Raw genomic sequence first — 144,179 nt, forward strand, 5'->3', positions numbered from 1 at the left:
AAGTAGAAATGTTTCACCTAGAGATGTTGGCAGTTTATTACAAATAGAGGCAAGGGTTAACATTAAAGTAATTAGCAGCACCCAGTATGATCTTCTAATTACTTATTTAATACCTGTCTTAAGTCCCAACTTTCACCGGGTGCTGGCAATTACTTTGATGTTAATAACTGACGATATCTATAGGTGAGAAGTTTCTACCTTTGCTAATTGTCTGACAGAGTTGTCTATAGCATAGGTTGTCTGTGTTGTAATTAAGCTGTCCACATAGAGTAAAATGTTGTTTTGTACATTTGTTCAATGCACCAATCTCATTGGAATTGATCCAGCCGGATGGAAAATCACTTTGGCATAAGAACATGTGTATGGTCATTGTTTGACCCTTAAATAACAGGATAACGTGTGCTGCCTATTTCCTTTGCCTTGTGATTGTATTGCAGCATTATAATTTAGTCTAAAAATTGTTCCCTCCATGTTTGTGATCTCATTTTTACATGCCCAATTGGATTGGAATGACTTAATCTGATCAGATTGTAATATGTGAGCAGTATAATTAAGTGAATAGAGCAAGATATATAATTCACCATATTAGACCTGACTTCTGTGCAAGACTGATGGTGAAGCAAAGTAGATATGAACACAGTGGTTCCAAATAAACAAAACAAAAACAAAACAGAAAATTTTAATAATGTAATAATGCTAGCGGTTGTCTATTTTTCATTATGCAGCGAGAGTTCCTGCATAGAAGAACTAGTCTGTGTCGTTTCAATCTGGTTTTTTATTTTAGCAAGTATTTTCCAGAGGATTATTTGGATTTGTCAAGCTGCAAGAAAAGATGTTTTTTTTTGTTATTACACTTGGAATAAGTTTAATGATTTTTGTTATGGACAGCAAAGGACCTTTGGATTATTTTTTGGTGTTGAAAGCTTATACAATTTGGGTCCCTTAAAACTTACAAGATTTCGATCGTTTACAGATGAAGAACACAGATGTTGGTAAGTGTTACTGGGCTATTTTTAATTTTTCATTAAATTTAGTGGTCAAAACGATTAGTCTGGTTTATTTAAATTTTGGGTTGGTGTACTACAGTACACAGCGGGCCCTTGGCACCAAAACATGCTTGCACTTGTGATTCCCAAGTGACAGCATCCCCTGCCATGGGTATGCTGGTGCTTGTAGTACTAGCATTCCCAGTCTGTTAATGGCAGCCTAGACTTGCTGAGAGCTGTAGTGCACCAACACAAAATGTTGTCTGTATTAAAAAGTGACTTTTATTACCCTATACCCACTGACCAGGGATGTGGATAGCCCTGGGGGATGGGGGGCACTCTTTTTTGCATGCCCCAGCTCCCTAAGGAATCCAGCTGATATGTCATTATGGCAGGGGGACCCCATGTTGCAAGTTCCCCTGTAATAGTGCCAACAACCCTGACTGGCACAGCCTAGTGCTGGTTGTAGTAAAATTGGGGGGACCCTACGCTTTTGTCCCCCCACTTTTGCTACTAGCCAAGGTTGGTAGCACTAGGGTTTATCTGTTTGGAAGGCCACACTTGTTTTATATTTATTTATTTTAACACTCTATTGTGCTGGTGGGTTACCGGACACCGCACAAGCACTTAAATTAGATCCCTAACTGGAGCAGGAGAAATGGCAGAAATCCAGCGTAATTTTTATGGCGCTGAAAGCTGAATTGGACATGCCTACTCAGGAATGCTCTTACTGTACATTGCCTATGTGAATCTGGCCATTCCCCACCATGTTTACCCCCCTAAATCGTAGTCTGTAGTGTGTTTTTTTCACTCCTAAATCATCCAGTTCTGTGCACGAGTGGACTGATTTTGCAGAGAATACGCAAAAAAACTGCACTTAGGTCCCTAATGACTCCGGCCCAATATCTTTCAAAAGATAATACACACATTTGGGTGTCCAGATGTGGACATTTTCATGAACCCTTCCAATGCTCAAACCCATCACTTTGTTTCCAAGTGTGGAAGAATGAAGTGTGGAAGATGGATGCAGTGTTTTTTTCATGGCAGATCTAAGATATCTGTCACGGGCACCCAGAATTTACCAGGTGTAGCTACACTTACCAGAAGTGCGGACCTCTGTGTAGTGTGGTGAATCAGTGGAACCATACAGTAGAATAGAGGAAAGGAATGTCAATAGTATAAATGCTGAGTCTTGGCACCGTGGAACTGTGATGGTACAGCAGTTTAGTAAACAAGATAAAATGAGGAAAGAGTCCAAGTGCCTTAGCATGCAGGTAGCATATAGCAGGCCAGTACTTGATAACTGGATAACGTTAGGCAAAGACCAATCAACAATATAGTAGAAGAGTCAGCGACTTGCAGCTACAATACAGAGGCACTTGTAGACTTTAGTCCAGCTAATAGGTACCATACAGAGTAGTAGCTATATCACAAGGAAACATGAATGGTCTACAGCTGGTAAGTTTCACCACGGATATGTAGAGAAGACTTGTCCAGCGCAGGTGTGTAACAGAATAGCGTGAGTGGTCTGCAATTGGCAAGTTGTACCACTGATGTGAAGGGAAGACTTGTCCAGGCGCAGGCATGGAATGGAGTAACGTGAGTGGTCTGCAATAGGCAAGTTGTACCACTGATGTGAAGGGAAGACTTGTCCAGGTGCAGGCGTGGAACGGAGTAACGTGAGTGGTCTGCAATAGGCAAGTTGTACCACTGATGTATAGAGGAGACTTGTCCAGGAGCAGGCAGGTAACGGAGGTAGCGAGAGTATTCTGCAGCGGGTAAGTTCTACTACCGATGTGGAGAGAAGACTTGTCCAGGAGCAGGCAGGTAACGGAGGTAGCGAGAGTATTCTGCAGCGGGTAAGTTCTACTACCGATGTGGAGAGGAGACTTTTCCAGAAGCAGGCAGGTAACAGAGGTAGCGAGAGTAGTCTGCAGCGGGTAAGTTCTACTACCGATGTGGAGAGAATACTTGTCCAGAAGCAGGCAGGTAACGGAGGTAGCGAGAGTAGTCTGCAGCGGGTAAGTTCTACTACCGATGTGGAGAGAATACTTGTCCAGAAGCAGGCAGGTAACGGAGGTAGCGAGAGTAGTCTGCAGCGGGTAAGTTCTACTACCGATGTGGAGAGGAGACTTGTCCAGAAGCAGGCAGGTAACGGATGTAGCGAGAGTAGTTTGCAGCGGGTAAGTTCTACTACCGATGTGGAGAGGAGACTTGTCCAGAGCAAACGGATAACACGAGCAGAAACAGGAAACACCTCAGAGTCTCAAGGAATGAGAACCAAGAACAGGCAAAGGTAATAGGGCAACAGGTGCCTTAACTACTGAGAGGTGATTAATTAACCAATGAGACTAGAGGCGAGGTATAAACAGTTCAGGGTTTCTGCAAATGCGCAATCTTAGTCAAGATGGCGGACGGCTGCGGCTTAGGAGAGGCGCCGGCAGGAGCGAGAGAGACCCACGTCCCAACCTAGAGGCACTAACAGTCCGGTGAGTGACAATATCCTTTTGCTTTTCAACCACCAGCCCTATTGTTGAATTTCCTACACAAGAATAGGAAGGAACAGATAACCCAAATAATTATAGTATTCCCAGCTTTTGTTTTCCCCCAATCAGTCAGCTGTGCAAGGGACCCCAGAATTCCTCTGTGGTTCTCCAAGGACTGCTTCCAGGATTCTCAGGATTTTTTAGAATGACTGACTTGCTACATGCAGATGGCAAAATTACTAGATTAGCATTAGCAAAATCCACTAAGGCTTTAAGTAAGACTTTGTTGAGGCCCTATACTAGGGCTATGTATTGCACTATAATGAGATAATTTGGCCTTGGCAGTCTCAGGTGAACTTTGGTTTACATCTTGTCCCTTCTGCATTCAGCCCTAGACTTCTTATCTAGTAAATGAGCCAAGGTTGGCATCTTTTACAATCAAATCATATGGATCTACTGTTTCTCTGGTAGTTTCGACTTAACATAGAATAATAATATTTTCTCCTGCTGCATGGTATCTAACTCTCAAATCCTAATTTACCTAACTACTACAACACATGGGACATCGATCTTTTCTTGGCTTTTTGGACTCAGTGGATACAGGTTCTAATATATATCAGCAATCACATAAATTAGCCTGTTACAATTGGCCTTTGCTACTAAAGGTGCAAAACTGATTTTCATTCATATTACAGATCCCTGGTTAAAGCAGACGTCACTGTATTCCAGCCCACTTCAACCACTGATCACGCTACCATCCCCAGTTAAACACTCCTTTGCTGAAGATAACTTCATATGAGTCTACTCTAATTAAAATTGTATCTCTTATTCTCACAAGATGAGAGGGGCAGGCGAGTGAAAACAAACATAGCCAAGTACCTCCTGTCATTCAAAGCACAGTCATAGTATGCACAGCTTTCCTTCCATTTCTTACAGCAGAAGTAATATAAACACTACATTTTGGTTACAAATAAGCATAAAGCAGAGGAGCAGTGCACTCTGTCAAACCAATGTAAGTAAGCAGCCAGCGCACTGTCAAGAATTCAGCAAATGTTTGTCCTTAAACCAATGTTTCGGAACATATTATGTCACATATATTTATGGTTGATTTTTTATTTTTTTTTCCTTTGGAGCCAGCACATGTTCACATTGAGCTGGTTCTTAATATAGAGCCAAATAAGCTCCAAAGTTGTAACATAATTTGTTTGGCTTTATACAAAATCCAATATCTGTTATATATGAACTGAATTATCAAGGATGTACTTTGACTGTAGAAGCCTATCTTAGAAAATGTTCACTCACATGTTTATGATGCATTCCCTATATCTGGCTCAATTATCTGGATTAATCAGTGGCTGACAAAGCAGAGTCCCCACCAAATGAATATATCATGAAAAAACACTTTAAATTCACTTTTTTGAGCCATATAAAACTAGGTAGATTTCTTCATGTGCTGCCAAATGTGCTTTCCTTAACTTCTTCTATTGGCCTCTCTCAGTGGACTGACTCTTCTACTCATGATGGCCACTGTCTTGATATTGTTTTCTTTAAACTTTGCTCAGTATCTGCATTATCGAACACTCCTTTCCCTCTCTCTGACCATCACCTGCCCTCTACCACCTTAAACTCTCTGAAATCTAACTCCACACGCCTGGATAACTCTACCAAGCATCCACATACCTGCAGAAATGTGTTCATTTCTAAGAACTCTCCACCTCTCTGCAACATTGTTTCTCCCCATTTTCTTCATGCTGCTATGCTGATTTGGCTACATGGTAATCAAACCCTAGCAACAGTCCCTGATTATGTGGTTCCAGCTATTCTTTCTTCTCTGTATTCTCTCTAAGGAAATATGGTGTTTTTAAATATTCTCCCACTGGGTAGAATGTCACTGGCATAAATCTCATGCTAGTGACAGCGGGGGTCTTCTTCACCTAGTAACCTGTGTTCTGATCTCCTACTGGGCCAGTAGTCCTGGATGAGGAGCTGTCATTGATCCTTTGTTCCTAGAGACAGGCAGTCTTCCAAAATGTACTCACCCTACCAGGAGCTGGGGAGAGATGTTAGAAGGAGGTGAGGTGGTAAGGATCAAGAAGGGGGGACAGAACATAGGTTACTAGGTGAAGGAGACCCCTGCTGTTATTTTCTCATCTCTTGCTATATCTTTGTTTCCCTGGTTTAATTTCCCTGGAATCTGGAAATGGCACAATATATTTGGCTTTTTGGGACCATAATTGAGTGTGCAAGGTGATTACGGCACACAGCGATGACATACTATATTTGAACATACTACATCATTATTATTCTTTTTGGGAGGACTTTGGATTCATATGCTCAGACATCTTCCAAGTAGAGGACACCCAATCTTTTTTTTTTGTTGGCTATTGTTTCAGGTTGAATGAGGTTCTTTTGGCTTCAAAGAAGTAATGGCTCAATGCAAGATTTATTGTGACATTTACCTTTATTTTTACGATAAACATAACATAAACGAAAATGTAAATCAAATACTTAGCTTCCAATATGTTCAAGTATCAGTCAATTTCCAGGACCCCTCTTTTACACGAAAGCTGGAAAAACAATAGGCACCTTTCTTCATCAAGGTCCAGTCATGAGGCAAGGGTCTCTCTGGCTGCATTCCAGTTTTATACTCAGAGAATAAAGGGTCTTAGAATCAACTTACATATAAGGGTATAAAGATATTTTCAGACTTTCTGTTGGTACATTACTGATAAAAAAGAATATATTCTCGCTCATGTGCAAAAGCATCTGAAACAACGCCCTGGCATAATATGTGGAGATGTCTCGGCCCAGCCTTTGATCAGATAAGCATTTTCCAATAGACACAGAAGAGTCTGAATACAACAAAATGGAGCTCAGTAGCCATTTTGACAGGCTGGTCACAGCTATGTTATGAACTGTCGACTTTAGTAAGCCCTATAAGTTCTATTTGTGATATTTGTTATCTAGATGCTATAGTGGTTATCTATGTTTGAGAAGTATCCTGTTGACATTAAAGTAGTGCTATAAGTCTAGAAATTAAGAATATTTTATGTGCAAAGAACCAGAGGCTTATGTCTGTATTTTTTTCATTTGTTTTTAAGGTTTAACATACAAAGACATTAACAAAACTGCATAAACCTACATCTCCTTGTCTCATTTATCAAGCGAGAAGATCACTGCACCACCCCACCACCAATATACAGTCCTGCTACTTAATATAGATACTATAAAGTTGTTTTTTTACATCACACAACTTGTGCTTAACTGTTATAAACTAAGCTCTCGCCTTCTGAACATCCAAAGCGAAATCCGGGAATACAGAAAATATATTATTATTGCATTTTAAAGGTCCCTTCTGGCGTGCCAGTTTAAGGACCATATCCCTATCCTTAACATGGAGAGCTTAGCATTAAATGTTTGTGAGGGTGCTCCAGGTGGATGTTCTTGAGATGGAAGATGATGTGCTTTATCCACCGCAAATTAAAGAGAAAAGGTGTCCTTCCCGATCCAATTTTCCAAGAAATAATTCAGGGTTAGACCCTTATACCTGTTCCAGGAACAGCAAATCTAAGATTGTTACGCCAAAGGCCCTACAGCTTTAGATAGAGAAAGATTTAAGAGAATCCTTTAAGCTTTACACACACTTGCACAAAACGGTTCGGCATTTCCTTTGAATACTGCGGTTTATTACAACAGTTGACCTTTGAGATTTTGTACTGCACAAATGGCGCTAGGTACACACTACAGGTTTTTCAGCCAATTATCGGGCCAAACAGCCGATAAATGACCGTTTGACCCAATATCACATTAGTGTGTATAAATGCACGATGAACGACAAACGGTCCAAAGTACTGATCATCGTTTCATTTGCTTGTTCAGCAGAACCATAAATTTAGTTCCAACAACCTTCCGATCCTGCAGTATGTATGCACTCACACGACTGTCTGCCTAGAAGAACCTGTCCCTCTGTCTATGTTAAATGTAGAGTGCTGTAGGTGGAATAATTCTTCCGTTCGTTCTTAGACTGAATATTTCGTTTCAGAGTCACAGAAGCTAATGAAAGTTATAATGACATTGTGAAAAACTCAAAGTTTATTTTTGTGTGTTAATCAGTGTGACAGGAATGACCGACTACACTGCTCTTGGAGCAGATGAAGAGCACAAATCTGAGGGTAAATCGTGTATAGTCTGTACGCATGAATTTGCAGACGGATTGGAACTTTAGTTGTTTGTAAAATCGTCAGTGATGACAGATTGGCCAAAACGTTTTGTAGTGTGTACCCAGCCTTCGATGGCCTTCTAGAGCTGACATTTTAAGTTTGCACTGGGAAATTTGCCTGGTCAAATTCTGTAGTTTCCCTTTGATGGGGACTATAGTATCCTCCTGGGTAGATATCCAATTCTCCACCTCTTCAATGCTCTTGTGTATTTTTTTTGCATATCGCACCTTATCAGAGTAAGGTCAGCCTGGAACCCACTGATTTTATCAGTAACACATATTTCAGAGGCAGTAATAGCAGACAACACCTGCTGGAGGGATGGTGAATCTTTTTCCCTGTTTGTCAGAATCAGAAATGGGCTTGGAGACAAGAGGTGGTACAAGGCCATCTTTAGCAGCGGTGATGGGAGGTTGGTGAGCATAATGTTTAAGTTTGGCCGTAGCCACCTGGACACTTTTTTCCATGATGACTGAATATGAAGTAAGGGATATTGTGGTGCCATCTACCGCAGCCTAGCCCTGTTTCAAGCCTCTACAATAAAATATTAATACATAAAGTCTCACACGAACCCCTCCAGCCAGCCCAACATTCCCAGATATAGGAGGGGGGCACCTCAATTTTGACTATGACTGTGCCTGTCCCTAGACACCACCAGAACACTCAAGCATCTGGGCCAATATTATAGATTACAGGAAAGAAAATTCGCAACTATAGATTTGTTCACACACATATATATATACAAGTTAACCCGTGCATGATACTCATGCATTCTAGTCAAATCAAGCTACTTAAGGTGTTAAAAAGGTTCTTGTCATGCATTTGGGCCTAGCCCAGGCCTCCTCAGGGGAAGAGCGTTACTTCCCGACGCAAGCGCCCCTTTTTTAACGTGGTTTTGTCCACATGTCACCACCTCATCATTTTTCTCCATCACCTCATCCTTCATCTTCATCGCCACATCCTTCATCAAGCTACTTAAGGTGTTAAAAACTCCCCACTGTCACCCCCGGCAACCACCAACCACTCCCAACTGTCACTTCTGCTTCAAGAAATATATAGGTCAGTGTATAACTCTGCCCAGCAGGTGGCGCTGCAGCTTGTTGTTTTTTTTTCACACACGCCACTAGGCATTTATATAGGTGATTATATATATATATATATATATATATATATATATATATATATATATATATATATATTGGACTAATGAAAAAGTCCACAGAAAGAGTCCAGCTTAAAGAAACCCAGCAAGCCCAATGATCAAAACGAATCAAATACCACAGTACAATCAGTCAGTGTTTACACAGTGTATGTGCCGTACTCATTAAGTTTCCTCTATAGACTAGAGAATACTTTATAATTTATAAATTCTTCACTGCCAGTCGACAAACAGGACTGCAGCTATCCTTCCAGGCACAGCATACAGCAGCTGGTAGAGAGGATGTCATCTGCATGTCTCCAGGAGCCCAACAGAGGGAAACCCTATCCCATAACACCACCATATAGTGCATCCAACAAAGGATGCAAATGGGCGCTGATTAAAGACAGTAATATCTGACAGGAATATCAAGAATATAATAACTTCTCAACGTCAAAGCACATAGATTATTCTTTAACCAATTTATAAACATGTTGAGTACAATATAGAAATGAGCATAAGTTATTGCCACTAAAATATATGAACCCGGCATATTAATCAAAACACATTACAATCACAACCCAATATTAAAACTTAATTTAACTAATAATCAAAAACATATTTTAATTATAAAACAATAAATTAAATCCCTCATGGGATTTGAACTGGTCACTTCGTATTTCTAGACGTTTACTAGTCATTGAGACTATAAGCCTACACTTTCAATTATAAATCTCAAACAGGATTAATATATATTATCCAAAATTGCAGCATTAGAGTATTATTAATTGCTTGGAGGGGGTGATTGCTGCTTCTAGCAGGGATTGTTGCATGTCAATCCCCAGCCTCCACTTTCCAAGACAAACACAATACCACTGTAATACACTAGTAGAATAAAAAATATGTAACATTTATGTAAAATTAAAACATTTTTACAAAACACATAATACGAACAAATTACTCAAGCTAATAATAATTAAGAGAAACTTATAAGTTCAATATTGTTTGGTAGGGAATTCAACTAAAAGTGCACATATAGGGAATGAGCAAAGTCAGTTGTATACAGTCTCTGTTCTAGTCAGATATCAAATACTTTGTTAACAGAATTTCTCTGCACCGTATTTAAAGAACCATTTCCCTTAAAAATGGAGATCCAATCCACAGTAGAGGAATTAAAGCACAGTTCATTTGCAGGAAGCACTAAGGGTTGAGACAGGGCAGTCTGTCGATCCCATGACAACACAGCTAGCCGGAGAGATCCACTGAAACATCCTAACTCCCAGAGATACAGCCATCACGGACCAAGACTAATCTGTCAGGGGTAATAAGCACACACTACTGCATCCATAGGTCACCTGCTAATTGAAATTATCCACTGCGTTTCCTTCCTGTACCATTGGGCTGGCGCGCACCCACAAAGCAGAAGCACAAGGGGGTGTGAGATGACAAGGGGCACACAGTGACTATCCACCACTGAAGGATAAAAAGCTGGGGACAACCACTTCTCAGCATCTGCATAACCAGATGTCCATTCCAAGCAAGCTCACGGTCTAGGTGCAGGAGCAGGCCCAGAACTAGCAGAAAATCAGGACCAATAGTTAGATAGTAGTTGGTAAACTAATATCCCCACAACAGGAGCACCGAAGGGTGTAATATGCCTGTATATGTCACATGGTTTAGATTTGGCAGCAAAGGTCCGGCAGAACCATCAAAACCAGGGTTTTTTTCCCCAAAACATTTTGTTTGCATTTTCCAAACACAAAACACATAGTAGATATTCAATATATATGATTTTCAAATAGCAATATAAATCATAACTGATGAATGTATGCATCAGATAATCAAGTAACAATACAAAAAGGAGATAATAGGAGATGCAAATTTGAATTGTGGTGGAGCTGTTTCCATTAAGGGAACATCTACTTGTTATCAAAAATAACTTGGCATAACCAGAATCAAAATCAATGCATTAGGGAATCTTCATATGACTTTTCTACAATACTTGTACAATGTAAATTGTAATTATACTGTGTAGTAGGTATTGACGGAGGGGGTGGAGGTGGAGGAGAAAGGGTGGGTATATAATATCACATATTTAGTGTTGCCCAAGATAACACATTACGTCAAGTTGTACATGAGGGACCAAAGAAAATAGCCATTAAGCTTTATTAATTATCTGAGCCCAAGCGTCTATACAAGGACCATTTGGTAGATTGAGATATTTTGAGAATATTATCATGTTGGGATTTTGGCAATGACACCACATAGGGACCCTATTTAGAATAGAACTTAAGTACCCCTCCCCCCAACATCTGGGAAGGCTGCACGTCTATCAAAGAAGAGGAGTTCTAGTAACTCCAATCATCATCATCATCATTTTATTTATATAGCGCCAACATATTCTGTAGCGCTTCACAATTGGGGACAAACATAGTAAACTAATAAACAAACTGGGTAAAACAGACAAAGAGGTGAGAAGTCACATCTCCAATTGCACCTCTCTTAGGAATGGAGGCGCACGGGAAGTCCAGTTGCGTAGAATTGCTTTTTTGCCACTGTCAATACCACTGTAAGAATTGGTATAATATTACCAGAAGGCAAACTTCAAAATAACAGTGAAATGGGGTCTCCACGCAATGTAACCTTAAAAACAGAGTTTAGGAAGGCTAATATTTTGTTCCAGAAGCGATATTTTTGTCTGCATTCCCAAAAATTATGATAAAATGTGGCTGGACTTTGTTTGCATTTTGGGCAAGAACCATCAAAACCAGGGTTTTTTTCCCCAAAACATTTTGTTTGCATTTTCCAAACACAAAACACATAGTAGATATTCAATATATATGATTTTCAAATAGCAATATAAATCATAACTGATGAATGTATGCATCAGATAATCAAGTAACAATACAAAAAGGAGATAATAGGAGATGCAAATTTGAATTGTGGTGGAGCTGTTTCCATTAAGGGAACATCTACTTGTTATCAAAAATAACTTGGCATAACCAGAATCAAAATCAATGCATTAGGGAATCTTCATATGACTTTTCTACAATACTTGTACAATGTAAATTGTAATTATACTGTGTAGTAGGTATTGACGGAGGGGGTGGAGGTGGAGGAGAAAGGGTGGGTAGATAATATCACATATTTAGTGTTGCCCAAGATAACACATTACGTCAAGTTGTACATGAGGGACCAAAGAAAATAGCCATTAAGCTTTATTAATTATCCGAGCCCAAGCGTCTATACAAGGACCATTTGGTAGATTGAGATATTTTGAGAATATTATCATGTTGGGATTTTGGCAATGACACCACATAGGGACCCTATTTAGAATAGAACTTAAGTACCCCTCCCCCCAACATCTGGGAAGGCTGCACGTCTATCAAAGAAGAGGAGTTCTAGTAACTCCAATCATCATCATCATCATTTTATTTATATAGCGCCAACATATTCCGTAGCGCTTCACAATTGGGGACAAACATAGTAAACTAATAAACAAACTGGGTAAAACAGACAAAGAGGTGAGAAGTCACATCTCCAATTGCACCTCTCTTAGGAATGGAGGCGCACGGGAAGTCCAGTTGCGTAGAATTGCTTTTTTGCCACTGTCAATACCACTGTAAGAATTGGTATAATATTACCAGAAGGCAAACTTCAAAATAACAGTGAAATGGGGTCTCCACGCAATGTAACCTTAAAAACAGAGTTTAGGAAGGCTAATATTTTGTTCCAGAAGCGAGATTTTTGTCTGCATTCCCAAAAATTATGATAAAATGTGGCTGGACTTTGTTTGCATTTTGGGCAAGAACCTCTCTTCTCCGATATGAAATGCTTTCTCTGTGATTGTGATATATAAGTTCTTTGTAACACATTGATATGAACCTCCTGCAGTTTAGCTGAGGTTAAACATTTTAAAGTTTTGTCTTGATACTTTAATATAATGTCTAGATTTGTTAACAAGGCAATATCTTGACTCCAATTTTGAAGTGTGTGTTTCCAGAGTCTATTATTATTACAAAATAGGAGGTCTTGATATAAATATCATATTCTAAATTTGTTTGTTCTGAGGAAATGCAACAAACTCTCTAATTTGTCTGAATCTGGCCATCTGGTTTTATTAAGTGCCATGATCATGATGAAATGATGAACTTGTAAATACATATAGAATTGTTTGTTATTTAATGAGTGCTTCCGAGACAGTTGCTGAAATGAGTATAGAGATCCTCCATCAACACCGCCCCATTGTCTATCAAGTTATAATTTGGCTTTAGCAATTCTGGGTTTACCACTTTTCCAGAGAAATTTAGAGAACATTTTAGTACAATGTGCGGCATCTAAACCAGGATTTTAAAACGGATTGTGGAGGAGAGTAGGAAACAAACAAACTCCATGCTATCCCAAGCCACGTCCCCCTTAAACCTGTGCTACTCAATGTTCTTCCTGCCAGACTCTGAGAAGAGGTGCAGGGCCATTACCATTTCTTTTCGACACCTCAGGAGGCCATGGATTGGCTGGAGAGATGCCCACGGGTGAGGGCCTCTGATGTTCCTTAATGATGTTTGCAACTTTTTTTTTTATTTGCTTTGTTCAATGCCAATGTTCTTTAAGTCAGTGATGTATAGTGTAAGTTATTTTTTACTCCGTAGAATTGGTTGTAGAAGATCGCCATAACTTTAAGTTAGAGGAGGGTTCCTGGTAGATATAGTTGGGATCATATAGCTCCTTTATTTTGTATCTATTTTAAGGTTTTCTTAGCAATATATGTAGTTTGTTTAGGGATTGAAGTATATCTTAATTTGTCTTTTTTTTCTCTTTGGGTTATATGTGTTAGAAAAGGGATTTGTATGTATTGTTGTTTTTTTTTTATCTCACCAAAGTGATATTGTGTTTATCTTAATTTAAGTGTATTGCTTTTTTGCTCTGTGCACAGGACGGGCTGGCGGACTCCTCTTCCCAGCTTTTTGCTTCTCCATCTAACAGTACCTCAGAGTTTTCCGGTTGTTGTGTAATTCTGCATGACTGTGAGTAGATTATCTGGGTGGGGGCTGCACTTGCTCACATGGAACACTAGAGGTTAAAATGCCAAAGTCAAGTGTTCCTTAGTGTTGTCTCAACTTCGAAAGTATGATTCAGACATTTCCTGCCTGGTTTAGACACATTTATATGGTAGTAAGGTTTTAGCCTTGAAGCGCCAATGGGTGGGGTCATTGTGTTCACTCCCCCCGTGAATTCATATAATTCACGGGGGGAGGCATCAGATTTAGTTAAGGAATCTCTAACTTTTACCCTAGAACATGTGCATATTGATCCATATGGGCAGTATGCGTTTCTTAGGGCGGTTGTTAATTTCTCCCCCCTTGTTATATTGGAGGTTTATGTCCCACCTCCCTATAATGATGAGGTGTAAGAAAAGCTGCTATTTTTATGGCACACTCTCTGGCTGCTCCAGTGGTGTGCCTGGAAGACAACTTCATACGGGGTTGGATAGGTGGCAAGAGGACAACATGCCCCTTGTTCATCACCCTACTCCATTCTCTAATTTGAGGAGATGGGCCTGGTTGATGTGTGGAGACTTAGACACCCATATGCACAACAGTTCTCTTGCTATTCTATTTCTAATCGCACCATGTCACAGATAGACTTGGCTTTGCCTTCTTTGTGGTTAATCCCATGTTTTATTTGGTTGGATATCTTCCCAGAGGCATTTCTGACCATTCTCCGGTGCTTAGTTATATTGACTTGATTAAAGACACGGGTGTAAATTTCTGGAAATTAAACCCAGCTTGGTTGGACTCGATGTGGGCTGGATCTGATCTTACTTGTATGTGGGAGGGTTTTTTGAATTACAATAGGATGAAGTCATCCACTGTTGTCCTCTTGGATGCATTAAAGGCTTTGCTCAGAGGGACACTTATCAAACGAATGTCTGTTGACTCAGTGGAAGGGGATACTTATTGAAGATATTACATCGATTTGGGTTGGGGACTGGCTTTATCAAATGGGTTCAGGTGCTATACTTCACTCCTTCGGCAAGAGTTTCTGTAAATGGATGTAACTCTTCCCCGTTGATTTGGGTCGAGGTACTAGGAAGGGGTGCCCTCTATCTCCTGTTTTGTTTGCTTTAGCTATAGAACCTCTGGCATATTTAAATCAAGCTCATCAGCACATTGTTGATCTTCCGGTGGGAAGAGCACGAGACTCTATAGATCTTTATGCTGACGACATGATTCTCTATCTGTTAGACTGTAATGCCTCTTTGGGTTTTCTGCTCTGCCAGTTAATAGTTTTGGTCACTTTTCTGGCATATTGGTTAACTGGGACAAGTCACATGTTTTTCCGCTGCATGGTGTAATACCCCCTGGTGCTTCTGAGCATTACCCTTTAAAATGGACCCTTTTTTTCAAATATCCTGGGGTCTGGATATCCTGGTTCTCTATGAATTTGTCTCCTTGAATCTTGACCCTGTCACAGATTACTTTAAATCAAATTCACATACTTAGAAAAAACTCCCTTTGACTGTGACGGGCAGGATCACCTTATTTAAAATGGTTGTTTTGCCTAAATACTTATACATTCTTCAACATTCATCTGTGTATCTCCCAGGGTCAGTGTTCCGGAATATCAACAGGCTAATCTCCTCGTTCCTGTGGGGAGATGGAAGAGCTCAGCTTCGCTTGTCTTTTCTTTGTAGGTCCAAGGCTGATGCTGGATCGGCCCTCCCACACCTTAGACTATATTACTATGCTGCATTTATTACTAAAAAAAAGAGAAGGATACTACTTTTGAGAGGCACTCCAAAAGCTCTTAGATAATAATACCATCAAAATTTGGATGCACTAAAAAAGTCTTAACTCTTTATGGAGAAAATAAGATTGTGCAGCTAGTTTGCCCCAAATAGTGAGTCCCCAAAAAGAAATACATTTATTAACACTCATTATAAAAAAATTATTAAATATAATGCAACAGAAAACGGCTAAATATCGATTGTTGATAGAGGATATTTTTGAACAAATTTAAGAACATAGTAAAAACTGATTTATTTCATCCAATATAAAACGAAATATCCCAGAGGCACTGGTATAGAAAAGTACTTCATTGCCACCATATGGAGCAACTAATATAATATTACACAGTAACAAATAGCACACTCAAAGTCTGTAAGCAGCACTGACACATATATTTTGTTTTGATAACTTACATTCTCTTAAATACCTTATCTTGGTAATGGGTTGCACATGAGATTATTAAGTTTGCCAATTGTTATGCAAGCGATGAAGATTTGGCATCTCTCCCAACATATACTTGGAGGTCAGGGACGTGACCCTTCAACCTCTCTGTGGTATAATTCCTCTTTCCCTGAAATTGTCAAATGCAAAGGTATAATATATGGCGTAGATATGGTATTACTACTTTAGGGCAATTGTACGAGTCTGGTTGTTTGAAGACTTTTGCACATGTATCCTTGGAAAGGGAAATTCCTAACTCTGCCTTCTATTGCTATCTTCAACTAAGACACGCCCTTATTTCGAAGTTTCCCTCGTCTCCCCCTTTGATTTCTCCATTCTCCCCTTAAATGTCTTTTATATGCGGTGGGCACTAGGAATACCATATCTACTTTATATTCTAACCTTCATTTCTCTGCTGATTTAGATACACTTAGATCTAAACAGGAGGTGAATTTGGGCCCTCTTCTGGATGAGGAGTGGTTCCATATGCTTAAAAGTCTCTGCAGTGCTGCTTCCTGCCTTCATTATCAACAGGTTCATTTATTTATACTACGTAGGGCCTACCACACACTGATCGTTCTGTTTCGGATGGGTCAAAGAAGTAGTACTGCGTGTCCGAAATGTCACTCTTATGGGTGACTGTTGACATTTACTGTGGGATTGTCAGGTAGTAAAGAGTTTTTGGTCAGAGATTTGAGAGTGTGCTCTGAATACTGTTTCCTTGGCCCCTTTAATGGGTGCTAAATGGTGCCTGCATGGCATTTCTTTAGAAGATAATACTAACAAATATATAGATACATATATTTCTAATCTCATGACCCTGAATAGAGTGATGATTGCTCAGGTTTGGTTTGCTCCTGGGCTACTAGTTAATGCTACCATGTAACATGAAAGATATATGCATACTTGCAAAAGTGAAATATCATAAAATATGGTCCACCTCCAGATAACGAGCCTGTTCGGATGACATGATGACTTTGGAATAATTTTTATTTATTTTTATAAGTTTTTTTTTATCCCTGGGAGGGAGGGGGGGGGGATTCTTTTGGCTGACCTGCTCTGTGCATAATTAATTTCTTCTATACTCAATTAATGGATTAAAAACTATTAAAAACGTGGGGAGCTCTGATGCGCATGTAAGGAACATGTGGGAAGGTCTGATGGGCATATGGGAATATCTGATGGGCATTTCTGGGGTATGTGGAGAAGTCTGATGACATTTGGGAAGGCTGATGTACATGCAAGGGGCATGTGGGGAGTTCTGATCGCATGTGGGGATATCCAATGGCAGGTGGAGAGGTCTGGTGGGCATTTGGAGAGATCTGATGGGCATTTCTGGGGCATGTGGGGAGGTCTGATTACATGTCGGAAGGCTGATGTGTATATAAGAGGCATGTCGGGAGATTTGATTACATTAACAATCAAATATTGCAAATTATGTTATATTTTCAATGTATATGTGTATGGTATGTATATGGGTGTTTATACTGGGTATATATATATGCACGCACATATAAAAGGTAAAGTTGGCTCTTTGCGGTACCTATAGATATTTTTTGGCTCTTGGAGGTATATTTACTAAACTACGTGTTTAGCTATCATCTATTTAGTACATTCTGCAAAATGATAGCTAGAATCTGATTAGTTAGGCAACATCTCCACTTTATCAAATCCACAGTATAGTAAATATACCCCTTAGTCTCTGACTGGTTGGCCTTCCCTGATCTACAGTGTACAACTGATCTGCAGTAACTGGGAATTCCCAGTATAAAGCTTACCACCCACCTGTTACAAGTTCTTTCTCTGCCCACAGTAACTTTAAAGGAAGGAAAATACCCATTTCATCTACAATCAGAGAGTCTGGTGGACAGCACCAAGGGAACTCTTAATCTTTGATATTAACCTTGATCCAAATCTAATAGTCAGAGTACATACCATGAACTTTCACTTGAATTTTTATAATGAAAATTTACTCACCAAAGAGAGGTGGGCCCAGGTTCAAAATTTGTCAGAGGGCTGATAATTTTTATGGGTGGCCCTAGGGGCGTCTGAGACAGGGGTGGGGCAGGTACAAATTACTGGGGCCTGACCAGCCTGGGGGACTTGGGCCCCGCTGTCAGATAATACATTTTTTTTAAAATGATTTAAAAAAAAAAAAAAGGAGGAGAAGATCCATCTCTAACCCAACACAGCTTAGGTGAGTATGCTGTATCTGGGGAAGACTTACGCTATGTCAAGGGGGAGGGGGGGGCATATGCTGTGTCTGGGGGGGGACTTATGTTGTGTCTGGGGGGGGACTTATGCTGTATCTGGGGGGGGCTTAACTTATGCTGTGTCTGGAGGAGTTATGCTGTGCCTGGGGGGTTATGATGCGGCTGTGGGGGTGGCGTGTTGAATGTTTGATCATAATGTATGTATTATATGCTGCACGCTAAAAATTAAGAGGCGTTCAAACATCTTTACATTATATATATATGTATTCCATGTTATCTCCCCCATGTTACTTTGTGAATCAATCAGCTTGGAGTTTAAAATTTTATGTAATTATCTCTCATCATTATTGACTTTGTTTAAGGGGTTTTGAGCGCCTCTTAATTTTTATTGTATATATATGTCTTTGTATGGGGTTGCAGAACCCCTAGAGGCAGCCATTTCTCTTATACAGTTACACTTGTGTTTCATTATCTGACTATTTCCGAACATATAGATATCTATGGGTTTTTTTTATCACACATCTTTTGCTTGTTATATAATTATATACTGCATATATACTGTGTTCACTAATTATTTTTCATATTTCATGTACATTTTCCAAACGGGTCCCAACATTCCAGGATCCATATAGGAATCCAGTACCAGATTGTGAAAGCTGCAATAACAGGTAGGTGAGAGCAACACCATTTTAATACATAATGGGGGCAATTAAATTGCCAGTGATTGGGTGCGTGGATATCATGCCGCACACATTGCCGGCAATTACGGTAGAAACTTCTGTCATAGTGTCTCACGTATGTTCCAGAGAGACTTTGCAGCTAATTGAATTCGCCCCATAATGTCATGTGTAAAGAGGTGCAGCCACAGCCCATGTTAACCACAGCAATGCGCATCCTTTCTCCTGCTGGGTGTGGAGGGGGGCCCAGAAAGTTCCTGTACCAGAGCTCCAAATTCCTCTTAGCAGTCCTGGGTGGCCCTGACCACCATACTGAACAGTTCATGCAAACATTCATTTATTCTCCTTTTACATTCAAAAAACACTTTTTCCCATTGTTATATGGTTGGACCATTATGCAATTAAACCTCTTGTATTATGCACCTAACCTCATATATCAAACTCCTATTTCCCTTTAGATTGTAAGTTTGCGAGCAGGGACCTCTTACTTTTTTGCCTTTCTGTTATTACCCTATCTTGTTTTATTACTGTAAGTTTCCACAGTTGTAAAGTACTATGGAGTATGCTGGCACTATTTAAATAAATGTTAATCATAATAATAATAATAATAATAATAATAGCAGATACAAGCTTTGTAAGTTGTAGGGTTTTTTGTGTTGTAATATGTCATTTTAAATTCAAAACTATTTGTATCCAAAGGGGTCTCAGAACTGACATATTATACATGAACATTAGACATAAAAGAAAAATATATTTTATTGTAAACACTTTGCTTTAAAGAAATCAATTTTTATGTCAAAACAATTACAAAAGCACTGTTAAATTTATCATAAATAAGCTAATGACTCAATACTTTTATCAACACAGATGACTTTGAAATATTGGCTATTAGGAAACTAAAGCAAGATTAGAAAGGTAAAAGTAATAGCACACAAGTGCATCGTATTACAATTTTTTGTCTATTCTATTGATTCAAAAAGTTATAATACATATTGCATATTTAATGTATATTTAATTAGTTGTTTTCTCTTGTAAGTCAGAAATCAGAACAGGTTCATTTAGTGCTTTTACAAGCAACAAGCTTTAACGAAAAACACAACTTACCACTTGCTACCAGTTTTAATAAAGAATGAAATAATAGTGGCAGAAAAAAAAATCTCTCTGTACTTGAGAAGTAAGAGCAATAATTTTATTTCCATACTTGTTTTTCTCTGTTGATTATTAAAATGTACTAGAAATGTTCACTGTTGATGGATATTGAGTTGAAGATGCTGAGCATTAGCACCATACTTTGTACATATATAAGAAACCATACATAGACAAATATTGAAATTAACAGGCCAGTAACAAAGTAACCCCAAATATACAACAATGGAATCATTACACAAGCTGGAGCATGGGATTAATATCTCAATCCAAGTTTTAAACTATAAAAGTATTGTACCAATTTGGGTTTGTTGGTGTATAATATGCTTTAGCCATCATTTACAGTGTTAAATAAGAGTTCCTTATTTGCTGTCCTGCTTTTTAATGGAAAGCTATATATCATAATGCAGATGCTAGAATAGCATAAAAGCTCTTGGTGTTTATGAAGAGGAGTTTAAGCTTCTACATGTTGTCAAGATGTATATTCAGTTACTACAGATCAAACGTGTCACATATTGCTTACATATTTTGACCAGGATTATAGTCCTTTTTGATGTTTTTTGACTCTCAGTGTAACTGAAAAATAAATAATATATCACACTTGCATATGGACACATATACATATTATTCTGCTCTTACAAGTATTTTTGTCCAACCATCATTGTATCCATAGTTATGTAATGTTTTCAGGAGACAGACATACAGTAGCTAATTGTGTATTATATATTTGTCTCTTGGTCTTCCTTTGAGAGTGATTGAATCTAGACTAATTAAAGAAAACATTGTGGCGTGGATACATGTAATGCAGGACATGGAAAGTCTACTCAACCACTGGTAGATTTAAATGTCACACCCTGCTTATTCTCCCCATACATATCATTTTCTATTAGATGTTGACATATAATGTTTTTAGCTTTTTGTATAGAATACAACATTAGATATATGTATGCATACATTAAACCTGCAGCAAACAGAGAGTGAAAAGCAGCTTCAGCCCTAGTTAACACAAACTGAAATGTAATATGATTTCTTTTTCACTATAGTAAACATTTATAACAATTGTAAACCTCTTGTCCTTGCAACAAGGAGTCCATATGATATGTCTTATACTTATGAACTTCATGTCTGTCTTTGGGTTTTAGTATTTACAGTATATTTTTCACTCATCTTAATTATATCTATGTAGCAATATATCCCTAATTTATTTCTCAAAGTAGTTTATCTTTTGAATGAAAATATAATTTATGTATTTCTATATATGGCACTATCATTACTACTCACATTGGGTAGGTGGTTTAATTGGACAAATGACAGACATGTTAAGCCTACATTATACAGCATGAGGTATAAAAAAGTGCAAAAAGTACAAATATTGCTTGTTTGTTACTGAAATAATGCGATACCGTTGATATTGATGCAGTACATAGTCATGTTTGAATAGTCATATTGCATGACTGCGTCTTTAGAAAGTGCTTTGACTTGCGTTGCATGTGCTGATTCCACGGAGATTCAAGCTCATGCAGATTCTCTATGCAACCACAACCTGTTGAAATTCTTGACCACTGGTACTGGAGTTATCAGAACTTGATTGAGACTGGGCAAAGTTGATGAAAACCTGGAGGACAACAAAACAATATATCAACAATATTATGGGGCAGTTTGTAATCCAACTGTGAATTCCTGCAGCAGCCTTAGTGACTGCTTTTGTGGCCATTAGCATTGTTTTCATGTCACTGTGCTTGGTTTAGTGCAGCACAATGTGATGTTCAACTAGAATACTAATTTTTTCTCCAAAACTGATGGTTTAATTAGGTAATGTGGGCAGGCACGGGCTGGTTTAGTATAACCCGGGGGGCACACAGGCGGCCGCATCACATGACACGCGATGCGGCCGCGTCCAATGACACGGGCGCATTGCGTGTCATGTGATGCGGCCGCCTGTGCGCTGACGCGGCCGCATCTCGTGTCATGAGATGCGGCCGCCTGTGCGCTGACGCGGCCGCATCTCGTGTCATGAGATGCGGCCGCGGGACAAAATGAGGTGATTTTTGATCCCAGGAGCGGCCGGCCGGCCCTAAAAGCGCTGAAACCGAGCGGCCCGGGGGACCGATGCCCCCCTGCCACCCGGGCCCCTGAATGTGGGATTGTAGCAAGTTTGTTCCAGTTCAATGCAAAACTGTTTAAACTAGAATATTAAACCTGTGCATTTCGACCACACAAAATACAGTGATTTAAAAAAACCACCAATGCTGTGGCATTTCCATGGTGGAAATAGGAGGCCTAAAATAGTTGGCTAGCACCACCCCCACAGGAAAATCCTCTATAAGCAGAGGGTTCACGGTTCTTGTTTTGCAGCCAGAAGGGAAATGGCGGGTCCCAGAATCCTTCCCACAAGTTGTTCAATATAGCAAAATCCCTGCTGCAGTCAGAACCACAAGAAGAAAGGAAAAGGATATATAATGTGTAATGATTAAAAGGTGAAATAACTTGCAAACTGGGTGAATGAACACTCATCTAATAATGGTAAGATAAAAACTTTATAGTTAGAAGGGATTCCTTCATCTGTCAAACTCCCAGTGAAACATTCTATTTTCTTTTGTTCATACAGAAGGGGATTTCTCACCAGTTTGGGGTGTGGAAAAAGTCACCACAAGTTCTCAACAAGTAGAGACATTGTGGTTCAATGTGCTCACCGGGTACAGCAGAGCACATTCCCTAGTCACAGATTTATTTTATTTTTTTATATACAATATATTGTTTTCCATTTTTTTGTGATTATTACATGGGAGTGTGACACATGAAGAAACACCTAACTTTAAGGAATTCATCTCACCATCATTAGGGGATTGTTTATTTACCCATTTTGTACATTTGTACATCATCTTTAGACCATTTTACACTATGTACATTATATCTCTTTCTTCTCTCCATGTGATTCCGGCAGCTCAGAGGGATTTCTCTTTAACAAGATGCTGCCTGCTTAGTGCATAATAGAAAACTTCCACAGAAATATATGCAAGCAATCCAATGTATTTACACATTTATTTTCAAGTAAAAAGAATGACGTGAAATATAGGCTTACTAATTTGTATAGTACCTAACTTAGAGTGAAATAAGCAGGAGCCCAAAATATGATAAGAAAATGTGCCTTAAACAAAAGTTTTCTCTTTTGCAGATTATGGGGTCTAACTGAGATTCGGCAACAAGGCAAATTTTCTATCGCCGTATTTGGTGGCGATATAAAACCACTCATTAAGGCATTCTATTTAAAAATCTCCAGTTGCCCATAGATGTCGGTAACAAGAAGAATTTTGGTGGTACTTGTACCACCATGATCCTTATTAAATAAGCTCCCTTTGCAAAGCTGCTATGGCTGCCAGTGACCACCTGATGTATAGAGGAAACCCTATTGCCGCTGCAAATATCCGTTTTCACCAGAGATAGGGCTTCTCGCTCTTTAATAAGTAGACAACTATATGCTGTTCAATCTCAACAGTTGCGCAGTCTCAGAAGACGCAACAAGACATTGCTATTTGAAGTGTGAACCAATTTATTTGGGATGTTTAAAAACAAAAGTTAAATACTGTAACTTTATGTAAACAGTGGCGGTTAGTAAGGAAGCACAAAATGGCAGCTCATCAATGTAGAAGCACTTTTGAATTAACTGTGCACCTTTATTTCAGCATGCATTCCTAGATTTCTGACAGGTGAACAGGTTTATAGAGCAGGATAGGAACATTGGCAGAGGAGCAGCAGTTTGCAGAAGGGAGTAGATGGGCAGAGTGAATGTATTCCTAACAAAGTACAGAGTAGGTGCATCTGTGTGCCTTGTTCTGTGATACAGTGCAGAAACGTAGGTGCATCGGTGTGCCTTGTTCTGTGATACAGTGCAGAAACATAGGTGCATCGGTGTGCCTTGTTCTGTGATACAGTGCAGAAACATAGGTGCATCGGTGTGCCTTGTTCTGTGATACAATGCAGAAACATAGGTGCATCGGTGTGCCTTGTTCTGTCATACAGTGCAGAAACATAGGTGCATCGCTGTGCCTTGTTCTGTGATACAGTGCAGAAACGTAGGTGCATCGGTGTGCCTTGTTCTGTCATACAGTGCAGAAACATAGGTGCATCGGTGTGCCTTGTTCTGTGATACAGAAGCAGAAACATAGGTGCATCGGTGTGCCTTGTTCTGTGATACAGTGCAGAAACGTAGGTGCATCGGTGTGCCTTGTTCTGTGATACAATGCAGAAACATAGGTGCATCGGTGTGCCTTGTTCTGTCATACAGTGCAGAAACATAGGTGCATCGCTGTGCCTTGTTCTGTGATACAGTGCAGAAACGTAGGTGCATCGGTGTGCCTTGTTCTGTGATACAGTGCAGAAACATAGGTGCATCGGTGTGCCTTGTTCTGTGATACAGTGCAGAAACGTAGGTGCATCGGTGTGCCTTGTTCTGTGATACAGTGCAGAAACATAGGTGCATCGGTGTGCCTTGTTCTGTGATACAGTGCAGAAACATAGGTGCATCGGTGTGCCTTGTTCTGTGATACAGTGCAGAAACATAGGTGCATCGGTGTGCCTTGTTCTGTGATACAGAAGCAGAAACGTAGGTGCATCGCTGTGCCTTGTTCTGTGATACAATGCAGAAACATAGGTGCATTGGTGTGCCTTGTTCTGTGACACAGTGCAGAAACATAGGTGCATCTGGGTGCCTTGTTCTGTGATACAGTGCAGAAACATAGGTGCATCGGTGTGCCTTGTTCTGTGATACAGTGCAGAAACATAGGTGCATCGGTGTGCCTTGTTCTGTGATACAGAAGCAGAAACGTAGGTGCATCGCTGTGCCTTGTTCTGTGATACAATGCAGAAACGTAGGTGCATCGGTGTGCCTTGTTCTGTGATACAGTGCAGAAACATAGGTGCATCGGTGTGCCTTGTTCTGTGATACAGTGCAGAAACGTAGGTGCATCGGTGTGCCTTGTTCTGTGATACACTGCAGAAAAGTAGGTGCATCGGTGTGCCTTGTTCTGTGATACAGTGCAGAAACAATATTTCCATTTACAGAGAGAGAGTATTGAAATTACAAATGAATTTTTTTTAGGGTTGTTGCATGTACTTTCTGCAAAAGGACATTAATTTTGCGCCATGTCTAATCTGGCAGAGATGGGGTATTGTCCAATACTTTTAATGGGGCCTGATTTGGGCCCAAATGATGAACTTTGATGGAGAAGTGCATTCCACTCTAGGCAATTAAATAAAAACATTCACATACACAAGATTGCCATATCTAAAAAAACCTAAATTACTGTGTTCCTACACATGATTTATGTGTGCTCTATATGAGCCTAAACAAAACATTATTATTAAAGCAAGTTTATTTGATTGGAAGGCCTAAAGGGGTATAAGGTTATATTTTGTTTTTGTGGCTGCTCCTGAGAGTGCTGGACAGAGTACCAAGGTGCAGCGGTGCAAAACCATGGTGATTTGCTGAACTCTTTAGGTGTGTTTTTGTAAAAACCGACACTCCTGGCAATTGATTGAGTGTATACATGATCAGGAATAATTTCCCAGAGTAGGCCATTGTGTCAGTGTTCTAGCAAATCTACCACCACATTGTCATCACTGCAAGTCTGTGCAGCAGAGTAGCCCATAAGTGGATGGTGATGTTTACTATCCAATGACTGCATGACCTACCCTCTGGATTAAATTACGATGAATAGATAGATGAAACAGAGATTTGAGAATTAAGACCAGTGGGTTTCTATAATATAAGCATTACACGATATAGGATTTTTTAATGTAGTACCTCATCCAGAGTCGTCTGACTGACTGAAAAGTGAATGATGTTCAAAGTTATCTTGTTAGACTCAAGAAGTTCAAATATGCTGGCGACCCCTCCAGCGGACATGGGGACATGGTACTCCACCATAGTAAAATGTTGTTCCTGTTAAGAAAGAAAGGAACATTTAACACGACTACTGTAGAATATATTTTCCATAACTACATCCACCTTTTATTTCACTATGGCTTTGCCAAATGTCTAAAAATTAGTTTTGAATGCACTGCTAAATGCTCAATATATTATCCCTCGTAGTATCGGATGGAAAAGACTGGGCATTATTATAGAACAAATTAACCCCAGAAAGTATTAATGACCCTGAATTGCTTTCTTCTTTTTTTCATTCTGATGAAAATAAAAAAAGGTGATAAGTTTACTTTTTTTTGATCCCCAAACCACACATCATCATCATCATCATTTATTTATATAGCGCCAACATATTCCGTAGCGCTTTACAATTGGGGACAAGCATAATAAACAAACTGGGTAAAACAGACAAAGAGGTAAGAAGGCCCTGCTCGCAAGCTTAGAATCTATGGGACAATTGACACATGAGGTTAAGTATACATTTTGCATCTTGGCCCAGCCACACTGCAAAGGTAAAAGTGACTCATAAGCTGAATGATCCTGTCGCACAACAATATTGGTCAGGGGGTAGTTGTCTTGTGTGAAATTGTGTAACAGGCTAAAGGTAGTGAGGTTAAGAGGGTGGTTGAGGAATATTATAAGCTTGTCTGAATAGGTAGGTTTTCAGAGAACGCTTGATAGTTTGTAGACCAGAGGAGAGTCTTATTGTGCGAGGGAGAGAGTTCCATAGAGTGGGTGCAGCCCGAAAAAAGTCCTGTAACCGGGAATGGGAGGATGTAATGAGGGTGGATGAGAGACGCAGATCTTTTGCAGAACGGAGTTGCCGAGTTGGGATATATTTTGAGACAAGACAGGAGATGTATGTTGGTGCAACTTTGCTGATAGCCTTATAGGTTAGTAAAAGTATTTTATATTGGATTCGGTGGAAGACAGGCAGCCAATGTAGAGACATACAGAGTGATTCAACAGAGGAATAACGATTTGCAAGGAAAACCAGTCTTGCCGCAGCGTGCAAAATAGATTGTAGATATAACATTTCTCCCCATTCCAATTGATCATGAATATCACACAGTGATCTGCACACCTTGTACAGTCAAAGAGAGACTAATCTATCTATTGTTTTGTGGTAGTGAACAGGTGATGATAATTTCAGATTGAATACTGCTACACAGCGCCAGTCACACCCATAAAGCTGCAATTGGGATTTATGTGATGTGCAAAAGTGTGGGTTGCACTTGGTGACAGTTTAAGGGGAAAAGGGTGTAAAAGACAGTAAGCATGGTGATATCGGAAGACTACAGGCCACCTTTCAGGCATAAATCTGATACAATTAATTTAGTTCAGACACTGCTCAGTTCTCTACCCTGGTTGTAGTTTTAACCCTGGCACCAGACTTTCTGACTATTTAAAACAGAGTGGGTTCTTAATATATGTGAGCTGCAGCTTGAGGGCTTGCTTCAGATAAATGTAACTGGTCTCTATCTTTCAGCTGTAGATCACATTTACTCTCCTCTCACAGTCCACTGCTTTATACACAATAGAACAGCCTCTGTACAAACATGGTTTTTTTTACAGATCAGAGAATCATTGTGCTTAATGCATACAATAATATTTTATTCTGAATAATCCCTTTGCATTGCCAGGAATCACCAACCCTATACTTTGTTCTTTTTATACTCAGTACAATGAAATGTAGTTTCTAAGTTGTTTAGTTATAGGACTTTTTCCCCAAAAAATTGGGACCTAAATACAGAAAATAATAGGGTCATTCATTCTGAAATGAAGAATAACATTTCAAAGGAATAATAGTGAGGCATTATGCCTAAAATAGTCACAATTCTTATATTTTCTTATTAAGAAGCTTTTTAACCATATGTGGTCCATTATCAAAGAATTTTAGTGAATGTTAACAAGTATTGAAACAAATAATATTGCACCAGGAGTTAATAATTAAATGATCAGCATTGTTTCATTTGATACTTTAAAACATATCCAGAATTATTAAGCTGTGTGCAGCAAAAAACTCTCTGCTGTGATAACCGCTTAGTCTTTGTGGCACCACCATGGCCCTCACAAATGGAAAAGAATAAAACATACTTACCTGAGGCTGTGCCAGATATCTGACAAGGCGGCATCCTCCTCCCTTCGCACTGAATGTTGGGTGTGACGTCATCACACCCGACATTTGCAGTAAGGAGCACACAGGGCTTGATGTAAGTCCAAATGAACAGTGCAAAAAGCACTTTTAGCCAAGGATCCATCTTCGTTTGCTCTCAGACTGAGACAGATCTCCCTCTTGCACCTCTCTGTGCTTAGAGAGGCGGAACAGGGAAGGTAGTGGGCGAGCCCAGCAATATAAAGGCATGTTCACTTTACATGCTGTGCTGTGTTGATACAGCCGTAGATAGGTCTCTAGCGGACTTTTTTTTGCGGGTGCTTTCTGCTGGTGCAACAGACCTCTTCTTTTTTAATTCAGACCTTGCAGTATAAAAAATTATTACATTTTAAAAAAAGGTGTGCACCTCCTTCCAAACAGCATAACCAACCCTTGTGCTGTTTGTGGAGGGAGAAGCACAATTTTTTAACATTTATTTATTTAGTAATCTGCTTCACAGGGCTGTTGTGACTGATACACTTAAGTGTAAGATACACTTAAGATACACTTACTTGTTTAACAGAGCTGCAGTGAAATGCAAGATTACATGGTTGTCAATAACATGGGAATAAATGCAAAGTGCAGTCATTCCCTTATAATGCAAGTGTGACAAAATCCTTGATGTGCTTTGTTTTGTAAAAAGTATGGACTTTAGTAAGAGTGTCTTTTACTCCCTTTATCGCGCAGATCTCTGGGTTCCAGCAGAGTTGGGTACTGTGCATATTCAATAAAGGTTAAGCTTAACGGGACCTTCCAATAGCCCCACTGTTTAACAGTTTGTTTGATATGTATGATGTATGTTTAACTGTGAATCCATATTTGTATTATTATTAAATCTGTAAAAGAGCTGTAGCATCCTTTGGGTGACACTGCTCCTGTAAAGACTGATAAAAGCGCAGTCTGTTCAATGGGTGTGCTAAGATCTAGCTCTTCTAACTACTGCTAGTGGGACTATGCTAATAAGCATAGGAAGTGCTATTAAGTCTGGAGCTGTGGACCTCACTAAAAGACTATGCGGTATATTTACCAAACTGCGGGTTTGAAAAACAGGAAAAGAGGTCAGGGGGTATATTTACTACTGCGGGTTTGAAAAAGTGGAGATGTTGCCCATTGCAGATAGGCAACAGATTCTAGCTGTCCATTTGTAGAATGTACTAAATAAATGACAGCTAGAATCAGATTGGTTGCTATAGGCAACATCTCCACTTTGTCAAACCTGCAGTTTAGTAAATATACCACAGGTGATTTCAGCATAGAGATCATGAAGCTGGATGTCAGAAATGGTGATAGGTTATAGCTCCTACTGAACTGACCAATTAGCAAAGGACTTCAAGGAACATCAATCTTATTCCTTCATCCCAATACCTTGCAGATCTTGCGCCCACCAAGATTGAGGCGATTGTGAAGCAGGACTACTTCCATGCTAGCAGTGAAAAGAAAGGAGCCTCCCTATAAAGGATCAAGACCACAGCAAATACCACAGGTTTGGCTATAAGTAGACTGGTATCTTCAATTGTGTCCCCTTTTGTGTTACATTTCTTATGGTGTGATTGATTTAACCCTTTCGTAATATGATTATAGCTCTGTTGGTTTTTTTACTTTAATATACTTAAGCATTCTTTATTCAGATATTTGCCAGGGTGTGAAAATATGTTCCTATTTCTATGGTACTGGAGGCCAGTGATAGGCTGAAGGTAGCCTTAGAAGAGCTAACTTGTGTGGGAGTCTTTGCCAGTTAACCCTAGGTACATTCTCCTGCTGTAAGTGATGACTAATAGCTTGTGGATGCCCCTGTATCTTGACGGCAAGGCCAATGCTAATTGCTAGTTAATGACAGTGAGTGATTATCTTTATCCCATGCTGTAGCATTTCTTTCCAGATTGTAAGGGTGTCTTTAAGTTCTCCCATCCAAAGCATATGATTGTGCCCAGTGGTTTGATGAGCATACCACTGATGTTATCCAGATAGCATGGCTTTCTCAGACACCAGACCAGATATTTTATCCACCACCTGTTTATTAGCATAAAGGAAACAAAACAATATATCATTTTCTTAGGCTGTACCTTTAAGTATGTATTTGGGAAATGTAACTGCATGAAGTCAGTAATTGTCTCAACGTTGACTGAGGAGTCTTTGATATGCATCTTCACTGTGAATCCACTTCCAAACCTGAAATATAACACAAGATCCTTCATTTGTACCATAGTGAAAGGTGCACCATGCAAGTGTCAACATAGAAGCAGATTTTTGTGGCTTGGAAACATCCAGTTAAAATTTCAGGAACTCATATTATGTGCATAGTACATCACAAAGTAATGTCACAATGTGTAAGTACACATTAGTGCAGTGGTTCCCAAACTGTGCGCCGTGGCTCCCTAGGGTGCCGCGACAATCTCACAGGGGTGTCGTGGCCAGGGCCAGTGGTAAGCAAGGTGGGGGACTACTTGGTAATTATTTTAGCTTAGGGGTGCCTTGAAAAAATTATGGAGACCCTAAGGGTGTCTTGAACTGAGAAAGTTTGGGATCTACTGCATTAGTGGCAAATGTATTAGTTGCACTCTAATACCTCACTGATTGAGGCTGCGCGCCATTATACAAAGTATCTAATGTTTTGCAATTATGTCTGTTTTTTAAATTCGATTTACACACCGATGTGCACACACTTACCCATATGCCCAGATGGATTTGCACGCCAATTTTATCTTATTCACTACTCATGTTGGACATTTAAACTATCAAACAATATGGCTTCAGAGTAAGTCTCCATTTCATGTTCTCCACCATTACATTGATCTTTTCCTGCTAGTTTATCTCTTGTTAAAATAACTTATCTCAGAAAATAATGGGACAACAGTATTTTTTTTCTGGCATCCACCAGCGTGTTCCTTCCTCCATGGATAGGATATAGTGGTTAATTCACATTTAAACTCATGATGTAAGAGGTCCTATTGCACAGTGTGCAAAGTAAGGAACACTTTTGTTTTCCAGTCTCCAGATAATGCGTGCGATTTAAAAATCACAGTCACAAGGATGAAATGTTTTTTGTGCCTACTACTGTTATGCATCTTTATTATGCATACATATCAACTTATTATGTAGTACAGTCAGTGATCAAAGTGGAAAGTTAAAAGTGGTGGTATAGAAAATGTAAGTGAATGGAATTTGATAGTTTTACAATCCAAGCAGTAGGAGAAGTGGCGGTATGACATACCACCGTATACCAGCCCACTTCGAACTCTGAGTACAACTATTGCTGCTTCTACAAAGCCCAATGTCCTGGCTCACAAAGTCCAGCACAAGTCACCAGAATAGAAAAAAAAAAAAAATTATTTTATTTTCCGGAGCATCACTTCATTGTAAATCTCCAATCTGCTGAAACTTAAAAACTAAAACGTAGCAAAAAGTTGCATTTTACTTGATATAATCTCATCACAAACATATTACAATATCAAGATTCAAGTGACACATACTGCATATAAATATACAAGTGGTTCCTAGATAAATATAGAAGAGACTGACCTGTTCTTTATATGCTGCAAGGAGCCGATGCACTGAAACTTTCCCTTCACCATGATTGCCAGCCTGGTGCAGAGAGCCTCACACTCCTCCATGCTGGGAACAAGATATATTTGGAGCATACAACATTAAGAGTAGTATGATGGCACTAATTAATATATTACATATATGTTTTATATGTATTCTTATCTTGTTTCATATACAGGTATGGTGTAATCATATTACCAGTGTGTACATCAGATATACAAATACACACATGCACATTATGGTTCTGTGCAGTTGTACATGGATTTCTATAATACCATTCACTAATCCACATACCTATACCTTTTTATGAATTCATATAAAACTTAAATAATAAGTTCTTCCATCTTCCATTTTTCCCCTTTAAAGTAAGCTTAATAGAAGCAAATGGTCAATTTTCTAAACGGATTCATTTCTTGGTTAGATACACTCTAGCAGAATGTATCTAATGGTACCTAGATCTATAGACTATTGTTTTCAATGGGAAGGGGGGCATATACAGTGCTCTGCATGCAGTATGTCTGACTCCTGTTACCACCTTCCCGATGTCAGTGGTTTTCAAACAGAAACATGTTTTATTTGCTACAAATTGGAGCAGAGTATGCTCAGATTTACCCATTTTGTCTCTATTATAATTCATCCTATTGCTCCATATACTTATTCCTTAAAAAATGATTTAATGCTATGTGTGTGTGTGTGTGTGTGTGTGTGTATATATATATAAATATATATATATATATATATATATATATATATATATATATCTGATTCACATAATGGCCTATATTGTAATCTTAAAACCAATTACCCTGCCTGTTGCCCCGTGTTATGACAGTCCATTCTGTGTGTACTGCTCCATAACCTCACTCCTGCTATTGCTCTAACCTCCTATCAATGTTCTGCTCTTCATCCCATTTCCACACACAAATAATAAAAGGCAAAATTGAAGCAAACATCTTAATTTATTGACACAGCCCAGCAATGCCTCTCTGTCTCACTTTTCAACTTCTATAGTTTGAAACGTGCACCTCAATATGTCATATTATAGTGAGGAGCAGAGGAATTTTATATGGTGCACAAAACACTGCGAAAACGAAGACATGTACAGTCATTATGTGATGGAATCACAGCACTAAATCACACAGGGCTGGTGTTCTGGATCCAGCTGATTTATTATCACTGTACATACTCTCCTATAGCCTCTGAGAAGGCATTGGGTATGCAGTCCCAGATCTTTAATTTCAGATTCTGGAAAGGCTTGTTAGGCGAGAAAACGGAAATCAAGAGATAAGGAGAAGGGAAACACAGCTGAGTCGAAACAGTATAGAAAAGATGAACAAAGAAATATACTTGTTAAATTAAATTTTTACATTTCCCTCCATCCACAATTCTTACGGTGACTATTAATATTAAGATCTGAAACAAAACCACTGATGCACCATTGTACTATAACAATTGTGTGTAAATAGCTGGGTTGCTTGTTTTAAAAATATCCCATTCATTGAGTACTGTTTGTACATTGTGCTTGCACAGCTACTAATCAGATATTTGTCATTTGACATGTATATGTTCAGTATTATATCTGATAAAGAACTTTTCCAGAAATGGAACAAAGTATTATACTTGTAGATTAACCCTAGTGAGATTTAGGCTAAAATACAAACTTTTACTGGAAAATTTATTGCAACTTTCACATATACATTTGTAACGGTTGGAAGATAACTTTTTACTTGTGATAATTTTGTCAGAAGCCAGTTAACCTACTGGTATTTTTTGGGAGTGTGGGAGGGAACCGGAGCGCATGGGGAAACCCACAAAATCACGGGTAGAACATACGAGCTTCACAGATAGGGCCCTGGTCAGAATCAAACCCATGGCCTTAGCGTTGTGAGGTAGCAATGCTAACTACTGTGCCACCATGCTGCCTGCTCCACTGCTACCACAATCCCATTCTTAATATGCTAAATGTGCCTCTGCTCACATTTGCCCAGGGTTGCATCAAATCTAAAAGTATCCCTAGCTCTACTCTTTAGCCTATAGGAAAATTCAAAATTTTGATGATTACCACTGTTACCGGGATTATACTGCAGTGGATGGTAGGGAGAAGAAGATGCACATATATATGTGGAATGACACTTGAAAGGCAGGCCTCTGTGTGTATATACTGTGTGTGTGTGTGTGTGTGTGTGTGTGCGTGTGTTAGGGTATGATCATATGTTTCTCTATGGCTTACCTATGAGATGTTAGCACCACAGAACATTTGTTCTGAACTTCTTCAGTGATGATCTTCCATAGATGCCTTTTTGTTTTTGGGTCCATTCCTGAGCTTGGCTCATCCTAAGAGAAACAAAAAATTAACTAAATATATATGAGCAAAGAAAGGATAACTCACCACACTAGGCATTAGCTAAATCATTGTGTTTTCAGCAGTCAGGTTTACGAAAAGTTGGAAATTCTAAGTGTTCCATGTTGGGGAAGGCAGCAAATGAAACCATAGCTAACCAATCACAACTCCTCTTTCCCAAGATGACTCCTCACAAGCACACTAACTACAGCAATTGTGCAAAGAGTTCCTGTCACCAACATTTCTGTAAAATCCTGACATAGTATTGTTTCTTAATTGATTTATTAAATACACCTATTTTCCTGTGCAACTTGGATCTGCGCTTGTTGAACTTACCAGTATCATTTTTAGCTAAAGTGACCCATTCTCGTATTCTGCTTTGAGCTCCAGTGTGTTCAGAACAGAATAGTATTCAAGCTCACTCACTGTGTTAAAAAGGAGTGTTCCACAAGATTCTAATGACTCAAGCTCTGGGTGGTAAGGATAACAGAGGTACTGGTCAGAATAGCATAAAGCTAAGGTTGTTTATATTAAAGAAAAAGTATTAAGATTAACAAGAGTTAACTTAACATGGAGGGGTTTGGTAATCATTAGCCAATCGGTTTTAGAGCTCAGGGTGGAGCTACGCTAGGGAAGGCTTATAAGCGTGGTAAGTGTGACAGTTAGATTTCTCTTGCCTTGGGAAAGTTCCCTGCCCACTCAGCCCCCTTCTGTTTTGTTTGTTTGTTTGTCTATCTGCTTTGCTTGTTGCATCAGCCTCTTTCCTTTCTGAAAGGTCCAGTTGGCGGAAAGCAGTCCAATCAGCGGCCATAATGACACATTTGAGTGGCGTGTTGGGCACTCTTCCCTAACAGGGATGTTCAATTAGTTTACTACCCGCGGGGCGGGGGGGGGGGGGGGGTACCGCTTGGTTGGGCAGGCCTCAGTTAATGACCCAAATATGGTAGAGTTGGGCTCCACCGTCTAGAAGCGTCTCAATGTTTGGTTCAATAAGTTTATGGATATGGCTGAAGGCTGATTGGTCTTGCTCTTTACTGGCCACCATTCTGATTAAAGTTTATTCTTCAATAAATTTTGTGACCTTTCATACGCCAAACAAGTGCCTTGTGTCTTTATTTCATGGTGAAATGGTAACTCTTGGCAAGCAAAATAATGTAAAGGTAAATTTATCAACCGCTAGGTGGATTATGATTATCCATGCACCCACCGCTTAGCTCTGTGTAATGCAGTAACTGGAGGAGTGGAGGCAATCATTAGTTTAGTAAGAGATGCATTGTTGAAATGAAAAAAAAAAAAAAAAATGTCCCCTCTCACAAAAATACATTAGGTTATTAGTGAGTATTTATGATAATGCGTAGACACTTTTGAAAATATTGGACTTGACAGGGACACTTTAGTGCCAAATATGGGAAGATATCATTTAAACAATTTTATTGTCTCGTTTCAAATGACCAGAAATTCCAATAACTCAATTTTGGTATTACTTGGGTTTACGTAATCAGTTTATTAAGTGCATTTCTTATGACGGCACCCAAACAGTATCGTCATCTTTTTTTTTATATATAATTTTTCATTCTTGCAACTAGTTCCGGAAACAGGAAGATCCAAATTGTACGAATACATGTGATTCAGCGTATGTGACACAATCTAAGTTAAATCAGTAAAAAATTCCACAACAAGATCATCTCTGCTGTACAAACATCTGCTGCACCGATGTTTATCAAAATCATTGGGCCTCCTCTTACACAGAGCAACCCTACCAAGTATGTAGAGTTATGGCTACTCTGAGGACATTTTGGAGTGGTTACTAACAGCAACTAGTGACCATGAGAAGCTGAAGGTGCAGACTTGACCAGGCTTTGGAATCTACTATAAATCTGGTATAAACTTGTAACATTAGGTGAGTACCAGTACCTTTTTCATAAAAAAAACAAAACACTGATTTTATAAATGTAGGAAATCCATATTTTAGGATTAAACTAAATACTAAAAATCCTGCTTCAGAAGAGACTTTCCCGAATTCTAAAATAAAACTGGATTTTTTTTTAAACAGGTGCAGAGTGTGTTCTGCTTACTAAAATCACAGACAAATCTTAAGCTTTTATCAGCTTTTATATGAACATTGAAAAGCTGTATTTAATTATTTTTTTTTACTACATGTACCAGGATTCATGATACTAATAATATATGCCCTATATCACAATGCAGAATATTACGAATGTATATAGTAAATGGCAGAATAATAAGTCAAAGCTCCGGGGCTTGTTGTGTGTATTCAGCACTATTGATATCCCTAATGACTTACTGGTCCACTTGGATAGCTGACAATCAATTTGCCTTGATACTTGCCCAAATCAGTGCTGACTTGGTTATATGAATAGCTTGTTGAATAACTTTATCGATATACACAGAACATATGGACTCAAAACTTTACAGAAATTAGCCAATTAGGTGGCCGGATTGTGAATTTGCACAAATTGGTCATCTGTAATTTTCACTGCAGGGAAATGCACCCTAATAATTCAGTAGTCACGTGAATATTGTTGTCCATACCAGAAGGAGAATGGAAGGCTTCCCGATCAGGGCCAGAGCTGTTGAAAGTTTCCTCCTTGTGCCACAGCTGTAGTTCGCAGTTATTTTGTCTTTGTATTGCACAAGCTCTAGTTTTTGAAGTAGCTGGTTGGATACCTATGAATACAGACAGAAGATAAAAATATAAATACAAGTTTCAGGATTCATAGCTTATTATTCTGTACTGCAAACATAGACAGCATGTTGGATTGTTTCCTTAGAAACCAGTTCTAATCATATCTGCACTAGATGCATGGAAGATGGTATAACCGGCCACTCATCTTTCCCATTGGGCACGATGGGCAGGTGCCTGGGGGCCCCACAGGCAAGGGGGCCCCATAGACAGGGCTCTTAAATAAAATAAATAATCCTCCCAAAAAAAATAAAAAATCCTGCAAATATATCTATATCTATCTATATCTCTATCTATATCTATCTATCTATATATATATATATATATAGATATATATATATATATATATATAAAAAAATATATATATATATATATATGATACACATATATAGAAGGTAGGGGCCTCGCTGCACTGCTTTGCCCGGGGGCCCATAATGTTGTTAAGGTGGCCCTGGCTTCTAGTCTACATGTTTGAGAGAATTTAATACATAATTATTTTTAAAGACCTTTACTAAAGCCATGGCCAATTTACTTACTGATTTGATCCATTTTTCTGGAATCCCATGTATTCTTGCATAATAATATAAGTGCTCTTCTCCAGTCATTAATTCATCCAATGCATCCTCCTGAGGACAGTACCCAAAAGATGACCAGTCTGCGTTAAATCCTAAAACATTCACCAGCTCCCTGTACGATAGAATAAGAAGCTGTTTGTGGGTTCGACAAGGACAAAATAATAGCGTGTAGTTATTTATTAGCATCTACTACTTACCCAGTATGGTTTCTGAGTTGTATTTTTCCACCAGATGGTGAAATATCCCCTGTCAGCATCTTAAATGTTGTTGTCTTTCCAGCACCGTTTACACCAAGGAGCCCAAAACACTTAAATGATAGAAAGAGCATAGTTCTTTTTAATACTTATATCCTGAATAACTATGTAGTATGTGCATTGCAGAGACAATGAGGAATCAAGAGAATCATAGAGCAAAAGCAACACACACACATAAAATATATAAATATGATAAATAGGTTTGCTGCCTTTCAATAGCAATATATTTAATTCTATAAACTTTCTCATTATTAGATGTTGTGGATTGGGGTCTAGCAATGGTCGTATATTTATTGCCGAGACAAGACCTATATAACTTACTTTTAACAAACATATACAAACAAGCAATCTCTGAAATATTTACAGGCCTTTTATAATACTACTTGCATTCATGTCAAGAGATTTATTCTCATGCAGGAAATAAACTAATGGAACTAACACAGAAGTAATTTAAAGCCGTGAAGCTTATTTCAAACATTACGGGCCTGATTCATTAAGGAAACGAAGGCCAAATAAAGGAGTAAATCTTCTCCTGGACAAACCACGTTACACTGCAAGGGGTGCAAATTACTTTATTATTTTGCACATAAGTTAAATACTGGATGTTTTTTCATGTAGCACACGAATACTAGATAGCTTTATTTTTACACTGAAATTTAAAGTTAATCTAGGACATGCCCTACCCCAACTATAAATCTGCCATCACTTTTAAATTTACCTCCCCCTCCAATGCAACATGGTTTAGCCAAGGTGCAAAGGTAATCTTTTTTTTTTGTTTACTTTCCTTAATGAATCAGGCGTTACATGTTTTGGATCTCCTATGGGCTTTTACGTGATTACTTATTTCTTATTGTTTATGTGTCATAAATCCAGAGACCTTTTATTTCTGATATCAGATAAGCACATTTAAGCACTTTAACATTGGCTATTTGAATATAGTTTTTTTTTTACAATTTAAAGGTATAATACATACATATTTATTTATCATTTAATGGTATTGCCTTAACACACTATATACATGTTTTTTTATTGCTTTGTATATGTTCAGTCAGTCATCAGGTTTATACATTTTCATATTTCCAGATGAAGATCTGGAAAGATCTAAAACATGTACACACCTGATCTAAACATGTTGTATGTTCTTGTGTAGAACACTGTGATAGTTACCTCTCCGGCTGGAATACCCAGGCTCATATTGTTGACAGCAATCGCATTTTTGTTGACCTGGTGGAAAATTTTGGTAAGACCTTTTAACAGCAATAGATCTTCATCCACTTTGTCGGTTTCCACTCGTTCTCTCTCTGCTACAACATCTTCATCCTCTTCAGGGTCTTTCACTATAAGTCTGGGGTTCTTCATACAGGTTTTCTTGATGAATGATCTGGTGCATAAAATAAATCCAATCTATAGTCAGTTGGCTTTTAAAAACTTTTGTTATTAAACGGTTAATCTATGTGAGACCTCTTTGCAGGAGAGCAACCATAGTGTATATTTTATTGATTACATGTTTGTTCTCGTCATCATCATGAAGTTTTATATATAGGGCGCCTCAGATTCCTAAGCACCAGACAATCATCAAACAGATATGACATATATTGAACACAATAAGCATAATAACAGATACGTGAATACAAATAATCATAATGAAAAATACATTAATGCAACACTGCAAGATAGCAGCGTGATGTAGAAATAAAAGAATAGGCAGTGAGCAAACAATTACAGCGAGCATAGGTACAGATATGAATTCAGTGTGTGTGTGCGTAAACACGCAGCATAGCGCTCACACAAAATTCAGCATAAGACATGTCTGGGACACATGGGGTAGACGGAGAGAGGATCCTGCCTGTAAGAGCTCTCACAGCTCTATAATTATAACATACAGTATATGTAGCACACAACTCCGATCTGGAGCATGACGAGACTGGCAGGAGACATTGTATACGGTAAGTAAATAATAAACCATAAATATTAAGTTATGTTATTTCTTTGGGTCTTATCGTTAACATAAAACTTCTTTCTACCATATTTGTGAAATAAATCCAAAGGGCCAGGTTTGGGTTCTACTAGTGGATTTAAGGCTCCTTTAAGAACATTATTCCTGCCGAAACTAAAAGAAGTATTTCATAATTCATCACTAAATAACATTTTGGAATAGCCGTCACCACAGTACAAAAGTGGTGACTTTTAGACCTTATTTCTTTCTAAGTAACAGAAACTCAAACATTGTAAATATTAGCACTCATATTGCTTCTGTGCCAATGATTTTATATTCTTATGACTATAACAAAAGACAAAATATATAATAGTTATTTTTGTTAGTGAAACAAGTACTTGTCAGAGATGAGCACACTTACTTTATACTGTAGATGATCCCATCATTTATCAGCAGTCTCAGTATAAAGCAAAATGTTCCTTGAACAAACATGGCCACAAACATGTAGCCCAAAATGTCCATGCTGAAAACATCCACCTTGGTATCCGTTCCATAGATGGCCAACTGATCATGTATAGCTTGTTGTTGAGACAGCTGAATCAGCCCGTATCCAAAGCAGAACTGAGGGAAGATCTTAAAAAGGTTTACGAGGACATTGTAGGTGCTATTTAGGCGCTGTAAAGGAATAACAGACATGATGTACATAAATATCTTTAATATATGAAATAAAGAATTTCAGTCAATTCAATGTGCACTTTAGATGAAAAAACACATTTACCAACTGTTTTAAAGGGTTTTTTACACTATATAAATTTAAATATATATTTTAATCCTCCCCTGCCTTAAAATAATACTAGTACCACTAATACCATTTATTGTACTGACATGTCCTAGCAGTGACATATAACTGGTACACCGAGTTTGACAATCCATTGGTCTCTTCAGAGCTGGAGAGATCCATTAGCTTTAATAGACAGCTGGCTGTTGGTTGGAATGACAGGACCCTTCTCAATGTATCAGATGGTCCCAAATGTGTCACCCTCCACTAAACTACTTTTATAGGGAATTTTAAAAAATATATATTAGAGTGGAAACCCCTTTAAACCAATGCATTTTGCATGGCTATTGTTCCAGTTGAATGAATAACAAATTAAAAACTGTAAAACATGTTGTGAATGATGTATAATTATGATATAAGGCAGACTTTTCTATCTAGGTATGGTAGTTCTCTCACCAACTCTTCAGTATGTCCACTAGAGAACATGGGAATGTCTAGTCCAGTAACAATGAAAACAATAGTGTAGGGAGAGCAGAAAGGTGTTGGTGGTATGGGATACAGTTATTAGGAGGTAAGGTAGGGTACTTTGTCGTCAGAATAATGAATACTGAACAATTGTCTCCAGGTTGCTCTGGTATGTTGTGGATCAGGTCAATAGATTGTTGGGAGGGGCTGAAGAAGATGCAGTGGTCATGGTGCATATTGGTATCCATGACAGAGTTAGAAGTAGATGAATGATCCTCAAAAAGGATTTCAGAAAATGAAAGTGTAAATTTAAAGCAAGAAATTCCAAGGTGGTATTTTCTGAAATACTACCTATGCCACAAGTGCCAAGTGAAAGACAGAAGGACCTTATGGAGGTGGCTGAAAATTTTAAGTCATTACCGAAAGAGCCGCTGAACTCTCATGAGCTGCTTCTATTCGATGACATAGTCGCAAATGGGTTTGAAGAAACCGCAATGAATGTAAAGTGATAGGATGTTAATTAGCGTGACATGGGTCAAATAATGATAAGAAATTAGGCAGGGAGGGGAACAACAGTTATAGCGGAATGAAGACAGACAAGGGAACGGGCAGTGAAATAAAAGGGCTTACATAAACATGGGAATAGACAAGCTTAAACAAAGAGGTAAGGGGGATCAGACAAGAGACATGGGGGTAGAGGCATACAGACACTGGTATAGAGGATGAAATCAGGGGACAGACAAGAAGCTTGAGGCAGATGAACACACATATGAGACATGGGAACGGACAGGTAAAGGGGCAGGCTAGGAGATTAAGAGTGCCAACTGAGAGATAAATTAGTTTTCTTTTGAGGAACAGAAGAGACAAAGGGGGAAAGAATGAGACAAAGTCAGGAAACCTTTGGAAGGCAAATCAAGGGGACACTGGGTAGAAGAGAAATGGAAGAGGCAAAGAGGCAGGAAAATGGACAGGCAAAAGTCTGTTAATGAAGGGATTGGAATGGTTAAATTAGAAAGAGGGTACAAAAAATGTGCAATGTTTTACCGTCTTCTGAATCAGTGAAGTTACAATTTATAAGTATATTAAGTTGGACTCTATGGACCAGTGTATTTTTCAACTTTACTTATTATGTAATAATATCTGGTTTACGCAATATTAGCTGTAGATGTGCTATTTTTAAATGTACATGTTGAGGATATCTTCAGTTTATACCCACGATATGCAGCTGAACTAGGGCTTTGTGGTTTTAATTTTCTTTCTCCTGAGTACACACTTTTATTCATGGGAACTCCATCCTGTTAATCTGAGCTTGGGAAAGATTTTAGGTACAGGTTTGCTTTTAACATTAGTGCCTTCTTGCAGTCTACAAATACTACTCATTACAGCAGCTGATACACAGCTATACATCATATATGTCTCTTTTGTAATACCATCGGCATAAGATTTATCAAGTACTGGGAACAACTCACCAATTCCTTTAATATTCCACTGGGATCATTTATCAAATGTGTCTAGAAAATCCCACCACCATATAATCTATCTACAGGATGAGAACTTCGGGGAGATGTGCTCATTGGATAATTCTAGGATAGGATACTTGTTTGATATGTTTGAGTTTTGGAGAAGAATAAATAGCAATACATAGTACAAAATACAATTGATGGGTCTACAACATGTAAACATTTGTGAGCAGGATGAGTGAGATGCTGAGTCTGCAGATGGGAAGTGAGAAGAGGATATACAAAGAACGGTCAATATAAGATATGCAAGTTATTAAATATAGTGGAGTGATAGAAGATTTCCACTGCAATACACTAGTGGTAGACAGGCATCGGGAGCTTTTATGGAGAAGACAGAAAATTATAAATATATACATTTTGAAGTCGGGCTGAAGTTGTGTAAGAGACAGCATGCTCTAGATGCAAAGGAAAGGAAAAAATATACCTTGATGTACCCCATCTCTCTTTACTGTCAGGTCAAATATAGAGCTTAATAAAGTGCTACTGGAGGAACTGTGCTTAGGGGACAAGTGACAATAATGACAGAGTGGCTAATGGATTGCACTTCCAAAGCTCATATTGTTTAAATTGCTGTGCTAACAAGACAAGTGATCAAAGAAACTGAGAGAGTCCTACATTATTCTATAAATTCTGTAAAGGTCTTGTAGACTTCTAAAACGACTAACATTTTTGGGGGGGTCCTTCTTCACACCTGAAAAGCTAATGCAGATGATGCAATCTCAAAATTGTTATTCAATGTCATATATTCTTCTATATTGTATACTCAAGAAACATTACAAAACATTGTCTGACAATTCATTTTATTAGCATGGACGTAAATACCTTGTATCCATCGCTGGTTTCGTTATAATTTTGCAAGAGCATATAAACTACTGAAGAAGAGATGATGGTATTGATGCCGATCAACAGATTGATGCATACATAGGTAATAAAAGCCATGCCAGCGTTCTTGAAGGCCCCTGCTATCAGGTACATCCATGTGAATGTTGCATAACTAAAATACAGAAATTCAGATTACAGTATAATGTTCCTTGGAGTTAGAGGTAATTTTATTTATTTGTCCTGTCAACTTACCCAAACAAAATAAATAGTAGGGATACTCCTGCTAAGTTGGGATAATTGTAGAATGCTGGCAATTTAAAGACTGCTATCATTGCTATGGAAAGTGCAACGGGAATGAGGTAGAAGGCCTGGGGAAGAGAATATAGAATTTGTCGGTCATACACATATTAACCTGATCATTATATCATATTGCAGTGGGGTGTTTATAAAAACGGGTGCACAGTAAAAAGGTATTGTAACCTTTAGGAACCTACCAGATTCTGTGATTTTTCTGTTTCATTTTCTAAATGCTACTAAACATCTGGTTGCTGTGGATTCGTCCTGTGCACAAGTTTTCTTAAATGTTCCAGAATTGGTTTATTGTACTGTGCTCCTCAGACATACACATTTTATAGGACAAGCAAAACCACATCACATATCTCTGCAGTCAGTGGTAAACCTTTAGCTCATAAACATGTAGAAGTAATGTCAATATCAAGCAGTAGATTAAGATGATGGGACGTATGTATGTCCCAATGGGTCTTAACAGCATAGATTTTTTTTCCCCCTCAAACAGGAACTTTTTTCAGTGCAAACAGATGCATCTCCGTGCAACAGGTTGTGTGATATCCTTATTTTGTGAGGTTTGTACTTCATTTCTCAATGCTAACATTTACTTCTACACTCAAGACATTAGGATTGTAACTCATGTCAGGTACTTTTTCGAGCAGCTGTGTGTGCTCTGATGATTCCGACCCGGCTGCCTAGCATCTAGTTGCTAAGCAGCTGGGACGTATTTCTTACGGCCACTCTTGCGGTTATGCGATCCTCTTATCATATCCCTGCACAGGGACTATTTTCTGGTAGAGCCCTGTGATTGGCCACCAGTACTATAAATTGCAGGGTCTTAGCCTCCCTGCCGGTGATAGCGTTTGTTCCTGCATTCACGAAGCCTGCTATTTTGTGCTATTTTGCTGCTGTTTTCTACTCCTGACCATCTGTTGTTATACCTTTCCTTGCCTGCTGCCCATCTTGACCTAAATGACTGGGCCTCCTTGCTTGCTGCCATCCCTGTCCTTTGACTAGTCTCTGATTATCCTTGCTCACTGCCTGCCATCCAATGTTTATTTCAATCCACCAGTCTCTACACACCTTTGCTACCTGGCACTTCAAGATATATTACTACTACTCTGAGCTCAAGTCCTGGGGGCATCCGAATACCTGTGAGAATATCGTTCTCTATGGGAAAAGGTGGCTTGCTATAGCTGAAGACGTCTTACAAATCTTGTTCTAGGAATTCATCTGGTGTCCAGCAGTAGCCATTACACATACATGTCACACATTTAGTATTTTTCAGTCAAGAATAAAGGTAATTGTGTACATTTTCTGAAAATTATGCAATCTCAGTGACTAAACAAAACTAATTTGCAATCTGCAAAAAGTGGACCTGAACTATATTATTTACATGAGTGCCCCTATTAGTCCACTTAGCGCATTGCACAGTGAACATCCATTTCACAATCTTTGAAACTGTCCCAGGAAAACTGATTTGTATCGAGCTGTAGCTAACCTACCAAAAATGCCTCACTTCAACTACAACTATAGCTCCTATTCCTATAACTATTACCTTACATAAAAAAAGCAAGTGGTATGTTTTATCGTTAAATGCTGTGTCTGTTTAATGTTTTTTTAAAAAAAATGGGAGACTTCTTTTCATTATATACATTGTACAAATCCAAAAATGTATGTCCATCTGCGGAAGACTCAGTGTGGACTTCCTATGTTCCTCTCAACTTTATTTCATTTTTATTTTTGTGTCCCAATGATGCTCAGTCAGCAGATTATCTTCTCTAGCTCATAAAGTGTAGAGACAGACACATGACAAATGACAGGGACCCTTCCTTCACTGATCTTCTTAGTAATACAACCAGTCACTGACAAATCCAAGGTCAGTCATGGAGTTTTGGCTGTGACTGGGCCTATTAGGGTTAATGAGGTGTAAGAGACAAGTAATGTAGATACAGTAGCACAGACTACGTAGGATGACTGGATACATGCGATTTTGCTCTGAATGCAGCTTCACTTTCTTACAAGTGTATAAGACAGCTGTCTGTGCATGCATGTCAACGTGGGGAACATTACACTGTGTGTAGGGCAGGACTGCAGGCAGAGTCAGGTGACAAAACACTAATCAGGTTACCGATGCTAAATGTAAAAATATAAACATTACTAATTTCCTGATGACAAAAAAAAGCGCACTGCAATTTTTGCAGACTTCCCTCAGTCGGGTATTTTGCACTTTTCTAACACCTATTGTTTTAGACTATATAACCTATGTGGGTTTCCAAAAACAATCATATCACGATTGCTAAAAATCGTGTAACAGGAATTGCTCACGTCATTCATAAATGTGATCCTGGTATCCGTACCACTTCTGAGAATTACTTCATTTGAAGACTGGCTTGGCAATTCATCTCCTGCATTGTGGCTATATACATCCCTTCAGTGGCGGAGCTACCATTGGTGTGGCAGGTGAGGTGTACCGGGGCCCATGGAGATAATAGGCCCTATTGCCCTCCTCCCCGCCTCCCTAAACCGGGGCCCACAGCTAGTTCCGCCTCTGCATCCCATGGTTTATTAATTATTTTGTAAATCAATCTGTACACTTTTAGTAATATGTACAAACACACCCTCAGACACGCACACAAACAAGTGTGGGACCTTTTAATGAGGTTTTATAAAGAATGTTTTTAATTTGGAGTTTTCTGGATGCGGGCGTTTCCTTTAATATGAAGCAGCATACCTAAAATCTACAAAAATACATTTAAAGACCTCTCTGTTTTCTCCTTTCAGCCCTTATCATCTCCCTCCTGCCTATTTTATATATCATATTCTCAATGTAACTATAGGAAGAGGTGCTGGTTATATCGCTAATAGAGTTTGCATCACTGACTAATTAAAAAATAGGGCCATTGAAATTTTAGTGTTTAGCAATGGAATAAAATTCTCCTATTTGAGGATGATATATTTGAGGATGAAAGATCCACTTAAATTTGACTGTAAGTAATAATTTTATATCTGGCAACAATTAATCATTTGTTTAGGTCATTTGACAAAACTAGAAATCAGATATTAAAGTTAATAAGAAGAATCCTTAATTTTACCAATTATTGTCTTGAATTTGGAAACAAAACAAATATTTACCAAGTCATAGAGGAAATTTGTCACCCAGTAGCAGACCTCCCCCACTCCGGCGATGTGCTGTAGCCTCTTTGACCCATTGTCATACTCTTTTACAATGTAGGTAGCAAAACTTGAAGTTGTGATAGAGTAACCGACCAGAACAGAGAGAGCCACCAGCATGTTCACCATGGTATTGGATCTGGAAAGGAAAAATAATGAGTATCAGGGATGGAAGCGTGTCCACAGCAGATGGAAGCTGTACAAATCTTGGGCTCCTTCGTCTCTCGGCTACAACTTATGAATAAAATACAGAGAGCAATGCTACGCAGTTGTTACAGAGATAAATAAGGGAGCCTGGAAAACCAGACAGGTAAATATATCTTCTGCATTACTGCGGCACGGCTTTTAAATTATGAGTGTGACCACAATACCCAGAAACATATTAAAGCTCTAACAGAAAGCAGATTTTCTAGAAATCTGAAATCCCAAAGGAACATGAGACAACATAAAAGACTACAACATATTTTATGTGAAAGTTGATTTGTTTGTGTGCAAGCTTTGCAGCTAGATTCTTTTTTTGTGCCTCTGATTTTCAGTTTCCAGTGATTTGCACATAACAACTCATTTGCTGTTCAATAATTGGCTAACAAGTGATCTGCAATCCCCCAGAGAGTTTATCTAAAGACTTTGCTGCATTTGTCTATCTAGGTCTTGAGGGCACATTTATCATAGGGAAAAAGCCCTATGGTCAGCGAAAACTGTTGTTTCTGTCAGTGACAGGGCTTCACCCTATATTACTGCTATCACCAGCGTAGCTCCCACCGGCAACAAACAAGCCTTGCTGCGGTGCAAATACCACTGCAATCCTTGTCCTGTTATTGCCATCTCAGGATGACTAGAACAGAAAAAAATTATGGAAAATTATTTCATTTATGAAAAAAAGCATTTTTCAATAAGCATTTTTTTTTTAAATATATATTTTTTTATATATTTTATTCTATTTTCTTTTTTTACTAAGTGGAACTGAAAGCACAAGTATGGGCATTCAGCTCTAGCCAGGTCACACATGCTCACATCCCATTAGACTGGCCCGGGGAAGTGTTAAGTTAACTGTTACCGCTCTGGGCCAGTATAACAGAGGTAATTAAGTATCGCTCACCTGCCCTGGCGATCTTTTATTGCTAATAATGCATCGATAGGTGATTTCTTTTTAGACTATTTTTTGAAAGTATTGAGAGCATATAAAACAACTGAATTGGAAACATAGATATAGCCTCAGCGAACAAAAGACTTATTCAAACAATACTTATAGTCATGATAACAATAAAAGCAACAATAAGGTAACCAAGTACTAAAATAGGAATTTTTTATTGTGATTAAATATCGCCCGTATCACTGCATAATAATAAATACACCCCTTGGTCTAAAAAGCTGAACTGTTCTAAAAACTGGTGTTTAGAACATGTCTGGGGGGTTTGATATCCAGTCTGTGATGGACAGAGACTGCTGTGCTAGTCAGTTCAGTAATAGTTAGAGATGCGCATGTTAGCTGAGCCTAATCTAAAAGAAAGAAATGAGAATTGTGTTGTAGGACCTGAGTCATTAAGGAAAGTAAGGCAAAAAAGGAATGTTTTCTCCAGGACAAACCATGTTACACTGCAAGGGGTACAAATTAGTTTATTATTTTGCACATAAGGCAAAAACTGTATTTTTTTCCATCTAGCAAACAAGTACTTGATAGCTTTATTTCTACACCATACTTGCCGACTTATGGCAGCTGCCATGGGGAGGTGTGCGGGGCTCAGAAATTCGCATAATTTTGGCCTCGCCCCGTGACGTAATGACGCAAACGCTTCATTTTACAGCCCAGGGCGGGGCCAAATGCCACGATTCTCAGGGAATCGCGGCATTTTGGCTTTACTTCTCCCCACTTCACTAGGAAGTGGGCAGATGCGGGAGGCTGCCATACTCTCCCGGATGTCCGGGAGACCCACCCGGAATCCGGGAGTCTCCTGTACATTCCGGGAGAGTTGGCAAGTATTTTCTGCACTGAAATTTAAAGTTGATCTAGGACATGCCCCATCCCAAATATAAATCTCTCCCCACATTTTAAATTTACCCCCCCCCCCTATAATGCAACATGATTTTGCCCAGGTGCAAAGTTTGCTCTCCTTAATGACGTGTATTTTATGTATCACTGTTACATTTTTGCCTTAGTATGAACACATCAAAATTTCTGCTGTAAGCCCCCTCAAATAGGTCCTCTGTATGTTGTACGTAAATATATTACTATATTATCCTTTACGATTTGTAAAGCAAAAGTCATAATCAGCAGTGGCTATGTTCTGTTCTGTACTTTTAGTAACAACATTTAGTTATCGTCTTCTCAGGGCTGGATTTGTAATTATTGACACAAGCCATGTGCCTAGAGGCCGCTTGGTTAAGGAAGACTCTTACATGCTGATGTTATATACCAATTACATCTTTTCAAAGCTGACACAGGTGCCTGAACTATGTTTACATCCCTTTTATTATCAATTACTTTTACATGAATTATTTGCTGCAGTCCTTTACACGCAGAAAATCCGTCAAATTCAGTCACACATACAGGAGGACAGATTTGACGAAGATCTAGGGGTAAATGTATTAAGCTAGGGATTTTGCAAGTCGTCAATATTTTCGACGACCTTGCAGGGTAAATTTAAAACGCCAATGTCTTTAAAGTAAAGTTTTACCTGGTCTGTTAGTGCTTAGAACTAATCTAAACTAGAAAACTAGAGTTAACGAATGTGTGCCGGGCACTTTTGTAAATTATTCAAATCTATAATATAAATGCCTAGTGGCGTGTGTTAGTCTGTCTGTGTGTGTGGAAAAAATAAAACCAAGCTGCAGCGCCACCTGCTGGGCGGAGTTATACACTGACCTACTAAATTCTTAGTGTGTGTGGAAAAAAAAAATCAGAAAGGGCTGAAATTTGGTATACTAAGATGTTTTTAATTTGTTAATTTAATTTGTTAATTGTTAAAAGTGTTTATAAAGATTTAAAAAAATATATATATATTTCTTGAAGGAGAAGTGACAGTTGGGAGTGGTTGGTGGTTGCCAGGGGTGACAGTGGGGAGTGGTTGGTGGTTGCCGGGGGTGACAGAGTGAGAGGAGTGTGATACTCAGGACCGCTGAGAGAGATCCCTGTGTCTCGATAGACATCTGGATAGATGTGGCGATAAAAATGAAGAATGAGGTGATGGAGAAGAATGATGAGGTGGTGACATGTGGACAAAACCACGTTAAAAAAGGGCGCTTACGTCGGGAAGTAACGCTCTTTCCCTGAGGAGGCCTGGGCTATGGCCCAAATGCATGACAAGAACCTTTTTAACACCTTAAGTAGCTTGATTTGACTAGAATGCATGAGTATCATGCACGGGTTAACTTGTATCTAATATGTATACATTTACAAAATACAATGTTCTTACATGTTTGGCAGTGTCACAGCTCCAGGGAGGGGCTTGTTGGAGACAGAGATACCTAAAGAAACAAATAATATTTTTTTATTATTATTATTATTATTATTATATTATTATTTTAATGTTTGTTACTTTCATTGATCTAAAAATAAAATTCATTAAATTATATTTCAACTTGAGGCATATAAATACATTCAATAAAGTCCTACAATATGCACTGTTTATAAGTGTTTTATTTATAAGCTGTCAGAGATGTATGCTGATTGCCTATATATATATATAGCTCCCATTGAACCAGCAGTTTGAAAAGCAGCAGGTGCAACAATATATTATAGCATTACATACTGTATACTATAGCATATAAGAATGTCACTGACACCAGGTGAAATTGAATTACCTATGTGTAATATATATCTCTGAATATATTATGAAGTCACTGACATTTACAAAACAGTATGCATTAGGTGAGATGAAATGGGAATCGTTTTACAAAGTGGACCAGTATAGAGAAATTGTTTTACAATCTTTAAAATTAATGTGAGGGGCTTTAGGCTTTTATTCAGAAATGATGTATTATAGTAACCAAGAAACTATATTTTCCACTGAATCAAAATCCCAATGTCCTGGCCAACTCCCGGAATCAGAGTTCTAAAGCTGAGAAGTGACTGGGTGAAAATGCCATTTATTGGACTTTTTATTATTATTTTTTTTATACCGAGCCTAAGTCCAACCTTGAAAATAGGATTTAACTCCATTTCAAATCCCTAAAGCTGCAGCGGTCTTTTATCTGCCCATTTCAATTCCTCTTTTTTCAAGTGTCAAAAGCTCTTCTACTAAGAGGGATTTTGATGCATTGTACTTCTTAGTAGTTTATCTTCATTCATTTTAGTACTGTTTCCCGATAGGAAACTAAAGGAAGAGAAACCATGGAAGCGAGGACAATGAATAGTGCAGTCTGTACGGCAATTTGAGAGAGGCTAGTAGACCCAATGGTTCAAGCATTGAAGACGGAATGTGTAGAATAAAATGTTAGTTAATCAAAACATAGGGGCCAGGGCAAGAGAAAATGTTGGGCTACAAAATTGAGTTTAACTGAAAATACAAATCCATTATTTAGTTAATGAAATATACAAATACTTATAATATAAAAGTAATGTGAATTGTAATTCAGCAATTGTAGAAGGTTGACTACTGTTGAATTCAACTTGCACCTAGTGAGGTCATTGATTACCGGCAGTGCAGCCAGGATGTGTGAAGTCGTTGCACTTACAGTTGTACTCTGAAATTTCAAATAAGCACCCCCCATAAGCCTGTACTTACAAGAATTGTTTAACATTTAAGTAAAGAGGGAAACAAACAGGAAATCTCAAAAGTCACACTGATGTTGATTAAAAAAGAGCTATTGCAATAGGCTATATTAGGCATTGCACCCACTGGAAACACCAAGAAATGTGTGATATCAGATATACAGCGATCATAGACATATTAATGTATATCCCTGATATGCATACAATGTGTGCTTAGCTCAGAATTAGGTGCACCTTAAAGGACAAATTTAGAGTTGTAATTAAGTCCATTCTCACAATGTAAAAATGCGTAAATTTTTTTGCTGCGCATTCACGCCATTTGCAAATTATTTGCAGCACCGTGTGCTTGAAAAAGCGAATTGGGGTAATTCATGTGTAAGTTCAGCATAATAAGGGCCCCTTGAATTGCGTCCAAATTTGACTTACACTTATCTTTAAGATATGCATTTTAGATGTATCTTTGCATGTCCCGTAGGCAAGATTCCAAATTGCTAATGATGACAGGTGCATTTTTTACACTGGATGGATTTATACACTAGATTTAAAGTTGCATGTGACTTTAGATAGAGCCTGAGAAATATAAGTGTACGGGTATGTTTTTTTGTGCATGTAAAAGTTGCATTTTTACATTAATCATTAGTGCAAATAAAGATATGGAATTTTGCACTGCAACCTCCTGTTGTAAATAATCCCAATGAGTTGAACAAGCAAAGCATCCACATTACATTTGAGATAGCAAGTGGTTATTTTTAGCAGAGCAGTGGCACAAGTGCAGGAGTAGTTAGGAAACTCAAGGGAATCTCCCTGGCGATCTGGAGGAGAAGCTAAAAGCTATAATCATGATGGATAGTGGTATAATTAAGCTGTAATGTCAGTGGGATTGAATGCAGGACCTGCATAATGGCCTCTCACTGCAAGATAAATGCAGGCCTAAATCTAACGTGTTTATGGAAAATAAGCGGTGTCTAGAGATCATCAAAATGCTTTATTTTCTCAGTGAAAGAATCACAAGTCCTCCAAAAATCAATTCAGTCAGTGCTATTGTTTGCACTGTTGCTAAGTGACTAAACTTTTATCAATTATTTATCAGCTGCTGTCCATTGCTTGGTGGGAGGTTTCTGTATGTAATTAGAGGTCTATATTTCTGAAAGTGTAAAGTTTTTGTGGCGTAAAAGCCTCCTTTACAGGACAGTAAAATGCTTATTTAAATCTTAATTCAGAGGAGTAAAGGAAAAGAAGCAACAGGCTTTTTACGCACATCAGAGGCAGGATGTTATTTGCTTGGCATGTGAATGGGATTACAGCTGTGTGAGCAGCATGCTACTTGTTCAAATTCTAATGCATATTGAAATGATGAAAGTATACCTTGATACATTCATGTAACTTCAAACACTGCTATCAGGCATCAATTTTACATGAAATGTTGGATACTGAACCCTGATGTACTAGGTGTCCATGTCTGCAATGATAGGTACAGTGTGTGAAGTTAGGATTAGTCTGCTGATGTTGTTTTGTTTAATTGTTTATTATTTTATTTATGTAGTGGTCTGTGACTGTTTACTATCACAGAATGTATTTCTCACACCCTATTTATTTGATTATGGTTTCCATACTATATTGTGCAGACTCGTTGCTTGGCAGATTGCTCCTCAAAAGGAAGTTGTTGAAGCTGTTGAGGAAGGCTGGAAGGCTGTGACGACCCTCATTGTTATACCAAACCTGGACATAAATAGAAAAAAAACCCATGAAACATCATTGTAAAGCAGTTCTGTGACGGAGTAAATGGTAGAACTCTACAAGTCACAACATTCTTGGCAAACATGTTGCTTGTTACCAAATGAGCGTAGTATAGACCATTTACGAAGGGACCTGTGAAACACCTTGGTTTTATATCAGTGCGCTTAGATGGTTCGCCCAGCCTACGTCAAGGTGCATGCCCACTCTCCCCTGTCAGGCACAGCTCCACAAACTAGATATGTGTCTCAGGGGAGCAGAGAGGCAGAAAAATCTCCAGAGGCGTTCTGTGCAAAAGTGAGAATGCTGCATAGCCGTGCAACCTCCCATCAATTAGAACCACTCCTTCCGCTCATCAAAATACACATTTCTACGTGTCTCCAAAAATAATGTTTGGTATAACTTAAATTATGGCTTTAATGAATGAAGAAAGTGAGGGACATCAGATCTGTATTTGTTACATTTGCACTTTGTGAATGATCTCCAATACTTCTACTATATCTTTATTTTTATCTTCACTCTGTTACATTGTAATACAGAATGTATGTTGACTATGGTAAACTTGTAGCCTGTGAAATTGGAGACAGAACAAAAAACATTTACAGATAAAGAAATAAAAACATCAAAGCAGATAGATGTTTTCAAAGCAGATTTGTGAAGACAGCTTGTGATGAAAAGCAAATTATTAGTAAATATGAAACTGCAGGGCAGACCTGTACAGAGGCACTCACTGGACTCTGCAGAACAGTTGTAGCTCTTAAACACATGATGTTGACTTAATGTTACTACCTTATTGAGAGTCATATTGGGAGACACAGGTATTAGCGTACTGATCTGTGAAACAGGAATGCCAAAACTCCATCCTCCATACCTGCACACAAAGAAGTATTTCATGATTATTACAACAGTGAAATTGACATGAATGCTTCAATTAAATATTTATGCTCATCTTCTGTGTTAGTCCACTTATGAGGAAGGACCGTATCATACAGTGCTCCCTGTACGTAAATCATGATGTGAATTTGCTTAATATTGAGTACATGATGCAGCTCCAAAGAAACATTGTAACAGTTGAGCTAAAAATGTACAAATTAAGATGTATATTGACCCTCTTTGTTCCAGTGTGGACACAACATATATCCACTACTTTAAAAACGAAATAGTAATTAATATATCCACATACATATGTTTGCTGTTTATGTTTAAACTTAAAAGAGTAAATAAAATACAAAAAGGGCATGAGAGTGGGAAGACTAAGTTGAAAAGTTGGTTCTTATTTGCCTTTAAATATTATATTCCTATTGAAAATTTACTATAGATAAGGTCATGTCATATTCTGTAGTGCAAAACTTATGTTACATCCATAATAACCTAGACCATTATCTGTAATAAAGAACTCCTACTTTAAAAAATAATCAGGTTATACATGTTGATTGACCTAATAATGCAGGTTAGTTTTCAAGGGTTAGATTGAGCCAGTTTAGCGTTTTGCACAAAGATTGTAAATTACTCTGACCACTCTTACCGCTGCTGGACAAACTGCAAGGTTGTAGCCAGGAGATACTGCTCCATGTCATCTGGTGTGACGTTGTACATCATCTGTCCGGAATAGGTCTTACGATGGGGAGGAGATTCACCAGGAGCAACACATACCTGTACAACACAGTAGACTCATGATACAGATATATATATATATACAGCACCTATAGAAAATCATCATACCATGTAAACTCATTACCTTTTGTCACATTACACCATGGAAATAAAATAAATGACATCAAACTTTTTCCAGCTTTATTTACACATTTCGCCTTACAGAATTCCATTAATGCAAAAATTGGCTACAGTTCTGAAAATTAATAAAAAATTAAAAACTAGAAGAACAAGTTTGTAATAGTGATCAGTTCCATAATTAATTACTTTGTAGAGCCACCCTTTGATGTAATTACAGCCTCCTGTCTGTTTTGATATGTCTCTACCAGCTTTGTGCACTTAGAGTCTTTGGAATATTATGGAATATTTGCCCATTATTCCTTGCAGAATTGTTCAAGTTCAGTCAACTTCACGGTGAGTGGAGATGGACTGCTCTTTTCAAGTCCATCCACAGATTTCCTATCAGATTTAGGTCAGGGTTCTGACTTGGCCAGTCAAGGACATTCATCATACAATCCTTAAGCAACTGTGTTATTTGCTTGCTGCTATGTTTAGGGTCATTGTAGTGCTGGAAGGTGAACCCATCAGCTGTCTAGAAGAGGGCTGGGTTTTCCACAAGAATTTGGGTGTACTTGGCAACATTCATCTTCCCTTCAAACCTGACCAGTCCCTTCTGAAGAGAAACACCCACACAACATAAAGTTGCCACCACCATGCTTCACATTAGGTATGGTGTGTTTTGGATGGTGTGCCTTGTTTGGATTGCACTACAAATAGCGCTTAGTGTTCAGTCCAAAAAGTTCTATCTTGCTCTCATCTGGCCAAACAACCTTTTGCCACATGGTATCAAAATCTTCCAATTTTTTTGTAAACTACAAATGAGAAATTTTTCAGAAGAGGCTTCTTTCTTGCCACCCTGCCATATAGGGCAGCATTGTGTAAAGCTTGTGAGATAGTTGTCACATGCACAAACCGACCAATCTCAGCCATAAAGACTTGTAAGTCCTTCAAAATTGCCATTGGCCTCTTGGTAGCTCCCTGATTATTATCCTCCTGGCTCTGTCATCCAGTTTGGAGGGATGGCCCGATCTAAGCTAGGTGGTGGTACTATACTCTTTCCACTTCTTAATAATGCATTAAATGGCACTCAGAGGGAGAGCAAAAGTCTTTGAAATCTTTTTGAATCCTTCTTCTAACTTGTGCCTTTCCACATTGCTATCCCAGAGTACTTTTGAAAGCACCTTTCTAACCGTGGTGAATGATTTGCTTTACCATGCACCAATAGTAGTGGAATCCTCAAGGAACAGGCAGTTTTATTCTGAATTAAAACCACTACAATTGATGTCAGGTGGAGGCAAATTAGCCATCTGTGTGATCTGGAAGGTCATTGGTTGTACTTGAGCAAGTTTACAATGATTACTCTAATGGTATGATCACTAACCAAAATCAGGTATTTTTGTAATTAAATTATTTTAATTGTTAATAATTTTTGTAAATGTTATTTTCACTGTGATGCTGAGGACTATAATGTGTAAATACAGCTAGAAAAAGACATTTAATTTATTTCAATTTCCATGGTGTAATGTAACAAAAAGGTAATCATTTTGACAGTGTATGATGATTTTCAATAGGCCCTGTGTGTGTGTGTATATATATATATATAGTGGTCGAAGTGGAAATTTAGAAGTGGTATAAAAAATGGAATGTAAGTGAATGAAGTTTTACAATGAAGGCAGTAAGAGAGGTGGCAGAAGGGCATACCACAGATCCCTGAGTAACACACATAGGGGTACAGTTGTCAACAGTGACTTCTTTGCACAGTGCTATTTCATCATAGAAACCATAGAAATAATAGCATTGTGTACAGTTAGGCATTCAGATGAGCCAGAAGTGGGATTTGAACAGTATTTTCCCATAGCCATGCAGTGTACATATTTGATTTGCACCCTTAAATGTGGAGTAACGAGCACTAAAATCTGTCCTTTACCATAATTATTTAAACAGTATAAGAGTTCTCCTTAATATGCAACATTCTAAATCTAAGATAGAAAACCATTAGGTAATTCTAAGTCAATAAGTTTACATCATATCAACAAACAGAAAATGTAGAATATACATATAACAATAGTAGCAGCAGTGTACAATGGTAAAAATAATTTACAGAACCACTATGCACAGTTAGACCTGTAATTTTATTTCACAACTAATGACTAAGTCTATGCGTCATATAAACCCAGTAAGCAGAATAAAGATTGTGTCTGTCTGAATGCAGCTAATTGCTCTATTTACAGCACACAACACAAAGGTAATGTGGAAGAGTCATTTGAAATTGTGCTCAGTAGCCTTGACAGAGAGCAGCAGTAATATCTACATTTACAGAAACTACCAAAGCACATTCCAAAGCCACCGCAAATGTTAATGCGGTATGATTGCTTAAAGTCTACCCTCTTGATGGACCTATATTAGTAATTTTCACCAAGGTCATATAACTTTGTTATAGATTTTGGCACCCAATGTGAAGTTGTCAATTATAGATTGATGATAGTTCTTTATTTCAAAATGATAAGAAGCAAAGCCCAAAATTACACCCATAATGCTTAAGATGATGTAAGAGGGGCCTTGGCTGGGGACACACAGTGAATTTGGCTGTGTAATGAATTCTTGGTGGTCCCTATGTACAACTTGCAAACGTATGTAATAGTGAAGCATTTACAAAGTAACAGTGTCATACACACATGTATGATATTTGAATGAAGTTCATGTATTTAATACCTATTCTGCCACAATCTATAGTATTTCATATTAACAAGCAGTCTAATGTTGGTGATGCATCAGTCAGTTTGGTCTTTTACAACCAAGTGGTCCCAACATCACTGTCTATGCTGTTAAATCTGATTAGCCAATGACTGCATCAGCGTGTGTATGGGCAACCGAAAACTACACCCCATATAGTCCATTATCTTATTTAGATGTTTAACCAATCTATTTAGAGGCTACAATTTTGCCCACCATTCTTGTGACAAAATTAACCACAGATTCAGTTGATTGTTGATTGGTTCACACTAAGAAAACTGCCTGTATGCTACAATATACCTTTCCTACAGAAAAAAAAGTTAATTTAAAAGTAGATTATAATCATGATACAGGAGTTGATGAATGTGAATAAATGATTATAGGCATGGTGTTAATCACTATTAGGGTTACTGTTTTCTGATCACCAATAAAACTACTTTATGATGTGGTCATTGTTGAGCCTACTGCATAATATGCTGAACACAAATATTCTTTATATTCTGTGCTTTATTAAGTTTGGTTTACTGTATCTATTCTGTGCTGGATACTGTTGATGCTGTAAATTATGCATGACACTATTATGGAGTGTAATCTATGATTCATATTTCAGGGTACAGAATAAGGAAAAGAAAGGGTGACGAACAACGGGTAAGAACATTTACCCAAAGACAAATAAGTCAGTAAAACATTTCTAAAAGTGTAACATTTGAAATGTAACCTTTAACACAAGCATTCTAGCTCTTCAGGTAGTGTTAAGGACACACAGGTCTCTTTTTGCTTACCTGAAATCCAGTTGAACAGTTGCAACCGCCATTTATTAACGTCTGATTACCAGCTATGGTCCATGATCCTAAGCTGCTCTCCGGCAAGCATTGTCTACAAGGAAATTAGCAGACTTAGTTCCATTGGTGCATTTCTTAATCTGTTACATACCTCCCACCACGACCCATGATACCTTGCTAGGGTTCAGACAATTGACAATTACATGTATTCTCTTTTACTTGGGCAGAACAGTTAAACTGTAGATAACTATATATATATATATATATATATATATATATATATATATATATTAGTCATCAACAAAATAATCAATATATATATATATATATATATATATATATATATATATATATATATATATTTATCATGGAAACTGATACTGACATACAAAGTACAGTTAATTTTATATATATATATATATATATATATATATATATATATATATATATATATATATAATATTTTTTTGGAGGATGTTCAAATGTATACATAAGGGATGATATTGAAGGAACAACTGTTAATTACAGTAACCAATAGTTGTCAATGTAAAGGAGCCTCAAATGTTTAATTTCCAGTCCTTGGAGGATAGTGTTTGCATCAGTTTTAATACATCAAAATGCATTATCTCTATATATTGTAGTTTAAGTCACAAGGAGACCAAGACCAACAGAAAAAGATCATATGGAGATGGGAAGGGTTTGCAGATATACCCTAGTTTGTAGATATACCCTAGTTTCATACCAAATAGCCTGATGGAAGCATCTCTGTATATGTTCTTTTGTGATAATACATATTAAGATATCATGCAAAAATTAGAAGCAAAAAAAAAATAGAAAATTGGTTAAAAGCAACATATATTATATATATTATATATATATATATATATATATATATATATTTATATGATATTTTTAGGTGTAATATAGTCATTATTGAGGACAATTAGCATATATATAATATATATATACTTTTTTATAAGTTTTGATACTTTTTTAGGGGTTACAGTCTTAGCCCCTGCACAGAGCTTTTACAAACCTAATTCTCTGTTGCAGATGCGTTTCTAAATGTTTTTTAGAATAATAATCATTGTACCAGATGAGACAGCGCATATTTGCATTTTTATGCTTAACTTGTAGTGCAGTGCATTTTTTTAATGCTCCTTGTTCCATTTCACTGCATCTGACAGACGTCAACATACATTCATCTCAACGGGAGTGCATTGTACACATAATGAGATGAAGCCAAGAACTGTTGATGTATACTTGTCCACATGTGTTTGGCTAGAACAAGATACATTTCTGTTTTGCCAAAACACAGGTCATTTAATAAGCATTCGCTTCTACAAATGCGTTCAGCATTTGTAGAAGCGAATGCATATTAAATGCGTAAATAAGTGCAATGCGATTTATGTTACTAGGCCTTATTTGAATTGCAAACACCTTTATGTGCCTAGCCTTAGGCTACCTTTAACTGACCTAAAAAGGTAAAAGCTTCATGATGACAGATAAATCTTTGAGTCACTCGGTCATGTTATACAATCAATCTGTTGTAATATTATGCTGGCCTTTAAAAACTGATATGCTTCATGTGGGTCTGTGCTCTAAAAAATGGTTGAATGGCTTCTGTATTACATACAGTTTGACATCAAATATTATGTTACAATATAATGCTGTTTCCCCCCCCCCCCCCTCTCTCCCTCCCTATCTTATCTCCCCACAGGTCGCGCCACGGAAAAAACAGAGAAACAACCAACAAGAACCGGAACTGGAACATCCGGAACATCCGTCAAGGCAGCACCAACCCTCACTAAAACGAAACAAAGCGCAGACGTCCCAGGTAAGCCCTCCAAAAAGGGTCCCTACCACCCACTCCATGACATCAAATATTATGTTACAATATAATGCTGTTTCCCTTGCTGTGGTGTGGATCCTATATAAATCTAATTTCACAATAATATTACCACAGACAGTAGTGTAGGTAACTAAGCAGACCACTCACAGTACAACCCAGTATCCCAGTCCAACTTCCAAGTGTGGAGATGGTATGGTGCACTGCTCCATTTAGACCTCCTATCTCACTCTTGTATTAACTAATGACATGATAAATGTTATCGGCCAACCCAATTTACTGTACCATTTGGACAGACCATTTCTAACACAACTGGCTAATTCAGGGTTTCCCAGACCCAGTCCTCAGGGCTCCCCAACAGTGCAGGTTTTCCATATCTCCTTGCTGGAGCACAGGTGTATTCATTACTAACTGACACATTGTAACAGATCCACAGGTGGTCCTAATTATGTCACATGTGATCCAGAAAACCTGCACTGTTGGGGAGCCCTGAGGACTGGGTTTGGGAAGCCCTGGGCTAATTTAATAACCAATACCAGTTGGTTTACCAAATCTGTACCAGCTTTATGGACTAAGTATTGTACTTACGAGTTTTGATCCAAACAGGAATTGTCTATGCCAGGAAATGAGGACATTGCATTCATCAGATCTTCACTGCTCTCATTATAACTCCTACAAAATGAATCAACAATGTAATTAAACAATAAATAAAAGATTAACTATAAATGAAAGATTAGCTATCAATATATTTGGGGTGTCATATCAAAATGTTAAATGTTAAAGCGCTACAAAATATGCTGGCGCTATGTAAATAAATGTTGATGATGATGATATCAATATACTAAGTTGTGACAATAATAATGTCAGCCTCGATGTCATCTTATTGTCATGAGTTATTTAAATTAGGGCAAACCAGCAGGATTTTAGGGGGAGAAAAGAAATGTTCCATTTAAGTAAAAGGAACTTGTCCAACATGTTAGCTGGTATTGTAGCAGGTGACATTATTACTTTTACCGGCATGAACATTTCTGTGCACCATATCTACAAAATGTATGCAAAGATGAACATCAAAAAGGGTAGTGGGGGCACGCTTAGATGCCTGGTCACAGAGGGTACATGGGTATAGTTGCATTAGTTGTTACAACAAATGCTTGCAAATATGTTTAGTACCTTGTTACAGAAACATTATGGGCCTGAGTCATTAAGGATAGCAAGGCAAAAAAGCAGTAAATTTGATTATTTTATTATTTTGCACATAAAGAAAACACTGGCTGCTTTTTTGTTATCTAGCACACAAATACTTGATAACTTTATTTTTAAACCGAAATTTAGTTGATCTAGAACATGTCCTACCCCATCTATAAATCTTCCATCACATTTTGAATTTACCCCCCCCCCCTCCAATGCTACATGGTTTTGCCATGGTGCAAAGTTACTCCTTTTTTTTGTTTTGCTCTCCTCAATGACTGAGGCCTCTATGACAGGGGCCTTCTATTTTATTATACTACTAGGTTATTGGAAAATGTGCCTCCACCCTCTCATTTAGGCTGGTAGCGATAGCTGAAAACGGGGGAAACATTAAAATATCACTAAAATGTCTCCAATTCTGAAACAAACAGGTAAAATTATATGGAGACAATATTTCTTTTTTTACATCAAGACTGATCTAAGAATAAACCAAATACAAAATAACCCCCATACACAAAAAAGAGAACAAACTAGATGGACCTTTAGGTTCCTCTCTGCCATTAAATTCTATGTTTCCATGTAAATAAGAAAATGTTCCTAATGGCTGGTATACTTTAATGTTGGTTGAAAAAATTATAATTACCCAAACACCACGGCTTGGTCTGTGGTGCCATACAGATTTGGTGACAGCAAGAGCTCCGGGTATTCCACAGAGGTCATTGAGAGTGATCCCAGCCCCATGGCAGCAATGACAAAACACACAGGAAGCAGGATCTGAGAAATTAGACTCTTCCAGTTCCGTTTGGTATTGTGAAACCTCTTAATCCATATGGCCATAATCCTCTTTAACATGAGCTTGCCACCTTTTAAATTTTCCATCTCGGTCAGTGGTTGATCTGTGTAAGCCAAAAAAAATACAATGCAAGAGTAGATTTATTTTCAGAAGTTTTGTAGTGGAAAACTGTAGGGTGTTGTTAGACCATAGCAATATATAAATATTCAAAAGTGGCCAGTGCAAACTGCTCATAGAGAACCTCTTCAGTGGCAATGCTTTGTCAACAGCTTCTCAATCTCTGTATGCTCATCCAGATAGTTACAGGCCTCAGTTCTCATTATTGTTTCTGGCCATATCGAGGTAATAGTATTATGCCCAGGGGACCCCAACCTCCAGTGGCTACTTGGGATGTTAAGGATCCTGGATATTACTAGGTGGCGCTCTACATGGGTGACATTCTTCTTTCTAAGGCTGACAAATATTGTAAATTCAGAAAAATATTATACATCACCATCTGTTAATGTACAATAGTTACTGCCTATTTGTGATTGGCTGTTGTTGCGCCTGCCTTCATTTGGAATAGGAACCAAGTTCAGATCAACCCTTTACAACCTTTAGATGGTATGTGACCTTACACTCTGATCTATAGAGATTAAATTCAATGTTTGCATTGCTTTTTTCAAGCAGCTTTGAAACACACCTTCTCTGTTGGAAAAAGTGTAAAGGTTTGAAGCGGGACTATCATCCACTGCAAGATGGTCCTGGTTATGGACAGGTAGGTCCGTATTGGGTAATTCCTGGTGACCCTCATCAAGACCATCGATTAGTTTGAGGAACACCTGAAAAACAGCAAAAGCATTAGTACTGTGTAATCTCACATTATTACACTTATTAACAATGGTTTGTGAACGTTATTGCATTAAAGCAAGATAGTAAAATGAAATGGTTTTTCTGTAACTCCTTTAATTTACTTCATGTGTGAACTGTGACATGTTCTTTTTCTAGGATATAATTATGATATAATAGGAAATAGGGATGTTCTTTTTCTGTATATTATACTATTTGTAAGTTATACTACGTACTGATGGGCATTATGTGTACGTATAGTATATATGTTGCCTGGTTCTTCAAGAGACGCAAAGTGAATGCAATTTGCGTTTTTTTTAAACGGACGGAAACTGCACGCCCTTATTCAACCACGGATCTGAAGTACCGTTTCCATTTCAATACAACGTACTGCAGGATATGCAAAATGCATATGTGCAATATAAAGTGCCATCAGAACATACAGAAAAAATAAAAAAGATTAAATACATTAATACCTGTTAATACTATAATCATTAATAAAAACTAAAAAAAATACATTTATCAGGATGTTATTAATGTGTACTGTACATAAAATGCATTTTTACAGTTGTCCTGGCCTACATACGCGACCAGCATCACTATCAGTCGGCGCTTACACCTGCCTTGTAGCTGGTGCAAGTGATACGGCTGAAAATCACGTACCTAAGAGATTCCCAGAGCTTAAATCAGATGCATGCGCTCAATCTTGGCATGCCCTTACTGTACATACGGCCCTGTACTCCTCGTTCCACCCTCCAAATTGTAGGCTGACGGAAGTGTCATTTGTGTTTGGACTTGAACTGCATGCACTTCACAGCCGTAAAGTCCATTTCTGAGCATGCGCAGAGCAATGTCACACAAAACAATAGCACACAACGTGACTTACGTTCCTTAATGAATCAGGCCCATAATGTTTAGTGTACATTATAAACGGAGATGTTTTTACAGGACCACTAAACCCCAATATTGAAATCTGCGGTTATGAACCATGAAGGTAAATACAGTGTTTAATGTCAACCTGACACTGAACTACAGCTCTGTTAAAAAGTAAAGTATTATCTCCCTACTCTATTATAGACAATTGAAACTTCTTTCACATCTATAGGACAGTGTATTAATGGTATGTGATACAGGTCAGAAAGCTGAGACTGCAGTCGTCACTTGAGTTACTTGTCCTTGAAACAACAAATCCATACGGTACAATTCTATAAAGCAAACCAGTCACGCTGTTAGTCTCCTTGTGGCTGCTGTGTTAGAGAAACACCTAACTCCGTCCTAACATGACATCCTATGGCAGATGGGTGGACTCATTTATTAAGTATAAACACTTCCATTATTCCATGTATAACATTCAGCCTTGATGTCACACAGTGGCTTAGCTTTTTCCTTAATTTAAGTTGTTCAGATCGCTCAGTGAAAAAATATACATTTCATTTTCGAAATGTACTCTGAAAAAAGACGTAAAACACATTTGGGAGTGTGCTCATCTAAAAGTGTGGTCACATGCTTGCAATACAGTTTGGATTATTATTTTTATGCATCAAGTACTAACTTATTACACAGTGCTGTTTATTTTATAAGCACCATGACTAAAGTTAAAGCAACAATGCTAATAGGAAATTTCATTTTTAACAGCTGTTGTGTTGTCAAGTTTGTTTGTTTTTAGTTCTGGACGCCCCAATAACACAGTCATTCTTTAGTCATTGGCTAAAGGGGATTTTATACACTTAGGGACTCATTTAGAGTCAGTCGCAAGTCCTTCTGTTGAGTGCAAAAAGCACCTTTGGCCAAAAATCTGTCTCAGTTTGCACTCCAACTGAGACGGATATCTCTGTTGCACCTCTCTGCGCTTAGAGAGGCGGACGAGGGAGGTATTGGGCGAGCCCAGCAATGTAAAGGCCTTCACGTACTTTACATGCTATTTTGAGTTGAAAGCAACCGCAAATAGGTCTCTAGGAGACGTATCTATTGCGGGTGCTTTCACCTGGTGCTAGAGACCTTGATGTATTAAAAAAAAAGAAGTAAAAAATAATGACATTTAAAAAAAAAAAAAAAAAAGGTGTGCACCTTCTCCCAAACAGCATAACCAACCCTTGTGCTGTTTGGGGGGGAAGGGGGAAAGAACATTTTTTTTTTTTACATTTAGTTATCTGCTTTACAGGGCGCTGTGCATGATACACTTGCACACCGGCCCATAAGGCAGATAAAGAGACGTGTTTGTGCAATTTGCACAGTATTCTAAATGGCACGGACTCTAAATACTGTGTAAATTAAGGGATGCAACTTACACTTACAATTTCAGTGTAAATTGCATCCGAATCTAAATGAGGCCCTTACTGTTAAATCCTTTTCATCAAAGCTTATTGGTAACACGGACATCATTGATGAGGATGGAGCTTAACCCCATCGGTAATATCTGTGTCCCCATTAGGCTGAAGGAGAAGTTTGAGCTGCAATGTTAGTGATATGACAAAGTCAACTCAAAAAATGGATTCATCATCTTGAGAAATCGAGCAAACTCCACCAAAGAGCTATAGAATTTTGCAGTCGATTATAAGGGTAAAAACTAATTGAAAAGCATAGTGTACTATTTTGCATTATGTAGCTAGGAGGACTGTGGAACCTTTTACTGACATCTACAAAGTGGACATTCAGACCTTTAGGGTACCTTGGCCATTTATAAAATGTACTGTGTGCTCTCACCTCTTCTATGGTGGTATCTGAGATGCCATAACAACCAATATGAAGGTCATTCATGTTAGTGTCCAGATCTCGGAGGAGAGATAAGTAAGTATTTGATATCTCAGCGCTGAAAGGTGGAAGGACATAGACGAGTTCTCCACCAACGTCCTCTTTAAGTTTTGCTTCTGGGATATGTGCGTGGATAAGAGTGGTCACTTTGTCTGAATCACACAGCTTATAATCCTTCTGATTAGGAAACTGGAACAAAAGAGATATCATTGTAAAAATACAGATATTTTATTTTAGTGTTTAACAACATATTTTAATTTCTCCACTCTCCCAGTATAACGCCCATTCACTGTATTATACACCAATTGGATCAGGAACGAGTTTAAAGAAGGTGTTGTGCAATTTTATGAAGTGGGATTGTCTACCTTCAGTCCAATCACACGTCGCCTTCTGAGATGTCACACCCCCCTTCCAAATCTCCAGTTGCGCAATCAATATTAAATATAGTGATCGAGCTTCACTCTCAGAGGGTGGAGAAACCCGTCATGTATTTTAAATAGATCAATTGTATGATAATTAGAAGATCTAACAAAGCATTATTTGACAAGTGTATAGTACTGGGAACCACTTAAACTGCCAGCTTTGTATAGATGCACAAATGTGCAATGCAATACGTGATTAACAATTATTGTTACTAATATAATGCACCCAAGCTTATAGAAATAGCAGGTGAGTTTCATTAGTGCATAAATTAGGCTGGGATTTTCTGGGGTTTGTGCCCCTTTTCAGTTGAATTTCCTATAGATTGTAAGCTTGCGAGCAGGGCCATGTTTTCACTCTGTACTACATTGATTCCAATTGTAAAGCTCTATAGAATATGCTGACGCCATATAAATAAATATTATTATTAATAATAATACAAATAACTCTAACTCTTCCCATGCATTCTAGGTACAAAGGTGCAATATTATATGTAAGCACTATCATTGTTCCTATTGACCATTCCCTCATTTAACCTAAGTACCGTTTAAGTGCTAGATTCTCTCTGTATTACAAAACAACTTGTATAAGTAAGTTGATACAGGGTCTTTTCATGCATTTACCTAGTATCTTCCATGACCAACTCTATTCTGCCAACTGTTCTGAATTTTATACCTTCCAGTGGAACCTCTGCTTTTACTTAAAGTCGAGAAGCGACCTGCGCTGAGGCTCCCTGTGTCTGTGGATTAAGTCCATTCATAGATCTGCAGTAGAGCTCTATGCAGTCTGTTCTATAGAATTTTATTGAGGAGCTCTGGATGGCCTGCCATAGGCTCAGCTCATGACATCGGTAACATGGAAAGTTCCCGGAAGGAATGGACCACCCTATATGTGATGTAGAGGAGGTGCAAGTGTTATTGATAAGGGGAATGAGGTAAAGTTTACCTGAGGTTGGGTTTGCTATAATAAGTGACTGTATATGCTGTTTAGTGGCAGGAACAACAAAGCTGAGATGCGTAGCTTAGAGCACTACAAGTTGTGCTGCTACTGGCTCCAGTTATGTAAATTTGATCCTCGTGGAAGTTATTTTTAACTATGCTGCATATTGTTGACATTAATGCCAATTTCAATGCCATGTGAAATTTGTAAATACATTTTTCCTATTTCACTTGTGATACCAAAACAGACATTTAAAGTGTTTGATCTGCTCACTCAAGGTCATGCTTATAGCATGGATGTTGGAGAATAGATAAAAATAAGATTATTATTTGCAAAAACCTTGCACTTAACATGCAGTTTTAACTCTCGGTTGTTGAGTTTCCTTGGATAAAGAGTATCGTGTCTGTGTCTAATTGTTTGGCCTTGTATATCTCCAGTGCCTTCATTAATGTATGTTCTCTGCATTCAATCACCAAGTTCTTTTATGTGCAGGATTATGGGGGCTGTATAAGTAAAGTTATAATCTGCTACATGTCCTGGCGCCCACTTATCATAGTTTTAGGCATGCACGTTGCATCTTTATTCCACCTTTGCTTTTATTTCATGGCCTTGTGATTGAGGCATGTCTAGATTGTGAATTAAAACCTCTAGCATCGTTAAGCCAGTTCACATTTGAGGTCAACGCGATAAGGTACAGAGAAGAATTAATTTGGTAACTTTTGTTCTGAGAGTTGTGGTGAGTTGTGGAAGAATGTTGCAGATATATCTGTTAACCTTTTCTTAGACAAAAATGCATTATTTTTGTCCCAATATTTACACAGATCAAAAACTGTCCACTTTATACTAAATTATACAAAGTGCCTCCATGCTCTGACTTGGTCCTAATGAGTTGATAAACTACATTCTTATGACACGTGTTTTCAGACCACTGTGTGCAGGTAACAGATGTATTTTAAAGTTGCCATGTTATCTGGCCTCATCAGAGGGCTCAAACTACCCAAACAACACAACAGCAACAATGTCACCTGCAATAGAAATAGTATTGTGTATAGTAATCAAAGTAATTGTGCATTTCTGTAACAGGACAAGACATCAAAACGCTAAACTTTGAAATGATCACACCTGTTCATATTATGGATTTCTTATCAGGTCTGGTATATGACACCGAACAACTTACCTTTTTAGTAAGGGTGAGACGGTACCCACTCCCAAATTTTTCTTTGAGGAACATTGGTGTCCCGCTGCACCTCAAACCTCCCTGCTCAAGAAAAGCAATGCGATCACTCAGTACTTCCGCCTCGTCTAGGTGATGTGTAGACAGGATTATTGTTTTATCTGAAATAAAATAGAACATTGGACATTCAATGCATTTTAGATGCAGAAGAAAGTTTCTGTGTCTTGTCTTATCATATGTATACACTGTATTTTAATGTTTGCAGAGTTTTATCACATATTACGAAACAGACTCCACAGCATAGTAAAAACAATAAGGGTACATTTGTAAAAGTCGAGTCTGCAAAATAAAGATGACTCAAAACTAAACTGGGTTATAAATGCATAAAACTCTGTGTCAAGATCGTACATTTTATTGGGGGGGGGGGGGGATAAAATAACAAGGATCTTGTCCTATCAGGTATTAGTGTATTCCAACAAACCAGTAGTAACCATAAGGTGGACACCATTTAAAATGGACTAAGAGACCTCTGTAAAAGACTAGTGTAAAGAAAACAGAGTTAACTTAGGTTGGGACCTGGTCACTGGTAATTCAAGGAAAAATAATGAAAAAAAATGTTTTTTTGCACAAGATAAAAGCTGTGTTCCATCCCATGAAGCAGGAAACATCCTTGTGAATGTGTCCTGTCCACCCCTTTGTCTCATTTAAATAATAAAACATTCTCGTTTTTCCATGTTGCCATGGCACAAAAGTAGTTGTGTAACATCACAAAAGAGCATTTACACTGCAAATTTGCACTTTTTCAGAAGATGCATGGATGGAGATAATACTTTCTGCTTGTGGTTAGGTTCACACTGGTGACTGTTGCAGCAACTATAAGTTGCTAAGAATTTCAACGAATGAGAGTGTTGCTTTCATCTAACATGCTCTAAGTGATTAAGAACTGACTGGTTGTTATAGTCTACTGCAAATTTGCATATTAATGTATATTGATACGTAAGATTCACTGTCCTGTTAGTACTGAATATGACAACATTTTAAATACAATATGTTTTCCATATGCAAATATATTGTTTCCCAACACTAGGGGCCTGATTCATTAAGGATCTTAACTTGAGAAACTTCTTATTTCAGTCTCCTGGACAAACATGAAAAAACAGGCAGTATTTAACTTATGTGCCAAACTGAATACTAATTTGCACCCCTTGCATTGTAACATGGTTTTGTCCAGGACACTGAAATAAGAAGTTTCTTAAGTTAAGATCCTTAATGAATCAGGCCCTAGATTACTTAACATAGACAATACCAGGCTCGGTCAAAATTAAAATACTGTCACGTTGTATCAGGACCATGCAAATATTTTATATACATTTCCCACTGAATCACCTAAACACCAAGATTTTCTACAATTTTGTTGTTTGCCTTTCATCTGTAACCTAAACATGTCTTCCATATGAAGTAAATGTGAGTTGTTTCACCCTTCTGCAGAACTTGCAACTGGCAGTTCAGCAAAAGGCACCAGTGTGAACCATTCATATTACTAAATCAATGGTATGATTGGTAATGGTTCTAAAATAATGGCTCTAAATAATGTAGGAGCAATTTCTATTTACAACATTTTAGAGTTAAATGACAGGCCAATGCCATGTTGCCCGTAGTTTGAAACAAATAATGTGCATTATTGAATAATACCAACAACTGTAAATAATATTAGTCATTAAGTGAGAACTCATTTCAGTGTGTCTCTGACAGGGGGGTAATAAACCAATACTATAAGGGAAGGAATGTCTTTTTGCAGATGATATAAAGATGTACAACCAGTCTGATATCCCAGAATATTCCAAGTGTGGAATCTTAAAGTTAACATTGGTCAGTAGAATATTTGACTGTATAGTAGGAGGTATTACTAGAAGATAGAGGAGGTTACTATATACAGTTCTACAGGCCCTAATTACAAAACCCATTAATAAAATAGAAAACACTTAGAGAAGGGCTACTAAAATGGTGCATGGGCTGCATATCAATACTTATCAGGAGGCAATTGAAGTGCTGAACACGAGAGAATGGACATAGGTGATATTATATAAACCTTCAAATATATCAAAAATATTCATGTAATTCAGGAATGGTTTTTAAAATATAGGAAGATTTCTAGGACAAGAGGATACACTTTCAAATTGGAGGAAAGAAGAAAGATAGATCCATAGAATAGTATCCCAGCAGTTGTCATGGGAACTTATACAGTCAAATAATTTACAAATGAATGGGACAAACACAGAGCTATTAATAAAATTTAAATAGAAAAGATTAAAAAAGCCATCCCCCCAAAAATCTCCAAACCCAACCGCCAAATAAAATACACATGCACACACACATAAAACGACAAACTATGGGTGTTTTTTTTGGTTTAAATTCTGTGTATCTGTGTTACTGTCTCCTGCTAGAGTTTGTAGGTTTGTGGAGAGATAAGGTTTTGGGCGGCTCAGAAAATGAGGGTGTACAGTATTATTTTGGTTGTGCTTGTGTCCTACCATTCTTATTTTTGGAAATGACTTCCCAGATACTGCGTCTAGAACATGGATCCACTCCAGTGGTGGGTTCATCTAAAATAACAACTTTGGAGCCACCAATCAGGGCTATGCAAATAGACAGCTTCCTTTTCATCCCACCAGATAAAGTCATAACAGGTTTGTGGCGGTGGCTGTACAATCCAGTTTCTTTTAATGTCCTGAAAGCAAAATAGCAAATAACACATTGAAGCCCAGTATTATTATGCCAAGAACAAAATCAGTATCATTGTCTATGTCTTCATGTAAAACATATGGACATAACTTGTCCTGCAAAGATAATCTAATTTCTCTTTATAATTTTTATTACAGAGTGGGAACTGCTAGCTGTCCTTGCAGCATTACTTGTTTGGCAGATATAGAATGGAATGTTTAAGACTCCAGTAATACAGCCACCCACAGTGAGGAAATCTTTAATAATATTATAAGCAATATATTGTGTAAAGTTCTCATGTGTGTGAGTGGGAGATTAATGAGCTTCCTGCTGTGTGATTGCTGACAGTGCAAGGCAACGAAAGTCCCAGAATGCCATGCGTGTGAGATGGCATCCTAGAGCTCCAAAGGTAAACTCTACTGAGAAGTGACAAAATTTGATGTCCCTATTCTCTCTAAGCAATAAGTGTAGACCAACGTGCAGAGGAGGAAAAGGAGAGGGATGTCTTGCTCAGTAAGGTAAGTGATTGGATGGTAGAGTGTTTCTCCCTAAAAACATTCCTCTGGTACCTTCTTATCCATGACAGTCAGCCTGAACTTTAATTAACTTTAATTATAAAGGTAGGGGCATGTCTACCTCCCCTGTCCACGTGCAGCCAGAAGCCATAGGACCAATCCCCTCTCTGCACTAACACCATCTAGTTTGGGCTGTGAGATCCAACCTTTAAATATCCTGGCCAAACTTAGACCAAAGGCTTTAAAAAATATAGAGTTATGTTATATACATATGAAATTGTTTTGTCAATAATTTCTTCCATTGATTGGTAGAATTAGAAAATTGATACATTTTGCTTATCCTTTTATTTGCTGTATGGTGTAGCCTCCGAGTTTAAAGGTAAGTGTGGGTGGTGCTAGCATTGCCCCTGATGTCTGTATTGTTAATTGAACAACACAATAAACTCATTGTGCTTTTATGGATCAATATATAGATTATATTCTGCCCAGTAAAAATATTCAGCAATAAACAAGATACATTACATACAAACTGCGCTAGGAAGGAGTCCCTTAATAGGAATTTGCATTTTTATTGTGTTTTATGTGTATACAGCGTTTCAGAGTGCTCCACCAATATTTTGCAATCAATACAGGATCATCCAGTACAGAAAACACAATAAGGCATCTCTTTGCCATCTCCTATCATTTTTCTGGACCACTGATCAGAAAGTTCTGAGCTGGAGATATTTAATAGTAAAAAATCAGTACCTAGAGTAGAATGGTTCTTTTTCCCATTAATAACAAATCAGAACTCTTAAATTACATCCTACTGGGCATTTAATTTATATATTTCCTTAATTGTCACTGCTAGCGCTAATAGAATTGTATTTATAATTATGGGTAGGTAAAACAACAGGTGATACAGTATAATGTTAGAAAGAACATAAAAATGTTTAAACATGAGGAATGTTATGCACTCATCGAAAGTTTTTGAAGCATACTACAGATATATTTATAAAAAAAGATTTATTTTAACTTACACAGAAATTAATGCTTTAAAATTTGTATCTATTGCAAGGAAAGGTGACATGAAATATGTGCAGGAAATGTAAAAGTGACTGAATTTATTGATTGACTGCGGTATACTTAGTTGACGCACAATATTCAAAGTAAGTGTTCTGGGCAGGTCAGCAATATTTTTCTAGTTTTACAACATTTGATACAACATTTTGACAATTGCTTTTTACATATGTAATATTCATTGTTGCATATGTAATTATAGTAAGTAATTGTTCAGTACAAAAACTATTCAGCCTACACTTACATAACACTGTCAAGACAGATAAGGAATACTACATATTGCATTCTCCAATTCCACTTGTCTAAATGAGAAAAGAAGGAATTTATAATAGAATTTGTTTTGCAGGATTTTTTCTACATTTTGTAAGATACTATGTAAGAGTGCATTTACATATGTGCAGCTGGGTCTACGTTCTACCTGCACATACATGTCTGTCCATTTAGAAGACTATTTTATTTGTGGGGAGCTATTAACTATTAGGGAATAGGGCATATACATTATTATGTGCATCACCCGGAAATGCAAAAATGTCATCACATAGCACTGTTCACTATGAGACTAGGCCTTCCTCTTAAAATTAACGTTATAATTTTCTCTTGATGTCACCCTATTTTTACTACAGTTTAATTCCTCATTTTATGTTCCCCTATTTATATGTCAAATATATTCACTTTGCATAATTTAATACATAGATGTACTTGGACCTAGTTCTGTGGATTCCAAATTACTTATGCCTTGATGGAAGTTCGGACTTAAAGTCAGGACTTATAAAAGCTTTTGGTGGTTGAGTTTTTCATTTTCATTTGCAGTGCCTTGCAGTGTCCTGTAAAGTCAGACATGCTTTCAACCAGGGGTGGAACCAGTGAGCTGTCGACCCCGGTGCAGGAAAGTGGAGAGGAGGGAGCTGGGGCCCACAGCTCGCTAGCTCTCTGTGCAGCGGGCCCCATTATCTCCATGGGCCCCTGCTGCACCAATGGTAGCTCCGCCACTGCTTTCAACTATACACCTTACATGTACCTTTTCACTTCCGAATGCAGCTGTCTCTTGTTCCACTGTGGAGCTTTTATTGATCCATATAGCAGCAAATGCTCCTTTGTGGTGAGGTGGTCAAATAGTGCATCATACTGCATGCAGACTCCCATACTCTTTCTTGCCTGGTCCAGCCGTGTGCGAATATCCTCACCATAGACGTATATGGTACCTGACGTGGCACTGAAAAGACCCATCAGCATGGAGCTGCAGAAGGAGAAGAATTCATCAGTAGAATTATATCTCTCTGGTACATCTGTCAATTATTTTTATTGACAGAAATATGTTAAACATGTAATCTGCAAATATCAAACATGGAGCTTGTTCCCTGACATTTTTACAATGTATCCCTGTAAATATCCAATTTACAATACATGGGAACACATTATTTACATACATTTTTAAAATGTACTTGTCACCTACACAGACCGTGATTTTGTGTCCTGGACCAACAGTCATGACAATGCAGCCTATAATCTGCTGTGTGTAAAAGATACTATTTTACATCATTTAAGATAAGTGTAAGACATTTGAAATGTCTTTTTGGACTCCAAGAAGAATGCACCAACTAATATTGGTTCTGGCATTTAGATATGTTACTGTATATGTACATAGGTGTTTGTATCTTGGCTATACTTACGTCTTTATATATTAAATTGGGTTACATAAAAACATATGATATAACAAAGTAAGTACATCCAAGAAAAATAATAAAGACAATTCAGAATCTAAAAACATTGATGACCCAATAGCATTAATAAATGAATGGACAGAGTAAATTAATAGAGTTGCTGTCTTTCTTACAGTGTAGTAGTTTTCCCAGCTCCATTGTGTCCCAGCAGTGATGTTATGTGGCCTTCGTAGAAATTTAAATTAAGATTCTGGACAGCCAATTTGTCTTTGAAAGCCTTTGTTAAGCCATGAAGAGAGACGCCTACATTCAGATCAGTAGGTTCCTGCTCATTATGTGGATAAAGATCACCTCCTGTAGAGAGGTTACATGGTCAGGTATTGCTGTATTTGATTTATCTAAGTTAACACTTCACAATCTGAATACATAGAGAACATGCTAAAGAGCAAATACCAATACAAACACTTCTTGTTGAGTATAATATATTTGGATACAGAAGACCATAGCTGCCAAGGTTTTAAAATATGTTTTACAGTGGAATAAAACATTCTACAGGTAGAAATAGAATGAGCCAAAGTAGTTCAAAGAAGTGGAAGCCTGGCAAACAGTTTCTACATCGCACGGAATATTAAACTAGGGATGCAATAGTGCACTTTCAGGTTTACAACTTAGAAGTGAGCACTAAGTTTATATTTTCAATACAGTTTAAGCTGTACTTTTTATCTCCACTAGTTACCTTTTTTTGCAGGAATGCCATGTGACACAATATTAGACATTATCAATCCACTTGGTTTCCTGGAGCAGAGACTTTGGAATCCGCAACATTCCAACCAGAAAGACGGGAGAACAGGAAAGTACCAGACAGAGCCAATGCCATACTTTCCTGAAAGAAGCAGAATAGACGTATAAAAACAATTTATCTCCACATGTAGCACTAATAGGCTTGTTAGAGAAATCAATCTAAAACATCCATTCAGCAAACACTTATTTACTCAGTTCTTACCTGGGAAAACTATCCTTATGTACCAGCCAATAACAAAATAAATCATAGCATCTATCAGCATCATCCAGCACAACCAGCCAAAACTAAATGTGTCATTGAGGGTCGGGGAATCATACATGTTGTGCCACTGAATCCCTGCAATCACAAAGCACCAACAAACATTAGTCTTGTACTACAGAGTTATAGCAGTTATTAACAACACTCTTGATGTGAACATACTGTATAAAAGTAAACCATAAATTTATCAAAATATAGCACTATTTCAAACCATAAATGGAAAGTTTAAAACTACTAGAAAATCCAGTTTTAGCATGTAAACACTTGATATCATCCCCTACTGCTGAAGTACAATAAAGTTAACAAAATGATATCGGATCCATTAGTTTAATAAAAGACTGGGGCTATAAGATTTATTTAAGACTATCACATTTCTTGTGATACTCTTAGCATAGATTATTGAAGGTTTACTTGAGTTTAAAATCAACCCTTGCAAGAGACACTGGGGTTCAATAATGATGTGCTGACATAGTGCAATAATAGTTTAATGTACACTTATTTTTTTGCGCATATGAAAATCAGATCATTAGACAGCAACTCACCTTCATCTTGTTCTTCAAAACGAACAATATACTGTGTGGCATAGCTCAAAGCTGTTGGAGAGAAAATACTCTAGAAATAATGAAAACAGGAACCAGAGATTAATATTTGAATATTTAGAATTTTGTAAGAACACAGCATTGGTCAATAAGGACGGTGCATTGTGAAACTCACCAGCAAGGTCTTTGCAGCAAAGGACAGACTGGATTCCTTAGTGACCACCACAATAAATGGAAAGAAAGAGATGATATAGATCAGACTACCACTGAGAGCAGCCACATTGGTGTTGTGGAAGAAGACACTGATAAGGTAACTCATTGCAATCACTGTCAGGCTGTAATCCAAGAAAAAGATGAACAGGATGAAGCCATTAGTTAGGGGCAGGAGTTTGCCAAATTTAAGAATGAGGACAAGGATGCTGGAGCTGAGAATTAGGAAACATGCACTTTCAATTAACCAAGCAAAAAAATGACTGCATGAGTTGACTCCCATCATCTTCATGTACTGCAAGAGAAGGGAAACAAATCAATAAGTGGATGTCCAAAAAATGAAATGACAATCATTACTTTAGATTACTTAATTCTGCAGTGTGACTAATCTTCCTCACATCTGCCTCCCCTCTCTGTCACGCACTGCACTGGCTCCTCCTCCGTTACAGAATCCTCCTGAAACTCTTTACCCTCACCTACAATGCCCGAACTCCACTGCTCCTTGTGTCTCCAGCCTCATCTCCATTCATTCTTGTTCTCGCCCCCTATGGTCAGCCAACAAAAGCTGCCTCACCTCCCATCTGGTTACCACATCTCGCTACTGCATTCAAGATTTCTCCCGTGCAGCCCCCCTTCTTTAGAACAATCTCCCTCATTCTTCTAGGCTATCATCCCCATGCCTGCAAAACTTCAAACGATCCCTTAAAACCCACCGGTTCAGGAAAGCCTATCCTTCCTCTCTCTAATCTCTCCCCTGCCCTCCATTTCCCCTCTTCATGTGCCTTGCTCACTAATTGTAGTACACCCTCCCATTCTTCCTCCGTTCCTCATACTACCCTCTCTTGTTCATCTGTCCCTTCAGGTTTCTAGTTCCCTCACCCTGACTCCCCACTTTGTGTCTCTTATTAGTCTGCCTGTTCCCTTTAGATTGCAAGTTTTCTGGAGCAGGACCCTCTAATCCTCGTGCCCTCCTCCTCCTGTTAAGTTTGTCTCTGACACCCCACCTCATATTTGCACCTCGACACTAGATCCCTGCCCTTGGTCTCATCTTCTCCCTTACGTTCACAGCTCACAGGCTCTGATCCTGGGCACAGGTTGCTTTTGTTCACTCCCCACCTCTCCTGCTTCCCTTTTCTGGCTCCTTAATGCCCGGTGTACCTGCTCTCAGCTGGGTTGATAATTTAACTGTTTTGTCCTATGCTCTCTGTACGGCGCTGCGGCCCCTTTATGGCGCCATATAAATAAAAGATAATAATAATAATACATTGTAATGTATAGTGTACATCTAAGTTTTATCAATGTAAGAAGTATATTGTGCACCACTAGTCTGTAGGGCTTTGCAAGTCAACTAGCAGAATTGGTTAAGTCAAGAGCTGCTCCTCATCCATGTGTGGCAAAATATTATTTCAGACTATTGCTGAAAAAATGTATTCATAATGTATATCCTCTAAGAATTTGGACACTGGCTTGTTGGGGACGTATAACAACGGCTTAGGGGCATATTCAATTGTTGGCGGTTTTCGCCGCAGAAAAAGTATTACCGCTGAAAAAAAGTGTGAAATATACCGTAATAATGGTATTTACGCGCACTATTACCGTAATGACGGTAATAGTCTGCGGGGCGCGTTACTTTTGGCTGTAACGCCAACAATTGAATATGCCCCTTAGTGTGAAAGGACCATATTAAATAATATATGGCTTATAACTACTGAATTTCAGGTCTAGCTATTTGGTTACAACATGCAAAATTATGAACATCAAAGAATGTTTGGAGTCTAATAGTTTGCTTGGTGATACAGGTTACTACAAGACATATGAGAAATGATGAACATATGAAAATCGCCCATGGATGTTATTATTCCTTATGGAAATTATATTTATTTAGGTGTCTGAAAAATTGAAAGTACTATACCACTAAACCTGTCTCTCACATGTCAGTAATCATGGTCAATATGACATAGTAATGTGAAATGTCTTATTTGGGGACAGGTCTTTAGGTTTGTGTCATACCTCATGTAGCCTCAGTTCTTTCTCATGTACAAGCTTTTTCACAAAGGCTGCGATAAAAAGAACCCAAGTAATCATCAGCGCAATGGGGAGCGCGAAGGACATGCTGGCGAGGAAACTGATAAGAGGAAAGAAAAATCATAGTTAATTGGTCTCCTGTCAGCAGTCACGTTATGGTAGAGTTGTAAGTTAAGTTATTGATGATTTTGCAAGTTTATAGGTGGTGCAACTTTTACTGGGTATGGAGGAAAGCATGCATACTTATCACTCTTGTAGCATGGGAAAGGCGTGGGCTGGTATTGTACAGCAACATCAACCAGGGTCTTATTGGTCTGCATTTTAATGATAGATCTTTCAATATTTTCTTGCAGATAGACAAAGCCTCGGCTGTATTTGTTCACACTAGTGTGCGGTCCAGGAATCCAGTTGGCATCTCTGATGTTATAGGTATTCTCTGAGAGCAGCGAGCGCATGCCAATACTATATTTTATCTGCTTGGGCAGGCCGGATGTTTTAGACACGGAGCGTTTCCGTCTGCTGGTCCCAGAGGGAAGATCAAATGTAACAGCTGTGTGGATAAAAATTTATTTTAGGACTGGAAATAATGTTCACAGAACATGCAAAATCCTTCACAAAGTAAAGTAGCAAGTACAAAAGTATTTTTCTGCAATGGTAATAGTGGTGTGTCATACACTCATAATTAAGAACAGTTTGATTTATAAAAGAAAGAAAAAACATTTTTTTATGGTTATGAGGTTATGATTAACATTTCATTTCCAGTGATACTTAGCATACTATGGGCCTTAGTCATTAAGGACAGCAAAGCAAAAAAAAAAGGATTACATTTATTACTGGAGAAACCATGTTACAATGCAAGGGGTGCAAATTAGTTTATTATTTTGCTCATAATTTAAATTCTGGCTGTTTTTTTCATGTAGCGCACACATACTTGATAGCTTTATTTTTGCACTTAAATTTTAAATTTGATCTTGGACATGCCCTATCCCAACTATATATCTGTCCCAACATTTTAAATTTACACCCCCCTCCAATGCAACATGGTTTTGCCCAGGTGCAAAGTTACTCCAATTGTATGCTTTGTTCTCCTTAATGACTCAGGCCCTATGTTTCAGGCCTCTTTTGCGCCGATGTTGTGATTTGATCATGCCAGTTCAATGGTCTATCAGCAGTGAAGCAACATCAGGGGATAAATGTATCCAGCTGCGAGTTTCCTGTGGGTCTGAAAATTGGAAATGTTACCTATAGCAACCAATCAGGTTCTAGCAATCATTTTGTATAATGTACTAAATAAATGATAACTAGAATCTGATTAATTGCTATAGGCAACATCTCCACTTTTCAAAACCACAGGAAACTCACAGCTTGATACATTCACACCTGGGAGTAGCTGTCCAAGCACCATCATGTGAATTTCATAAATAATCATTAGTTTTCCTCCTGTCTGTACACACATAAAAAATATATAGTGTACATTTTCATTAATTCTATGCAATCTGGACTTTCTTTTTTTGGGTTTTTTGAACAAAAACTGTTTTATTGTGTTTTTCAAAGATAATGGAAAGTGTGTAAAGAATCATACATAAACCAATATAAAAGTTACAGAGGAATAATTAATATTAACAGAGGCAAACATACATAAATCAGATAACGGTATATGGGAAGACAAGTAGGGGGAGAGGGAGTACGGAAGGAGAAGATCAGAATCATTGCTAGTAACAGGAAAAGACAATCCAGGCAATGAGGCTACCAACCTTTCCCTCCATACAATCAGGACTTTTTATGAGGCTACCAACCTTTCCCTCCCTCCCATACAATCAGGACTTTCTATGAGGCTACCAACCTTTCCCTCCCTCCCATACAATCAGGACTTTCTATGAGGCTACCAACCTTTCCCTCCCTCCCATACAATCAGGACTTTCTATGAGGCTACCAACCTTTCCCTCCCTCCCATACAATCTGGACTTTCTATGAGGCTACCAACCTTTCCCTCCCTCCCATACAATCAGGACTTTCTATGAGGCTACCAACCTTTCCCTTCCTCCCATACAATCTGGACTTTCTATGAGGCTACCAACCTTTCCCTCCCTCCCATACAATCAGGACTTTCTATGAGGCTACCAACCTTTCCCTTCCTCCCATACAATCTGGACTTTCTATGAGGCTACCAACCTTTCCCTCCCTCCTTACAATCAGGACTTTCTATTAGGCTACCAACATTTCCCTTCCTCCCATACAATCAGAACTTTAAATGAGGCTACCAACCTTTCCCATCCTCCCATACAATCTGGACCTTCTATGAGGCTACCAACCTTTCCCTCCCTCCATACAATCTGGACCTTCTATGAGGCTACCAACCTTTCCCTCCCTCCATACAATCAGGACTTTCTATGAGGCTACCAACCTTTCCCTCCCTCCCATACAATCAGGACTTTCTATTAGGCTACGACCTTTCCCTTCCTCCCATAAAATCAGGACTTTCTATAAGGCTACCAACCTTTCCCATCCTTCCTGTCTGTCAATCCACTTCTCATATACTGACTGCAAAAGAAGGTGCATGGTAACTGTCATTGTGGTACGAACCACTGTGTACCTACACTGATTGTCAGTAAATGGCAGATACATTGACAGGGAAAGTATACTGATAGGCTGCATAGTGTGTGTTTTATAAGTAAGAAAACTATTAGTGGAAGTGGAGGAGCCAGGGGAGGCCTCACTTGAAATATTGGAAATAATCACCCCAGCACACATCAGTGTAAAGCAGAAAGATTTTAAAGAAAGAACGTTCCACTTGGTTCATACTGTGGAAGCAGCAGATACAACAGTGAATTGGAGATAAAACAAGGAAACATATATATGAAACATACCATCTTAACATATTTCCCATTAAATCACATGATTTTTTAATATCTGCCTACCTAGGTCTGTTCCTGTGGTATACATACTATGGGACAGGAAGTTTCTCACCACACCTACACCATGTTTAACCCCACCCCTTATGTATTTATCCTGGCCTTGAAACAAACTGGGTTTGTAGAGGATGGGTGATCATGTTCCTTTGAAGGGAGAAGGGGAATGGATAGAAAAGAGGAAGAGATAATCATATTCAAATCAATGTTAATATTTGGTTCTTAAATACTAAGAGCTAAGCGAATGAACTCTGGCACATGTGGTAGATCAAATTGGACAGGTCTGGTTACTTGATGGTTATGAGACTGGGCCATTTGGGGGCCAATCATAGCCGTTAGCTATTATAGTCCAGTCATAGGCTAATGTATTTTTCCACCAGGAACAATAAAAATTAAATATCTTTATGTAACGTTTTTTTGCCTGTTGGAAACTCAAGCACACAACGCTCTTGGGTTGACAAAATTGCTTTGTGTGTGGCTAACTTTACAGTTAGATGCTTTTGAGGCAAACTTGATGTATAAACAGCATTTCTCAACTAGAAGCCATCCATCACCTGCAAAGAGTTCATTAGTCTGTTGGAGCTGCTCGGCCTTGGCTGTCATTTCTGCTGTGCTGTTCATAGGCTCAATGCGGTTAGTCGCCATGCAGGACAGTAGTTGTAACAGGACTTTGCAAATCTCTGAAATCAATGCAGTTTCACTATTACCTATATTTTTAATTTTTTTCATCTCCTGGATGAAAGGATCTGTGAAAATACAAATAAAATATATGAATCTATTTAAACCACATTTTGAGCAAAAAATATATTTTACAGGTATACTCCTATGTTATATGAAGACTATACTATCACTAACACATTAACTACATTTATTTTATTGGGTATACCTGTAGTCAGGCAAGAAGTATGAGTTTGGTATACGAGCTACTGCTGGTATGTATAGATTTCTAGATTATGTTATTAAACCTTTGTGATTAAGAATAAAGAAATCGATGAACACTAAAGGTTGCTGTTAGTGAATAGACTGTACTGTGTCGTTGTTTAACAAAATGTAAATTTTATAGTAACTGAAAAAATTGTATAATACCATTATATAAGCTCTGTACAATGCTGTTCCTGCCATTTTATTTCAGAGTCAGTCTTACAGACTGAATATCTCTGCAGAGAATTAATACTGTATGAATTTTCTTGAGAGTACTGAAATGTTGGTGCTTTCTGTGGTAAAGCAGCGACCTCTAGTGCATGAATACAAGACTGCAAAGTGAGTGCACTGCTAATGGGGCTGATGTAGTCCCACATAATTTACGGCAAAAGCATAGATTACTACGTGTGTGGAAAGTATGCAATGTGCGTATTATGGAGAGTCGCTCGTATCTTAAGAATAAACTGCATACATTTGTGTAAGATAAGCTTAAAGCGTATGATATGCTGAAAGCTGGGACCTGTAGTGCGCACTGTTTAAAAACACCTTTATTCATTGACCCTCAGTATTTGTATGAAGGATAACAGCACTGTCATCTTCTTATTGCAATCCAGGTCGTGGCAAAATCAAACACCCTGATTGGACAATGCATTTCTAGCTCAGCTCCACCGCAAATGAGCTCTTAGTGGCAGTGCAGTAATATATATAACCAGGAAACTTCCCCATACAAACAAACTGATATATGGGTCCTGCACGCAATCTTATAATCTATTGTTATATAGATTATTATAAACTCTATAATAAAAAATCTCTAATAAACTCTAATAAAAAAATCTATATTATATAGATTGTACACTGCATCTCACCTGATGTGGCATGTAAAAATAAACAATGTATCAACTATTCATAAACTGCACAGAAAATGGGACTGAATATGTTAGCACTTACCAATAAGTCCTAATTTCTCAGACAGGTCTGTGCTATTAACTTGTAGAAAATCCCATAGAATGCCACTTACAACAGTATTGTTCAAAATGCCCTACAGAAGCAAACAGAAAATAAGTTATAATCAAGTAAAAATTGTAGCAACAACAAAAACATATTTATTTATCAGTTAAACAGTTGCCAATTGTGGTCACAGATTTATGTTCACTCATACCTTAAACTAAATATGCCCCCTATTATATAATGAATAGGCTGTGCCTTCAGTGAAATATAAGGATATTAGAAGTCACCAAGGAGTTCTGTGATTATGTTAGGGTACAAGGCCTAAAATAAGTTATGGAAAATCAAAGTTACTTCCATTATCCCTATATCTCAAAGTAGACAACACATGTTTCCTTATTATACAAAGAAAGCTAACTTTTCAGTTTTATTGTTGGTTTACTGAAATTTATATTTTAGTACACATCTTTTTATCATAAATTTCTTTTTGAATAATGATGTCACAGTGAGACATTGTGTAAGAAGTCCATGGGTCTACTTGACCGCTATGGCATGGGTTGGGTGCAGGCCAGGTGATGGTTATTCTTAAGGACTCTCCTTGGTGTATTGTGGGTAAGGTAATATCTGACTGCAGAAACTAAGATGGAAGAGTGAGAAAATACACAGAGAAGCTGTAGGAATTCAATTGTAAGGTTTTGTATGAGATATCACCACTGCAATATCCAGCATAGCTAAAATTTCCATGTGTCTGGAGACCGGATTCATCATCATCATCTATTTATTTATATAGTGCCACTAATTCTGCAGTGCTGTACAGAGAACTCATTCACATCAGTCCTTGCCCCATTGGAGCTTACTAAATCCCCTAACATACATACACACACAGACCCAGAGAGACTAAGGGCATTTTAATAGCAGCCAATTAACCTATCAGTATGTTTTTGGAGTGTGGCAGGAAACCGGAGCACCTGGAGGAAACTCACGCAAACACGGGGAGAACATACAAACTCCACAAAGATAAGGCCATGGTCAGGAATCGAACTCACGACCCCAGTGCTGTGAGGCAGAAGTGCTAACCACTAAGCCACCTTGTCACATAGACAAATACAAGCATTGTCAAAGTAGCACTTGTAAGTGAAGGAAGCACCTAAGTACAAAAAATCCCTAATTTTACTATGTTTGGGGAGGGCATGTCTGGGGAGATTGGGGGGAGATACCTGGGGTGTAGTTTCCTTTACAAATTTTAAACACTAACAGATAGCCCTTGGAAACTCAGGGTAGGAGCCTACCTTTATTGTGCCTAAGAAATCTGTACCATCATTTAAAAGATCATTTAATAGGGGCAAGTATGTCTGTATTTTCTCCATGACGGTAGGCACATTGTTCAATGTAGTCTTGTAACTCTCCACTTGAGATAGGCTGCTGGACGTCTACCAAGAAATAACAGGAACAAGGTAAACAATTTACATTTTATGATCACACCAGGCACAGGATAAGAAGTGCTACATGTTTACATTTTGCTATATATTAAATTGTAGCTGGGGGATGTCTGGAGCAAAACTATTATGTAAAGACGTAAAATCAAATACAAAAATAGCAAAAAAAAATAAATTGTTTGCATCCTTTCATGCAAAGGCTTTATGTTCCAGTTTTTAACCCAATTTTATTTTATCAAACATATGTAACTTTTAGTTACAAGATGCTAATAGTATAGGAAGATTAGAGGGAACATTTCAACTGTGTATACAGACTCAGAAATATATAAAAACTATTTTATATAAGAAATAATATATGCTAATAAAGAGGACTAGAGACTGGGCCACATTTATCCCTGGATATATTGCAATATAACATAAATATGATATTCTAAACTTAGATTATGTGCACACAAGCAATATTTAAATCCTTCTCTGTTCTGTTTCTGGTATGTACATATGTACAGTAGTTTGTTACCTCTTCCATTATCATCTGTGTTTCATAGGTGTTTGGTGTATAAAGAATTTTCCCATATAATATAGGCTTCAGTAGTAACCATTTACCAGCACCGCTGGACGTCGTAACTAGATTACTGAATAAGTTCAAACAAAAAGGGTCTGAAAAACATTAACATTCAAGATTAATCAGTTGCAGAAAACAACACTGGTGGCACACATGCTGGACACCCCATAGCTCTAGGTGCCCAGTACTTACTGTCAGTAGGTATTGCATACAATTGGCTAAGATTTTGTGCTCTCTCACTGTCCCGGTTTAAAGATGAACTTGATAATGATAAGAGGACCCTTATGAAATCCACGTAATTATTGTTGCAAAGAAAATATAAGATTTTAGTAAATGAATTATTAGTAGCTCTGGTACTTTCTTGAAACGCTGAAAGATCCTAATAATTGACAAGAACATAAGAAAAAACATTATGTTATTAAATACTCAACTTTGGGTTTATAAAGATTTTCAACATCACAAGATGACGGAGGATTCAAAAGCAATTACAATTAAAGTCTTCTTGAAGGGGACTTATCAACATGTATATATCATTACAATTTGTGTCTAAACATAATCTTTAGAAGCATATAATTCATAGATGTTTTGTGTGAATAACATTTTGTACTAAATTCATTTTTACAGTTTGATTGTCTCATCCAATCAAGTGCTAAATCTATCCTCTACAGTGGTGTCTGACAGACTCTTTCTGTGTCCAGATTAGAACTGCTCCTGAAATCCAGTAATTAATATCTCTTTATGTGTGCATACTCTACAAAGGATATGCACTGCAGACACAAGGAGGGGATGAACACTATGTTTGTGGGGGGAGCTATAAGCTCAGCGCAGAAAGTGTCTGCTTGATGCCATTCATAAACTAGCCATACATGCAGTGATCAAAGACCAAAAAATCTCGCCATTTGGAGGTTGAGTCAACTGACTGTATTTCTTCTGGTGTCACTGGAGCCTGTTAGTAAAGATGATCACACACACACAGGCCAATAGGAGTTATCTTCCGACAACAGTTACCAACATGCCCATTAATGATCCTATCAAATTTAGTAGGCTCGTAATCAGTCAATTGCCAGTAATGATAGAAAGGGAATTTGTATATAATGGCGCTTAACGTTTAGGTATGATTATATAAAATCTCCGTCCAACAAAGAATAAACTGTCTTTAAATCCTCCCAAGAAGTGTTAGTGTTTTGAGTTTCTGATAGAAATGGATAGAATGTAGTACATGTTTTTCTCAATTTTAGTGTTAGTACTTCTAATCAACAGCATATCTGTTAATCTCATAGAAATGAGAAATAGAAGAGAAAAGCTGGAATAAAACCCTTTTATTTATTTATAAACACATATATATTACACTCACATGTAGTAAAATATATTGATGCATTTAAACAATCAAACATTTCAAACAATTCCCCTTGCTCTTTCACTCTTTGTAAATTGAATGCTCACACCAAATCCATTAAGCCTTGGGGTTAAAAATTAGTTTGAAAATGGTTCCCTGATTTCATATGTCTGTAAAACAGCATACAATGAGGGTCCAGAGTTCTGTTATGATTTTCAGCTGACACATTTCAACCACTAACAGGTCTTTCTCAAGTTGATGAGAGCTGAGGAGTACCCGCTCTAGGTAAGCCCCTAAATTAGGGGTGATGTATTGTTCCTGTATTAGTCCTGTAGTGAATTAGCTTTTCACAATATCCTGTCCTTTCATTAATCTTGTAGAGCCTGAGGAAGGGAACAAGGAGAGCAAAGTTTGTCCACATAAAGTTTGTGGAGACTGAAATATTCCTTTGACAACCGAATCTTTGTACAATATGTAGTTCTCAAGCTTAGGGAAAATGTCAGCCCCCTCAACTTATAGCATGGATGTCCTTTGTACTTTGTGACCACAGAGGATTTTTGTGCTATGCAAGGCATAAAGATTGTGGGGTATGTCTTTTGAAGACAGTTACTGTAAGTTAGAGTGGGATTCTTCAGTGAATTTAGAAGTAATGGAGATATAAAAAAAACCCACCAAGAATGTTTAATCTAAATAATGTGGAAATGTTACTTAAGCACATACAAGTTTATGGGGATGAATGAAGAAACAACTGACACAGAGGTCCATATATCACTTTTTGAAGATCACAGTGAAAGAGTGTTTCAGGTACATGAAGTTGTGATAGATCTTATCCATAAGCAATGAGTACAGGTGGAAAAGCATCAGTCTAACACAAAGAGATTAGGACATATGTATCCATTCAGTGATGAAGAGGTTAAGGAGTAGAGGTTGGATCCAAAAATAGAAGCAGCTGTACCTGTATGTCAGCCAGAACTACTACTCTGCTCGAAGATGATGGTCCTCTAAGGTACCCCATGGATAGAAAGATAGAGAGTTATTTTAAATAACTCCATATTTCATCAGGGAACACATTGAAGTCAGATATGGCCAAAGCCTCAGTAGCAAGAGTGCTCAGATTATGGTGAGAGACACTTTATACAGATGTCAAAGACAAGGTAAGCAGGCAATGCCTGTTTAAAAGCACTGAGGTTTTTTGTGTGAGGCATCTTTGGATACTATTGCCTTTTCAGGAAAGACAATGTGATTAGCATTGGCGGCTAGGAGAGCTCTCTGGTTGTACCCTTGCACAGCAGACGGTCATTCAAAAATTGTCTTGACAATATCCTGCATGAAAGGTATTTTGGAGACAAATTAGACACCATGATACAGAAAACTCCTGAAGGTAAATTTAACCACTGTCACAGGATCAGAGATCAAAACACTTCACTTATTCCTCTAGTCATAAAGGCTGTACACCAGGCAGAATGTTACTACTGCATCCAATCAGTGCTTTTTAGCATTCAGACTTAAGGAGGGGAAGACAAATCAGATGATTCCACAATGACTATCAACAGGATCAGTCCACATTGACACTAGTAAGGGGCAGAATCGCACCTTATGTAGAAATACGGACTCACTCTATTACAGATCAGTGGGTTTGAACAATCTAAGGAATAGACACAAGATAAAGTTCCACCAGTATCCCAAGGGAAACATTTTCATCCTATCCAAGACTCCATCAACCACAGTGGAGTTGGACACCTTATATAACCATCTTCAGTACCAGGCTCTATCAGATTGTAGTAGTTTAAGCTTTATTCCAGACTCTTCCTTGTCAAAAAATCATCAGAAGTCTTTGCCAGTGTTATGGACTTAAAGCGACTCAACAGGTTTGTCTGTGCCAGACATTTTCGCATGGAGTCTGTTAATTCTATCCTCTCGGCCATCAGAAAAAATAATTTTTTCACATCCCTATAACTTTAGGATGACTATTTCATATCCTGTTTCCAGTATATCACAAGAAATTCCTCAGGTTCTGGGTCATGGGGCAACATTTTCAGCTTACAAGCCGGGCCATCAGCCTGACCGTGCCTCTGAGAACTTTTACCAAAGTGCTGATTACAATGGTAGCAGATTTAAGCAAACAAGCTTTAAGCAAGCCCTATTTGGATGACATCCTTGTAGTGGGGAGTTCAGAGCACATTGTCAAATGCAGGACAGCTCAAGTGATACCTTTCTACAAAAACATGGCTGTATTATGAACAGGACAAAGATGTCCCATCATAAGAAATAACGTTTCTGGGGGTTCAGATAAATACCTCTGTCAGAAGAAAGATACATCAAGATCCAGCCCTTACCCCATCAACTACAGACTTATTACCAAGCAACAATAGGGAAGGACTCCAATTGTTAGGTATGTTTTCCTCCCCCATAGGGATCATTCCCTGGGCAAGGTGGCACATGCCCAATCTTCAGCTGGAACCAGTGCCCCAGTGGGATCACAAACAGATTCCTCTGAATCATACAATAAGATTGTCAAGGACCACCAAGGAGTCTCTCAGCTGGTGGCAGAGTGCAAAATTGAAGGCAAGAGTAGTGTCGCTTCGGGAGCCAGTGTGGGTAATACTCATGATTAACTCCAGTCTTGCAGGCTGGGGAGGCCACAACAAGACAGTTGTGGCCTTCATGAATTGTCAGTTTAGGTTCCAGAAGTAGAACCATGACAGTGAAAGTAGCATAAATCATGTTTTGGGCAGAAAGAAATCTGAAGTCACTCTCAGCATTGCATATAGCAGACAGACATAGCAGATGACCTCAGTCGAAAACAAAATCTGAGGGTTGAAGAACTCCAGGCACTTTGGAACCCTTTAAGGATATCTATGCAGATATAGTAGTACTTGGTGCCCTTCCAATGTTTCTGCTAAAAGTAGTTCTAAATTCCACATTAATCGGGAAGTCATACTGTCATCCATTTGTTCACAACCGGTTGATAAAAAGGAAAGAAAACGGTACTCGTTGGACTTGGTTAGAGCAATTTCTATATTTTTATCCAGGACTTAGGAACACCAGAATTTAGAAACACAGAACAACTTTTCATAATTCCTAAAATACCTCTACAAGAGTATGCCCTTTCCAGATGGATCAGAGGAGAATTTGGTCAAGCATACAAGAGGAATGAGTCTAACGTGCCAGAGACACTGAGAGCCCCTCAAAACATTCGCTAGTCTTTATCATCTGGATGTCTTATCATCTATGAACTCTCTGTTTTTGTAGACCTGTTCCCCACCCAGCCACTGAATAAAGCCTTGATTATGCAGCATATATGGCTGATCTGTTCTTTTGTAGCCCTCCCTACTATTTTGCTTTGATACATCCGATTGTGATGGCTGTCATGGGAGAAGTGAAGAGGAAAAATAGCGAGTATTTTGGAGGAAAAGGAATTAATGGTAATTATAATTTGCTATTTTTCATTTTATTTGAGTGGATTATGTATTATATATGCAAATGTGGACGATATAACTACTGGAGATTTGAGAAAGACCAATTAGCAGTAGAAATGTGTCAGCTGGTAAAGGAGGGAGTGTGCAGTCACAAGAGAACTCTGAATTCTTGTTTTAAGCTGTTTTACAGACCATTGAAACCCAGGAACCGTCTCATTGTGCAACCCAAGGCTACATGGATCTATTCTGAGCATTTGCATTACAAAGAGCGAGGTGATTTGTTTGATATACATGATTATTTATATACTTCAATATATTTTACTACATGTGAGTGCAATATACAGGTTTTTAGGCTAAATTAAATAAAATGGTAGAACACCAGATTTCTTTGTCTTTTATTTCAATTCCTTCCTTCTATGAGGGATAAAGTACACAAATATAGATGGAGAATAGAAGTAGTACAAAATTAAGAAAAACATCTTCTGTTATATACTAAGTGCTAGATTGTATCCATGAGAATTGCTGAAAATGATAACACTTCTTGGATGGAAAACTTTCAAGGAAGTTTGTTTATATGAACAGTGGGCAATATATTGTTATAGAAACAATTGATTCAATGAGAGTTTGCTGTTTGTTGAGATGAGTTTTTATACCATCATACCTATCACTAAATGTGCCATGTTAGAATTTGCTTTTCTGTATGTATATTTAAACATATTTGCTGACTCTTCTAAAATGACTGGGAAATTTTCATACCAGTGGGCCTGAGAGACTCTGGCAATCTCCCTGAAGCAATAGGCAGAACCCAGTGTGATTATATCATACTTGGCAACTTCAGGTAGATGCAGGGGGGAAGTGTGCGGGCCTTGACGAATCGCATCATTTTGACCCTGTGATGTAATGACGCAAACGGGTCATTTTGACAGCGGGGGGGGGGGGGGCGCTGATAATCGCATCATTTCGGCTCTAATTCTGCCCAATTTACTAGGAAGTGGGCAGATACTGGAGGCTGCCCTACTCTCCCAGGAGTCTGGGACACCTACCCAGAATTTGGGAGTCTCCCTGATATCCCTGGAGAGTTGACAGGTATGGATTATATGATGATGTGATTTTGGGTGCTGAGATGCACATCACTTCATTATTTATCAGCCTGAAAAGCTGACAAAGGTGATATTGTCACTTTGAAAAGATCTTTCACTTAAGTTTTGAAATGCATATTCCACTATTTTGAGAAGACACACACAGAACTGCAAGTGTTGTTGTTAAACCAGCAGAACCATAGATGAAGTTATAATATAACAATAATTTTCTGTAGGACAGTATGGTCAAGTTCTTTAGTGACAAAGATGTACATCATCTGGACATGACATAATTATATACTGTAAGCCTGTACGTGATACATACAACACTTCTTCTCCTCCTGGTTGGTATAGATATGAAGTCCATTATAGGGTTTATGATTTTCATCAAATTGTTCATGTCCTGTTCTGAAGGCAATATTTCAAATAAGTTGTATAACTTTTCAATCAGAATTTTTAGGGCACTCAAGATACTGTCAAAGTTTGTTTGCCATGTTGGTGGAACCACAAGCTACAAGAAAAATAACACAACACACCAGAGTGAGCCTTTTGCATCACTAATCAAGGATATAAGGTACAAAGCTTTCTTTCTCTTTCCACTTCTTATTATTATCATCAATATTACATTATTAATTATCCCTGTACAACACTATTAAGTGGGTTCTCACATTTCAATGCAGGTACACGTGAAATAATCATCAAGATTCAACAATGTAAAAAATTTGAAAGTTATAAGCTCCTATTTATAAAGTATGATCTTTATATTGACTGAAATTTAGGCTTCACCTTTTATTGTGTAGTCGTACCTGGTACACTTATAAAATGGAATACATAACAAGCGTGTCAATCTCCATTAACAAGATTTGGCATCTGTGACTAACTTAATGAAAAAAAACTCACCTGCTTTTTGACACATGTACTCGCTAGATCCTACATTTTTAATGCCTGTACCTACTCAGATCACTTCCAGACCTTGCTGTCATTTGTTTTTCTTTCCTAGATCAAGTTGGTGCACCACTCGACATCCCCCTCTTTCCCCATTGGCTATTAGCCCCCTTCCAAATAAATTGCCAATATGCTTTTATTATATTTGTACACCGCCTCTTTGCCACTACCCCCTGTATCCCAACTCGATAGCCCACCCTCCTTCTCAACCTCTTTGCTGCCTTCGATACCATTGACCACTCCCGCCTTTTGCAAACTCTCAATCTATAGTTCTGTGACACTGTTCTCTGCTAGGTTTTATCTTACCTTAACAACCGCTCCTTTTCAGTCTCTACACCCGAATCCACCTCCCCCAATCTTCCCTTACCTGTTGAAGTCCCCCAAGGATCTGTTTTTTACCACCTGCTCTTTAACATCTACACCTCCTCCCTTGGTGACATCATCAGCTCATTTGTCAGTACCACCTGTATGCTGATGACACCCAAATCTATTTTTCCTCCCTCCTATATTTCCTCCCTTTCCCTTGTGTCTCATGTGTCCTGCTTTCTCTCAGCCATCTCATCTTGGATGTCCCAGCACTTTCTTAAATTCAATGGGCCTGAGTCATTAAGGAGAGCAAAGCATAAAAAAAGGAGTAACTTTGCACTTGGGCAAAACCATGTTACATTGGAGGGAGAGGTAAATTTAAAATGTGGAGACAGATTTATAGTTGGGATAGGACATGTCCTAGATCATCTTTAAATTTTAGTGTAGAAATAAAGCTATCAAGTATTTGTGTGCTAGATGAGAAAACAGACAGTATTTAACTTATGTTCAAAATAATAAACTAATTTGCACCCCTTGCATTGTAACATTGTTTGTCCTGGAGAACATTCACTCCTTTTTTGCCTTACTTTCCTCAGTGACTCAGGCCCAATTTTTCCAGGACTGAAATAATAATCTTTCCCATCCAACCTCCTCCCTCTCACTTTATGTTGATAACACAACCCTCATTTCTGTACCTTAAGACTGCTGCCTAGGAGTCATCCTCAACTCCCCCCTTGCCCTCAAACATCACATTCATCCCTCTGCAATACCTGCCGCCTACAGTTCTGGAATATATCCAAGATCCGGCTCTTTCACATCCTGGAAGCCTCCTAAACTCTTGTTCACTGCCTTATAATCACTCCCTTGATTACTACAGCATCCTCCTCCCTGGCCTTCCCAAATTCCCACCCTGCCCCTCTTAAGTTTATCCTGCATGCTGCTGCACATCTTATTTTTTTCTCCCACTGCTCTATCTCGGCAGGCCTGCCAGTCGCTACGTTGGCTCCCTGTGGCCTTCAGATTTAAATTTAAACTGCTTACCGTCACCTAGAAAGTTCTCAACCAATCCACCCCATATCGCAAACATGGAGAGTATTACATACTACCTCCACAACACATCACATAAATTGGACAAGGTGTGGGAAATGTGGTATCTACAAGAAAGCCGTAGCTGCCTATCCACCTCGGTTCTCCCCTCCCGCTATTGGAGCAAAGTCCTTGGGCTGCCTCCGGATCCCCCAGGCTTGGTGTGGTGCACCTTGTCCATGTTCATGTTTGATTTTAAATTGCATGGGTCGATTGTCCCTAGATGTACTGCATATATTTTCATTAACAATATTTTTAGTGCCTTTCCTACTTCCCACCCCCCTTCTCCACTTCTACCTCCTTCTTCCATTCCCGATCCCTCTCCCCTTTCCCGCTCCCCATTGGTGTAACACACAAAACTAAGAGGAGACATCTTGTACACTCATATTCTTTTGATTAATATGTTTGTATCCTTCATGTTGTTTCCTCCTTAAATATTTTTTTTTAAAAATTGTACCCATGGCAATCCACATTTTTCATCTACCCAGCAGCTGACAGGTGATGATGAGAGCAATAGTCCAAATATAGCCAAAAATAATACTGAGCAAAGTTTGCAATATGACAATTAATACTTACTCTGTACACTAACTTCAAAACATCCGTGTTCTGTAGAAATATTAGTGTCATTTGGTATCCTTGCTCTGGAGGCAGGTTACAAAACACCTGGAGTGGTGCAATCACCAGTGAATTATTTGTACTACACTGGTTTAGAGTAGTAAACCAAGTAACAAACTGGAAAAAAAGAGGAAGATAATCCAAGATTAAATATATGTGATCTACAAGGAGAATAATCTCTAAAACCAGAATTACAATGGATTGACATTTAAAAGGACTATATGGCTTAGTAGTAAATATCTAACAGCTGAGTAATACATTTGAGTTCTGTGGTAAATATTCAGATTAAACCTTCCTGAAATGTATATGCAATAGGTATGTATTTCTTGCTGCATTTTGTTTCTCTAAACCTACAGTGTTATCAGGGCCGGATTAACCATAGGGCTAACTGGGCTACAGCCCAGGGGCCTATCGCATCCAGGGGGCCCTTGAAAGTGCTCAGCAGCAGTATTGATCGGTTGGGGCGCGATCAGTGCTGCTGAGCACTTTCACTGCGGTCCTTCTCCAGCACGCTGTATTCTCCTTACTGAGGAGATCTCGTGAGTCTCACTCTCACGAGATCTCCTCAGTAAATAGCGTACAGCGCGCCGGAGAAGGAGGTAAGTGCCAGGGGGGGGGGGGGGGCCCTCACGAGGGAATGGAGGCCCCCTTAGCCCCGGCCTTAAGTGTTATATATGTATTGAAGACTATACAAGGAAATGCACCTATAGTATTTTGGCAGTTTAAAAGCGGGTCAGTTCAGCAATATTCTATAACTACCTTCCTATCCAAGTGATTGAGCTTGTGATCGTCTGCTGTATGCATTATGGTCCTTGGCTCCTCTAGCTTAGTAGACTTTTAATGGTGCCACACATGGTTCAATCTGAGTGTTCTCCCAGCAGATTTGTGCACAATTTTGCCAGTATCTGGGCCAAATGTATAGACCTGGTAGTTTTGACTTCAGGATGAAGGTAAAGGTGGCATTCTGGCTACTGCATGGTCAGGACTTGATATTTCAGATGACCTGATTTTCTACTCTGAGCTATCAGATTTTGATTGTTCAGAATGATCACTTGGCGGGCCATATATTGTACAGTGTCCGCTCAGTTCACAAACTACCAAAATGTCCAACAAGTTCATCACTAGACCTAGCTTAAAGCATCACAGCTGATCTACAGTCCTATGGAGGAGGCAAGATAATAAAACCCACCTGAGTTATGTTATTTGGGATTGGCACTCTCATCAGAGCTGTGATACTTGTCTGATTTAGTTTCACCACTTCACTCAGCTGCTCTGCGACATGACTCTTGTTGTAGAATACGTTTCCTAATATTGCTATAAACAAAATAAATACAGCAATAAAAATGATACATGCTATAATTAATATTAATGCATAGTTCAATTTTCTAGATTGTTGTTAACAATGGGGAGAGTGAATAAGATCTGTACAAGAGTTTTATTTCTGTTTTTAGTGTGGAAACTAATTTAAACCAATTAGCAATTAGTTTTAGTTGTTCTAAATTAGATTTCTGTAGTTTGATGTGGAGAAGGGAAGATTACATGATAGTAAAAATCACTATTGATTCTTACCTTGACATTCCGCTGCATCTTATATAGTAAACATTAATCAAGTATTACTATGTTCTTCTATAAGTAAATAAAATCAAATTTACAAACTCCTGAATAGTGTGTAACTATTGCTAACATAGGACAAAAAGGTGAAATCACAAAGCATAGCATGCAAAATATGCTTGCAGTGTCATCACTGGCCATTCAATGTTTTAAGAAAACATAATACATACAATTCTCTTAATTTCCAGGCCGACACCTCTAAATGTCCACTTCAACTACTGTATGTATGTATGTATATATATATATATATATATATATATACACACACACAAACACACTCACACACACACTACTAGACAAAACTTAAAATTCAATATTTGAAATTGCATGCGCAGCTTTCAGAAGTGAGAGGAAGGTACAGATGCTTGATTTGAGCAGGTAACTTCCAACTGTTTCCACGTCCAAAGAAGTCATATAACAGAAACTTTTGCTAAGTGTTCTCAGGTGAGAGAGAATGAACAATTTGAGCTTTGAAGGGGAAGTGGTAAAAAAACTAATTATAGTGCATAGAACCTATTTCTTTGTGTCCTAAACAGTTCTTATTATTATCTTAGGCAGGGGAGGGCTGGCAAATTTTGGCCTGGGGACCAAGACTCGAGTTAGCAGCCTATTAGTAACATTTTAAAGGAAAAAAAATTCAGGTGGCCCAGTGATTCAGCCCAAGGTAGCCCACTATGAGACCAGCCCGGGGGAGAGATGCCTCCCTGCCCCCCATCCCAGACAGCCCCTGATCTTAGTGCATTGTTTCCTTCTCTCCCGGAATGTCTGTGAGACTCCCAAATTACTAGGAGTTCTCCCCCATTCCCCAGAGAGCAGTGCACCTTCCCGCATCCTGGTGGGGGCGAGGCTTAATTACACTATTCACAGTGATTCGCATCATCCTGGCCCTGCACCCTGCTGTGTTATGCCGTAAATTGTGACATTGAGCACCAGGCACCAGGATCTACCATCCAGGATATCCCGAAGGGGAGATCTAAAATGTTGGCAAGTATGTCTTAGAGCATTACTTCAAGTTGTTCCGAAAATGTGAAATGCCCATAGATTGGAAGTAATTTTCAAAGTAAAATATTATACCAGGGTTGACACATAGGCTGTGTATGCAATTGCATAATGGTGAGTATGGAAGACAGTACTCAAAAAGAAGCTGCCAGATGCAGAATGAGTAATTCGTTAAGGAAAATGGACAGTAAAGCAGTGAAAAGAATGGATTAGCTTGTTCTATGTTTGTTCCTTTATCTGCTTTCAGTAATCTCCATGTATCTCATTTTCGAAGTACACCACAAAACTCCTTGATTTTGCACTGATAGTCCACCCAGTGCACACCAAGTTGCACAAAAATGGAAGAGGGGCGCTGTGCAAAATTGTAAAGTCCATTCTTCCCCATTAGGACCACACTTTCCATTAAATACATTTTTTTTTCCCCAAATACTGTTTGATTAGCTGACGCGTGGGCGTCCCATTAAAAAGCAAAACTCTAAAAATGAAAATTTTAAATCCTTCTTTGGAGGAAATTGGTGTTCCCTTACCCTCTAAACCTCATTTTAATAATGTTACTTTTAAATTTCAACACATTTTTTTGCACTGCTCCGCAAAACTAGGTGCACCTAGTACGTACTTAACAATATATATCCTCACTTTGCCTAATCCCCACCCCTCTGCCTGTGCAAACTGCTCATTTTCCAGCACTGCCTTCTTGCTACACAAGCCTGTGCACTTTGGTGAAAATCTAGAAGTATTTGTGCAAATCAAGGTAATTTAGCTGCGCCTTAGCAAATATGAGTGTGCAGATATCTTATTATCTCATAAACATCCATGACTTGTATTCCACTTTTTGCCACACAACGTATGGAAGAGAAAATGCTGGAGTTACTGAAGCCTGAGTTTGTCAATTCACACGATTAGAAGCTTTGACCTTAGAGTCTGGACTTCTTATTCACACTGCTGAAAATGATTTAATAATTTATAGAAAAAAATCACCTACATGTAAAATAGGATAAGATCAACATATTAGTGTTGCAACTTACCTTGAAAGTCCTCACTTGTTCCGTTAATAAATGAGCTCAATACTTTGGTGACATTTGCAAGATCATTGACTTGAAGACTGCAACAAAATACAGAAAGTAATTTTGTTTATGTTCATTGGAGGAAAACCATGAATTTTAATTATATGAAATGAGCATATTGAGTATGGATAATTGTTTATAAAACAAAATGGCCAGTGTGTAAAAATATTAATTAAAATATGCCAAACATTAGCAGTAATTATAAGTAATTTATTCGTACTACCTATATCCATATTTTTCAGATTTCCTTAGAGATGTTAAGAGGTTTATTATGTTGCATATAGAAACAACACTAAGGAGAAAGTGATTCCACTTTAAGAGGGAATTTATGCTCTGTGCCCAGTGTAAGAGGCATAAAGCAAGCACAGGTTCCAATTAGTGATATAATAATGAGCTGAGATTCTTTCTAAAACACGGTTCATAACCGCTTGAGGCATTCTCAGTGGGTTTTGAGAGGACAGAACCTTTGTTTATAAGGAAACCCACTGAGAACGCCACAGGTGATGGTGAAAAGCATTGGAGAGAAACACAGAGCGGTTTCACTTCAAAGAATTTGTCTCATCTATTTATTCTTTAATTTGATTAATTCCATATTTTTTCTTCCGTTCTTAAATAATTCTATTTCAGTATTTGCACTTTTACTATTATCCTTATATTGTTTAATACCAAGGGCTAGATTTACTAAGCTGCGGGTTTGAAAAAGTGGGGATGTTGCCTATAGCAACCAATCAGATTCTAGCTTTCATTTAGTTAGTACCTTCTACAAAATGATAGCTAGAATCTGATTGGTTGCTATAGGCAACATCCCCACTTTTTCAAACCCGCAGCTTAGTAAATCTAGCCTCAAAAGTTCTCCAAAACCTTTTGTGACAAGATGGGAAAATATTATTTCATTATACACTTTAAATGCTTTGTATATGTAATTAATTCATTTATCACTCTCTATTTTCTCTTTCTTATTACCATTATTGTTTTATTTTCATATCATATAATGTATTATAGTATATATTACTTACTATATATACTTGTTCATTCGTATTAGTTGATGATGTCTCAATAACTTTTTCATCACTATTTGACTATCATATGCATATCTTTATTTATCACCACTTTTTAGGACCAGCTGGGTTACATACCACAGTGTGCCATCACCATTTTGCATCCAATAGTTTGGCATTCAAGTTCCTTTTCATTATATATTATTTATTATATTTTGTGTACTCATTTGTAGCTGATCTATCTTTTTATCGTTTAATATTCTTTAACCACCAACGGCTCCCACAAACGTTTTGGGACACGGCTCTGGACATACAACCGCAACAAGGCCTTAACCAACTAGACTTGGCCTCCACCAGGCCGGGGACGAAAAAGCATCCAGCCCAAGGAAAACACTACATAATTCAACACACAAACGCTTTCCAGCACTCTACAGAAACAAACAGCCAGGGATAACTTTTACTAATCTAACTAGGTGGAGGATCAACATATTGTAAAGCCCAAAACATTTCTGTACTAGCAAAGCATGCAGGTGATTACCATATCTCTATATGACCCAAATGCAATGTTACTATTACCTTACAAATGGTCCTTGATCAGAATCTACATATATGGTCTATAGGGGAATAATAGAAGGCTGTGCATGACGAAAGGAGGGATTCTAGAGGGTTAATGCTGAAATGGGATTTATGAACGTGAGCAAGATGAAAAGGGGTGATAGATAAGGGAGAATAATGAAATATATTTTACAATAACTTTCAGATCCACACAGATCAGTCTGTTGGTGCAAGTGTTACTTAAATATGATCTTTCATCTGTGTGTTTGATATACGAGTGCACAAGGGAAAAAGAGTGAATTAATGCGATAGACCTCAGAGTGTATCGGATGTGAAAGAATAAGGTGTTCAAAAGGGAGTGAGCTGCATGGCTAACTTTATCAAAGAGAAGTGCAAGATATGAATCTGATGTGGGCTAGTACATGAGGATGACAGCCTAGAAATCTGCTCCATGCTAGTAACCTAATAGCTATACATACCTGTACTATGATTTTACAAGTAAATAACCATATTGAGTTAAAGTTGCTTCACTTCAATTGTGTATTTGCAGGGCCACTAAACATTTTCAGATCTGAATCATAAAGAGGATGATAGAATGGGGTTATAATAAAGAGGGGTGATGAGTATAGGGGAGTAACGAAAAATGGGGAAGCCAGCACCTGTGGACCTCAGCTTACTAATATATTGTCAGATTTGTTTGTTACAGCTTGTAACACTTGTTTAAAATACCTATTGATATGTTATTACAGATGTGTCTCCTTCTATGATTAAATATATTGTTTAAACGTATTACTCATGTGGACCCTAAAGTATATCAGGTTGCCAATCACTGTCCCATAATGTACTAGATAACTGGTAGCTAGAATCTGATTGGTTGCTATGGGCAACACCTCCACTTTTCCTTTTTAGAAGTTTTAGTAAATGTACCCCATAGTGTTAAGAGGAATTAGTAATCCGTTAAGATCTCCTTAATTTCAATTACAGAGTTTAGTGCATTTGGGCCATTTATAACAGTCTTTTTTATCTGAGCAGATATGAACTTATATGAACATTTTAAATGGACCACTGATTTCAAGCTGCATTTGTGCTAGATAGCATGGGTTATACACAGCTAGGTGATGCAAAAGGGCTGCAATCCTAAGGCAAAGACCTAGGAAATGTATATATAAAACATGCATGCACATAAGTAGCATAAAATAAGATCGAACAGTGCAGGGGCGCACGCAGGGGGGATTTCTGGGTCTCCAGAAAACCCTCCCCTCCGCTAAAAAAGTGCCCTACATAGCGGCACTGTACTATACAGCAGTCGCAGCGCTGTCAAAGAAGCGTCCGCGGCGGTGCTGTATAGTACAGTGCTTTTTTTTTGGGGGGGGGGGGTAGAGGGGAAACCCCCCCTTAAAGCTCTTCCGTGCGCCCCTGCAGTGTAAACAGAGTTAAATACTGGAGAGACATTGGTTAATAACAGCTATATACTCACTATGAGCTCAGCTTGGCACTAAGTTCATTCTCAATGCTTTGCCATATGCCGTCTAAGAATGATGTTATGATCACTGGTGAATTTATGTTTGTAGCTGTTTGGGCGACTTTAATTGCAGTAGTTACAATATTTGCCACTTCTTGCAGCAGTGTGAGATACTGGCATGGCAAATAACATTGTGACTGCGAGTTGGTGGAGCTCTCCAATCCGCACACTACAGTGGTTAGGATTTGTAGTTGATATATCTGCAAAACAATACAGCTACCATTAGTAAATATTACAACATGTCTAGCATATATCTATGACCTGAGCATTATGTAAAGGTTTGTTTCATTTGCCATATGATCTTTTACTCTATGCTGCCAGAAATACAATGTATTATGGACTTGTAAATTAAAATCATTATTTAAATAGTTGAACTCTATTATCTGTTGGCACAAGTCTGTGTCTGTGAACCTGGAATTAAATCGAATATAATTGAAGGAACTCTATTAACAACTCGATTTTCTAGTAAGTCTTATATTGGATAGTTTTGAGAGCTACGCCTCTTACTCCAATAAACTGAAGAGCAGAATACTATTAAGAGGGAGATCATTAGGAAACTGAAGGGAAATACAGGAACATTTAATAGCTAAATTAGATTGTAAGCACTATGACCTAGACACTTACAGGTCCATATTAGAGCATTGAAGTCACTGTGCGTGCTGCATAAGTACAAATATGTTACATTTACTGATATATAAAATGGTAATCCAAGCCATTTTGAAAACTATACAGAAGAATACACTTCAAAACAAGGGAAAGGCTTGTCCAGAGATACTCCAATGTAGAATAGAGCATTGGTGCTGTTAGTTATAGGTTCTGGGGTTAGGAAAAAGCAGAGAGGCAATAAATACAATCCACAATACTCACCAGACTGGACCTTCTACAGTAGTAAAGCAGATGTGAGAAGGAAACTTTACCTGCTTTTCATGTACTATTCAGTTCATTTCAGCTGCATGGCCTGCACTGCTTCTAATACAGTTCACATATGCAGGGGCTGGCTGGGCTGGGGGGCAGTGGAGCATCTGGCCCCCGGACCAGTCCCTTAGGGGACTACCTTGGGCTGGACCACCTGCATAAAATAGGCTGCTGAGTCGAGTCTTGGCCCCCGGGATAAATTTTGCCAGCCCACCCCTGCACACATGGTAATATCAATTGTTGACAACTTTGCCGTGGATGACAAAACCACCTCACACCAGCATTGGTGAATCTAGAAACTCCTGGGTAACTCATATGCAATTCCCTGTTCCAGCTATATATATATATATATATATATATATATATATATATATTGCAGAGTTCCTCATATGTAAATACAAGAGAAGACTCAAAACTAGATTCATTTTGACCCCTCACTGAAGAGAGCTGCTGAAGGACAGTTCCCCGTTTCTACCTTGCACTGCTGGCAATGATACGCCATTCATGAAGAGAGCCAGGAACTGAAAGTGGGAATAGACAGAATACAATAGATAGTGGAGAAACTGTGCAGAGCAAATATGGTAAGTAGGAACAAAATTAAACTCATGAAGCCAGGACAGGGGCTTGGTGGATATTTGGAGTGAGGACAGCAGTAAAAAAAAGAACATTCAACTGTGTTAGAATGTATATTAAAGTTAAAACTGTATCAGTGATAATCAAATTATAAAAAGCAAGACAAAATATTATTTTTTCTACATGACAAGAAATGTGAATTAGAAACAGAGACATAAAGTAAATGTCACATCTGTCCTGCCCTAAAAGTGTAAGGGAAGGGTACAATAAGCATTACTGATCCAAAAGAAATGATACGCTAAAGATTCACCTTTTCCCCAATGGAAGAGTTATTGTTGTGTAACAAAATGTGAGAGGTTATACACGTGACATGACATTGCTTTGGACAACTTGCCTTTTGCTGGAGTACATCTGGACTCATTGATGCATTTTGTGATTTATTGCTTTGAGTAAACAAATCCTGGGCAAGCTGCATTGCCACTTCAAGGTGCCCTACAGAACATAAGATGATTAATAAGGGACTTAACAACAAGGAAATCTATATTGGAATCCATTCTTCAGGCCAGATTCTCAGATTCTCAGTAAATGCATTAATTGCACAGAAATCTATATTGCATTATGGAAACCTGATTAATTAGTGGTTTGCCTGTCTTAGTTATCAAAGCTATATATTATACTTCAGTGCCAAGCCAATTTAAACTTTGTAAAATGAGTGGCTGAAACTGACAAAATATAGATGTGTTGGCCACAGAAGGACATTCACTATACCTGGTAGATAGTTGAAGACGTCTTGGGTCACATTGCCCACACAGTTCATGATAGTTCTGTAGGGTTCTGTCAATGGCGAAATCTGCACAGTAACATTGAATTCTGTACTAAGATTCATAAATCTGCAGAAACATAAGTAGTATGTCAAACCCAAGTCACACAAACTTGTAAAAAGTAACTATTAGTTTTACAGTCTGTTTTCTAATACACTATAGACATGGCACTGCTGTGTTCATGCATGGATTATTAGACAAAATGTTTGTGTTATCTATGAACAAAATAGCACTTTGCAATGTTGGCAAACACATTCTTATATCTGGAAATTAAGATATATGGAAATAGATGCACTGGAAAAGTATAGGCTGATTTTCTTTGTGCATCTTACTTCCCAACATGTAGGTGACGCTGTAGCTTATTATGTATAAGTTTGTGCACCTGTATTTATGCTTAATGCACAAGACACACATTTTCTGCATGCAGTAAGGTACACTAATACAATACATTTCACTCTGTCTCTTTGAAAGAATGACAGTTTTTTGCAAAAACTACCTTGGTTTCTTTTTCATTTTTTATTTGTAACAGCAAGAAAATAATACAGGTCACATAATCTGTCAGACAAATATAAAACAAAAAATAAAGTGAAAGGGGCAAGCCATATAGAATATGCAGTTTGTAGACTAAAATGCGGACAGTAAAAGTATAAATCTGTATAAAAATACTGACTACCTTGGGTTTTTAACACACAGTCAATTTAATGCATTACTTGAACTTGATGTTACTATGACAGCAGTACAATATAGTTTGTGTGTGTGTGTGTAGGGGGGAAGGGGGGTGATGGGTGAAATGTAAAAAGAAGTACAAGATCAAAATCTGTTTAGTATCTTTGAGAGGTTTTCTACAATGAGGCCTAGTGAGCTAGACATCTCAGGTGGGTTGGGTGTGAAAAGTCAACAGTCAATATGTCAACAGTGTAAATGTCTACACCAAAGTGTCGACAGTCATAATGTCTACGTGTTTATTAAGGTGACACAGTCAAAGTGTCATCATGTAAAATAGGACAGGTTGTAAATTTGACTTTCAAAATGTCGACATAAAAGTAGATTTAAATTTAAAATGGCAATACAGGAAAAAAACGAAATTAGCAAAGTTGGGGAACAAAAACCATGTGGTCCTCCCAATTTTACTATGACCAGCCTGGGCTAGTGGCACTATAGGTAAACCCAAGTGTGGGATTCCCCTGCCATAATGCCAAACCAGCCCCAGGCTGGTCAGCACAGGGCTGGATTCTGTAGGGTGATCGGGTTGGCAAAAAAGTGCGGACCCCTAGGTGAACCCAGCTCTGTGCTGATAGCTATAGGGCTCTTTTCACACCCCTAGACAGTGGATGTGGCGTAATAATAATGATTTTATAGTAAAAAAGCAGGACACACAGTTTGTTTTCATTTTTTTAACATTTTAACATATTTTATTTTCCCCTCTATTGCCGCTTTAAATCTAGTGCTTTATGTCTACATTTTGACTGTCGACTTTACAACCTGTACACATTTTACATAGCAATATTTTAACTGTGTCGATCTAATGAACAGGTAGACATTATGAGTGTTGACCTTTTAACTGTGTAGGTATTTTGACTGTTGAAATTTTGACTGTCAACTATTGAACTTCACCCCATCTCAGGCAGCAGAATATGGGGGCACAAAACTTTGGAAATGTTTTAATAAATTTTAATTTTCTTGTTGCCATATAATAAATTAGTGGTTCCCACTTAGTGATTTATCTCATAATGGTTACAGCAATAATATGTGGCATCTATAATGTATAGAACATATTTTTATGTTTCTTTGTGCATCAGAATATTTGGCCTCCCCTCTGGTAGCCTCTATAAGTAACTTTACTATTAGATTTAAATACATTTGCATTTGTGATTAACAGTGATAAGTCAACTTACTGTTGCTTTATACCGGTGACTGTTGTCAGGTTGCTGCTGATGTCTGGCAAATATGTGATAAGATCCGATAACATGGAAAATCCCTCTAAGTAAGATGTAGCATTGAAGATTCCGGACAGTAAAAACAAAGGACGGCTCTCTAAAATAATGACTTGCTCAGCTGTGACATTGTTAATAAGATCAGACAGGATGGAGATAAAGTTTTGAACAGGGATTCTCTCTATCCAGCCTGTTATAACTGTAGCGTTATTAAAAACCTTCAGTTCTTGGATGAATAGTTCATAAACACCACCCATTATATTTTCCTGGGAGATATTTTGGGAGAGTGGAACGTCAAACAAAAATGAAATGATCTTCTCTAAAGCAGTGAAATACGGTGTTATCTCAGTTGGTATGTAAGGTACCAGGGATGGTAAAATGTGTTTAATGGTTTCCAAATTTGATATCCTGGTATAATTTCCTGACTGAAAATACAAGACTTCACAGGCCAATAAACTGACGTTAGATAGTAATGCTTCATTTATATTTGAGTTTGTTGGATCAAAGGCTGCCCAGAGAGAGTCCGAAAACTTGGCCACTGCATTCAGAACAGCTGTACATTCTTCCACTGATGACAAAGTGGTATTCATTAATGGAGGATTTGTCGGATCAAAGAGAACTGCTAAGTTTGGATTTTTGAACAGTGAAACAATTGCTTGATATATTTGAAGTGTTTTTGCATCCAGACCACTATTTATGAGGACAACTGCTCTTCTCAGTGTGTCCAATACAGAAAGAGAGAGATCAATTTTGACAGAAGTCCGATTCATGGATAGAACGTTGTCCAAGGTCTGCCAAGATTCAAACCAGCTGGCCTGGACTGTCAAATTGATGGCTGCCTCGATCAGTTCATAAACGTGGTTGTCAAATGATCCATTCAACGGGGCCAAAACCTTGATGATCTTTGATATCTCGGTCCAGGTCTGTTGTAAGTCTGAAGTTTGAACAGTGGAATTGTAGTGTTTAATAAGAAACTGAATAAAAAGGTGGACTGGGTCAGATTGGTTTAGAAAAATACCATCCACAATTTGCAAAAGTTGTGTTTCCGACTGAAATGTGAAGCTGTGATTTAGCATGTTGTTATAGATAAAGGCAAGGCTTTGATTCAGTGATTGAATCAGAGGTATTTGTAATCCAGACAAGTTGTTTAAATGTGCCAGAACACCCATGGAGATCCCCATTGCTTGCATTAAGCATGTCATCTCTTCAGCTAGTGGGTGCAAATTGTCTTTATTGCAAACATTGTGGAACATTGGGGAACTTTGCAAAGCAAGATAAATCATATCATCTAGTGTATGGTTACTGCTACTGTCGGAACTGTTATTAACTAACTGCCAGTTACACGTTGCTTTCACCACTGACTCATTGACTGTGGCATTTCTGAATATTGTCTGTAGAAGTATCTGTAGGACATCCTGAGCAGAGCAGTTGCCAGTGTATGCTTGTGATCCATTACCTCCTAGGAAAGGTGTCATGGCCAAGTAGAAAACATCCAGCAGCTCAGCTTCCATTGCAGATATGTTTTGAAATGGGACCCACTTCCACTCACCTTGCACTAAGAGATACGTAAAGTTGTATATTTGATAGATTGCCTCCTTTCCAATTGTTCCTTTACCTTGAATTTCATAAAGGATCTCCATCCCTTCCTTTATTATTTGGAAAACTTGTCCTGCTGTGATATTGTTGTAGTGTGGGTGATCTAAAGCAAGGCCTCCTATTCCCTGTAAAGTCTGACATACTTGACTGATGGACGATAAAATCAATGATATGTTGATACTGTTAATTTCATGTAAGAGAAGCACAACTGCTTCAAAATCATTGTCTATGTTTTCATCCATTAAAAGATTTCCAATTAAAGATACTTTTGTAAAAGTTTCGGCTGCAATCTGATGCATGAGACCTTGGATCTGTTCATTTTGTACAGTGACATTGAATATATAAATCAGATCTGTCAGATTGAAAACATTGTTGAATGAATTTGTCATAAATTCTGAATCCTTTATAATAAGATTTATATGCTGGTAATTATCTATCATCCACTGTGCTATTGTGTTTATTGCATAGGTATCTAGAGTACTGTTGAGTATCCCTTGCTTATTTTCTACTTGAAGCATCAACCAATTTGCGGTGTCCAGCTGTAACTGTATGGTCTCCAGAAGTTCACTGATGTTATATTGTAACACTGTAGAAATGTTGTACAAGCTGCTTTCAGACTCCACTTTTTGTATAATCTTAGACAAAAGATTGATGGAAATGTCTGTTTCATTCAAGTTGGCATTTAATAGTACACCCATGTCCTTTAATATATGCACAATATTTACCAGAGATGTGTTTATTGCTTCAAATGTGGGTTGGTATTGAAAGGCCAGAACTGTAACATTGTAAAGATCAATGAGCTGTTGGTAGACTGAAATATTACTATTAATTTGACTTAACCATTGTCCTGCCACTGAAGAAACAATTGACAATGTGTCATGAGCTGATTGTTCCAATGGTAGTAACTTTAGAAGCTGTGTGAGCTGAAACATCATATTTAATTTGCACAATGATAGTCCTATGTCAGTCTGGCTAGTACAATTAGATGTGTAGAGCAGGTTTTCTATCTGGAGAAGAAAGTGAGTAACGTTGGTGGAAGTTAGCACTGCCACAAGGTTCTCTACAGATGGGGCCGCGGTGATGTTCACATTATCTTCTGTTGTTGTGTTCAAATGCCAGTTTTTTAATGCAAGAACAACTTCATAAACTCTACTTTGATTTGTAGAATAATTATATGGCTGTCCCATTGCATATGAAAGCACCAGAAATATTTCATTTATCAGTGTTATCTGAGATTGGTCATAGGATCCGAACTGCAGGAGAGAGCTGTTTGCCAGGGTTCTGTTCTGTACAACTGACTCAAGCTGTGTGACATCAAACACAAAGTTCTGTATTCCTCCAATAAGATCTGTGCATGTCAGTGGTTTAACACTGCATGTTTGCATGGAGTCAATAAGAAGAAGACTGGCATTTGCTGCTTTTTCAAACCTGTCCCGTTCTGCTGGGGGTATAAACCCAGAGAGGAGACTGACGAGCCAAGAAGTAAGGTTACTGACATCAATACTTCCATTTAGCAGTATATGTGACTGGATAGATGGTAGTAGCTGTACAACAGTGTTACTTAGGTCACTGGACTGTGTATCTGTCAGATTGTTAAGATACTGCCACAAATTAAGAATGGCATTCAAGGAACTTTGTGTCTCATTGTCCATCTCCAAATAAATTGATAAGTAATTATTAAAAATGGCAGAAAGGTCTTGAATATTAATGGTGTTATTTATTTGGACTAATTCATGAAACATCTTTAGTGTATCCATAACCAACTTGCCATATTGTATATTATCAGAAACGTTGAAAACCTGTATGATGTTGGCTATCTCAGTGATCAGACCTGTCTGATTCATGGCAGAGATAAGATTAAACAGAATAGTGGGATAATTAGAGATGTTTGCTTGAATTTTCATGGTGGTTGAACTGTACATTAACATTTCAAGCTGGCTGACCAGATTTATTACATCCATTATAGATTGCAGATCTTCCTTTATCACTAATGTTGTGTTCTTGTTTTGTGGCAATAAAATTTGCAAGAATTCACTCAGAGCCAGCTGCAGTATTTTTATAGTTGTGTCTTTTGTCACATACGATGGGTTGAGAGATGATTCTGCGATTATCAAATCAGTGATATTGACTGCAAGTTGAATGAGACGCTTTAGCGTGTCAGCAGAACTACTGTTCAATACCAACTCACTGGCGGCAGATATGATCACACTCTCCAAGCCATTTTGTTTAAAGGAATCCCAAACTTCTGTTAGAAATCTGTGAAAAAAAATAGTAATAAAGTTTGGTCTACAATATTATGCAGTTATTTAATTTCTTGGAAACTTAATTCTAACAATCTCCATATACATAGCAGATCATATACATACTACTAAGGTTGCGTGATTTCCTAGGGACACTCAGTGATCTGGCCATTTAAAACTGGGTGTTTTTTTAAAGAGTGCCTAATAGCTATAAATATCATTATAATCATTAATACAGACCCAATTTGTCCTTAAAAAACACATATTTTGAGGTGTTTATACACTTGGGCTTTATAAATCTTATTTAGATATTTATTTGTTTAGGATACAAATCTGGGGCCTGATTCATTAAGGATCTTAACTTGAGAAACTCCTTATTTCAGTCTCCTGGACAAAACCATGTTACAATGCAAGGGGTGCAAATTAGTTTTCTGTTTTGCACATAAGTTAAATACTGACTGTTTTTTCATGTAGCACACAAATATCAACTTTAAATTTCAGTGTACAAATGAGCTATCAAGTATTTGTGTGCTACATGAAAAAACAGTCAGTATTTAACTTATGTGCAAAACAGAATACTAATTTGCACCCCTTGCATTGTAACATGGTTTTGTCCAGGAGACTGAAATAAGAAGTTTCTCAAGTTAAGATCCTTAATGAATCAGGCCCCTAGATCTAGCAAAAACTGTATGGTACCTTGCCTTTTGTTCTTCAGAACTTTAATTATATTTTCATATTAAACTAAACATTTTATAGATTAAATCTTTATAAAAATATAAATATAGGGCTAAGGATGTGCAGAAAGTAGTCTGAGTCAATAAATAAAGTATGGGCACCAACTGGATCGTATGTTTACTGTTATTACCAGGTCTCGCTTGTGAAACATATATGTATATTACACAGAAGTAATACACTATTGTCCTGGATACATTTTAACCTGAAGTGGCCATTCATATTAAGAAATGCTATTTCTGTATTGTGAACTTTAAGGTAACTACTAAACGAATGCTGTAATCCTTCATTAAAAAACATTGTGGCTCATTTATGAATGGATAACACTTTTATGAGTGTATAACACTTATGGGCTCTACAGCCAATGTCTCTCTATTTGTGTGAGTAGACATACAAGGTAGACAAATGCAGACATGAAAATACATCTAAATTACAAGGAAAATGGGCACAGATGAGACATCAGAAGCAAGTATGGTTCAGAGGGGAGACTGGGACAGGTACAGTTGTTCATATTTACCAGTGTGAGCAGTAAAGTTGTGAGTAGGCTAAGTAATAATAAAGGGATGGGTTTTCAGAGAGCATTTAAATATTTGAAGTCTTGTGTGAGAGACTGATTGGGTGTAGTAGGAATTTCCATAAGTGGGCATCGGCACAGAGAAGTCCAGGTGGGAGTGAGCAGTGTTTATCAGAGAAGAGGTGAGGCACAAGTCAAAGGTACATCTCAGAGGGCATGAGGGAGAGTATTTCTACAGATTTGATATGTATGAAGGGGTGGTGTTGAGGGCTTTGTAGGGGACAATGAGTAATTTGAATTAGATTCTGGAGAACACTGGGAGTGGTGTGGCTGAGGTGGTGCAGTATGAGAGGAAGATCAATCTTTCTGCAGTATTTACGATGGATTGAAGAGGAGATAGATGGGAAGAGGAATAACAGATAAGTGAGATGAGAGAATGGGTAAGGGTTATAGCTGTATTTTAGATGAGAAAAAACAATATTTTGAAAGTAGGAGAGAGAGACTGGATCGGAGGAATAAAGCAGAGGGCGGAGTCAAGTGTGACACCAAGGTAGTGTGCTTGGGAGACTGAGGAATTTGTGGTGTTATTGATGGTGATGGAGATTTGAAGTAAGGTGGTGACACTAGGAGGAGGTAAGATGATAAGATCTGTTTTGGACATGTTGTTCTTCAAATTGTGTTGGGACATCCATGTGGGAATACCAATGAGATGGTTACACAAGAATACAGAAGGGGAGAAGTCAGGAGAGGAGATGTTGATTTGGTTAGTCTTTACCGTTTAGGTGGTACTGTAGGCCAAGGGAGCAAGTATGTTGACCAAGAGAAGAGGTGTTCAGAAAGAAAACCAGAGGGCCTAGAACAGAGCCGTTTGGGATCTGAACAGATAGTGGGGGTGAAAGAGGATGTGTCAAAGGTCAGAGAGACACTGAAGTAGTAGATGGATAACTAGGAAGTGAACCGGGAAAAAACAGTGTCCTTGAATGTTCTGAAGGGTGTGTATAATAAGAGGGTGTTCAATAGTGTTTAAAGCACAGAGAAGTCCAGAAGGATGAGTATGGAGAAGTCACCCTTAGATTTTGCTGTAAGTTGATCATTGACCATTTTGTGAGGACCATATCAGTGGAATGTTGTGAGTGAAGCCCAATTACAAGAGTCAAGAAGGGAAAGAGATAGGTGGATACACAAGTCACTCAAGTAGTTTGGAGCCAAAAGGGAGGAAAGAATAAGGTGACAGTTGGAGAGAGATCTGGGGTAGAGAGATGGTTTCTACTCTGTACTTAGCAAAGGACACCCTTACTCTGCCCATCTCTTATTGACCAGTGCAATATTTTGCTCCTTTGCAAATACTACCCCTTTGCTCAACAAATCCAGTGAAAATCTAGGTGCATCTGTGCAGATCGAGGAGCATTGTTCCACCAGCCTTGAACAATTTGCTGTTTGCAAATTAACTCCAAATTCAATATCCCTACAGTAAATATAACACCTGAAATAAACACTGTTCAAATATCCCTTTTCCTGAGTCCAATATTAGGTATATCAGGGCCAAACAATAAGCTTGAAAAAGAGCAACTTATGGAAGAACTAACCTATCTTCAGAAGATGTGTTTTGTGTTCTATTAATAACCATTCCCACTGTGTCCAATGCAAAAGATAACCAGGCAGTAGATGTAGAGTCATTCTGTGCCTTAAGAACAATTTGTATATCTTGTATCATTAGTGTGATAAAATTTTGCACTTTGAGGATTAGAACATCCTTGGGAGAAGAGGAAGTCCAAACAAGGTCCAATAAGAAATAAATCAGCTTCTGAAAAGTCTTGTTTTCCATCCAATCTGTTGAACTTGATATGTCATTAAACAGTTCATTTATGACTGGTACAATATTCATGATGGTGATGATGTTATTTTGTGTTAAGGCTGGTTCTGCAAATAATTCTGCTGCAACCCCAAGGATATATTCTGCTGCACCAAAGTATTTTCTCATGCTGTCTGGTACGAGAGGAATGATATTCAGAAGTATCCCTCTAGAGGATTGAATCATGCTGGCCCAGTCTTGAGAACTGTTCCAGTGTAACAGGCCGCAAATATCCATAGTTAAATTTGAGAGAAGCGTATCATCTGACCATGGACCTGAAGGGTCGGTATTCTGTATCATTTTATATACAGCAGTAAGTATTTTAAAAACACTCTGACAGTCTATTGTTAACAAAGACTCTAATGGAACTTCTAAAACATGTGTCAGATTTATGTTTCCTGAGGAATGAGTTTGGTTGAGAATACCGAGGAAGACATCATAAAGCTGTGTAACGTCCATCCCAGCTGTAATATTTTGCCTAGCGATAGCAGTCTGAATAACTTTCAATACTTCATCTATTTTTGTCATGCTTAGCTCCTCAACCATGATACTGTTGACAACTTGCCAGAGTGTTGTAAATTCCGATGTGTTGTGACCTTGAACTGAGTCAACCTGTTTGAAGATATCTAATAAACTAATCCAGTTTTGAAGTTGGCTCATTGAACCTGTTTCATTTGCAGTTAGTAGCTGAAACAATGTATCTATGTTATAAGATGAAAGATTGGCCATAGTAAGGAGTTCGGTCCCATTGTGTGACTTGCATAATGCTATAAGCCAGTCTTGTATGCTTGGCATCATGTTTGTCAATGACATCTGTACTAATCTATACAAAGCATAGCTATCACTAGACATGTTGTAGTTTTCTGTTAGATTTTTTATATACACGATATACCAATGGATGATCTGGACTTGAGTTTTTACATCTTCTAACTGTGTGCTGTTGATGTAAATAGTATTGTTAGGAGAAATGAGCTGATTTTCTGGTTCCAGCAGTTTAATACATGTCACTAGTAGTTCTTCTATAGTGGAGAAATAGGTATTATCCATCCTAATATTTTCAATGGTCTGTGAGATATCTGTTAATGTCATGAGTATTGTATTCAATGCAGGTTCATTTTGTAATGCAGCTTTTGTTAGCTCATACAGAGACACCATCTGCTGGTATATATCAGCAGTTGTATTTATTTCACCCATCCAATACTCAACAATTGAAGAAGCTGCCAGTATCTGCTTCATTGGTGGATCAGGCACTTGTAACGTTTGCAGGAAACTCAAGAGGTGGGATGTGAGGTTGAAAGTGCACAACAAACTCTGGTTTGTACACTGAGAGCCCCTGTGTATATTTATTATCTGGACTAGATATTCTGTAATGTTGCTGGTTGAAATTACTTTTATAATTTCCCTTATTGGTTGTATGTGATTTTTAAGCATCTCAAAATCTGATTGAGTAGTCTTGTTGGTTAAATCTCTAGTGATGTTCAGAATTAATTTACTTGCTGAGAGGACCTCTTGGTAAACATTGCTAAAATCTCCTGAGAAATTCTGAAAGTCTTTTTGAGCATTCCAAAGCACATTAAAACTAGCAGTTATCAGGGAAATCTGTAAATGTGACAGCTTTTCAAATTCCAGCACTGTTTGATTGGAAATCTCCACATACATGGTGCCATTTCCCATGCTATCAACAGCATTAACCACATCCACAGCCAACATCTCAAAGCCAGATACTGCGCTAAGACAGGCCTCCAAGTCTGTACTGCAATTATTCATTAGCTGTAAAAGAGACACTATGGCATCAGTCACATTTTTTAATTTCTGTTGTTCTTCATGTGGTACGTTCTTTGACAAAAGATTAAGGAACACGGAGAAAAGGTTGCTGCTGTCATTAGTAACATTATATAGAATAGAAGGATCAAAAAGTGGGAGCAACTCCAACGCTGCATCTCTTAGTTCACTGTTTTGAAAAGACGCTAACTTCTGACTTGTGTTGAGAAGAAGACTTAACTCAGAGAGGGTTTGGTTAATTTGTCTATCAGATATAAATTGGAGCAGCTGCTTTATGTATAGTTCAATTACATTCACATTGTTTGTGTTGTTCAAATTAAGTAGGTCATACAAATTTTCCAAGGTGCTTAACAAAAAAGGAACATTTATGGTACTGTTACTGAAGTCTAAGAAAAAGCGTAACGTTTGCATAACCTGGACTTTTTCAGTTTGTGTAAATAAAATGTTAAATATTTTGATTAGATTGGCACTGTAATTGAAAGAAAGTTCTTTATGTCCAGTGTTTTCCAATATCCAACTGTTCAACAGGTTTTCAAGGGCATTCATATATTGATTGGTTCCATTCTGGGGAAAAGCCAGTGAAACATTGTTCCAATTCTGAGCTAAGATGTCATTGACCAGAGAAACAATAAATTCAGTGGTATCATTGTTTGCACCAAGACTTTGCATTAACTTTGTGCTATTGAAGTGCTGGACAATATTCTTTATGAGGTTGAATATTAGGTTGTTATTGTAAGACGGTGTCTGTATTGCACTTTCAGATGCTGATTCATTGATGGCAGCTATTACAATATTCAGGAAGCTTTGCACAATTTCCTGTTTCTCTGACGACAGATTTAGGATGTGGCTTTGTAGTGACTGTAGAACAACATTTTCAAGCCCACCTTTTTGGAAAACTGTCAAAATATGTGCTAATATCCTGCAGAAAAACACAAGTCTTTATTAGAGGCATGTATAGCATTAACTATTTTCTTCTTATTCTTATCTTTTATTTATAAGGCGCCACAAACAGTTCCCCTCGCCGTACATGACATTTACAGTAGTGTACTATATACAGACAATAATGATCCATAATACATAACATAATAGATTATTAAAATAAACATAACTATACAAAGACCAGACACTGCACCCAGATAACTTAGTAATGCAGCTCAAGTTATTTATGAGTGAGAGTGATGGTAATGCCCAAAGTGAAGTAGGCATGGAAAAAGAAAACAGGGCTAGGGAAACAGACCTAGAGGTACAGGGGTGATGGAATAGTGGGGCAGCACAGTGGCTTAGTGGTTAGCACTTCTGCCTCTCAGCACTTGTATGTTCTCCCCGTGGGTGCTCCGGTTTCCTTCCTCACTCCAAAAACATGCAAGTAGGTTAATTGGATGCTATTAAATTGACCCTAGTATGTGTGTCTGTCTGTATGTATGTTTGCTAGGGAATTTATACTGTAAGCTCCAATGGGGCAGGGACTGATGTGAGTGAGTTCTCTGTACAGCGCTGCGGAATTAGTGGCGCTATATAAATTGATGATGATGATGATGATGAAGGAGAACACCAGGAAAGAGGACCTGCTCTTGAGCGCTTATATGGTAAATTGCATAAATTATCTGGAAATCCATTATCCTACAACAGCAATTATTTTATTTAAAAAATAAAATAATTGCTGTTGCTCTCTGATGATGTCTCACAAACATAATCATCAGGCACTTTCTTCTACAGTCATTATGCTAAGCACAGTCATAAAAGGTGTAATGAGGAAGGGAATGCCATCTTCACTATGGGGAAAATAGGGGTAATTTTAAGATGAGTAAAATTAGTATATTATAGGTATGGAGCTCCATAATTGTGATATGTTTATTCTTTATTCTTTTCTTACATACTTTATTAGTTTGCTAAAAGCCTCTTTTGCTTTTTTATGTCATACTTACTGCAAAAATGTGGTTGTAGACACAATGCTGTGCTCACCTAACATGTAGTTCAGCTTTCTACTTTGCACTGTAAATACAGGAGGTTTCTCACAGTATGTATGACCAAACTATTTCATTTGGCAATCTGCAATCCTTTATATATATATATATATATATATATATATATATATATACATATATATGGGAAATAACTGACTGACAGAATAAACTGGGTGCTACTGTAGTAATGTGTACATTTTGAATGGAAGCTTTAGATGAATGCTTAAGGTAATTAAGCATAAAATGTAACACAAATATATTTTGTGAGTGAGTAAAATAGGGAGTGTTTACATAAGAATTCTTGAAGGTCATACATGCCTAACATTTAGACATTTTATTACAAAAACATGCCAATCAACTTAATGACATGGAATCAAATAGCAATATATGTATGGTTAGGTGATAAGAGTATCAAGCACATGCTCTTCTTAGGCCACCATTGTAAATGTGGGAGATGAACAAGGCCATAATTGAGCTATGACAAGCTTTAGATGTCTACAGATTATCTGAACGTATGGTCAACTAATCTACAAAACCGTTAACATTTCCAATTGGAAAATTGGTAAATATTATAGGCTATGCCCAATCGACATATACTACATAACACCCAAACCACACCTATTTCACAACCATTTTAGGTGAGGTTATGCATCTTTTGGGTGCCAGAACACTGGGACTCTACCAGAAAAATCAAGACTGTCGGCAGGTATGATTCTTAAGCTGTAATATCTCCAATATTACCCATTTGGCCCAATATTGCAGGATATGTGACCCCAAAATGACACGATTGTTTTCTAACTGCACCTGCAGTCAGTCAGATCTTGGCTACCAAAATGTGTTGCCAAATTGGAAATTGATCCTGTTCCTCTGTGCTCAGGACCAGCAGCTCCTGCCACAACTGACATATCACAGCTACAACCTCTTCATTATTCTTTAATTAATGCTAAGTAATTGACCTTCAATAAAAACGGCTCCTTCAGTATACTATTTTGGTTGCTATTCAGTAAGATCTGTGGGTGGCAGCATGCAGTCATGTTGATTCAGTATTTAGTGTACAGTTATGTTGAGCTAGTCAATTCTTATCAATACATATTGGTATTTGTCTTGTATATTCCACCTTATAATCATGTAAGTAATTCCCTAATGTTCTGCTCCCTTTTCTATGCTTCTGTCCTCTCAGTCTGTTCTTTTCACTCTATCCTACAGTATCTACCTACTACCTACACATTACAAAGGTCCCTTTAGTGTTATTGTATTCAATCACTAATGTCAGTCACCCAATAATATAACATATATCATATTTTTATGTTTCTCAATCAAATTGAATAGCTTTCCCTGTATATACAAAATGGTTTCCCAATCTAGATTTCAGTTGAGCTGTTTCAAGGCCTCCATCCCATGGTCTTGGTGAGGGGGGTCCTAAACTAATAAAGAGTATTGTATTATAAACAAAAACATGATCAAACATGTACAAACTCCTCTCTTCCCTCCTATTCACCTTTCCATAAAAAACTCACTCACCCTCAATTTGGTAGGTAAATAATATTTTATGATATGTAATAGAATCCTGCATTTGTGCATATGTTTATAACATACAAGAGTCTCAACTTGGACACCACTATTACAAAGTTGTCACATGTATTCAAATAGTATGTATTTTCAGTCTAAATCATTCATTTACTCATATAATTAAAAACAAAAATCCAACTTACTTGTCATCGAGGCTGTCCGTTTGCAGAGTGTTGTTTCTCATATTAAGGTAATTCTGGAAAATATCAGACGTAGCCAAAAGGATCTCTTCATAACCGGTGATATTGAGGCTTTTGAGAATGCTGTTCACTGCTCCCATTGCCTCGATAGTGATCTTCTCCACTGTGGATATTGGACTATTGTTTCCACTCGACAATGCCTCTTTGACTATGGACTTCAAAGAATTAACCAAGTCATGGAGAATTTGGAATACAATCAAGTTCATCGGGGGGTCTTTTTCATTAAAGATTTCAAGTACGGATGTCACAAAACTATCATAAGTATTCATGCTGGAGAAATTCACAGACTGGATGAACGATGATATGATCTTCATAATTGTGTCTACCTGTGTGCCTGGCTCTGAAGTGGTCATCATATTTGTGATTGCTTTTAGTTCTTCTAGCCAATCAAATCCTCCAGAATCATTTTTAAGTATTAAGCTGCATGTCCATGAGCTCATGTTGGAATAGAAAAAGTTATTGAATGAAAGGTTCATCTTACTATGGTACAAAGTGAGAAGGTTATGAAGTAAGTTTTCACAGTTGTCAACAGACGTTATATTCAATTTGGAACTCATCTGTTTAATAAGTTTAACCACAATTAAAGGATCTATATTACCAGAAGTCTGGAATGCTTCAGTCTCATTTTTCACGTAAAGAACAAACCACTGAACAGTCTGAAGCTCGTTTTTTATATTCTCTAGTTCTTGATTATTTTGAGATAACAATGTAGTAGGGAATGTATAATTAATATTAGCAAATGTAAGTGTCTCCAACAAGTCTCCAATTAGTATCCTAGTTGCTACAGATGACAAATTGACATTTACTCTTAATTCCTCTAAAGTTTTGACAATATAGAGGAGATTGGTGTGTATTTCCTGTAGAGTAGACTGGTTGGGAAATGGAATGTTTGTTATGTTGGACAGATAAGTAAGTTGTTGATAAATATCCGCTGTTCCATTAATCTCTTGTAGCCAATTTTTAGCGACAGAAGACACAACAAGAAGTATATAATTTGTAGGCTGTGGAAACGGCAGGATTTGAAGAAGATCCAGAAGGCTTGCAGACAACTCCATAGTGCACAGCAAGGGGTTAGCTAATGTATCCATGTAGCATTTAGACAATCTGGTAATGTTATCTAGCTGAGAAGTCAATTTTGTAAGATCTACAGATCCAAGCACTTGAAGTACATTGTCAACATTCTGCTTTAGTTGCAAGAGATTTGAGTCACCTTCCAATGTGATGTTCGCAATTGAACTCAATTCTCCAAGTGTGTTCTTATAGATGTCCTGGGCAGTGTTACATGAACTGTTATCACGTGCTTGAGAACACAAGATCATCAAGAACATGTTATTAAAAACTGCAATCTCAGCATTGCTAGGTGCAACAAACTGAAGTGCAGTGTTATTGTCGATTCTTTGTTGTGCATTTCCAGTACTCAGGGTAGCTATAAGCTGCATGACATTAGACAACTGTTGCTGGAACACAAAGATGGAGTTTGTACAGTTCGAAAATTCCATCTCGCATGTGGAAACTGAGTCGAGAAGAGTTGTGAAGACATTTTCTACTTCAGCTGGAATTGAACCAGATATTAGCTTCAACAACTCCAAAGATACATTTTTAGGGTTAGAGCCCATTGCCTGTAAATTTGATGGAGTAAAAAAGGACAAAATATTTGTAGCATAATGACTAAAAGCACCAGATTGTAAAATATCTACTTGATTGTAGTTAAAATATGAATTTACAAATGCAAGGTTGTTTTGCATGGTAGTATCTGTGTTCAGGAAATTCAATATTTGCTTTAAGTAGAAGTTGGCAAGTACCGAGCTGTTAGTCTGTTTGGATGCGTTCATTATCTCACTATAGAGATTGAACACGTCAACAAGTGTTGTGGTTATGTCAGAGGTATTAGGATTTAAGCTCAGAAGGGTTTGGAGAGTAGTTTGTAATTCTTTGAATGCTGGTTGATTGAAAATAGAAAGAATATTAAGTAATATTGGGGTGTCAGTGAAGGTAGTAATCTCTGAGTTGACGGTGGACAAGGATTTAATTAGGTTCTGGAGTTCTACCAAAGTCTGGCTGGACACATTGGAAGATGAAAGTGAGCCACTCAGATTAATCCAATACAAAACATCCTTGAAAATATTTTGTGTCAAGTTACTTATAACATCAGTATTGTTCACTAGTTGCATATTCAGAAGTTCTGGTGGAACATGCAAATTATTCTGATCCAGTAATGTCCAAAGATCAATGAAAAATTGGCCTGTGGAGAACTCTGTAATTAGAATGTCGGTAGTATTAAATAACAGGTGAACAAGTTGTTTGAGGACCATCTGCAACTGGGTATCTAAAGGATAGTTGCTGGTAATCTTCTGCTCCAGATTCTGAAGAATCATCTGATCAACTGTGGTTTGCTTCAAGAGTGTCCATGTTTGTTGCACAACACTGTAATAATTAACACAAACAATGCAATATTAATTTATTGCTACACAGACTTGTTCTGAGTAGCACAAAAGCCAATTCCTATATACATATTGTGCATAACTTGTGAGGATATTAGTGCTTTCAATTACATTTACAGCCATCCATGGATTTGGATGAAAGTGCATTCACTATCTACATATTGTACCCTTTTGTAATGTAAATATTAAGAAATGAATGTCTAAAAAATATTCTGCGCCAGCTGCCTTACCCTTACCACCTCCTTGATGGCTTCATACCTGCGTCAACTCCAGCCCTTGCACAGCTCTGTATTTCAGAAATTATGTTTATAGTAGCTCGGTGTTTTATGTTCTCTCTGCTCTTCACTATGTAACCCTTCTTCTTCCCCCTTCTTTTTTCTGTATTCCCCGTCCCCATACCTTGAAACCGTTAATAAAAACTATTAATGTTAAAATATATATATATATATATATATATATGGTGCTAGTTAGTTAACTTGCAGAGCTCACTATGTAGTATAATTCCATTTGCCTTCACTGCCCCACTAACCCTTTTTCTTCTCCCAGAGGTATCCTGTCAATCATATTGTGACATGATAAATCTTTTACAATACACGACACATGGACTGGTGTCAAGTGATATGTGTGACATCATTTGGGTGAAAATAACAGCATTGTCAGAATATAACAACATTGTCAGAAAGAACCAAATATATGACAGAGAGATGTGAAGGGGATAGCAGACACAATCCTTTATATATATTCCTAATCTGCACAGAGCTATAGCATAAAATATTTCTATTATATATATTCTTCTGTGTTAGCTATAAATAAGCAAAGAAAATTTTAGAGGTTATAGTACCTATAATTACCAATAAAGTAATGTCGGTGCTGTTTTAATGAGGTGTGATTGGTTACTAAAAGGGAATTGTAGGTCAGTAAAACGAATATTTAAGTATATGTTGAAAAGCTTGCTGACTTCACAAGCTGTTTTAGAATTGACTGTGAAATCAACAAAAAGGGAATGATCAAATGTATTTTTGATTGGGGAATATAGTTGCCATGTTAAGTTGCAATTGTTTGTCTTTTAATAAAAAGCAAAACTGGACAATCCCTGATACCAGTTTATATTTGAGTGGCTAACTTATGGTAGAGAAAACCCCAGGTATATCTGTGCAGATGACTTGATTTCTCTCTGGATAATCTCCATGAGTTTAGTCAACAATATAACTTTATTGAAACAAAAAGAGCATGGGACATACATGCATATTGAATAACATGTATGTAATAAATTGGCAATGTATAATGTTGCATGCAAATATACAGAACATTACAATAGGAAATTGTCATATAAGAACATTCAGCAGGAGTTGTACCAGCAAACACATATTGCGGAACCCAACTATACTGAAAAGGAAAACATAAAAAGATAACTATTGAATTAAACAAGCTACAGCAGAATGGACAAATATAATGTTATTTTGGTAGAACTGATTTATATTTAATTATATGGAAACTTTATTCTTTAGGGACATAACTAACAATTTAATTACACCAATTGTGATTGATGCATGGCTTGGGGGGTATGGGTATCGTGTGTCAAGTGGGCACTGGGCCAAGGGACTCGATATATGTTAAAACATTACAGAATATACTGTATATACAACAGTAGAGACCCATGCATCCAACAAGGGGGCAGCTTCAGCTACACAATTCTACTAACAAGCCCAAAATGTTTCTCTTGAAGAAACACCTGGGTGGAATTGAAGTCCTAGGATACAGAAGGTAGATTCCAGTGGGACTTAGGTGTCCATTATTTAACATAATAATTTGCTTTGAAGTTTTTAATTTTTCTTATTAAGTGACCTTTTGTGGGAAGAATAGTGCTAGGCAAAGGTAATTCAGAAAATAGTATCTGATTTTCACCAATGGGAAATTGATTTATTATTAAAATATTTTATTTGTGTACAAATAATTGCTTATGCAACAATTATTTATCAAAAATAATAAGTTAATAAATGTTCATGTTTTGCTCCTTTCGGTGAAAAATTAAAAAAAAAAAGTACTCTCAGCAGAAGAAGAAATAAAAATGAATACTGGAGCTTGGAATGTACTTTGCAGAAGGAGGTGCAGTGAAATACAGGCTGGACATGAGGCACTTCTATCTGCATTTAAGTGTACAATTTTCTGCCTGAGTCTTCAATATATGTAGCATGAGTGGCAAAAACTGTTCATTTAGCCATTTCTCCCATTTTAATTTAAAATTTTCTTACATTCCAGCCTTGGTAGATTTCCATACATAGACTATCATATAACACTGCTATGCAAAGCCTCAAACTCGGCAAAGCTGTTAAATTCACAATGCTTCTCCACTTGATCGCTATGGCTTTTCAATTGTTTCAGAGCAAGCAAAATTATTTCTCTCGCTACAGGTGTAAATGTTTGTTTAGCATATTCTCTCTGTCAGTAATGTCTTTTAAGTGTGGTATCAAATAGCCCACCTTAAATACGACCTTATGAACTAACATTGTGTGTGAATTTGTGACAAACAATGTAATTGTATACATTTTGAATTGGTACATACACTGGATGGACATTAGTCTGTAAGAAAGACAGACTGGGGAAACCTGTTTGTTTTCATTTTTAGGCTGAACAATCTAATGAACCGGAAATTCCTTCTGAAAAGAAAGCTCCAGGAAATTCCATGGGTGTAACAAAATTTTCGGCTTGCGTCATCTTGTACACCTTGTAATTGCCTGTAATTTGCTAATCACTCTGCTGAAGACTTTACATGCCTTTGTTTGCAATAACTTGAATTTCCTGATCAATATTCAAATTCTCCATCTTTAGGCTATGTATTGAAAATGAGGCAAACTGAATCAGCAAAATGTTCTTATTTATGCTAAAAGTGAGCATTATTTTTTGTATGAATAGCACATGCTACCTTAATGCCATTTGTTGTGGTTCCCTCTATCCAGATTATCAGTATGACAACTGTCAAATAAAAGTATGTTATACATTTAAAGTAATGGTGCGAATTGTTCAGATATTCAGAGATTATGATTTAATATAATGTAATACCACAATAGTGCAGGTGTTAAAGTACTGTATAATATATTATGAAATTATATTCACTCTTTGCCTCACATAAAGGAATACTGCACCTTTGTTTCCATAAATGCGTTTGCATGGGTTTCCTCCGGGTGCTCCGGTTTCCTCCCACACTCCAAAAATATACTGGTAGGTTAATTGGCTGCTATCAAAATTGACCCTAGTCTCTGTCTGTCTGTCTCCCTCTCTGTCTGTTTGTCTCCCTCTCTGTCTGTCTGTGTCTGTGTGTGAGTGTGTGTCTACATTACGGAATTTAGACTGTAAGCTCCAATGGGGCAGGGACTGATGTGAATGAGTTCTCTGTACAGCGCTGCGGAATTAGTGGCGCTATATAAATAAATGATGATGATGATAAATGCATGTTGTAGAAAACAAAAGAGGGATGACAAAAGTAAAAGTTCTCACCTTTGTAGTAAAATATCCCAGTTCATGGAACCAGTGCAAACGATAGTTGTACCATTAAATTCACCTAAGAGAGATCAGTTGGAAAGTTGTGTGATTACTAAATTATTTACAATAACCTACATTATGGACCTGATTTTTTCAAGTATGCAAAATGAGTGTATTGTGCGTTTTTGATAAACATTTATATGGCAGTGAAAGGATGGTTGCAATTTTCAAAACATACTACTAATGATGTTTTCCGCTATGATAGTAATATGCTGTATGTGACATATTTCTTTCATATTCCTGCAAAGAACCATGACATGCATACCATAGGCACTGAGAAGACTACAGTTGCCTGGAACTCCTCTTCTACATGAAAAAGTTTGTGCAAAATATGTATAAACATTATTGTACTACCATTTACAGCACTGTACAAAAAATGTCACTGGCTCGTTATTGAAGGCCAGTGTGATATATTCAAACTACTCCAGACATATATAAAACTTTTCAAATATCTAGTACACGAATTTTTGAATTATACATACAGTCCTGGCCAAAAGTTTAGAGAATGACACAAGTATTGGTTTTCACAAAATTTGCTGCTTCCGTGTTTTTAGACCTTTTTGTCAATTGTTGCTATGGTAGACTGAAGAAAAATTACAAGCATTTCATAAGTGTCAAAGGCTTTTATTGGCAATTACATTAAGTTTATGCAAAGAGTCAATATTTGCAGTGTTGACCCTTCTTTTTGAAGACCTCTGCAGTTCACCCTGGCATGCTGTCAATCAACTTCTGGGCCACATACTGACTGATGGCCGCCCATTCTTGCTTAATCAATGCTTGGAGTTTGACCACAAGTTCTCAATGGGATTAAGGTCTGGGGAGTTTCCTGGCCATGGACCCAAAATTTCAATGTTTTGATCCCTGAGCCACTTAGTTATCACTTTTGCCTTATGGCAAGGTGCTCCATAGAAAAGGCATTGTTCGTCACCAAACTGTTCTTGGATGGTTGGGAGAAGTTGCTCTAGGAGGATATTTTGGTACCATTCTTTATTCATGGCTGTGTTCTTAGACAAAATTGTGAGTGAGCCCACTCTCTTGGCTGAGATGCAACTCTACACATGAATGGTCTCAGGATGCTTTACAGTTGGCATGACAAAGGACTAATGGCGGCGCCCACCTTTCCTTCTTCGGACAAGCGTTTTTCCAGATGCCCCAAACAAACTGAAAGGGGATTCATCAGAGAAAATTACTTTACCCCAGTCCTTAGCAGTTTAATCCATGTACCTTTTGCAGAATATCAGTCTGTCCCTGATGTTTTTCCTGGAGAGAAGTGGCTTCTTTGCTGGCCTTGTTGACACCAGGCCATCCTCCAAAAGTCTTCGCCTCACTGTGAATGCAGATGCACTCACACCTGCCTGCTGCCATTCCAGAGCAAGCTCTGCACTGGTGGTGCCCTGATCCCGCAGCTGAATCAACTTTAGGAGACGGTCCTGTCGCTTGCTGGACATTCTTGGGCGCCCGGAAGCCTTCTTCACAACTATTGAACCTCTCTTCTTGAAGTTCTTGATGATCCGATAAATGGTTGATTTAGGTGCAATCTTATTAGCAGCAATATCCTTGCCTGTGAAGCCCTTTTAGTGCAAAGCAATGATGACTGCACGTGTTTCCTTGCAGGTAACCATGGTTAACAGAGGAAGAATAATGATTTCAAGCACCACCCTTCTTTTAAAGCTTCCAGTCTGTTATTCTAACTCAATCAGCATGACAGAGTGATCTCCAGCCTTGTCATCGTCAACACGCTCACCTGTGTTAATAAGAGAATCACTGACCTAGTGTCAGCTGGTCCTTTTGGTGCAGGGCTGACATGCAGCGGAAATGTTGTTTTTGGGATAAAGTTCATTATCATTGCAAAGAGGGACTTTGAAATTAATTGCAATTAATCTGATCACTCTCCATGACATTCTGGAGTATATGCAAATTGCCATCATAACAACTGAGGCAGCAGACTTTGTGAAAAATAAAAGTTGTGTAATTCTCAAAACTTTTGACCATGACTGTATATAAAGAACTTGAATACTTTAGAGAAGGTCCAAAGTAGAATCTGTTCTGTGTCTGCCCCTGCATATGCTAAGTTCATGTGTACTGGTATGAATAATGAAAACTATTTTCCACACAGGTGACTTACAAGCATTCCTGGAAGTTATGTTACTCAGAGATGTCACTAGCCCGTTGATTATTTCAAATGTCTTTTCCACATCAAGTTGGCACTGGCTGGATCCACAGGACACTTGCTGCAGAATGGTTATATGTAACAATAATAGCAAGAATAAGTCCAAATCAAGACATATGGAACCTCATTTAGTGTTAAGGGTAAATACAACTAGCACATGCAGTTTTGCATACTGACGAAACCATGTTGCGCCTCAACTCCAGCTGCCTAGAGCTGGTAGGGAGCTCAACTCTAAACAGCAATATACACCTAGTATACACCCCTTGTAACGCAACGTGCTTTGCCTGGTTTGGTGCAAATTTAATGGCATTGTTAATATTACAGTGTAATTAAAGGAGTCATATATATATATGCTGCCCTCCTTTTTATATATATATATATATATAAATATTGTGTAATTCCAGTCACATCAGCAAACATTATCTTGCAATGCATAATAAAGGAGTCATGTAAGTTCTGTTTGTTAGGACTTGAACAGGATATCTTAAGTTGATACAATATATACAGTATCTGATTGCTTAGCTGTATTTTGCCAAAGGCAAGAGACTTGTTTGCAGTCGAATGACCTATTTATTTTTCTGTATAATCTCCACTACTACCCATTTATAAGTCATCAACGATACATGGCTAACCGGTTCATTTACTCTGTCAATTATAAAAGGGGGGGGGGTCAGGTCCGGAGCTAGCATGTCTGGTGCCCCCCTTTGCGCCCTCTTTTATAAATTATTTGTTCATTCAATAATGCTTTTCTTTTTTTAATACAAATCATATAATAAACTTTAATAAAGAGAGTAATACAAATAAATACATTAAACAGCGAGCATTTATTTCTATATGAATAATATGAATGAAGAATATGTATTCTTTGCAATAATATTTTACATTTTTGGCAAATTAATTTAGTTAGAAGTATAGAAGACAAAAAATGCCCCCTCTTTCATCACACCGCGCCCCCTTCATCATCACACCGTGCCCCTTTCATAATCCTACTGTGCTCTCCTTCATCTTCACACCATTCCCATTTCATCATCCTACTGTGCCCTCAATCATCATTACACTGTGCCCTCCTTTATTCTTTCACTGTGACCTACTTTATGTTCACTGTGCTCTCCTTTATTCTTTCACTGTGCATTCCTTTATGTCCATTGTGCCCTCCTTTATCTCTATTCTGCCCTCCTTTACGTCCATTCTGCCCTCCTTTATGTCTATTCTGCCCTCCTTTATGTCTATTCTGCCCTCCTTTACGTCCATTCTGCCCTCCTTTATGTCTATTCTGCCCTCCTTTATGTCTATTTTGCCCTCCTTTATGTCTATTGTGCCCTCCTTTATTCTTTCCTTAACTTTCTTTGATCTTCTCTTCCTCTTCTGTCTGTCTTTCTTCAGTGCCTGCTGCTCCCTGCGCGGCTCCGCACTCACTGTGTCGGCACGTGATGATGCCACGTCCGACCCTGTCAGTGAGCAGAGAGGAGGGCATCAGAGCAGCGTCGCTGCCAGCAATTTTTTTTATTATTCTTTTGCTGGCAGACTAGCGGGCAAGGCAGGTGGGGGAAGCGCCTTTCCTGCCTACCGACCCCCCCCCCCACCCCAGCCTTGCTTACCCCGCATACTGCGTTCCGCCAGTCCTGGGAGTGGGCCTATAATAGCACAACCATTTCTTTACACAATAGTAAAAATTAGTCACATTCACCTTTTTGATATATATAATAATAACGTTACAATATTTGTATTTGAATGTGCATATAACTATTACAAATATTTGTTGTTGACTGCAAGGGATGCGTAGGGCCCCCTTTCAGTTGTTGCTGCAGGCAGCAGAATGTCTAGGTGAATCCTTTCCAAAGATAGTACCTATTGCACATTTTTTTCAGTTTTACTGTTTTCTTGCATTATTGTAATTCTAAGTAATTTTAACTATTGCATATACAGTATATTTGTGAATACTACTTATAACAAGTTTAAATACAACACCTTATTTACACCTTACAACACCCATATTTTTGGATTAGTTGTTGTTAAAAGCAGATGTTCTTACCTGAATCAAGGAAATGCAAGTTTGCATCTCAGTGTTTAAACTTTGGTCTGAGAAAGCCTGCAGGATCCCTGATAGATTACTTGTAGATGCGCTGTTCTTCACTGCATTAGACATGGATAATTTTGCCATGAAGTGAGACATCAAAATTACATCTGCTACTTAAAAGAGGGTACATTTGGATATTTTAACATAAGCTAAATAGCCCCACCAGTGGAACTCACACTATTATCCTACATGGCGTCTTCCTGTGGCATGTATGAATGATGTGGCTTTTGTTATTGGATAGCTCCAGCTTCAGCAATGGCTAGACAAGGAAAAGCGGCCACATTACTACCACATTCCACAGTACAGACCACTTCCCTCTTCTGTCACAAATCAGTTATAATATATATCATGAGTAAAGGGGAGACATCCTACAAGGTTCTATTGGAAATATCTTTATGTACCTATGTGTAAAGGAGTGATGATGGATGTCCAAAGATAGACACCTTTAAAAGGAAAACACAACTTCTTTAATGTACTTTTTAACTGTCAGTAAATCATTACCCAAAATATATTAGCATATTATTTTGCACAAAAAATACTGTTTTTATATTGGTGGCTTATAATACTTCCGCTTTGCAGCAGCAAGACGCACTTTGCCCACCATTAGTTACAATTGTTATTCCACCACATTGTGTATCAATCATTCCCCGCCCTACTTGGGTTGTAAGTGTCTTTAGAGGGCCACCTTTACATTCAGTTTCATGTCATTTTATGTTATTTATTTGAATCCTGATCCCTTAATGTACAGCACTATGCATTATGTTAGTGTTTTATAACTAAAGGATGATGATGATGATTATAATAAATAAATAATTGGAAAATGTCAATAATGTTGCATTGCAACGGTCAGCCTATGGCTTAAGGTCTCTTAAGCACCGGTGTTATATTGGTGCGTTTTAATGCTATTAAAAGTGTGAGTGAAATTGCATATGTTTAACATGTATTTTTTTTAGCCTTTCTACTAGTATTTTGAGCTTACCAGAGGTGACTGTAGCATGCCACAAACCAATTAACTTACGATAAACACATTGAATGGTACAATATGCATTTGGAAAAATGCAATAAACCCCAAAAGTTAGTACCTCAATCAACTCCATGTTGTGATTTACAAACTTAAACTTGCTTTCCAACACCACTGTACTCTTCTCTATTGTTGCTTGTCTCATTTTCTTTAGTTAAGAACATGTTACAAACGGCAGATAAATTAAAGTGACTTTCATTCTGCAAGCCTATTCTTCCCAAAAATTGATCACATGTATGATTGGATAACACATATTTGTGCTTTGGGTAGCGTGCCTTATGGCAGCATCTCAGTGTGTCAGAATCAGGCCCGGCGCTCCCATTAGGCAAGGTTAGGCACTTGCCTAGGGCGCTGGGCTCTGGAGGGCGCCACAGAACTGTAAATTAATTTTAAAACTGTGCGGCGACCGCTGACCATACCTGTCACAGCCGCCGCACAGCATTCAGATGCATGGGGAGGAGGGGAAGAGGCTATTGCTCACCACCGCCGCCTCTCTGCTCCGTCTCCTCCCCTCCACTCACTAGTGTCAGTGAGTGGAGGGGAGGAGACGGAGCAGAGAGGCGGCGGTGGTGAGACAAGGTAAGAAAAGACGGGGTGAGGAGGGAGGAGGGCGCCGATTTTTGCGGGGGGGGGGGGGGGGAGAGGGCGCCGATTTTGCCTAGAGCGCCATGGACCCTAGCACCGGCCCTGGTCAGAATATATATATTTTTACCTTGATTTGCAACTTTCAGAATGTATTTCATACAAGTTTGTAGGTAGAACATTTCTTGAGGAACTGCTGTGAAGTTAAGATCATAGCCTCCCGTATATGTGAACCTAAAATAGATACATAAAATACTGTTTTATATTATTTCATAGATTAGGATGCAACAGGTGAAGCTAGACAAAGTGTCAAAGTGACGTAATATGTGGTCCTCTACATCTGTTTTTTTATTTTCAACTTAATCCAGCCCAATCTTTTTAAGATGTTTGTGTTAGGGAGAATTTATCTTACTTAGTAAATGCTTTAGCAGCTCTGATCATGGTTTTATCTAAAATTATGGTTACAATTTCAGCAGGTGTTCTTCAACCCGAATATAGGGTTAATAGAACATTATTGTCACGGGCACTAGGAGTCTTTACCCAGGGATCACCAGATGGTAGGCTTACCAGAGCAATGTAGATGGTATAGGGTACTCTGGTAGCTGGGTGATCACGGAACATGAAATGATGGCCGATGAGATGCTCAGGAAAGTCTATGACTAGCAACACTGGTAATAATGAGATAATAATACACAAGGAACTGTATGGACAAGAACACGTGAATATAGTCAGTGGTCTGCGATAGCAAGTTGTACCACTGCTATAGTGAGGAGGAATGTCCAACAGAAACAAGGAGGTGGTGAGAGTCAGCGGTCTGCGGGTAGCAAGTTGTACCGCTGTCTGAGTGAAGGAATGGAATCCAAGTGGAGGTATCCAGGTAGTCAGTGGTCTGCGGTAGCAAGTTGTACCACTGCTATGTGAGAGGAGGATGGAACAGGTGATACCGGAAACAGGGATCAGTGGTCTGACATCAGCAAGTAGTACCACTGAATATATATGTGAGGAGGTGCACGGGGGAAGACTGCAACACAGGATATACACAGGCACCTTATACACGATCCACAGTAATATGCACAATATAGATATATATATATATATAAATGACTGAGCAGGTCTGCAATCTAGAAAGTCTCTTGAAGTAGTCCAGCACAATGATAACACAGTCAATGATGGCAATAGACTCAGCGGATAGCAGACTCCAGAGAGAACCAAACACAGTCCAGCAAGATATGCAATACACAGCACAGTCAATGAGAAGTATGCATACCGTGGTTCAGCAGTAGCAGTCAGATGGGATAGCAGCGGTACCTGAGCGGCTAGAGGCCGACTGGATAGAAAGTCCCTGGACAGGTGAGGCAGAGGTCTAGCAGGTGCAGCGCACAGGTGAGTAGACCAACAGGGACACGAATCCACAGGAGTCAGCAACACGTGGAACTGGACTCATAGGAGACCCAGGAGAATAGAGATGATCCAGCAGAGGGTAGTAGATGAGATACAAATCCAATGCTGACAGGAGGGTAGAGACCAGTGGAACACGTGAAGGCGTGGAGAGTGGATCAGCAGGAGATGGACGATAACGCTGACCACAGCAGCAGGGCTCAGCGGCACACGGAGGTAACCAGTAGCAACCACAGGAACCAACAGCGATGGCAAACAGGAGTGCAGCGCAGGGCAGGAGCTGTAGATCACGAAGTGTAGCAGATGGTCATGAAAGCGGCAGTCTCGAGGCAGCCACAGCAAAGATGAGATGAGACTGTAGTGCACGGAGGCAGCGGATAGTAATCAGCTGGCAGTCACGATGTTGAACACAGGCGAGTTGCAAGCAGGAGACTGTAGTGCACGGAGGCAGCGGATAGTAACCAGCTGGCAGTCACGATGATGAACACAGGCGAGTTGCAAGCAGGAGACCGTAGTGCACAGAGGCAGCGGATAGTAGTCAGCTGGCAGTCACGATGATGAACCCAGGCGAGTTGCAAGCAGGAGACTGTAGTGCACAGAGGCAGCGGATAGGAATCAGCAAACAGACTTGATGAGAAGCAGGTGAGTGAAGTAAAAGCTGGAGTGCACGGAGGCAGCGGATAGCAATGAGCAAACAGTCACATTGATATAAAATAACGTTGAAGTGGTTTAGAAGACTGTAGTGCACGGAGGCAGCGGATAGGAATCCGCAAACAGTCCTGATGATACAGTTGATGGTAGAAGTGGTTTAGAAGACTGTAGTGCACGGAGGCAGCGGATAGGAATCAGCAAACAGTCCTGATGATATAGTTGATGGTAGAAGTGGTATGGAAACCACAGGAATAGAAGTGGTTTGGAAACCACAGGAATCAGCAGCGCTGAATACACGAGCAATACAGGAACACCTTCAGAGACTCATGAGGAATGAGACTCCAAGATCAGGCAACGTGGTGTTGACCACAGGTGCTTAATATAGGGAGGTTGCCTGATCTGCCAATTGAGTTAAAGGGGTATACACTGAAGTATAGAAAAGGGCTGCGCATGCGCAGACCCTCAGGATGGTGGACGACCACGGTTCCTAAATGTCCGGGAAGAGGCACTCACGGTCCGGTGAGTGACAGTACCCCCCCCTTTTAAAGGTGGGCACAGAACGCCTGGAACCGGGCTTGTCCGGATTTTGGGAGTAAAACTTCTTCAAAAGGGCAGGAGCATTAAGATCTTCAGCTTTGATCCAAGAGCGCTCCTCAGGACCAAAGCCCTTCCAATGAACGAGGAAGTGGAGGACTCCTCGCGAAATTTTTGCATCTAGTACCTCGGTAATCTCAAAATCCTCCTCCTGATGAACTTGAACTGGCTGCGGAGCTGAGGGAGGAGTTGAAAAACGGTTGATAATAAGAGGTTTGAGCAAAGATACATGGAAGGCATTAGAAATCCGAAGACTCTTAGGAAGAAGGAGTTTCACACATACTGGATTGATAACTTGAATGATCCTATATGGACCAATAAAACGAGGGGCGAATTTCATGGATGGAACCTTCAAACGAATATTTTTTGTGGATAACCAGACACGATCTCCAATTTTTAATGGTGGAATAGCCCGCCTCTTCTTATCAGCGAAAGATTTATATTTGACAGATGTCTTCTTTAAACAGGTTCTGACCTGAGACCAGATATTTTTAAAGGTCTGACAAACAGTCTCCACCGCAGGAACTTGGGTGGGCGGGAGGGCAGGAAATTCCGGAAAAGACGGATGGTGACCGTAGACCACAAAGAATGGAGTTTTGGATGATGACTCATGGTACATGTTGTTATGGGCGAACTCAGCCCAAGGGAGTAACTCTACCCAGTTGTCTTGATTGGCTGATGAAAATATCCTTATAAAAGTCTCAAGATCTTGATTGACACGTTCGGTTTGTCCATTGGATTGTGGATGGTAAGAAGATGAGAGTGCTAATCGTATGCCCAAGGTTTTACAAAGGGCTCGCCAGAATCTGGACACGAATTGTACTCCTCTATCAGACACAATCTCAGATGGACATCCATGGATACGGAAGATCTCTTTAATGAAATGTTCAGCCAGGATAGACGAGGAAGGCAAACCAGACAGAGGGATGAAATGAGCCATCTTCGAAAATCTGTCCACTACCACCCAAATAGTGTTATGGTTCTTACTAGGTGGTAAGTCAGTAACGAAATCCATACTAATATGGGTCCATGGTTTGGACGGAATGGGTAGTGGTCGCAGCAACCCTGCTGGGGTTCTGCGGGAGGATTTGAATTGCGAACATAATTCACAGGAAGCAATGAACTCTTTGACGTCTCTCCTCATTGAAGGCCACCAGTAACTTCGAGAGAGGATCTCAAAAGTCTTGTGTTCACCGGCGTGTCCAGAAAAACGAGAGGCATGGAACCACGAAAGGATTTTCCTCCTTAGAGTAGGAGGCACGAGGGTCTTCCCAAATGGTAGCGTTTTGGTGGATGAAGCAGCCAGTGAGATACATTTGGGGTCTAGAATGGTATGGTTGGAAACCTCTTCTATATCAGAGGACGTAACAAAGGCTCTAGATAAGGCATCAGCTTTTTTGTTCTTGGCAGCTGGTTTGAAGGTAATTATTAATTCAAAACGGGAAAAGAAAAGAGACCATCTTGCTTGACGAGGGTTCAAGCATTGGGCAGACTGGAGATATGACAAGTTCTTATGATCCGTGAAGATCGTCACCGGATGGCGAGCTCCCTCCAACAAGTATCTCCATTCCTCTAATGCGGCTTTGATAGCCAGTAATTCCTTGTCTCCGATGGTATAATTCTTCTCTGCGGGTAGGAGACCCCGAGAATAGAAGGCACAAGGGTGGAATTTTTGCTGTTCCGAGCGTTGGGAGAGAATAGCTCCTAAGCCCACATTAGAGGCATCTACTTCTAGGAAAAAGGGGAGTGTCACATCAGGCTGACGAAGGATTGGAGCCGAAGAGAAGGACTCTTTTAATGTTTGAAAGGCTTGAATAGCCTCAGTAGACCATTGCTTAGGATTAGCCCCTTTTCGAGTCAGGGCCACAATAGGAGATGCAATGGAAGAAAAGTCTTGAATGAAGCGTCTATAGTAATTGGCAAAACCTAAAAAACGCTGGATCGCACGAAGAGTAGTTGGCTGGGGCCAATGTAGTACAGCATTTACTTTGTCAGGATCCATCTTCAGACCAACTCCGGAAACAATATACCCCAAGAATGGAATCTGGGGTAATTCGAATGAACATTTTTCTAATTTACAGAACAATGAATTTTTCCGTAGCCTGGAGAGGACTTCTGCCACATGTTGGTGGTGAGAAGGCAGGTCCTGTGAAAAAATCAATATGTCGTCCAGGTAGACGACGACACATACATATAATAAGTCCCGAAAAATCTCATTGATGAAGCCCTGAAAAACAGCGGGGGCATTACATAGCCCGAAAGGCATTACCAGATATTCGTAATGCCCGTCTCTGGTGTTAAACGCTGTCTTCCATTCGTCACCGGAACGGATTCTGATTAAATTGTAGGCACCACGAAGATCCAACTTAGTAAAAATACGGGCTCCCTTGATGCGGTCAAATAGCTCAGTGATCAACGGAATGGGATACCGATTCTTGATAGTAATGGCATTGAGTCCACGAAAATCTATACAAGGGCGTAATGATCCATCCTTCTTTTTGACAAAGAAGAACCCAGCTCCAGCGGGCGAGGTGGAAGGTCGAATGAACCCACGCTGGAGGTTCTCCCGTATATATTCAGATGTAGCTTGAGTTTCAGGTAACGAGAGTGGATAGACCCGGCCCCTGGGAGGAGTCTTGCCAGGAAGAAGATCAATCGGACAATCCCAAGAACGATGAGGAGGAAGACGTTCAGACTGAGCTTTATCAAAAACATCGGTAAATGAAGCATATTGAGGAGGGAGTCCCGGGGAAATAGCTGAGATGGAAGCTTGCTGTACCTTGAGAGGAATGACTTGGGAAAGGCAATGATGGTGACATTCAGGCCCCCAAGACGTGACTTGAGGGGTGCACCAGTCAATCTGGGGAGAGTGACACTGAAGCCATGGAAGGCCTAGGACAATCGGACTTGTCGTAACAGGAAGAATTAAAAACGATATCTCTTCATGATGCAGAGCACCAATCTGAAGGGTTACTGGAGACGTACTCTGGGTGATGAGACCGTTGATGAGACGTGATCCATCGATAGCCGTCACAGTAATGGGAGTTTTTAAGGTAATCACTGGTAGAGACCATTGATTTACTAACGATTTGGAAATAAAATTTCCTGCTGCTCCGGAATCAATCAATGCCTGTGACTCAAAGGTTTTGGTAGCAAAGGAAATAGTCACATCAAAAGCGCAGACTTTAGATTTCATAGACGATGGAGAGGACTCCAGGGACCCTAACTTCACCTCTCCAGAACTAGTTAGGGCCTGGCATTTCCCGATCTCTTAGGGCAGGAGCTGAGGACATGAGTGGAATCAGCACAATAGATACAGAGTCTATTCTTGACTCTTCGTCTCCTCTCCTCAGAAGATAACTTGGAACGTCCTATCTCCATGGGAATCACAGCAGGTGACACTGGACGAAATTGAGGGTTAGAGCGAAGAGGTGCTTTAGCAGAAGTCGTTTTCTCAGCCTCTCTTTCACGAAATCTCATATCAACACGATGGCATAGAGAGATCAAATCTTCAAGGGACGAAGGAAGCTCTTGAGTAGTCAGTGCATCTTTAATTTTATCGGAAAGCCCCTGCCAGAAGGCGGCAACTAGGGCTTCAGTGTTCCACTGAAGTTCAGAGGCTAAGATCCTAAATTGAATGACGTACTGGCCTACAGTATGAGATCCTTGTCGCAGACGGAGGATGCTGGAAGCAGCGGAGGTCACACGACCTGGTTCATCGAACACACTTCGGAATGTAGAAATGAATTTGGCACTATCTTGTAATATTGGATCGTTCCTCTCCCACAGAGGGGAGGCCCAAGCCAGGGCTTGTCCTGAAAACAAAGAGATAAGATAGGCCACTCTGGAACGATGGGTAGAAAAATTTTGAGGTTGGAGCTCAAAATGGACTGAACATTGGTTAAGGAAACCCCTACAAGTTTTGGGGTCTCCATCGTACTTTGACGGAGTAGGCAGGTGAAGCGTGGAAGCTGTAGGCACCTGGGATGGCAATGGGGAAACGGAGGAAAGCACAGGAGCTTCAGTAGTAGCTGTCACAGTCTGTCCAGATGTTCCTTGGGAGGTTAATGACTGATAACACTGAAGTAACAGCTGTTGGCGGGCATCCTGTTGTTCCACACGGCTAACCAGATGTTGCAGCATCTCTTTGGCGGTAGGTTCCGCATCTGGGTCTGTCATGGCCTGATCTTACTGTCACGGGCACTAGGAGTCTTTACCCAGGGATCACCAGATGGTAGGCTTACCAGAGCAATGTAGATGGTATAGGGTACTCTGGTAGCTGGGTGATCACGGAACATGAAATGATGGCCGATGAGATGCTCAGGAAAGTCTATGACTAGCAACACTGGTAATAATGAGATAATAATACACAAGGAACTGTATGGACAAGAACACGTGAATATAGTCAGTGGTCTGCGATAGCAAGTTGTACCACTGCTATAGTGAGGAGGAATGTCCAACAGAAACAAGGAGGTGGTGAGAGTCAGCGGTCTGCGGGTAGCAAGTTGTACCGCTGTCTGAGTGAAGGAATGGAATCCAAGTGGAGGTATCCAGGTAGTCAGTGGTCTGCGGTAGCAAGTTGTACCACTGCTATGTGAGAGGAGGATGGAACAGGTGATACCGGAAACAGGGATCAGTGGTCTGACATCAGCAAGTAGTACCACTGAATATATATGTGAGGAGGTGCACGGGGGAAGACTGCAACACAGGATATACACAGGCACCTTATACACGATCCACAGTAATATGCACAATATAGATATATATATATATAAATGACTGAGCAGGTCTGCAATCTAGAAAGTCTCTTGAAGTAGTCCAGCACAATGATAACACAGTCAATGATGGCAATAGACTCAGCGGATAGCAGACTCCAGAGAGAACCAAACACAGTCCAGCAAGATATGCAATACACAGCACAGTCAATGAGAAGTATGCATACCGTGGTTCAGCAGTAGCAGTCAGATGGGATAGCAGCGGTACCTGAGCGGCTAGAGGCCGACTGGATAGAAAGTCCCTGGACAGGTGAGGCAGAGGTCTAGCAGGTGCAGCGCACAGGTGAGTAGACCAACAGGGACACGAATCCACAGGAGTCAGCAACACGTGGAACTGGACTCATAGGAGACCCAGGAGAATAGAGATGATCCAGCAGAGGGTAGTAGATGAGATACAAATCCAATGCTGACAGGAGGGTAGAGACCAGTGGAACACGTGAAGGCGTGGAGAGTGGATCAGCAGGAGATGGACGATAGCGCTGACCACAGCAGCAGGGCTCAGCGGCACACGGAGGTAACCAGTAGCAACCACAGGAACCAACAGCGATGGCAAACAGGAGTGCAGCGCAGGGCAGGAGCTGTAGATCACGAAGTGTAGCAGATGGTCATGAAAGCGGCAGTCTCGAGGCAGCCACAGCAAAGATGAGATGAGACTGTAGTGCACGGAGGCAGCGGATAGTAATCAGCTGGCAGTCACAATGTTGAACACAGGCGAGTTGCAAGCAGGAGACTGTAGTGCACGGAGGCAGCGGATAGTAACCAGCTGGCAGTCACGATGATGAACACAGGCGAGTTGCAAGCAGGAGACCGTAGTGCACAGAGGCAGCGGATAGTAGTCAGCTGGCAGTCACGATGATGAACCCAGGCGAGTTGCAAGCAGGAGACTGTAGTGCACAGAGGCAGCGGATAGGAATCAGCAAACAGACTTGATGAGAAGCAGGTGAGTGAAGTAAAAGCTGGAGTGCACGGAGGCAGCGGATAGCAATGAGCAAACAGTCACATTGATATAAAATAACGTTGAAGTGGTTTAGAAGACTGTAGTGCACGGAGGCAGCGGATAGGAATCCGCAAACAGTCCTGATGATACAGTTGATGGTAGAAGTGGTTTAGAAGACTGTAGTGCACGGAGGCAGCGGATAGGAATCAGCAAACAGTCCTGATGATATAGTTGATGGTAGAAGTGGTATGGAAACCACAGGAATAGAAGTGGTTTGGAAACCACAGGAATCAGCAGCGCTGAATACACGAGCAATACAGGAACACCTTCAGAGACTCATGAGGAATGAGACTCCAAGATCAGGCAACGTGGTGTTGACCACAGGTGCTTAATATAGGGAGGTTGCCTGATCTGCCAATTGAGTTAAAGGGGTATACACTGAAGTATAGAAAAGGGCTGCGCATGCGCAGACCCTCAGGATGGTGGACGACCACGGTTCCTAAATGTCCGGGAAGAGGCACTCACGGTCCGGTGAGTGACAATTATTACGGTAATAGTGCACGTAAATTACCGTTATTACTGCCAGCTTTCTGCTTGCAGCTCAGGGAGCTGCGAGCTGAAATGCGGGTTAGAATGACCGTAATTACAGTAATACTTTTAACGTCGCGTTACTTTTGCAAGTAATGTGGCTAATTGAATATGCCCCAAGGAATGGCTGAAAGAACAGTATTTACAAGTTGCCTTTATCAATGATACTAATAATGAAAATAAAAAAATATTTTTTACATATACTGTACAATATAACAAAGAAATTAAAACAGGGGTAAACATCTGATTTCTGTAGGTGGATTATAAGATGCAGCATAGTAATGACTGGTTTTGCTTGGTTTGTTTCTTCAGACTTCTATTACTGATTTATAGTAGAAAAACAATCTAAAGGGCGCTAGTGACCAAAAGGCAGTGCAATAATTTGGACCGCAGCTCTAACCAACAGGGGATCTCGACCCACAGGAACTAACATGTACACAAAAAATGGTGGGGCGCTGGAACCAGATAAAATTAAATACAAGTTGTTTTAATTAAAATATCAATATAGAAATACAAGATAGAAATTAAAAATGTAATATTATAAAGAGCTAATAATACTGGTATGATAACGCTTAAAACATCACAGAAAAATTTATATATGGTGGTATAAAGTCCATCCGGTGTAGCTTATTATTAGATGAAAAGAGAAAATTCCTCAAACGATATCTCCAAAGGTGAGAGCAGGATAAATAGGACTCATGGGATAAGGAGCAATGTCAATCTGTTAAAGACATAAGCTGTGTGCATAGAACCCTTCCAGAGTATGGGATCAATTCACAGCCACGGTCTAGAGAAGATGGAAAAGTTACTTATCCTTCAAGTGCTGTTTGGTCCTTCGATCCTTTAGGAGATTTAGAGGAAATGAAGGTCCTTTGTTTGCTAATCACCATAAGAGCTAACATGTAAACAAACTCCGGGGTTTTGAGTCTGTGATGAGTTTGAACAGAGCCTGTAGGAAGTCATCTGACATGTTTCTCAGCTGTGATAAGCTGTTTCATCAGAGGCAAATCTGATTTATAGTTCTGCAAAGTCTCCAGTGTCATGTGACTACCATGGCAACTACAGTCAAATGGCACAAAATATAGTGAGCAGAGAGGCTTTGGAACAGCCCTCTGAGCTCTGTCTGCACTGTTAAACCCCCCTCCTTCTTCCCTCTGTGCCATCACATGACATGCTGTGAGTATGAATCTGTGAGTGTGATTGGCATACTGGTTTGTCCTCCAGAGATAATTTGAAAGTAGATAATGATTTGTAGCAGGACAGCTAAGAAAAATTAGAGATGCATGCTTAAAATATGCTTAACTTGCTTTTTACAGTAAATATAATCCCTTCTATGTGGGAACAAAACTGACAGAAGTTATAAAGTTGTATCTAACGAAGCCCATAGTAACCAATATAATTCTTATTTTACTGAATCTACTTTCTTTACAAAGTAACTATTTTGTAATTCATACACCCCCATTCTCCATCATTCTCTGTTTCCTCACGTTTGTGGATTCTTGATCCATTCTGGCAGCATCAGCAGGAAATTCCATAAGACCGTATTACTTTGCACCATTTTTATCTGTGTGGCAATGTTTTCTATTTCTGCGAAGATCTCTGAGGAGGATATGTTACCTGTCTTAAAGCAAAAGAAAAAAAAACACCTGAAACCATGGCGTGATCCTATTAGTAATAAGAGTACTTGTTTGCAAATAAATTCTAAATATTCTTAAGATCAGGCTTAACCATCCCAGTACAGACCTAGGATAACTCCACCCCTTTGTGGAAGACAATAAGGCTCATTTACTAATATTACAATAGAAGCCAATCAGAGACCTGCTATTATTCTCTAACTTGCATTAAAGCTATTTGATAATTGGTTACTGTTGTTCAATACAAATGTTGCACCTAAATGTTACTAACCCCTATTGCATTGTATGTGAACTAGAGAACCAATTAACCAATTAATATATTCCAACAGGTCTCTGAAAGTATTAATACTCTATTTTATGGTTTTGTGCACAATATTGTTAATGCATAATTTACAATTACCTCAAGGTAATAATTCTCCATGGTGGCAGGTGATTTATCTTACTTTGCTGTAGACATGCTGGAAGCAAAATTACATTTCCTTTTCTTTACTAGTGGTCCTGCCTTTTTTGGGGGTTCCTAATTTAATGGGTGGTTCAACATTTGCATTTTATATTGATTCTTACTGGTATCACTCACAGTCATTTCCAGTGGTATCTAGTGTATACACCCTGATAATAAGTGCCAAGGGTATGGCATGTGAGTCTTGGTTCTCAGACGTTGCTCTGTCTGGAGGCAGGGGCAAAGTAATTTTGGATGGGATGGGGTGGGGTGGGGGGTTGATAATGACATATGATAAGAATGGATCATTCTTATCATATGTCATTATCAAATGAATCATCAAGCAAGCATGGCAAGCGCAGGTGGTAGAGATGGTCCATATTTTCCAAAATTCCCTGGTCACTGACCAATCAGGGAGCCGCAACTGTAGTATTATCTGCATAATGTCCTGCACTATTTATTAAAACAGTGGCTTATCTTCCTCAATTCACAATGCTGTCCTTCTGCTACATATATGCAAAGGATTAAGCATTCAACTGTTAAGTACACCCTAAATCTATACTGTATATGCACATACAGGCTTTATACAGTTGTATGAATGATCATAACAATAATAATAATGATTATTATTATTATAATAAAAATAATAATAATGAGAAGGTGTAACATAATTTAGAAATGTTAAGTAAATACATTGAGAATGATAGGATTTGAATAAAGTAATAGCTCAGCAATGCCAAGTTATTTGTTTTGTTAGAGTTGTACAATATACTTTATACTGATTGTATAATCAGGATCTATATAACCAACATTTCCCCTATCAAATGTACAATAGGTACAATAGTGTCAAATTTCTATTCTCTAGCAGAGTGTATCTAGTACTTACATTTGCTGCAGTTTCTCCATCTCCGCTGGGCAAAGGTGTAACTACCATAACAGCAGTGGTGAAGCTGCTATGGGGCCCTCATCTGGGGGAAACCACCTTCCCTAACAAAACCCCCATGTGTATATTTGTTTTTCATGCTTGAATGATACATGGGGGCTCTAACAAAATTTTGCTAGGTGGCCCTCAAAAGTCTAATTTACACCCTTGCCCATTTCCGCACTTCCACCACACAACCCTGATGTCATCAGGTTTGAACTGAACAGTAGGAATAGCTTTTGTTCAAATTGATGATGACGGCATGATGAGATCAATGTCGATGGTGGAGCAATTACAAACAATTAGACTTAGTTTTAGATGCAAAATAGGCATTTAGGGATTATTAAGAACATTCAACCCTTAAGCGTCCATAAAGGTGGATGTCTCCTTTACTCTATTATTAGTTTTTTGCTTCCAGTAAATGTCACCATCCATCTAGGGCCAGTATTGTTTTATTACTGTGTTTGTTCCCAATTGTAAAGTGCTATGAATTTTGCTGGCGCTATATAAATAATTGTTGCTGATGATGTTACCTGTGAGAATAGTGCCTGCACTAATGTCTGGTTGGAGTCGCAGAGGTTCTGAAAAGCAGGCTGCTGTTCAGACGGGAACAGGGTGATGGCACTGCATAAAACCCCCTTCACGTTTCCTGAGTATACATCTTGCACTATTGTCTAAAAGAAAAAGAAATGTTGTAAGTGTTATTTAGGGTACAAAATATCTGCAACATCTGAGCTGCTATTTTTTATTGAAACTACTTGCATAACTAAGTTATTTTATGTCTTATTACCTAACTAAAAAACACTCTTGTCAATACTCTTGTCTACGTCCCATTCCTAGTTCTGATTGAAGAAAGTGATTTGGGCCATTTTAAATCTGACTACAACATCTTTAAGTTAAACCCATTAGTTTTCCTAAACACCACTCCGACTCTATTTTATTAATAATAATTTTTACTCTGACACCAGTCCCACCCATTTCCTTTCTAACACAATACAATCATTAATTATAAAACAATATTCATGTCTCCAATCTAATCCATACAATTCAATTCTCAACATGTAATCTTGTATCCACATTCAGCACAACCACATTCAGCCAGAGCTTCCAAAACACATATTGTGATCTCATTAATCTTTAAAATTTATGCACTTAGACAGAGTAATTTTATGACAGGCAGCAAAGTGCAAAAAATGGACATTGGTGTTTAAATTTAATGCACACTTAAGTACATGCCTTTATTAGGACTTATTTATTAGTGCTGCATGTTAGTGTAAAATTTGCAGTAAACCATAGCACTTGCTTGCATTGTCTAATGACTTACTTTCATTGCCATCTCCATTCCTTCTCTTTTAGCATCTTCCCACTCCCGTCACCTTTGCCCTATCCTAAGACCACGCTCAACAAGCACAACTTTGACACCCTTGACCCTGCCATCTTCTCCTCATGTGACTCACTTCTACCCCAATCACCATCCTTGTTGCCCTTACCAGGTAGTACCCACCTTCAACTACACTCTTATCTCTGCCCTGTACACCACTTCCCAGTCATCCCTCTTTACTTTCGATGGTCCACACCCCAACCGTGGCATTCCAAACTTGACCTGATACCATCAAAAATGCTTTTGCATCATTGAGCACCACTTAAGGAAATATCGCTCTTATGCAGACCTTCTCCACTTTAAATTCATTCTCTCTGCTTATAGATCTGTTTCTGTCACTCCAAACAGTCCTACTTCATATATCTAATTTTTTACCGCCCATCCAAATCCCATCGCCTCTTTGCCACTTTAACTCCCTCCTCCACCCCCCTTCCTCCTCTCCTCTCCTCTCTATCTGCCATGGATTTCGCCACCGACTTCTCTAAAATGTGACTCCATCTCCAGGAAAAGACACTTCCTCACCCTAGATACAACCAAAACTCTATCCATTGTTGTTATATCCCTCTTCAATTACTGCAACCTCCTCCTCTCCAGCCTCCTTCTCACCTGCCTCTATTCACGTCAATCTATCCTCAATGCCACTGCTCATATGTCTCCCCTCTTTGCCAGTCGCTAAACTGGCTCCCTTTCCCCTACTGAATTTAGTCACATATAAAGCCCTTAGCCACTTGTCCTCCCCCCTACGTTTCCAACCTCAACTCCATCCGTACATCCTACTGCCCTCTTCTCTCTGCCAATGACAACTGCCTCATCCCCCCATTGATTCACATTCCTGCATCTGAAACTTCTCCCGTACTGTTCCCCACCTTTGGAACTCACTCCCACTTTCCGATCAGACTATCCACCAGTTTCCAAGGCTTCAAACACTCCCTAAAAACGAATTATTTCCTCATCTTACCAGTCCTCTTCCTAATTCATTCCATACTTACTCACCCACTGTGGGTCACCCTCATTTGTGTCAGGCCCCCTCCTCTAGAATGTAAGCTCTTATGAACAAGGCTCTCCATCCTCTTGTCTTCTCTTCATGCCCACCTGTACACCCCTATCAGACTGGTCTCTATGTCTCCTACTGCATCTCAAGCTCTATATCTGCCTATGCTCATGCACCCAGGCTTGTCTTATGCTGCTCTGCTCACAGCTTTTCTTGTTCCCCTGTTCTGAACTATGTAACTCGTTGTTAAATCATTGTTGTTTGTTCTACTCCCTCTATTGTACGGTGCTGAGGAACTTTGTGGCGCCTCATAAATAAAGTGTCCTTGTAAACTCACACTAGACAGATACACCTAATTGCTGATTGCTTGCTGTGGTTCAGTGTAAATTTTGCACCTAAATATGGACCCTATCTGGTACATAGTGATAAAGGTTACTTAAAGGTTAACACTAATATCAGAACATTTCTGTTTTATTACATTTATTAAGCTACTATAAATAAATCAGGACAAAAATGTAAAACAATATAATTTTAAAAAAATGTCCCAGAGCACTGTACTTGAGAATGGGGACTTAGGGGGCCCTTATATAGAAGCCTTGAACATCCTACATACCAATCACTCATTTTCTCCTATAATTGTTTTAATAAACGAAACGCTGCTACTGTAAATTTACCTTCCCCAGATTGAATGCTTCTAAAACAATTGTCCAGTTATTCTCCGCTGTGCTGTTCCCTGAATGAAAAACATAAAAACTCATTTTAGTATTTCATAAGCCTTAAACCCTTAATATCTTAAATTAATTGTAAATATGCTCTTTAAGCAGCATCGTGTCACAGTGATTAGCATTTCTGGCTCCCAGCACTGGGGTCATGGGTTGAATGTCTACCATGACCATATCTGTCTGGAGTTTGTATGCTTTCCCCATGTTAGCATGGGTTTCCTTCGGGTTCTCCAGTTGTCATCACACAGCCCAAAAACCTACAGGTAAGTTAATTGGCTTCTGACAAAAATGGACCTGTGTGTGGCAGGGACTTTAGACAGTAAGCTCCAATGACAGCTGAA

The 144,179-nt window shown here is 38.6% G+C and overlaps 1 protein-coding gene across 1 annotated transcript; it reads right to left on the reverse strand.

Annotated features, from left to right (window-relative positions):
• Positions 1 to 19,764: 19,764 nt before the first annotated feature.
• On the reverse strand, positions 19,765 to 106,820 carry ABCA12 (ATP binding cassette subfamily A member 12). Its single transcript, XM_075181383.1, has 45 exons — positions 104,488 to 106,820; positions 102,540 to 102,661; positions 102,166 to 102,263; positions 100,239 to 100,483; positions 97,170 to 97,246; positions 94,724 to 94,848; positions 93,496 to 93,651; positions 90,908 to 91,093; positions 84,941 to 85,127; positions 84,704 to 84,843; positions 84,040 to 84,180; positions 82,754 to 82,844; positions 81,439 to 81,630; positions 78,219 to 78,525; positions 77,961 to 78,075; positions 75,916 to 76,245; positions 75,744 to 75,813; positions 75,145 to 75,279; positions 74,878 to 75,024; positions 74,315 to 74,495; positions 73,499 to 73,717; positions 70,717 to 70,913; positions 68,189 to 68,346; positions 65,605 to 65,841; positions 62,756 to 62,894; positions 61,924 to 62,176; positions 60,681 to 60,764; positions 58,244 to 58,337; positions 54,541 to 54,668; positions 53,805 to 53,886; positions 52,895 to 53,000; positions 49,984 to 50,035; positions 46,532 to 46,709; positions 43,361 to 43,476; positions 43,109 to 43,280; positions 39,945 to 40,198; positions 38,755 to 38,968; positions 37,531 to 37,640; positions 37,295 to 37,445; positions 36,608 to 36,742; positions 33,944 to 34,047; positions 31,690 to 31,782; positions 30,234 to 30,339; positions 25,896 to 26,033; positions 19,765 to 21,707 (listed from the first exon to the last, which is right to left on the reverse strand). The coding sequence occupies exons 1-45, from the start codon at positions 106,818 to 106,820 to the stop codon at positions 21,621 to 21,623; spliced, it is 8,985 nt and encodes a 2,994-aa protein (XP_075037484.1). The 3' UTR covers positions 19,765 to 21,620.
• Positions 106,821 to 144,179: the final 37,359 nt, after the last annotated feature.

Source organism: Mixophyes fleayi, chromosome 7, assembly GCF_038048845.1.
Source record: "Mixophyes fleayi isolate aMixFle1 chromosome 7, aMixFle1.hap1, whole genome shotgun sequence".
Classification (NCBI taxonomy): Eukaryota; Metazoa; Chordata; class Amphibia; order Anura; family Limnodynastidae; genus Mixophyes; species Mixophyes fleayi.

Excerpts from the sequence above, each read along its gene's own strand:
- ABCA12 (XM_075181383.1), bottom strand. The coding sequence starts at position 106,820 with ATGGGTGTACTATTAAATGCCAACTTGAATGAAACAGACATTTCCATC. Across the intron at positions 75,025-75,144 it reads CATAAGGATAGTTTTCCCAG|GAAAGTATGGCATTGGCTCT; the intron begins GTAAGAACTGAG and ends TGCTTCTTTCAG. Across the intron at positions 21,708-25,895 it reads GTCAGACGACTCTGGATGAG|GTTTTCATCAACTTTGCCCA; the intron begins GTACTACATTAA and ends GTTGTCCTCCAG.